Source organism: Saccostrea echinata, unplaced genomic scaffold (genome assembly GCF_033153115.1).
Source record: "Saccostrea echinata isolate AGI-Se365-2 ecotype Australia unplaced genomic scaffold, CSIRO_AGI_Sech_v1 ptg000051l, whole genome shotgun sequence".
Lineage (NCBI taxonomy): Eukaryota > Metazoa > Mollusca > Bivalvia > Ostreida > Ostreidae > Saccostrea > Saccostrea echinata.
In genome coordinates, this window is record NW_026889800.1 from 10448069 (window position 1) to 10592247 (window position 144179).

Genomic DNA, 144179 nt, shown 5'->3' on the forward strand with positions numbered 1-144179 from the left:
TTTTAAGACAGAAAAAGGAAAGAGTATCAAAATGACACATTTTTGCAGATAATTATAAACACGTAAATTATAAAAGTATTGCAATTCGTCAAACGAGGTTACTCAGAGCTTTGACCACTTTATGTATAAACGTCAATTTTAAATATCATTTAATCAAAGTTCTTCCATATATCTAATTTCAAATAGAGATAAGACGATATGCGTTGTTATATATACACTAGACAAAATTGCTAACGCACCACCAAAGAAAATTAATATTTTACTTTTCAAAACTTGTTTATGATGTATTTGATATATAATTATGTTACTTTAATAAAAAATGAGACATTTAAATGTTTTTAGAGATAGATAACTATAATGTTTACTGAAGCGTAACCATTTCATAGAAAAAACTAAAATCGTGTCCATACTTTTTTGAAAGAATAAATTTCTATATTGCCTTTGTGTTTGTGTCTTTATATTTGTACTAATTAAAAGCTCAGAAAAAAGTTACACCGAATGCTGCGTTTGACCCTAGAAGAGAGTGCTAATGCAGACAGTATGGTGGCTGCAGGGGGTTCCTTTGGAGAAATTTGTAAAAAATGAAAACAATTAAAAGATTATGAATTCCTCTAATGAGAAATTATTGCAAATAGATTAACAAACATGAAAATGTTTACAATAGATAGCCACGGCATTAAGTAAGCAGCACACGATAATTTGAAAACTGTACCCCAAAATTGGGTCAACCGGAAGTTGGGTGGATTTGGTATGGACACCAAGGCACTGGATGACTACTAGGTGATATGTCAGTAAATAGCTGTATGTTATTTGACTGCTTCTGTGGCAACCGCACGGACCACCCTTGGTGATCACCAACTTCATACCTGGGCAAAAACGGTGCGCAGTGCACGTCGGGAAATTGGTTTTCGGGCAAAAGGGTCATTTAAGGGTCCTGTCATGATACCAAGACATTTGTCAATCCCACTGTATTGGAAAAGATGGCATATTATATATACTATTACCGATCGGGCAAATGTTCAATTCACAAATAAGAATAACAAGTGGTGCGTTAGCAATTTTGTCTAGTGTATATATATATATATATATATAGAGAGAGAGAGAGAGAGAGAGAGAGAGAGAGAGAGAGGATAACTATATTGTGTGATTTGTTATTTGGTTTATCCAACGAGTTGAAATGGTGTATATTCGCGAGGCTTGTCGAGCGAATATACACCTTTTCAAAGAGTTGGATAACCAAACATCAAATCACACAATTATAGATGTTCTATTTATCGCATACGATTTTCGTTCTGAACAAAAAAATTGAAATAACCCCTGTGAAACTATGTTGATTGATTTCTTCCCCAATCGATGACGCGTTAATTGATGACGTAGCAAGGTTGACATTGATCATGACATGCCGAAAGAAAGTTATCTGTAAATAGAAAATATGAAATCCCGGAATGATATTTGCTGCGTCTTTTAAAATAAATGTGACAATCCGTTGGGAGATTTATTTTGATACAAACTTTTGACTGAAAGTTGTAAAGTGTTGTGTAAGGAACGACGCATCATTGAATCCTCCTTTGAAATCATTCTGTGTACGGCAACAGTGCTATGACTTGTAGATCCACGGTAAATTATTTAGTTTAATGTAAAAAAGCATTGTCGACGTAAAACGAATCTTTTAATGCTTGAACGAAAATTTTTTATCATTGGCATTCATTTGATAACGCAAAAACATTCACAAAATATAAGAACCATTGATAAAAATGCTTTCAAATTCATAAAGTTGTTTAACAAATCTATAATTACAAACAAAACAAAAATGTTAATTATTATGCTTTAACGTGATTAATATGTTTCAGGTACAGAAAATGTGTTTTTAGAGTTCAATATATTCAAAATTATTGAAGTTTAATGTTTAAATAAAAATATTACTTCAAAGCAATAAAACTCAAAATTTAGTCATTTTATTATCCTTTTTTGATTTCCTAAATACTGTTTATACCTGTACATGTACCTGTCTTGATATTGTCTAAGTGTACTTTATGAACAAAAAACCTGTACATCAGCGCTGAGTTTAAGCTACTCCAAGACAATTAACTTTACGGACAGGCAGACGGTCACTGTAGTTTAGATTGTCCTTTTTTTTTTCTATGAAATCGATATTCAATGTAGAAATCAAATTACCATACAAATTGATTGCAAAATCAGAGAAGATTTATGAATTTCTTAAGCTTTTTTTATATGTTCATTTTTATGGTTAGATTTCAATCATTGATCTTTAACCTCCTGTTATTTTTAATTTTGACCATAGGATTTTCTACGACCAGACGAAAATAATTCCTTAATAATATACCTGCCCCAAAAAGTACAAATTAGCCGTAGGGTAGGGCGGTGCACTAATTTCAAAATTTTGATGGTCTTGTCACTCCACTATTAATAAATCTGCAATTCTAAGGAGGGGGTCTGACCCCTCCCCCCTTCTAGATCCGCGCATTCTCTTCTTTTTTCCTTAAGCGGGGGACACGAATTCTCTGAATTACCTTGTTGAAAATACTGTGCGCCTTGTGTGCAACACGCCTCTTGTGGCATCTTGATTTTTCAAATACACTGCCCGACAGGTGAAACAATCTTGACTCAGGGACGCATTAAAATTCATCAGTTTTTTCAGTTCTTGATCAAATTTAAATTCAACCCTTGCAATATCCCTTTGCATTGTAAAAAACCCCAGAAATTTCAAAATGTTTATGGTCGATCGTGACCAAAACCATTTCTCAACGACTGAATTGAACAATCATCATTCTACAATTAAGGCCTTCCTACTTTCCACATTGAGGTGAAACTATCATTGAATCTCTTATGCTATTTGAAGCAATTTCTCTGCTAACATTCTAGGGTCTTGTCACTTTAATAACTTTTTCGTTTCTGAGGGATTCAAATCCTATTCAGAACAAAACAAAATATGTAATAATATCCCTTTGCCCATAGAACGCATTTGAAAACATCATTTGCGGTTGTACGCTTTAAAATTACGTCAACATACTTTTGCCCCTAAAACCATTTACTTGGAATGTCGACATATACAGATGCTTTTCATAATTCAGCTGATATAAATTTGAATTTGATGTTTTACAAAAATTTAGAGAAGCAAATTCATTTGTAATAGAGACATGCGTAAATTATCCCGGATTTTGTTCGGATGCCGACAGACCAAATCGGCCTTCTGATAAATCGTCATAATGTTTTCACTATGAAAGATACTTATTTCAGAAACCAGAATTTTAAGGGGCATTTTTATAAAAGACAGCATTAACAGTTTTAACATTTATGACTATATCAGTTATAACTATAATCTACGATTTTTTGGACAACCCTCATATATATATATATATATATATATATATATATATATATATATATATATATATATATATATATATATATATATATATATATATATATATATATATATATTAGTTACGCTATATTGAGAGGATTACACAGTGTACGATTTACTACTTGGTCATAATTAATTAGCGATAATTAATTCGTTCAACTATGCAAATCGCACTTCACCAGAGTACATCTGATAGACTGGACGCAATTCATAGCGCTCCGGATTTCTTTCTTCACAACTGTTTATAAACTTCAAATTAAAAATGAAACACTGTAAATATTTAGTGTTTGGTAGTTTAGTAGTAGTAGTGCTAATTGTTTTTGTTTCTCTGTTTCCTTTGTTTTTATGACTTCTTAACTTTTTTCTTTGCCCTGAGGAAGGGACAGGTCGTCCCGAAAATTTGACAATTTTTATTGTTCGTGTCGTTGGTCATTTTAATCATTTTATATATCTATCTATCTATCTATCTATCTATCTATCTATCTATATATATATATATATATATATATATATATATATATATATATATATATATATATATATATATATATATATATGCAAATGTTATGTTTTATATAACATTATTTAAGCAATGTAAAATACAGGTTTCTCACTCATAAATGTTCGACGTAAATTCCCAGTGACGTCATAAATGGTTGACGTGCATTCAATGAATAAACCTTGTGCCGTTGAGTTTTGAAAAAGAAAACATTTCATGCGTTAAAGATTATCCTTAGGCAAATATATAGTATGAAGAACTCACAAAAGTAAATATAATAAGGTATCATTTTTAAACATCTATCGGGATATAAATACAGTTGATACGTGATCAAATTAACCTTAAATTCGGGTTTTATGGAATTTGATCACGTGACCAACCCTTACCTTTATCCCAATAGATGCTAAAAATGATACCTTATGTCATAAATTACTTAAAAGATTAAAAGACCAACTTTGCATTTCCCTCAAAAGATAATAATTGGTGCAAGGTAAACAAGGTCGTATGTATCTAGACTAATGAAGTAATAATACACGTCTGCATTGAACACTCACCTGTTCTATTACGTAAAAGGAGTACTCAATTTGCTGACGGTATAATACAGGATGAAGATTGTTCATTAAAATAGCTAGTTGAGTCTCCCTTTTTCGAAATGGAATAATTATGGCCAGATTTTCCAAAAGAGTACAATTTGGCTTGTAGTGGCCTCCATTGCTCAGCCAAAGAAATTTATTAGCTACTTCCGTATATGATACAGGGGTTATATTTGGAGTGATTCTTCCAACTGTAAAAAAGTAAATAAAAATCATGAAATAAAAATGTGGTGATTCTCATTATATTATCTAATCTTATTTAATACTACAAACCATCTTAATCTATATTCTCAAAGAGATTTTTATCTTTCAAATTGTTTCTTTTTAACATATATAGTCTCGCTATATTCAGAGGATACAACAGTACTTTATTACTTTACAGTAATAATTGCTTACAGTAATAAATTAGCAATAAACAATTCCTTCCATTACATAAATCGAACTTCACCAGAGTACATCAGGCAGACCGGAGGCCTGTTCAACAGAGCGAGCGCTCGCGAACATTTCTGTTGGAGGGATAAGGAATTTTGGCGAATGCTCGCGAACGTTCGCTATATTGAACAGGCCTCGGACGTATTTAATAGAGGTCTGGAATTATTTGAAATCAATTGTTTTTCAACTTTCAAATTGAACATGTTAAACTGTAACAATTAATACTTAATATATAAGGATACGTAGTTTAGTTGTAGTGATAATTCTTTTTTTAATTTCTTCTATCCCTTGCTTTCCTTTGTGATGAGTAAGGGACAGGGCTCCTTTGAATTTGACATTCTAATGCAACTTTTTTGTAAAATGCATTTTGATTGGCTAATGCACTGATGAGTAAGGGAAGGCCGTTAAATCAGCATTAACGGTCGCAAATACCAAATTGAAAGATAGTTATTCCCTGAATTGTTTCTTTGTCTCTGTCATTGGTCATTTTTTAAGCGTTGTTTACATTTGTAGACATGGCCTTGTATCTATCTATTTAGTAGATCCTATACATTAGGAGTTACAGTGTTGTTGGCTTTCAAGTGCTTTTAAATAAATAAATAAAATATATTGTACTACTAGCCCTAATTTCTCAAGTGGTCTTCTGTATATATATATATATATATATATATATATATATATATATATATATATATATATATATATATATATATATATATATAATTATTCGTATTATTGATTAATAAATATAAACATCAGAAAAAAAATACATGTACAGGTACCTGTAACCATTCCAAACAAGTTTTGTTAAAAATAAAGGTTTTATATTTCACTTCAATATCAACAGATGATTAAAGCGTTCGCCCTCAAAGCCAGTGTCAATCCTGGTCAAGCGAAGTACATATTGTGTTTACAAAACGGCTCATTTGTTGCGTCTATGAAACCTGTTAGAAAATAAATGAGTGGCCAAGATAGATTAGTTGATGAACACATTAATCTCGCACCTAACCCAGAGATAAGGGTTAACCCAGAAGATAAGAATTTATTTAAAATGATGCAGAAGTAAGAATTGATCAAAATATAGTCGATATTCAATGATTATTTCAAAATCATTTTTCAGAAGAACAGCCGATCAGATTAAACAGGGTATCCGACCAGATTTATACACATTGAGAAGCGGGGTAAAATAATCAGTGTACAGTATATCGACTAGTTAGACAAAAGACCTTAATTAGGTGTCCCCACCAGTCCCCGGTCAATTAACAGGATAATACACGGGAACGTACAGTGACAGATTTTGATGATCTATTGTTTTTACAAAACTTAAAATTTATGCAAGCAAATAACAAATTAGAAATTATGATTGTACACAAAAAGACAATTATTTTAATGCCCATAATGATATAGAAAGAATTAAAACTGAAGATGATATATTACAAAAATATTTTATAACTTAATTATTACGAAAATATTGTCAAAAATCGTAAATATCCGCAGCATACTTATAAGAACTATAATCTGTTTTCTTCCCAATCGTTCTCTTTCGGTGATATATTCCTTTTTAATATCAAAATTTTGTTATATCTGTTGAATTTCAATCTTTTCATGCTTATAAATCTGCGAATAACAGAACGAGGAATTCAGTTACTTAAGATCAAAAAGTTGTTTCACACCATCACACCGAACTCCGGTCCACGGTTAAGAAATATTAACGGAGTATAAAACTTTATCAAAATTTCTTTTTTTTTAAATATATATATATATAAATATAATTATTCGTATTATTGATTAATAAGTATAAACATCAGAAAAAAATAAATGTACAGGTACCTGTAACCATTCCAAACAAGTTTTGTTAAAAATAAAGGTTTTATATTTCACTTCAATATCAACAGACGATTAAAGCGTTCGCCCTCAAATCTCGAGGTCGTAGGATCGAATCCTGTTGGGAATGATTTTTTTTTATTTATATGTTTTTTTTTTTTTAAATTTTCTTTCTTTTACATTATTTTCGCCGAATTAACAAATGTATAAACTCGACATTTATAATTTTTGTGAAGAAATCATTATAAAAATAATATTTAACCCATAAAAGCAGTTTTATCGACTGCGTAAAGGTGACTTAAGGAAGAGATTGCAAGGGTACCTGAAAAAAAACTGCTCAATGAATTTCTCTTATTTTTACATATAATTTGCCTTATGTTAATGGTATCATAATATGAAAATCTCAGCTATGGTCATCAGGGTTATAAAGAAGATATGGTTGCCATGGTAACCACAGTTTTTAAATATTTGGATATTTACACTGTGAAATTTTAAATATACCACACAGATATAAAAATTGAAATAAAATAAATAATTTCCACCAGATATTAAACAATATGCTACATATTTATTAAAAATAAAATTTGTATTGGAAACTCTCGATAGATGTAGTAATGCCATAGTTGCTTTGGGGAGTATTCATTGTAAATTTGCAATAATTTTCTCACCTCAAGAGCAGATTTTACCCTCTTGAAAAAAAACTGCCCAATGAACTTTCTAAAAATTAATATATGTTGTACTTATCAATATAAGTGACTTATAGTAAAAATATGAAATAGGGTTATCAGATTCATTTTGAAGCTACATGCACTTTAGTAACACCTCCCCCCCCCCCCATCCCCTTGCTAAGATATCCAGGTTTTCCAAAATTTTCATATGATAGTTTGTTGCTGAACCATAAATATGTATAACCAAATAAAAAATAATAAAAACAATATGTATAGAATAATAAATATAATTTTACATGTATCTGAAAATCTTGTGGTCATTGCTAATTTCATATGCAGGAAATTGAATGCAGAAAGATAAAAATAACATTTACACAAAAATAACAACATGCACATTTTATTCTCCCATCTTTAAAACATTTATTCTGTTATTATATCAATACATAATAAATATATATATATACTATACCAGAGGTCCATGGGCCACATTGCTCACCTGAGAGTCATGTTCTGCACACTTATTGTGGCCACTACACTGAAGGGGGGGGGGGGGGCAATTGAACACAATTAGTGCGTAGAATTTTTTTTCAAAGAACTTGTACCTGTATCTGCAATATATATATATATATATATATATATATATATATATATATATATATATATATATATATATATATATATATATATATATAAATGGGTATGTATTTCATAGACCTTGTATCTGCAATAGATATTAAAAAAAATCCTTTGGACCTCTTTAGTGACCCACACTTGTCCCTAGGGGCCTCTATGTAAACAGTTTAGAATTTGAACTATTTAAAGATGCTTTCTTATTAATTCATTGAATCATTAGAATTTAAGGCACTTATTGTTCCTGAGGAGGATATTTTATAGGGGGCCATTCAAACAATTTAGAATCTATATGAGTAAAAAATGTGAAAAGTTAAAGACATACAGACAGAGATGGAAGTTTATACCACATAAACTCACATGGTAAATCATACAAGAAAACTGAAATTAAAAAAAAAAAAAACATACAGTGCAGCACACAACTGCATCAAAAATTACACTCACAAGGTAAATTATACAACAAAATTGAAAAAACAAGAAGTCTGCTCACTAATAATACCCCCACTCTGATGTAAATACACAAGTTCAGTTATAGACAGATGCACGGATAAACAGGAAGTTGACATCAGATTCCTACAAAATTGAATACCACCATATGGCATGCCTTATCAAAGAATGTGCTAAAATTTCATGCATCTGCGATGAGTGAATAGTTGCTAAGAATTAACTGCAACCAAAATTTGTTATCTATTGTATGGACAGACAAAGGGATAAAAAGGAAGTTGACATCGAATTCGTACAAAAATGAATACCACCACATGCCTAAACAAACAGTTTGCTAAATTTCAACCACCTGTGAAGAATAGTTGCAGAGAAAACTGTGACCAAATTTATTATGGACAGACCACAGCTAGACAGACGGAGCAATTACTTTATCAGACATTACAATCATACAAAGTAAATTACATCAGAAAATTAAAAAAAAATATATTTACATGTAGAGAGGCCAATTACTGCATCTGATAAAACATGTCTTGCATGGTAAATATACAAGATTATTGATAAAAGAATTATTTATATATTGAGTTGCCAATTACTAGTACACATCTGAACCTACACTCAAAACCTAAGCTAAACCTGAAAATTCTGAAAAACAAATTATTTATAAATCCAGTGGCCTGTATCTGACATAATACTCACAAGGAAATTATACTAGGAAATTAAAAATGGAGAAGCCAATTATGGCCACTTACTGCAATTTACAGAATACTCACAAGGTAAATATAACAAGATAGTCAGAAAAAATAATTATTTACCTATGGAGAGGCCAATCACTGACAAAAACACTGACACTGATAAAATGACCACATCAAACATGTGTCAAACAAGATAAATTATCTGAAGAAAATTGAAAAAAAATACATGTGGAGTGGTGGAATTACCTTATACAATATTACACTCATATGGTAAATTCAATGAGAAAATAACTAACAAATGGACACATGTCCTAGGACTCCCACTGTATATTCACATCAAGTGCTAAAGTGAAGCAATCACTCTCATTTTCATTCTTTACATCTTTACATGAAAAGGGTAGTCAAATTAAATATCTAGATAAATCCTTAAAATAATTCACTAATGAAATGACTAATTACTGCATTCAACATAACACTTTTAAGAAATTTGAAGAAAGAAATATCTTCATTTGGAATACTGAAGGAAAAAATATTTATAACTTTACTCTATAGGTCAAAATTAAGTTAATTTGCAAGCAACATGATCAGCAAATTTCGATCATCACTCTTCATGCTCGTTCAGATACGCCAAAACTTTGGACACAACTTTTCCCTTTACACCATGCTCTCCTAATAAAGTTTTCACACCACACAGTTTGTCCCTCTTATATGCCAAACAAATGTGCTTCAACCCAAGTCCAGCTGCTGCAATCTTTCTGGACGTCAAAGACGACATGGCCTTCTCTTCCACCAGAGGTTTAAAGGACTTTTGCAGGCTGTGAATGTGGAATGGAAATAGATCTTCAGAAGAACAGTTCATCTTTGAAACAAATAATTCATGCAGGATTTTCACATCTTCTAGAGAATTATGAGCAGCATAACTCTTGCCCAGTAAACTATTAACCAAGGTTGACTGCTTGTAGTTCCCTACGTCTTCTTTCCTGAACATCTTCCGGGCAATTTTGAGAGTGTCCACACATGCATAAACATGTAAAAGGAATTCAGAGAGCATGTTGCACTCATGTAATTTGTTGCTAAGAACAGGTATGTCATATGACATAATGTTGTGGCCAACTAATATCGGGTTATCATGTCTTTGCAGATATTCAATGAATTTCACTAAGCTTGATCTCAAACTCTCAGCTTCCACCTCTTTGCCGTAGTAATAAACAGTGTTTTTCTCAAATGAATAAGTTATACCAGATATTGCTGTGGCATTCTTGCTAATTGGCTGATTCGGCTGAATGTAAACATTAAATTCACTGTCACCATCGAAAGCAGACAGCTGCACAATGTCACTGTCACGACCCAAACCAGTTGTTTCTATATCGAACACTACAACTTCTCAGCTATGTTAAGGAAGGAAATGGAAAATGCGACCTAAGTACCTTCTTAGAATGTATTATTTTTAAAAATCTTTATAACAAAGTAACTGTTAACATGTAAGAAAGGTAATATAGATATCCATAATGGATAGGTTTGGGTCCGCACACAGTACCATTTATATCGCATGTAACAGCTGTGTGTCACGTGACTGGTATAAAAATAGAATTGATAAGCTGAATGTAGAAAATGACGCTAGTGCAAGGGCATACGCAAGTTTTTGGAGAGAAAAATTGTTACATATTAAAAAAGATTTACATCGGCTACCCGAAAAGTGCTGGGAGCTAGTTTGAACTGCTTCGGAAGTACTCGTAATTTTGCTGAAAATGCGTACAAAAGCTAAAAATTCCTACTTTGCTTTAATTCTGTCATGAATAAAAATAATGCTACGCCGACCATTATCAGCTCCCAGCACTTTTTAAAATATACATGATATAAGCAATTGATATTCGGTATTTCAGCTCAAACAGTGTAGTCTATGCCCTTGCACTTTTGAGGTTAATTAGGAATACAATTATCGTGTTAAGGATATTCTTTACATTCTATGTCATTGTGCAGCTCCATAGCACCTAGATAAAATAATAATCTATATATGTGTTTTAAATAAATTATTTACTTTCAATTTAATTGATTAGATTTAAACATTTGCAATGGTTTTATATTTATTTAAGCATTTTTGTAATTATTAAACCAATGGATCCACTCCTCTGGATCACTTGAACTGCGTCAAGTCAAGGCTAGTGACGTCATTTCTGACATAAGAGTTGCTTCTAATTACTCGGCAGTGTTGTTATCAAATGTTGTGATTTTACATTCTTTTTTAAATAATTGATAAAATAAATGAATGCAAGTTTTCATTTACGCATTATCATGTAGTTAAATAGATTCTTGTCGCTTGTGAAATTTTTAATGACGTCACAATGAAACTTCCCATACAGTGCATCACAAATGTGAACTCAGGCCTTCCTTAACGTAGCTGAGTTCTCCTTCCTTGGGATCAAGTTTACCTGGAACCAAAAACTGCTAAAGTTAAATTTGTGCAATAAAAGAAAAACAAAAGCACCACACAGTGGAGCATCCCCTCACAAAGATCATATCTATAAATCAAGGCAGCATTCAACATTTATCCCAATGCAAATTACCTCACTTCCGTTTCGCATGAACAGCTACATGTTCTTGACAAGGGGAGATAAATGAGTAAAAAAAAAATAAAGTAGAGTGGGTATCTTCCAAAAGAAACCTAGGGGTGTTATCAGTCATTTGAGTATATTTATGTAATTATACAATGTATATATATATATATATATATATATATATATATATATATATATATATATATATATATATATATATATATATATATATATATATATATATTAATTAAACAAAATAAACTGAGATATTGAGATATGTTGCTCGAAACAAGATAATGTCAAGCAAAGGGTTCTCACGATATTGATTGGAAAACGCTTTATTGCATGGTCTATCAACTGACTAACAGGTCAAATCAATATTACTTTTTTCAAGGGGTTCATAAAATATGGTACATACTGTAAGGTTACATTTTATCTTGTTTTGTAAGTTTCTCTAGTACCTGGAATGCTTTCAATGTCAACTTCTGCAGCAGACTCTATGTTGCTTTCATATGTTTGTCCTTCTCGCAACTGTAAGGAATACTCTCTCTTCTGCTTTCTTTTCTGGATTAAAAAGGTTTAGAGAAATATACCCTATGCCAAAATTGAAAAGAATCTTCATAATTCCTACTTGTAAAGCAATGGGTTTTCAAGATTTGGGCAGATATTTTTATATTTCCTTCTACATGTACTAGTTAAATCTTGATTCTTTTAATGTGACCTAATATAGCCAAAGTGGTTATCTACTCTGTATGGACAACCACATACTAACTAATAATAATCTGACATATTTATAGATTTATTTCAAATAATAAGGTAATTAACCTTAAGGAGAAGTCGTCTCCTCTTGAAAGCTATTGTTGACTGTCTTCTCTTGCTCCAAAGTCTCTTCTTGTCCATTCTTATGCCATGCACCTTGGACATTACCCCAGGTGAGAGAAGAGCATCCTCATTAACCTAATATAAAGCATATATTAAACATAAGAATTCTAAAATGAACATTATCATACTGGTACAAGTAATTATTATTCATGAATATAATTGGCACATGTATTTATGAAGTATATATACAGCTGTACTGTTCATGCTCATTATTGGTTAGTTTATGTACTTTTACATATTTTTTTTTTACCTTATTGATATACGTATATCCTTCATTCTTCTGTAAAACAGCAGCTGACATTTGAGAAGCTAATGACTTTGTACTCCCATATGCACTAAAATTTAAGATAAATGTTACTGCTATAATCATTGTATAATGCACACTAAATTGAAATTATTCTGCCTGCATCTTAAATGCTAAAAATATTATAGATGTCAAGGTGTATTTCAGTACTCAACTATGAGATCTATAATGTAATCATTAGTACAAGTTGTTTGAAAAGACAAAACAGAAACTCATGGGCCACAAAACTCATCTGAGCATATGACTTGATAAACAAAATGGTCCTTCATGCCTAACTTCTTTTATTGTTTATGGTGCTCAGGTTGAGGGGGAGAGATGAAGGCCCTAGGGATCCCCTCTTAAATATGGTGTTTACAAATTAATTTGACAATTTGAATATGTGTTAAACTGAGATGGACAGACAAATAAACAAAAGACTTCCAAATAAACATGTTTCAGATTTTAAGCATACAGCTGAATGTACTATTCCTCACCGGTTTTTTGGTGCTTTACAGGCAACCATATTGTTAAAGTTTTCATTGCTCTGAGTAGAACCGATATGCACAAGTTGAGGAAGTATTCTCTTTAAGCTTCAAGTAATGTTGTTAAGGGCATTCCTCAATGAGTCATCCATAAGAGGTTTCCCATCTGGCAGATATTTCATTCTGTGGCAAAAAATCGGGACAATATTTCAAGTAAAGGAATAATTATATTCAAATTTCAAATTAATCTAATCTATTAATCAGTTTCTATGCTTATTATACATTCAGAACTGCATGTGCATGTATATATCAAAATCTATTTCTAACCTGTAAGTTGTTGGATTCTTGTGGTATGCACACCAGCTGGTTGAACACAAATTGTGGTCACCAAATAAGTGAGGCACAACCATGTCCAATTTCTGTCCCATCTCTTCTTCTGATTGGCCTTTGATAGATAATGGATGCATGAAAGATTTGGTAATATAACATACAACTCCTTCTTGTTTTAGCTGTTTATATGACTTAGATAGATTGTATAGTTGTTTTGAAATGTTTTTTTTCAAGTGGTTTTTGTCACATCTTTTTTCCAGGTGGTTGAATTCGGTTTTTAGTCTTGCAGTGGTTGTGGAGTCATTGTCAGCATGAATGGCATGTATATCAAAATCATCCTCTTTCAGCCTTCTTAACATATTTGCTGCCATGTCTGACTCCATTGCCTTACTTGATCCTATTGAAAATAAAAAAAATTAAAGATTGTTACACAAACGTTTCTTTAACCCTATGCCCCCATAATTGAAGGTTCGGGTGTATATACCTGTCCGTCCCTCTGTGTGTCTATTTGTTCTGCAAAAACTTTAACCTTGCCCATAACTTTTGATTGGTTGGAGTTATGATTTTTTATATTTCAAATGTGAATTCTTTCTGAGAAGACCTCTCTTTGGGTACAAACATATTTGACTTTGACCTTTGAGTTTGAATCACTTTTAAAAAACTTTAACCTTGGCCATAACTTTTGAAGAGTTAGTACTAGGGCCATCATATTTCACAGACGTAATCGATACCAATGATTTTGACCTTCTGACCTTGACCTTGAAATTTTACCAACTTTTGAAAAACTTAACTTTGGTCATATCTTTTGAACAGTTGCTGCTAGCACTTAAATATTTCCCATGTATATTTCTAGTGCCCTGGAAACTAATTACCTGATCCTTTGACCTTCAACTTGGAGTCTGACCCACATTTTTAAAAATTTAATCTTGGCCATAACTTTTGAATGATTGGTGTTTGGGCCTTCATATTTCACAGGTATTATTATTGAGACAATTCCTTTCTTTGAGTAAAACATTTTTCATCTCTTGACCTTGAAGTTTGACTTGCATTTGAGAAACTTTAACCTTCACTAAAAGCTGCCATACTGGGGCATCAGTGTTTCACAAACACATCTTGTTTAAATAATGTTATGCAATGTAATCAATGTTCTATATCAGTCATGGTATTATACAAAATATATTGAAGAAACATTAATATCAAATCTGTGACCAAGTCCCTTTAATACTCAGGAGCAAGAAAAAGAATATTTAAAAGAAAAAACATATTTCACTATATACTGTAACGAAACCGAGGGTATAAGGTTATTACTTAATCAGTTAATCGTGGGCCGCTGTTGGTTACTGGTAACTGGTCAAGGTTGAAATGCTTATCCACAAAGTTTATATACAATCGGAATAATGACCAATTTTTGGTCCACTGAATAATTGGTGAAATGACCAATTTTTAGTTCACTATAATATCTGCACTAGAACCGTGACGAATAACACGTTGTAAAGTTTATGATATTTATTAAGACGATCAAATGGTTCAATTATTAAGCACAATGATAAACTTGGTTGGTACAACGTTATTTGGTTAATACAAAGATGACGAACCAATGGTCAATCCAGGACGTTTCTACTCTGAATGACTCTTCACTAATGATTTCGTATACATAGACTTGGTACTGTTTGTACATACCACTGTCTTACACCCGAAGTATACGGAGTCGCAACCCAATGCAGACTGACTTCTAAACACAAAACAGCTGTCTTTTATAGACAAAAGTTGTTATGATGACGTATAAACGTCAGATACCAATAACGTCACAATCAATATCTAATTTGTAAGTTAGCGGGTTTTGACCACTAAAATTACTTAATAACGTTGTACCTATATAGAACATATACAACATAACGCTTTGTAATTACAATACATAAATCAAATTGATAAAGTTCAAATAATAAATCATTGTTCAATTCTTTCGTTCATTGTTCATTGACAAATATTTTAGTAGTTTATATACATCGGGTTCAGGGTCCGTTTATTCGGAACTTGTCAACAACAGTTAATCCGAATTTCACAGGTAAACCTATCGGAACGTAACAATACCCCCCTCTTAAGTCGAAACGTCCTCGTTTCGGGGTGCTTAGTCAATCAAGAATTTTTTTTATATCTTTTAGAGATGCACGTTACAGAGATAGATTCTCATCTGCTTCACAACGGAACAGCTTCATCTGGTCATGATGCACATATTTTGGTTTCTCGGCTTTAGACTTTTTCACTTTGTATATCAAATCGGACACAGCACGTAACACTACATAGGGTCCATTCCAATGAACCTGAAGTTTGGGACATCTTCCTTTGGTCCTTGATTTTGATGCAATCCACACATGTTGTCCTGGGGTGTACTGAATCTGGTTTGCCTTGGTGTCATATTTTCGTTTCTGGTTCTCGTTCGCGAATATCATTTTTCTGCTGGCTTTCTCATGGATGTCCTCTAAGTTGGTTTTCATCTTGTCGACGAACTTATGGCAGATTTCAGGACAAGTTTCCCATAGATTGTGACCATAAACAAGGTCAATAGGTATTTTTATCTCTGTTCCAGAGTTTAATCTTGCTGGACTGTATCCTGTGGTCTCTTGAACTGATGATCGGTAGGCAAGCATCAGAAATGGCAAAACTTCGTCCCAATTCTTTTGGTTAGGTTGTATATACTTGCTTATCATATCTTCTAGCGTTCGGTTGAATCTCTCTACTAGGCCATCACTCTTTGGATTGAATGGGGTTGTTCTTGTTTTCTCTATTTGTAACATCTTGCACAAGTCTTGAAACAATGTCGACTCAAACTGTCTGCCTTGGTCAGTATGAACCTGGAGTGGGACTCCATACCTTGAAATAAATTCATCTACAAAAACCTTTGCAATGGTTATTGCCTCTTGATTTTTGACAGGATAAGCTTCTATCCATCGGGTGAAATAATCCGAAATGATAACAACATACTTGTTACCCTTCTCAGTCCGTGGTAAAGGACCAAGGATGTCAATGGCCACTCGTTCCAGTGGTTTCCTAACTAAATACTGACCCAGTTTTCCTCTGGCTGCACTTGCTGTATTCTTCCTTGCTTCACAAAAGGTACAACCTCTGATATGCTTCTCAACATCGTTTTTGTAAGATGCCCAGTAGAACCTTTCTCTTATTTTCTCGGTAGTTTTGGAGATTCCCAAATGTCCACCCGTAGGATTGTGATGTAACAACTTAAGTATTTCTTTTACACGTGCTTTTGGTACCACCATCTGGTAAAACGTTTGCTCATTTTCTTCCCATGTCCTGAAGAGTACTCCATTCCTTAATGTTAGTCGATTCCATTGTGACCAATATGTCTTTAGCTCTTTTGGTTCGTTTGCTATTATCTGCCAATTTGGTCTGTTGTCCTCTGTCTTCCACTTTATTATTTTCGCTAATATTGGATCTGCATTCTGCTCCTTTTGTAGGTCTTCTTTTGTCTTTGTCATGTACCAATTTCGAGTGTCGGTTTGGTCTTCTTTTAACTTTAATACAAGATTATCGTCATCCTCTTTGGTCTGGTCGTTTGTCTCCTTCTTATCACAAGGTTCACATAGTCGATGATTTAGTCCATCACTATTATGTAGTAAAGCTCCTTGTACGGAAATTTGGAACACATGACTTTGTTCAATGTTAAGGTAACATGATAATTTCTTGTTTCCCAAGGTAAGAGTTCCTTCACCCAAATGTAACTGACAGTTATGCTCTTTAAGAAAATCAAAACCCAAGATCATCTGTGCTTCAACGTCAGCGACGACCACTCTATGTTGTATAATTTCTCCATTGATACGAATTTGAAGTATAGTCTGGCCTTCTGGTACCACTAGTTCACCATTTGCCATTCGTAAGTTGTTATGGTTTGGCGTTAATTTAGGTCTTACACTTCTATCTATTTCGTAGTATTTCTTTGGGTGAATAACTGTGATAGCTGAACCAGTGTCAATAATACAGTTAATTTTAACATTGTTAACAAACACATCCATTGTTAATGAGTTATTATTGGAACCCTTTATTTCAAAAACATGTGGCCCTTTCTGTTGTGTAGTTGACGTTAGGCCGCCGACGTCAACTACTGTGCGTTTTCCTGGTTCTCAGGTTCTCTGGTTTTCACGTTTTTCGTGTAATCTGGTTTTCTTTGATTTCTGTCTTTTTCATCTTTGAGATGTCGTTGTAGTAATCTGCATTCACTTTTGATGTGACCATCTTTCTTACAGTAGAAACAGGGACCTTTCTTGTAAAATTTCTTATCTTTGTTTTGGCTGATCATAGCTACTTGATGTGTATAATCCTCGTTTCCATCTATGTTCATTGGTTCCTCTCTCTGCATACGTACTGCAACTTTATTTCGCCTCCCCCGTGCTTGTTGAAAGGCCTCAAATTCCAATGCCAGTCGCACTGCATCTTCTAGGTTTTTAGGTCTTCCTTGAAACACTGCCCATTCCATTTCTTGGTCATTTAAACTTTCGATGAACGAATCTTTAGCTATTTGGTCACGGAAACCTAAAGGTGCGTTCGGGTATGACATCCTCACAAGTCGCTTTATGTCTTGCATTAATTCTGTGATAGTTTCGTTTTTCTTTCGTATACGGCACTTTAGTTGTGTCTTGTATATCTCTGTTTGATTTTCTGGGTTAAATCTCGCTGAAAGTGCGGAGACAAGGTGACGAAAATTATATCGATATTCTGGTCGTAGATCACTCAATACGCTTAATGCCGGGCCGCGTAGACTGGTAGCCAACTCTAATGCCTTTGTTTCCTCATCCCAGTAGTTTAATTGGGCGATCATGTCAAAATGAACTATGTAGTCGTTCCAGTTCATGGCACCATCAAATGTTGCTGGTTTTCTCCCTTTTGGTTCTGGTGTTCGCCTGAATCTGTGGTCATTGACTTGTCTTGTGTGACCATAATTTGGTACATCGTACTCAAAGCTGCGCATGGTTGGCTGAAATTCGTTGGTTCTAGCGTTGTTAGTAAAGCTGCGTGATACCATCGGGTTTGACCAATTTGTTCCTGAATCTTCATAATCACGAGATTCGTCATATGAATTTTGTAAAGATGTATATCTATGTGGTCGATGTTCGTTCCGTATTTGGTCCTCTTCAGACGTGGTATTGGTACAGAATCGCACACTGTTTTGGTCTACATGTTGGCTGTCAGCACATGTTGGTCTCACTTGATTTTGTAATAAATTTATTTGTGACTTCAAATTTTTTAATTCATTTAGAATTGTGTGTAAACTGTCCTGTGTACATGAATTTACTCCGTTGCCATCTCCTATTTGGTCGTTGTTATTAACCCGCAAAAGTACTTCTCTGCTTGGAGTACCTTCGATAAATTGATGCTCTTGTGGTCCTGAAATATGGTCATTTTCCTCCATAACTTCGTCGTTCCTCGACATCTTTATATTTTTTTTTAAGTGTCACAATTTCCTAAACAGCGCATCCCACCGCTGCCACCAATGTAACGAAACCGAGGGTATAAGGTTATTACTTAATCAGTTAATCGTGGGCCGCTGTTGGTTACTGGTAACTGGTCAAGGTTGAAATGCTTATCCACAAAGTTTATATACAATCGGAATAATGACCAATTTTTGGTCCACTGAATAATTGGTGAAATGACCAATTTTTAGTTCACTATAATATCTGCACTAGAACCGTGACGAATAACACGTTGTAAAGTTTATGATATTTATTAAGACGATCAAATGGTTCAATTATTAAGCACAATGATAAACTTGGTTGGTACAACGTTATTTGGTTAATACAAAGATGACGAACCAATGGTCAATCCAGGACGTTTCTACTCTGAATGACTCTTCACTAATGATTTCGTATACATAGACTTGGTACTGTTTGTACATACCACTGTCTTACACCCGAAGTATACGGAGTCGCAACCCAATGCAGACTGACTTCTAAACACAAAACAGCTGTCTTTTATAGACAAAAGTTGTTATGATGACGTATAAACGTCAGATACCAATAACGTCACAATCAATATCTAATTTGTAAGTTAGCGGGTTTTGACCACTAAAATTACTTAATAACGTTGTACCTATATAGAACATATACAACATAACGCTTTGTAATTACAATACATAAATCAAATTGATAAAGTTCAAATAATAAATCATTGTTCAATTCTTTCGTTCATTGTTCATTGACAAATATTTTAGTAGTTTATATACATCGGGTTCAGGGTCCGTTTATTCGGAACTTGTCAACAACAGTTAATCCGAATTTCACAGGTAAACCTATCGGAACGTAACAATACCCCCCTCTTAAGTCGAAACGTCCTCGTTTCGGGGTGCTTAGTCAATCAAGAATTTTTTTTATATCTTTTAGAGATGCACGTTACAGAGATAGATTCTCATCTGCTTCACAACGGAACAGCTTCATCTGGTCATGATGCACATATTTTGGTTTCTCGGCTTTAGACTTTTTCACTTTGTATATCAAATCGGACACAGCACGTAACACTACATAGGGTCCATTCCAATGAACCTGAAGTTTGGGACATCTTCCTTTGGTCCTTGATTTTGATGCAATCCACACATGTTGTCCTGGGGTGTACTGAATCTGGTTTGCCTTGGTGTCATATTTTCGTTTCTGGTTCTCGTTCGCGAATATCATTTTTCTGCTGGCTTTCTCATGGATGTCCTCTAAGTTGGTTTTCATCTTGTCGACGAACTTATGGCAGATTTCAGGACAAGTTTCCCATAGATTGTGACCATAAACAAGGTCAATAGGTATTTTTATCTCTGTTCCAGAGTTTAATCTTGCTGGACTGTATCCTGTGGTCTCTTGAACTGATGATCGGTAGGCAAGCATCAGAAATGGCAAAACTTCGTCCCAATTCTTTTGGTTAGGTTGTATATACTTGCTTATCATATCTTCTAGCGTTCGGTTGAATCTCTCTACTAGGCCATCACTCTTTGGATTGAATGGGGTTGTTCTTGTTTTCTCTATTTGTAACATCTTGCACAAGTCTTGAAACAATGTCGACTCAAACTGTCTGCCTTGGTCAGTATGAACCTGGAGTGGGACTCCATACCTTGAAATAAATTCATCTACAAAAACCTTTGCAATGGTTATTGCCTCTTGATTTTTGACAGGATAAGCTTCTATCCATCGGGTGAAATAATCCGAAATGATAACAACATACTTGTTACCCTTCTCAGTCCGTGGTAAAGGACCAAGGATGTCAATGGCCACTCGTTCCAGTGGTTTCCTAACTAAATACTGACCCAGTTTTCCTCTGGCTGCACTTGCTGTATTCTTCCTTGCTTCACAAAAGGTACAACCTCTGATATGCTTCTCAACATCGTTTTTGTAAGATGCCCAGTAGAACCTTTCTCTTATTTTCTCGGTAGTTTTGGAGATTCCCAAATGTCCACCCGTAGGATTGTGATGTAACAACTTAAGTATTTCTTTTACACGTGCTTTTGGTACCACCATCTGGTAAAACGTTTGCTCATTTTCTTCCCATGTCCTGAAGAGTACTCCATTCCTTAATGTTAGTCGATTCCATTGTGACCAATATGTCTTTAGCTCTTTTGGTTCGTTTGCTATTATCTGCCAATTTGGTCTGTTGTCCTCTGTCTTCCACTTTATTATTTTCGCTAATATTGGATCTGCATTCTGCTCCTTTTGTAGGTCTTCTTTTGTCTTTGTCATGTACCAATTTCGAGTGTCGGTTTGGTCTTCTTTTAACTTTAATACAAGATTATCGTCATCCTCTTTGGTCTGGTCGTTTGTCTCCTTCTTATCACAAGGTTCACATAGTCGATGATTTAGTCCATCACTATTATGTAGTAAAGCTCCTTGTACGGAAATTTGGAACACATGACTTTGTTCAATGTTAAGGTAACATGATAATTTCTTGTTTCCCAAGGTAAGAGTTCCTTCACCCAAATGTAACTGACAGTTATGCTCTTTAAGAAAATCAAAACCCAAGATCATCTGTGCTTCAACGTCAGCGACGACCACTCTATGTTGTATAATTTCTCCATTGATACGAATTTGAAGTATAGTCTGGCCTTCTGGTACCACTAGTTCACCATTTGCCATTCGTAAGTTGTTATGGTTTGGCGTTAATTTAGGTCTTACACTTCTATCTATTTCGTAGTATTTCTTTGGGTGAATAACTGTGATAGCTGAACCAGTGTCAATAATACAGTTAATTTTAACATTGTTAACAAACACATCCATTGTTAATGAGTTATTATTGGAACCCTTTATTTCAAAAACATGTGGCCCTTTCTGTTGTGTAGTTGACGTTAGGCCGCCGACGTCAACTACTGTGCGTTTTCCTGGTTCTCAGGTTCTCTGGTTTTCACGTTTTTCGTGTAATCTGGTTTTCTTTGATTTCTGTCTTTTTCATCTTTGAGATGTCGTTGTAGTAATCTGCATTCACTTTTGATGTGACCATCTTTCTTACAGTAGAAACAGGGACCTTTCTTGTAAAATTTCTTATCTTTGTTTTGGCTGATCATAGCTACTTGATGTGTATAATCCTCGTTTCCATCTATGTTCATTGGTTCCTCTCTCTGCATACGTACTGCAACTTTATTTCGCCTCCCCCGTGCTTGTTGAAAGGCCTCAAATTCCAATGCCAGTCGCACTGCATCTTCTAGGTTTTTAGGTCTTCCTTGAAACACTGCCCATTCCATTTCTTGGTCATTTAAACTTTCGATGAACGAATCTTTAGCTATTTGGTCACGGAAACCTAAAGGTGCGTTCGGGTATGACATCCTCACAAGTCGCTTTATGTCTTGCATTAATTCTGTGATAGTTTCGTTTTTCTTTCGTATACGGCACTTTAGTTGTGTCTTGTATATCTCTGTTTGATTTTCTGGGTTAAATCTCGCTGAAAGTGCGGAGACAAGGTGACGAAAATTATATCGATATTCTGGTCGTAGATCACTCAATACGCTTAATGCCAGGCCGCGTAGACTGGTAGCCAACTCTAATGCCTTTGTTTCCTCATCCCAGTAGTTTAATTGGGCGATCATGTCAAAATGAACTATGTAGTCGTTCCAGTTCATGGCACCATCAAATGTTGCTGGTTTTCTCCCTTTTGGTTCTGGTGTTCGCCTGAATCTGTGGTCATTGACTTGTCTTGTGTGACCATAATTTGGTACATCGTACTCAAAGCTGCGCATGGTTGGCTGAAATTCGTTGGTTCTAGCGTTGTTAGTAAAGCTGCGTGATACCATCGGGTTTGACCAATTTGTTCCTGAATCTTCATAATCACGAGATTCGTCATATGAATTTTGTAAAGATGTATATCTATGTGGTCGATGTTCGTTCCGTATTTGGTCCTCTTCAGACGTGGTATTGGTACAGAATCGCACACTGTTTTGGTCTACATGTTGGCTGTCAGCACATGTTGGTCTCACTTGATTTTGTAATAAATTTATTTGTGACTTCAAATTTTTTAATTCATTTAGAATTGTGTGTAAACTGTCCTGTGTACATGAATTTACTCCGTTGCCATCTCCTATTTGGTCGTTGTTATTAACCCGCAAAAGTACTTCTCTGCTTGGAGTACCTTCGATAAATTGATGCTCTTGTGGTCCTGAAATATGGTCATTTTCCTCCATAACTTCGTCGTTCCTCGACATCTTTATATTTTTTTTTAAGTGTCACAATTTCCTAAACAGCGCATCCCACCGCTGCCACCAATGTAACGAAACCGAGGGTATAAGGTTATTACTTAATCAGTTAATCGTGGGCCGCTGTTGGTTACTGGTAACTGGTCAAGGTTGAAATGCTTATCCACAAAGTTTATATACAATCGGAATAATGACCAATTTTTGGTCCACTGAATAATTGGTGAAATGACCAATTTTTAGTTCACTATAATATCTGCACTAGAACCGTGACGAATAACACGTTGTAAAGTTTATGATATTTATTAAGACGATCAAATGGTTCAATTATTAAGCACAATGATAAACTTGGTTGGTACAACGTTATTTGGTTAATACAAAGATGACGAACCAATGGTCAATCCAGGACGTTTCTACTCTGAATGACTCTTCACTAATGATTTCGTATACATAGACTTGGTACTGTTTGTACATACCACTGTCTTACACCCGAAGTATACGGAGTCGCAACCCAATGCAGACTGACTTCTAAACACAAAACAGCTGTCTTTTATAGACAAAAGTTGTTATGATGACGTATAAACGTCAGATACCAATAACGTCACAATCAATATCTAATTTGTAAGTTAGCGGGTTTTGACCACTAAAATTACTTAATAACGTTGTACCTATATAGAACATATACAACATAACGCTTTGTAATTACAATACATAAATCAAATTGATAAAGTTCAAATAATAAATCATTGTTCAATTCTTTCGTTCATTGTTCATTGACAAATATTTTAGTAGTTTATATACATCGGGTTCAGGGTCCGTTTATTCGGAACTTGTCAACAACAGTTAATCCGAATTTCACAGGTAAACCTATCGGAACGTAACAATACCCCCCTCTTAAGTCGAAACGTCCTCGTTTCGGGGTGCTTAGTCAATCAAGAATTTTTTTTATATCTTTTAGAGATGCACGTTACAGAGATAGATTCTCATCTGCTTCACAACGGAACAGCTTCATCTGGTCATGATGCACATATTTTGGTTTCTCGGCTTTAGACTTTTTCACTTTGTATATCAAATCGGACACAGCACGTAACACTACATAGGGTCCATTCCAATGAACCTGAAGTTTGGGACATCTTCCTTTGGTCCTTGATTTTGATGCAATCCACACATGTTGTCCTGGGGTGTACTGAATCTGGTTTGCCTTGGTGTCATATTTTCGTTTCTGGTTCTCGTTCGCGAATATCATTTTTCTGCTGGCTTTCTCATGGATGTCCTCTAAGTTGGTTTTCATCTTGTCGACGAACTTATGGCAGATTTCAGGACAAGTTTCCCATAGATTGTGACCATAAACAAGGTCAATAGGTATTTTTATCTCTGTTCCAGAGTTTAATCTTGCTGGACTGTATCCTGTGGTCTCTTGAACTGATGATCGGTAGGCAAGCATCAGAAATGGCAAAACTTCGTCCCAATTCTTTTGGTTAGGTTGTATATACTTGCTTATCATATCTTCTAGCGTTCGGTTGAATCTCTCTACTAGGCCATCACTCTTTGGATTGAATGGGGTTGTTCTTGTTTTCTCTATTTGTAACATCTTGCACAAGTCTTGAAACAATGTCGACTCAAACTGTCTGCCTTGGTCAGTATGAACCTGGAGTGGGACTCCATACCTTGAAATAAATTCATCTACAAAAACCTTTGCAATGGTTATTGCCTCTTGATTTTTGACAGGATAAGCTTCTATCCATCGGGTGAAATAATCCGAAATGATAACAACATACTTGTTACCCTTCTCAGTCCGTGGTAAAGGACCAAGGATGTCAATGGCCACTCGTTCCAGTGGTTTCCTAACTAAATACTGACCCAGTTTTCCTCTGGCTGCACTTGCTGTATTCTTCCTTGCTTCACAAAAGGTACAACCTCTGATATGCTTCTCAACATCGTTTTTGTAAGATGCCCAGTAGAACCTTTCTCTTATTTTCTCGGTAGTTTTGGAGATTCCCAAATGTCCACCCGTAGGATTGTGATGTAACAACTTAAGTATTTCTTTTACACGTGCTTTTGGTACCACCATCTGGTAAAACGTTTGCTCATTTTCTTCCCATGTCCTGAAGAGTACTCCATTCCTTAATGTTAGTCGATTCCATTGTGACCAATATGTCTTTAGCTCTTTTGGTTCGTTTGCTATTATCTGCCAATTTGGTCTGTTGTCCTCTGTCTTCCACTTTATTATTTTCGCTAATATTGGATCTGCATTCTGCTCCTTTTGTAGGTCTTCTTTTGTCTTTGTCATGTACCAATTTCGAGTGTCGGTTTGGTCTTCTTTTAACTTTAATACAAGATTATCGTCATCCTCTTTGGTCTGGTCGTTTGTCTCCTTCTTATCACAAGGTTCACATAGTCGATGATTTAGTCCATCACTATTATGTAGTAAAGCTCCTTGTACGGAAATTTGGAACACATGACTTTGTTCAATGTTAAGGTAACATGATAATTTCTTGTTTCCCAAGGTAAGAGTTCCTTCACCCAAATGTAACTGACAGTTATGCTCTTTAAGAAAATCAAAACCCAAGATCATCTGTGCTTCAACGTCAGCGACGACCACTCTATGTTGTATAATTTCTCCATTGATACGAATTTGAAGTATAGTCTGGCCTTCTGGTACCACTAGTTCACCATTTGCCATTCGTAAGTTGTTATGGTTTGGCGTTAATTTAGGTCTTACACTTCTATCTATTTCGTAGTATTTCTTTGGGTGAATAACTGTGATAGCTGAACCAGTGTCAATAATACAGTTAATTTTAATATTGTTAACAAACACATCCATTGTTAATGAGTTATTATTGGAACCCTTTATTTCAAAAACATGTGGCCCTTTCTGTTGTGTAGTTGACGTTAGGCCGCCGACGTCAACTACTGTGCGTTTTCCTGGTTCTCAGGTTCTCTGGTTTTCACGTTTTTCGTGTAATCTGGTTTTCTTTGATTTCTGTCTTTTTCATCTTTGAGATGTCGTTGTAGTAATCTGCATTCACTTTTGATGTGACCATCTTTCTTACAGTAGAAACAGGGACCTTTCTTGTAAAATTTCTTATCTTTGTTTTGGCTGATCATAGCTACTTGATGTGTATAATCCTCGTTTCCATCTATGTTCATTGGTTCCTCTCTCTGCATACGTACTGCAACTTTATTTCGCCTCCCCCGTGCTTGTTGAAAGGCCTCAAATTCCAATGCCAGTCGCACTGCATCTTCTAGGTTTTTAGGTCTTCCTTGAAACACTGCCCATTCCATTTCTTGGTCATTTAAACTTTCGATGAACGAATCTTTAGCTATTTGGTCACGGATACCTAAAGGTGCGTTCGGGTATGACATCCTCACAAGTCGCTTTATGTCTTGCATTAATTCTGTGATAGTTTCGTTTTTCTTTCGTATACGGCACTTTAGTTGTGTCTTGTATATCTCTGTTTGATTTTCTGGGTTAAATCTCGCTGAAAGTGCGGAGACAAGGTGACGAAAATTATATCGATATTCTGGTCGTAGATCACTCAACACGCTTAATGCCGGGCCGCGTAGACTGGTAGCCAACTCTAATGCCTTTGTTTCCTCATCCCAGTAGTTTAATTGGGCGATCATGTCAAAATGAACTATGTAGTCGTTCCAGTTCATGGCACCATCAAATGTTGCTGGTTTTCTCCCTTTTGGTTCTGGTGTTCGCCTGAATCTGTGGTCATTGACTTGTCTTGTGTGACCATAATTTGGTACATCGTACTCAAAGCTGCGCATGGTTGGCTGAAATTCGTTGGTTCTAGCGTTGTTAGTAAAGCTGCGTGATACCATCGGGTTTGACCAATTTGTTCCTGAATCTTCATAATCACGAGATTCGTCATATGAATTTTGTAAAGATGTATATCTATGTGGTCGATGTTCGTTCCGTATTTGGTCCTCTTCAGACGTGGTATTGGTACAGAATCGCACACTGTTTTGGTCTACATGTTGGCTGTCAGCACATGTTGGTCTCACTTGATTTTGTAATAAATTTATTTGTGACTTCAAATTTTTTAATTCATTTAGAATTGTGTGTAAACTGTCCTGTGTACATGAATTTACTCCGTTGCCATCTCCTATTTGGTCGTTGTTATTAACCCGCAAAAGTACTTCTCTGCTTGGAGTACCTTCGATAAATTGATGCTCTTGTGGTCCTGAAATATGGTCATTTTCCTCCATAACTTCGTCGTTCCTCGACATCTTTATATTTTTTTTTAAGTGTCACAATTTCCTAAACAGCGCATCCCACCGCTGCCACCAATGTAACGAAACCGAGGGTATAAGGTTATTACTTAATCAGTTAATCGTGGGCCGCTGTTGGTTACTGGTAACTGGTCAAGGTTGAAATGCTTATCCACAAAGTTTATATACAATCGGAATAATGACCAATTTTTGGTCCACTGAATAATTGGTGAAATGACCAATTTTTAGTTCACTATAATATCTGCACTAGAACCGTGACGAATAACACGTTGTAAAGTTTATGATATTTATTAAGACGATCAAATGGTTCAATTATTAAGCACAATGATAAACTTGGTTGGTACAACGTTATTTGGTTAATACAAAGATGACGAACCAATGGTCAATCCAGGACGTTTCTACTCTGAATGACTCTTCACTAATGATTTCGTATACATAGACTTGGTACTGTTTGTACATACCACTGTCTTACACCCGAAGTATACGGAGTCGCAACCCAATGCAGACTGACTTCTAAACACAAAACAGCTGTCTTTTATAGACAAAAGTTGTTATGATGACGTATAAACGTCAGATACCAATAACGTCACAATCAATATCTAATTTGTAAGTTAGCGGGTTTTGACCACTAAAATTACTTAATAACGTTGTACCTATATAGAACATATACAACATAACGCTTTGTAATTACAATACATAAATCAAATTGATAAAGTTCAAATAATAAATCATTGTTCAATTCTTTCGTTCATTGTTCATTGACAAATATTTTAGTAGTTTATATACATCGGGTTCAGGGTCCGTTTATTCGGAACTTGTCAACAACAGTTAATCCGAATTTCACAGGTAAACCTATCGGAACGTAACAATACTATACATAAATTTTGTTGTTACGAATGTAACCCTACTGGTTCAGTATTCATATAAAATTTCATGTGGGTTTTAATTTCATTGATTAGTGTTAACAATAAAATAAAGAAAGTAAATCCCCAATAAATGTTTCTGCTTTTACAGTATTCAATATGATAAATCTGTATACCAAATTTCATTTCAGTATGTGCAACCACTGTGAAGAAAATGAACGGAAACTATTGGTGGACCGACAGACAGACAGACATACAGACAGACCGACCAACAGACAGTAGCAAAGCAATGTGCCCTCCCTTCTTGGAAGGGGGGCATAAATATTGCTTAAATTATAAAAGTGATCAACATGATTAAAACATTCAATTTAATATAGTCTGTTGAAGTTTTTTTTTTTTTTTTTTTTGGGGGGGGGGGGGGAGTTGAAACATATATATGCAAAAATTTGTTACAAATCACTCACAAATGTTCAATATAAGTAACAAGATATTATTTTTAAACACTTATCAGGCTGAAAATATGGGTTTGCACATGATCAAATGAAAATATGGGTTTGCATATGATCAAATTTACCATACATTCTGGGCCTAATAGGAATTTATCATGTGACCAACCCATATTTTTCATCACGATAAAAGTTTTAAAATGAAACTTTATTTCCAATTCAAGGAAGAGACTTGATCCACACATAATATGCATACCTTCCCAATTTCTGTTACAGTCATGTGGCGGAACTGTTTCTGATCTTGCCAGATGATGTTGGCAAATGCTGCAAACTCGTGTACGATGGTCAAAATCTATAACCTTGCCTGTATTTGGCCCAATCAGGGTACTATGACCTTTAAGAAATTAGAAAATTTTACTTTATATATTTACATTTGCAAATGTTTTCTTTTATATAACACTATTATAAGCAACACGTATCTATATCCGTATAAACACGGGTTCCTCGCGTCATAAATGTTTAACGTAAATTCTCAGTGATGTCATAAAGGGTCGACGCACAATCAATGGATCAAATAAGTGCCGTTGAGTTTAAAAAATAAAACATATCAAGCATTAAAGATTATAATCAGGAAAATATAAAATATGAATAAGTCCTAAATGTAAATATAAGTAATAATGTATCATTTTTAAACATCTAATGTATCGGGATATAAATACAGGTATGAGATCAAATTTACCATAAAGCCCTTTGGGCTTTATCGAATTTGATCTCATGACCAACCCGTATTTATATCCCAATAGATGTTTAAAAATGATACATTATTTCTTAAGTAAATGACAAATTTTAAAACTATGCATGCATAATGACATTTTTGTATCATAAAGCTGCATATAGAATGACTATATATATACAGTTTAGTATGATTGATTTAGGTTAAATGATTATATTATACAAGCCTTATGCATGTAGAAAGAAATGATAAACAATTAATAGCTTGAGCACATATATATACGAAGAAATCAGTAGAGTGACTATGTATGTGCAGTCACTATTATTATACATTCAAGTACATTTGTACCTGTGTTACTGCTATACTGACATCCAGACCCACGTGTTTGCCATGCAGCATCAAAACTTGCTTCCAGACCAGAGTCTTCTACACTGTTTTTTTCTTCCTTTCTTGCCTTATCACATGACTGTTTTGTCTGTAATATGTAATAATCATTAAATGACATCTGTGGAAAACAAAAATGTTACTCATATTACTTAAAGATAGGAACATAATTGAACCGTCTAGCTGGTCCAAGTCAGTTAGATGTTTCAGAAAACACAAAATGGACAAATTAAAAGAAGCCAACATCAATCAAAAAGTTTGTCAGTGATATAAAACTTAGAATAAAAATGATATTGACTTTTACCTGATTTAAAAAAGATGAAGCTATTTCCTTTTCACGTCTCCTGATGGTAGATTGGTTTGGAGGAGGTATGTTGCATGTTGCTAAAAAATTCTGCAAGTGGGTAGGTCCCATACCAGAGTGAATCATAGCTGAAAACAATTCACATGAAGTGTGATATTTCTTTTTTGAAATTTTGCATTAACGCGTAAGAAACAATATTTATGACTTATGGCACATGTGCATAAATAATGTTAATAAATACTTAATCATAATTAAAGGAGTAAAGGGGGGGGGGGTGCGACACACTTAGGATTATAAGAGTTCTACATGTACATTTAAAAAGTAATACAGGTATAAAAAAAAATCATCTCACTCAAGGGAATATCATGGATCATGGTAATGAAAATTTGGTAAGGGGGTTCACTAAATATATGAACAATAACACCCCCCCCCCCCCCTGAAACAGGTTTTGAAGGATTTGAACGAGTAGGTTATTTTGGCTTGTTAACAAATTCATTTTTGAATTGATTGGTGTACATACCCCCTGGTTCTGGAAAAAAATCCTACATCCTTGTATGCTCTATACTTTTGTGGTTTTTAGTTATATTTTAGCTATATTGTGAACTTTATATATCAGCAATAAATCATAAACTCTCCTAAAATATTATTAAAACAGGAACATATATTGATCCCTGATTAAAATGATAAAAGCGCCAATTTACGATTGCACCCAATGTTCACGCCATTTCTGTACATAACATTCTCCAGTTTCAGATTTACTGTCTACTTATACAGTGTTATAATATAAGTTGATTTACTACAGTAACTGTAAAAGTATACTTGTAAAAACTTACCTATAGTGGCTTTGTTGTTGATATCGAAAACGCCCTTTGAGTTGCGTTTTCCAGTGGTCACTGTGTTGATGGAAAGGCACTGTGAACTGACACACTGAATATATAAAAAACTTCCCAAGCCACATATCTTCTCACCAACGATGTTGGACAAGTGAAGAGGATGGGTGCACTTGTCGCAGAACATTTGATCTGCTAAATGTTTTATTTCAATTATACGCCGCCCGTCTTTCCACGAAATTTCGCTCTCTGTCACTGTCTCAACACACACCTCCGACGGCGCTATGTCTGCTATCGTCTGGAGCGGATCTTCTGCCTCTTCCTGTTTGTAATATGAATGTTCTGGGCCCCCGGTTTTTCGCAAATCAGAATTAACATTGTTGAAATATTTCAAGCGCTTTGATTTCTTTGATTTACCTTTGTTAACAAATTTTCCATTTAATCTATGACGTTGTGCAGCAGTGTTTTCGTCTGCCATATTTCATCTGTCAAAATATATCGCGCTCATGCGCGTGGCTTATTCCGGAAATGGTTACCGTAAACAATTTTATTTTTAAACATCACATGAGTCGATCACGTGATGCCTTGCAATCGCTTCCTTAATGGTGGCTTAATGGTGGTTTAATGGTAGCTTAATGGAGTTTGGACATTAAGCACCTATAAGTCTGGCTTAATGGTGGCTTAATGGTGACTTAATGATTGTCTAAAAGCTACCATTAAGCACCTATAAGCCACCATTAAGCCACCATTAAACTACCTTTAAGCATCCATTAAGGACTTTGAGATGGCTTAATGGTAACTTAATGGTGGTGTATTTATTACTTAAATGTAGCTTAAAGGTGCTTAATGGTGACTTAAAGACAACCATTAAACCATCATTAAGGACCTAAAAGCCACCATTAAGCCAAACTTAAAGGAAGTGTTTCATCTTGTGCATGAGGTCCATGATAAAGCTGTGTCCGACATAAACTAGTCATTTTTAAGCCAGTGCTCAGTTACTTTAATCCAAACAAAAGCTACTCTTCAGTGTGATGCCTCGGAAACCGGACTTGGAGCCACAATCCTACAGGAAGGAAAGCCTGTTGCTTTTTCTATTCGTGTTTTGACTGATAGAGACTCAGTATGCACAGATCTATTGGCAGTAGTGTTTGGACTTAAGAAGTTCCACTAATGTACATATTGACGTTATGTGACTGTTCAGAGTGACCACAAACCCTTGGAGATTATCCTGAAAAAAACAATTCACATTGCACCTAAACGACTACTGAGAATGCAATTGCACTTACAAAAGTACAATATACACCCGTGGCCCTTTTCACAAAAAATCTTACGACTAAGACAAAAATTTTCCTATACTCTTACAAGTATCTAAGCTGAAGTAGGTCACAAAAACCTTACATTTCTATTACATTATATTACAATTGCAAAAAAATATTTTAGAAAAAAAAGAAGAATAATTATCTTTATCAAACAAAATATTAGAGAGGTGTCAAAGTTTTATATTAGTCGTAAGATTTTTTGCCTATCATCATGGAAATAAAAGTTCCTAACAGCCACTTTGAGCAGGGCATACAGTACCGACCAGACACAACCTAACAGAAAGCGAACCCAAAGCGCACCCCGGGTTCGCTACCTGGGTTCGCTTGGGGTTCGCTTGGGGTTCGATATAGCGGACCCCGAGCGAACCCGGAGCGCACCCCGAGCGAATCCGCAGCGGACCCAGAGCGAACGCCGAAAGCGAAGCCCGAATTCAGTAGCGAACCCAGCAAGCGAACGCGCGTTCGGTGTTGCGTAACTGATCTGTCAATCAGGATTAGCGATAAGACGTGTTAACCAATCAGCACGTCGACCGATCAGCATGCCAGTTTGTCATTCGATGTAAATAAAACATTCTACATGTACAAGCAAAGCGTGTTTATGTTCAGTGTGAAATTATTATTAACACGATTAAAAAAATATTTATATTTATAAATTAATATCTAGGTAGCATGTTATATTTACACATTTATTTTCTTTAGTTTTTAAAATCTATTTACTTATATTGCGTAAATTTATCAGACAAAAAGTTCTTTAATGTATAAAAGAAAATAATGGTTGTCACAATTGTTACTAAAAAAAAAAAGAAAAAAAGTATTTTGACAAATTATAACATTTCATTATCTCATGATACTGTACAAGATTAAGTATATGTACATGTGTACGTGCTTTCATTCAATTATTTTATTTTTATAATTCTAATTTACATTTTTGTTTAAATCCAGATCAACATCAAAATTATTAATCTTCTTAATTGAAAAAAAGTTAAAAAAATATAAATTAAAAAAAGAAAGAAAGAACAGCATAAATGTACATGTACAGTATGCCCAATCGTAAAGTACTATGAACTGTTTCCATTAAGAAAGAGGATTTTCTATTCCTGTCCTCTTTTTTTAATTCAAAATGAAAAATGAAGACAATGCAATTTCAGAAATCGACAATTTTTTTTATTCATTTTCGTTATTGAATAAGTTAAAAATTGGTGTGGTCACCAATATTTATGTTAAAACAGATCAATAATGTATCGGTATTCCATATTCACAGTCAAAGGATTGGTGAATCCACCAATTTGAATTATCAAATATCTTCAAATAAAGATTGATCTTGGTGGTTCCACCAAGAAAACAAGAGTGAATTTGACCATACATAATTCTACAATTCATTAAAAGAATTGGTGAACTTACCAACAAAACAACTGAAATATCTTCAAGAAAACTTGGTGATTCTACCAAAAATACAAATAGACAATTCAGCTCAAAATAAAAGCAATCTGGTGAAATTCTCAATTACTTTTGATAATGACGATACTTTAAAAACGATGTTGGTGAATCCACCAGTGTTAAGACACTGAAACAACCCATTGAGAGAAACTGAGTGGAGGAACCACCAAAAACTAAAAAAAGAAAGTATAACTAAAATTGTCCCTAATACAGAGTAGGTGGACTCACCAAAATGCAAAAAAATCAACTAGCAAGACATTCTCAATTTTACTCACAAATACTTGGTGGATCCACCAAAAATACAAACAGGAATACACAAGAATACTTGAATGATATACTGTCAACATTATCCGTGTAATTATCTATAGTGGGCAGTTTGGTGGATCCACCAAATGCTAAAAATCAAAAGGCATTCATAATTTTCCTTTACAATTATATGTACCTAGTGACACTTCCTTAATACATTTATATACACAAGGACAAAAAGCTGGTGGATCTACCAGAAAAGTCAAAAATCTACATGTAACCCAAAGTTCAACTAAATTGTCCTTAAATACAGAGAGGAGTTTGGTGGACTCACCAAACTGTAAAAAAAAAAAATCAAATAACAAGGCATTCTCGATTTCACTTACAAATACTTGGTGGATCCACCAAAATGCAAATAGGAATACTCAAGAATACTTAAATGATATATTGTCAACATTGCCTGTGTATTTATTTAAAGTGGGGAGTTTGGTGGATCCACCAAAAGCATTAAAATCAAAAAGCATTCGTAGTTTTCCTTTACAATGACTAAGTTCGTTTCTATACACAAGGACAGAAAGCTGGTGGATTCACCAGAAAAGTCGAAAATTTAAATCTTACCCCCTCTTTATGTTGATAGGTTCGCAATTCAACAATAATTGGTACTATCAACATGTGATCAAAATAAATATGAAATACAATGTCAAAAAAGTGTATACAATTTCAAAAACAAATATGCTTCCTCCAATAAGGCACAGTAGTATATAAACAATATATAAAAATAACCCTCCATGTACTGTTTTATCTGCACCCCAATACACAGCTGAATGAAACACTTCTTTTAACTCATTTTTTCAAACGAAAAAATACTTTTCTTTGTTTCTTTAACGTCCCTTTGTAATCGGAGAATTTTTCCTTGCCTGCACCTAGTCTGCATGTCCTGCAGTGGGTGGGAAACCACGACGTAAGGATTAACACTTAAATGCGTGACTCTCGAGCAAACGCTCTAATACTTTGACATAGGAGCCCCAAAAATCATCTTGAGCTAAACATTTCAATTCATACACTCCCCTGATAAAATCTTTGGGTGAAGCAATCAAAATACATTAACTTAGTATTCTCATATACAGATAATTATAGAAAACATTAGGAATTCATACTGCATATGTAAAAGGGAACAATGAGCTGAGAGGATCATCACCATTTAAATAATGAACACAGCACACACTTTAAGAATAAAAAAAAATAGATCATGTATTAGTCTTCTATAGATTATGTAGAATTCCAAATAGAATTAAAATGATACATGCAAGTCTAACACAATCACAATATGCAAGAGTTGATATTATGCATTTTTTACTCCTAAGATTGATGGAAATATATTTGTATCCCTTTTCACAACTTTGACATGCTTTGCAAGAGTCAAGGTCCAAATTACTGGCTGTTCCAAATTCTGTTTGTAAGGTGGGTTTCCTAGTTCCAGCTCGTGGGTAACATTGTGGTAAAATCCTAGTGGTTGGGCCTTGATCTGTATCATTTGACATCTGATATGAAATTTCACTTACACGTTTTAGCAATCCTTCCACTATGAACTGTTGAGTAATTCTCCCTGATGTTTCTTGAATAAAAGAACCACTATTCTTTATATATCCAATTTACTTTAAAAGCGTCATCAGAATATTATACCGATGATTTCTTGTTTAATACTTTTCTGTGGTCTCTATATAAACGTATCCTTTACACATCTATGTGTCTTCTGTTTTTACTCCTCAGACATTTTGGTGGTTACGGTCCTGCTGGGTTGTTTACCTCCATCTTATGCCCTGTGATAGAAGTACATGTACAAAGTCTATGAATGGTGCACAAAATTTAAATGACTCTTATTTGCTGTTACATACATACATACATACATACATACATACATATATATATATATATATATATATATATATATATATATATATATATATATATATATATATTCTATAGAATCTTAAATTTAAACAAGTAAACAGAATTTAAAATAGAGGCCGATAGGCCATATCGCTAAATCGGTTAATTATTGAAGAGTTTAAATAAAAAAAAAATGTCCCGACATTTAATCTCCACTGCATTGCCCTACCCCCAGGCAGATGCATTGAACACATTTGTATCTACATCACCTGGGGATGCTTCTCAATAAATTTTACTTATTATGGCTTTCTTATTCTTGATTTTTTTAAACTTATCCCTTAAATTCCTTTGCATAACTTTGATCAACTGTTGTGACCCCACATTACCAGCAGGGGTCATGATTTGATATTACCATGATGAAGTGTCGTGATTTTGATTGTATTAAATGCGTATCCTATATTTTTAAATCTTATATAATTAATATACTAATATACGATAGCTTTTAATTTAAGATGACGGAAGATTTTGTAACCAAATACTGTACGTATATACGAGTACATAAATTAACGCATTTAAATCGTACATGTGTGTGTTTGTTGTAGGGGAGAGGGGTAAAAAATTATCTTGACAAAATGACTCTGCTTGACAACACAGTTTTCACAATATTGTTATTTGATTTATTTTGTTTCTCTTTAATATGAGAACATTAAGAAAAAATCTTATAGGCCTGTCTGCAACAGGTTTGTTCTCCGATTCTAAAAACCTGAGTTCTGGATTTTAATGTTCTAAAATTTGGGTTATTTAATTTTCACTCCTGAGGACCTGTGAACAAATTGATTTACAATAAATCTTCAATTATTTCAATAGAATAGAAGCCAAATTTTATAATTTGATGAGAATCACTAAGTCTTGCCAGAATTTTGTCCTAAATTCTAGCAATTACAGATTAAACAACAGTAGACTTTGACTCTCAGTACTCATGATCTAAAGTGATCGTACTTTGTTTTTTCACAATACATGAAATTGAAAGGTTGCCATTCTTATTCCCTATAGCCCCAGTTAAACAAATAAATACTAGTATATCCTATTTCAAAAGCGTTGTTCTTAAAAAGCGCGGGCTAATCTTTGAAAACGTTTTTCTCACATTAGAACCCGAAAATATTCGTGCTTGATATAATAATAAATATAAAATAATAATAAATAACAATAATAATATAAAAATATACAGACATTTCTATCGGAAATGAGGATTGTTTTAATCATTTTATAAGTTTTTTTGTCACATGTATCAATGCGTTAATTCAAAAAATTATATAGAATGTGTTGTTATGATTCAAAAGTATTCAAATATAATTTTAAAAAATCAAATGAGCAAAGTAAAGGACGCACGTCGTACTAACATGACAATTGTGTGTACCAACACTAGTAGAGGGAGCACACAAATAAAAAAAAGGAAAGTACATGTAGACCTTCATCAAATATAAACCCATTTCGTTTACAAAAATTTCACTTGTTCCATTTATTTATCTTGATATTTTTTTAAAATGTTCTTCACTTCTTTATCAACAAAATATCCAACAAGATAGAAACACTCTTCATATTACGTTTCTAACTTTCCAAATAAATGCGACTTACCATTATAACACCAACAAATTCTTCTTTGATTCTTCCAAATGCCTTCATCTTTTTAAACATGTTAAATGAGTCCTTTTCATCTGCATGCATTATGATCCAATGTATACGTACAGTAACTCTGCCATCATTCAGGTAGTTGTCATTGAGTGTTTTTAGTATATTCCATTCAAAAAGCTTAGATATAAACTTTATCTTCCATGTCTACTATAAACAATGCCATGCGCAGCCTTACTTCCTGTTACATGCGTAATTCCAACTCTCATTCGATTCAAATTATGATGTTGTAACACGTGCGGGCTCTGATGGTCAACAGAGATTGCTATTAGTTTCATCCCCCTTTCTCCAGTATAAAAACTTTTGTTGGAACATGTAAATAACTTAACTCTTACAATCACTCAATATCTCTCTCATTCTCAGTCTCTCTCTCAAAAAAAAATTCTTTTTCTATAACTTTTGTACATTTATATTATGTTCTATAAGGTGTATATGTAAGAATAAAAAATGTTACAAATGATATTTTTTATTTGAAAAATATTAGTATATCTTTTTACTTGTCTATTAATTGGATATTTAAGATAACTTTGGGAGAAAAAAAAATCTTCAACAAACTTTCCGGTCAACTGTTACAGTAACTTAGTGTGAAAGATAAACATCAAGAGAACAAGCGACATAGCAGCTGTAAGACATTTTCATACCATTCTTATAATATAAACAGGAAATCAGATAGGATCAAAGTTGCTAAAAGTTAGATGCGAGTCTTGTTTATTTCACGGTGCATTTTTCGCATAACACAATATTTGAGGTCTTATTATAGAAATTTGAACAATAAAGCGGTTTATACATTTACCGCTTAGATTGATTGTTTATTTTTTAACGCCGAGTGGGCAATATTTCAGCCATGTTTCGGCGGATTTACTGCTTAGATAAAACCTTTTTTTCTGCTTAGATAAAACCTTTTTGCGTCTCACACGGGGAGGGGGTAGAAGCAAATAAACTTGAACAAAATAGCTAAAAGAGCCATAGCTGCCTTACCGACGACACGGCCGACTCAAGCATTTAAAAGGAAATCACCTGTTTCTATTTATAGATAAATGTACTTTTTCAATTCAAGACATACATGTATGTAATCATTTATAAAACATAATAAAGAAAAGCATAGAAAAGATGCACAAAGAAAAAAAAAATCAAAACACATAAATAGAAAAAAATGTGGGGCTCGAACTTGCAATCACCATTTTTACATTCCAGCAATCATATCACTGCGCCACGAAGTCATTGATGTCGTATGGGTAAATTCAGGACCTCTTGATCCCCCTCTCCCTCCGATTTAGGGGGAAAAAAACTTATCCACCTTATACTATATTATACATTGCGTTAAGTGTGGTGTTTGAATATTGAATTTTAACTTTTTTCCAATCCATCTTCAAAAATATATAATACGCTTTCGCATTCAAAAAGATATTCCCTGCTTCAACACCCCTAACGTTATATTAACTGATCCCTAAACAAAATCAGTCTATTTTCTGAACAATAATAAAAAAACATGTATCAGAATTTATTTAAAAGTATTTTAAGAGGTAATATCATGAGCATTTCTTTTCTAGAATACGATACCTCATGTTCCATCCACTGATTTTTGGTGTGAGTGTAGTAAATGAACTTGTAAGTTTCAAGTATTCATTATCACAAAAAATAGTCATATGTATTGCGAGGAGCAAGAAGTTGGAACTGCTATAAACTGATGTGGATCTTGTATTTCCTTATTCTCGCTAATTCATGTAAAGTAAACTGGGTTGACTTGGATAAATAGCTAATTAAGCTAGGCTGCCTGTAAGAATAATAAGAATGAAATGTATTTCTAATGTCTTTTAAATCACATCTTAAATGGTTTTAAATGAGATATTCAATTCTAAGTCTAATGATATCATAAACACACAATCCGTAGTTTTATTGATCAGGATTTGTTAACATAAGCTTTATAATGATTATTACAAAGCAGGGGGCTTACGCAAGCACGCCAGGTCATTGCATTAACTCCTTGAGTATTTGCATTTGAAGAGCTAATAATGATCACATTTAGGATGTTCTGGAATGACGTACAAAAAATCATTTAATTTGTCATATTGGTGATCTAACTATATGTTTTATAATCGTACAGCAAAAAAAAAAAACACACTTATTGTGATAAATTTCCATTCATCAAGCAAAATAATAGAATCCGCCAAAGCTTTAGTACATGCATCAGAGATCGACTTATCTTGATTACGAAGAGGATACATGCTTTTGTGTTTCTCATTCCGAAATGTTGGTTTTAAATGGTTTTAAAATGTAACATAATAACTTTATAAAAAGTAAAATATAACATAAAACACTCCAAAAAATATATTATTAGTGAATACACAATAATGTACAGATACTTTGGCGTGTGTAAAGAAATTTCTTTGAGTTAGGTAACACGCATTTGGTTCTAATTTGTCCGCACATCGGCAACCAGTGAACTCTCCTGTTGGTGAAAAAGACCTAATGACAGCGATAGGATATGGTCTCACAGAAATTATTCTTACAGGTGGTTTTAATGCTCCTAGCTTGAAGCTGGCGTCAGCACTGGAAAAGTCTGCACTTTCATTTTATTTCCACTCCGACTATATAATTATATAATACAAGCTGTTAATTTCGTCTAAATGACCAGTTTGTTAATTAATCGATGGGCGCAACATATTCCTCGCTTAGACGGAGCATAACATTTTTAAAAATAGTAATGTACTTGTGTGTTTATAAATGAGATTTTTCACTATTGTGCTTTTCTTTAATTACACCTCCTAGAAACTTAAAAATCAAACTGTGAATCTTAAATATTTTTTTTTCTTAAAATTTCAAGCGTTACCCTAGCTTGAGGTGAAACTGCATTCAACAGAAAAAAGCAAAATAGATCATTTTATATATATATATATATATATATATATATATATATATATATATGACATATGGCTTTAGGAGACCAAGGAGGATATATTTTCTGGCTTAGGGAGACCACTGGATTAAGGCGACCTTTTTCGGTCTCCCTATTATTTTGACCTCATCAGTATTGCAAATGTCTTTTTATAGATAAATAAACAGTCTGCCATTAAATATTATTAATCTTTAACTCTGTTATTTAACATTCAAAAGTTGTCTAATTCCTATCATCTTCCCTAAAAAAGAAAAGAATGTATAACCTACGTATAATTTCAAAGGATAATTTTTCTGCATTTTGGAGACCATGAAAAACATGCAATTAAACAAAAAATCTAGCATATATATTTTTCCCGCTTTTGATATGTTCAAATGAGTGTTTCTTTAACTTAGTTTTCCACTTTTTATGTTAAAAACCTAAAAAGGAAAAATATTGTAAATTTATGGACCATGTTTTGAATTCTTAGCAAGTGCTTTCCGTCATTTGTTCCGAATGCCATCGGAATGCCTCTTCAGTTTTCAGAAAATGACCTCTGAACACCATGAATGTTGAGAAATTTGGGTAAGTAACTAAAATGATACAGTAATAAGTTGTAATTAAGAATACGCAAGACAAACATTCGTGTTTTTTTTGGTTTTTGTTTTTGTTTTTGTTTTTTTTTTTGCCTAGTAATTTAGCTTTTAAGAGAAAAAGTATGATTTTAAATAATCATTAGACTATAGTTCGGTATATAAAATCCTGAAGGAAATTCGAAATAAAGTTAAATGATAGGCCCCTATATTTTTAATTCTTTTATGCAAGTCCACAAACAAATTGCAGAAAATATTTAAAGATTAGGCCGAACGTAGAAAAAAATAGTCTCGCAAGTTGACGCAGCTATGTCGAGCTTAAAAATTTAAATTAAACTTTCTGTAAACATCATGCAGGACATGATCATCATGATATAGTATAAATGAAACAGACCCTGTAAGAAAAAAATAGCTGTAATTTAATAATTATTTATTAATATAATGTGGTCCTCTGCTGTTAAAATACATATGCAGTAAAAAAAGGGTGAAGCAGATTTGATACAATACATGGCTGAAGGAACGTACGAAATGAAATTTAGGTATACTATAGAAAACATTGCTCCTTTATGTTTGGACCCCCTCAATAATAACCTCTGATGATCTATTTTTTACTTTTGCTTTTGGCCCCCCTAAATAATAACCTCTGGTAATGTATTTTTCTTTTGCTTATTAAGAAATTTTTAGTTTGTAGCCTCCCCCAACCTGAAACTGAAAAATGTTGTTTGGTTGTGCTCACCCTCCCCCCCCCCCCTCTCCAACTAAATTACGTACGGGCCTATTCTCCATCCCTGAGGTTTTCTTTCACCAAAGAAAGATTAATTGGTAACAGTTCAGATATATAGCAATATTTACGGAAGGGAATATTCTCGTTTAATTATGAAGATGTGACAGTAACTAAATGTTACACAGTGAGTGTAACATTTATTTAATATTATTGTAACAGTTAATGTTTACAAATAGTGAAATACTGATACTATGAAATTTTAATGGATATATAGAAAATATACAAGTACAACCATTATTGTAAACCACATACACGAAAAGCTTTTTTTTTTTTCCAAGCAATTGGAAATTCTTTACAAATCATTATCGCAGCCTAGTTCCCTTCATTATTTTCAGCAGTTCAGTGACGGAGATAAAATGATCATTTGGGGTTTATACCCCCCCCCCCCCCCACCAAATGAAACTAAAAAATGTTTGGTTTTGGTCCCCTTCAACTGAAATTGATTCCTACTTACCATGCTTACAGGCTTAACTATGAAGATGTGACAGGGAGTGTAAAAACAATAATTGTTCAGACGGATACATAAGCTGATATAAATATCAAATTTTAATGGATAGATAGAAATTAATATACAATTACAACCATTTATTATAAACTACATAAAGATAATTTTTCAAGCAATTTGAAATTCTTCATTTTTTAAGATAATATTGTATTTCGTATATATATGTTTATAGGTTTATTCGTATCAACAAATCTGTGTACGAGTTAATAACGCACCCTGGGTTCCCTGCATTTTCAGTGACAGAGAACCAGATATAAGAATGCAGGGAAACAAGCCTTGTTACAAGGTTTGAGGTTTGTTTATTTTATATTTTAATTTACACTTTTTTAAAATTATTATGCAAAACTCTGTGTGCAGATGAATATTTACATTTTAATGTTATAAGTCGTTTTGTGGTTCATTTATTTGCGGTGACTGTCCCACGTGTGTTTACCAGTTTACATTCACCTACTGACCTAGAGTCTTCAAAATATACCTTCTGTAATCATGACTGTTGTAATCTTGTTTTTATGTTAGTTTACCATATGTAACTTGACTGTTGTATAGATTTATAGCGATCACTGCAAGCTTTTAATATTTATGTGAAGAGAAATTTCAGACTATCAATCACAGGCACTTGTTTCATATACGGTGCACCCCTACTTATTTTTACCACAAGGTATCTAACTCAATTTTAGGCACCCTGCTTCAAGCTCGTATTTTGTTCATATATCAATCATTAACCTACTTTAAAATGACATTGTTCACTTCATGAGACTTTTTTCTTGTCAAATAAATCGTTTCAGACGTCTCTGGTCGAGACTCTTTATTGTAGAGCACTCATTTATTCCTCGAAAATTACCTCGATACATTGTTAAATTTAAGACTTTAGATGGGATACAACTTCCAGTTGGGGTAGAATAAAACCAGAGACTTCCAAGTATTCCATTCCGAGGTCTCTGGTTTTATCCTTCATTTATAACCCCAACCGCAAATTTGTTTTGAAAATTACCTTGATACATCTTAAGACTTTAGATGATACAAATTTCATTTTTTTCACAGGTCACAGGGTTTCAACTTAAAAAATAAAAATTCTCACCATTAAGATATGTTGGAAATTTTAGCGTGATATGTTGATAATTTGCCAAATTATTATGTACTAAAAGGGACTTTATATGATCACCCGGCGCTGTCACTTTAGTTCGGTCTTCACAACAATTCTTTTTCAGCACATGCCCTTCGGGCATGTAGACCTATCATTTTTACCCAGCGCATTCAAATTTGTACATGCCCTACTCAAAATTCTTACATTTACCAGTATTGTGCTACAAAAAAAAAACATTAGGTATAAAGGTTTTATATTAATTTTTTCAGCATTGTATTTCTCCGTGACTGTACCACGTGTGTTTATTCACCGTGATTGCCATTTTCTAAAGCGTTTTTGTTCATTAATAACTTTTGAGTTGCATGCTGGTCATTTGTTGGCAGGTTTAGCTGAACTGAATTTCAGAAATGGGATCATGACTGTAGTGCCACAGTATGTGGCATCGATGAACGTCTCGTAATTTAGCAAGAAACTTCGAGAAAACAAATAGGTTAAACTAAACACTTCAATGATTAGATTGACAATCATTTGACAGGTCGTATCGAGAATGTAGACAGGCAATCCATCTAAGACATTACATATAGCAACGTTTACGGGAATAATGGGGGTAGGACAGAATAAATGGCAAGTAAAGATCGTACAATGAAAGAAGATTCACATATGCCCTCTTCGGACATGTAATTTGACAATTTTTACATGCCCAGCTGCAAATTTAACTGGTCCCTGGCATTGGACTCCCGGGTTATTTGGAAGACTGTTAGTTTAGTTTCATGAGGTCTGACAACATTGTTTCTCAATGTCTGCTCCCTCTACCCCATACACTTATCTTGATAAAATTATATAAATTATATTATTAATTACCCTGGTATATAAATTGTATAAACCGGTCTTGTTATAAATTATGTAAACTGGTCTTGTTTATATAATTTTACAATGTCATAAACAGCTGCTTAAGTGCATATAATATTGTACTAAATGGATTTATATATAGGATTAGGGAAAGATCCTCACTTGATTATGCCAGCATATTTTGCTCGTAGGAGTTTATTATCTACCACACATGATCAATGTCACTTTTGGACGTGAATGACTTTTGACACCCTAACTTCAGTTCAAATCAACGTTAACTTTATGTGACGTCTTTCTGAATCTTTTTTGGCATGTAACTTGGGTAAAAACAATTAAAGTACTCTCGATGCATTTGATTTCTCTTAGCCCGTTTAAACATTTCCTAGGTCTATACTAGTTTTTGCAGGGGCGAAACTATATAGAAGTTGGAAAAGAAACCTATCCCCTTTTTGACGTATTTGGTTTTCAAGGGGTGAAAATTTTCAATGTTACACTCAACTACATGGAACATTTATTATATTATACTGAATGTTTTATACAAATACAAATAATAGTGAACCTTGAGCGCATAAATCTGCGCAGTCACTATTTTTTGGAATATCACCCGTCGTCAAGCAATGTTGACTGTTGCGACACTGGAGGGCGTGGCTTCATTATTCAGTGGGTAATAGTGCTTTTTAACAAATGTTTCTTGACGAATCAGATTGATTCATTTAATATACCTGAAAGTACAATATTAATTAATTGTCATCATTTTCCTATATTAGCTTTTTACTGGTAATGGTTTTGAAATGATAGGAACATGCACTGTTCAAAAAGTCTTAAAATGTTGTTTTGGCTCAATTTCTTTGTTAGATTACTGTGTTGAACTAAGGCAGGTCAATTAAAGTAACATGATCCAATAGATTCCATGTACATTTAGTACTGTAAAGTAGACAAATTTATTGTTCTCACAAATATTTCTCAAATATTGATTTAAGTTGGTCTCCTGAAGGATGTATTAATGCAATTGGTCTGCTTAAGGTATAATATAGACATGCATATTTTATTTTGAATTTGTATTATGTCAATCATTAGAAATATATGGATCTTAATTAAAAACATTGTTTTTATTAGAATTTAAGATATGTATAATAGGCATATATTCTTCATGCTTTTCCATAATTAAGTCCTTTTTTACAGGGTCTCTGCTAGAATCATGTGGACCCCAGTGTAACACATCTATGGAAAGAGAGAAAATCTCAGCTCAAGGGTCAACATGTCTTTATTCCAAGAAAGGTAAATTGATAATTTTTTTCTGCTAAAATACTCTTTTATAAATTATAATATCAATGCAAAAGAATGAACAAACAACATACCTAACAACATTTTGAAAATGAAAGTGCAATAACAGTTAATAATTATGATCAATTGAATGAATGTTAATAATCCAATCAAAGTCCTTGTTGTATATCATTTTTGCTAGGGCTGTGTATTGAGCAAAAAAAAAGAAGAAGACATTTTTTAATGCGATATGCAATATATTGGATTCTTTAACAATTCTGTCAAAAAAGTCTTATAAATCATTATGCATGAATTTTATAAAAATAATAATTGTTTTGCAACTCATTTTTAATTTTTTGTCTCACTGTCTTTAAAAATTACACTTCAAATTCAAACTTTTCTTGACTGTAAAATCAACATGCTAAGTAAAGTTGTCTATGTATTTTTATGATTTTGTAATAATCATCTAAGATGTGCTACCTCCTTAACGATTATATCATTTTTGATCAGTTTTAATTCAAAACAGTTAAATATAATCTTTGGTGATTGAAATTCCCAACTTTTTCACAGAATTACATAAAAAAACTGCCTGCCCAAAATGTATTGGAATTAAGTTATTTTTTGGATACGATATATTCATTAATCTAGATATGTATCAATATATTTGGTGCAGCCCTAATTATTGCTGGTTCATAAATAACTAAAAAATAAACAAATGCCAAATGTTGGCATGGTTGGCATTGCAACTGTATCTTACACATTCAAATCAGGCCATTCTTACAAGTTTTGAAACATGTTGGATTCTTCACTAGTGCCGCTACTACAGAGAAGACAGCTTGTTTATAAACTGTGTCATTCAAAGTTTCAGTATATATATGAGAAACACAACAAATCTGAATGCTTAGCCATTACACTAAATGATGAATCTACTTTATTGTGTTATTTATTGACATTTGACAATCATGATTTATAAATCATTTTGAAATTTTTAAAAACAAATTAAAGCAATTCCCATCAATTCCTCCCTAGACAAATATATTAATGATAATTTTTACAGCAATACCTTGCTGTAAATTTCAATTCAAGTGATTTGATTTTTGATTTTTTTTTTTGTTTGTTTGTTTGTACATTTATGGTTAATTTATCCTTAGAAAAAAATTAATAAGAAAGTAATTTTATTAAAATTTTATAACTTAAATAATGTCTAGATTCATGTATTGAATCATAAAATTGTTTTGAGAGATGTATCGTATCATAATGTCTGTGTATTATCCAAACCCAATATACCTACATATCACGATGTATCATTTCAGCATTTATTTGTTAGTGTTGTTTGATTTGTTTTGTATATGCCCTTTCCTGCTCAGAAAGCAGAAAGCAGAAGTTCTTGCTTCATAATTGTCACTCAAGACCTGAAACTGTATTAGAAATCTGTATGACGTGTGAAATTTCATATCTGTTTTGACATAGTTGTTAATTTGTATAACAAAATGCAATAATACAACACAATTGATTTAATAGCATTAATTTTTGTATCAGCAAAAAAAAAAAAAAAATATTTTCCCTACCTACTGACCCAAGTGTTTAAAGACTCAATCGGCAATGCCAAACCAACAATTTTTTAATTGTGGCCTTATCCACTGATATTTCTTTTGTTCTGATTCTTAGTTTCTTTTGTTCTGATTTTTTGTTCATTGAAAAAAATTGACGCCTTTTCTTTAATTCCTTAATTTTCAAGTTGAAGAGTGCATCCCGACAATCAGTTATGATGTTACAGTGTCCACTGTCCAATCCGACAACTGTGCAATCCAGCACACTGGACTTTCCGACCATTAAAACTTAAATATTTTATTCCCAAAAATTTCTTTATAATATATATAGAATAAAACACTGTATATTCCGACCACTGTACATTCCGAATTCTGGTGCTTTTTGTCGACAAGACTAGATAATTACCTTATGATTTTACCTGGGTAATTTGACATAATTATACATTTGTACCATAATTAGTCGCTAGTTCCATTTGGGCACAAGCTTGGTCTACTTAGTAGTTAATTACATGTATTAGTTTGATGGTGTTTATATAAACAATAAATGAACTGTGTTTGAATTTAAAAATTAGGCAATCAGTACTCTTCGTTGTTATCAATTTTATTCTCGCATTGACAAAATAGCATCCACGCGATAGAAAATAAAAAGGAGTACCTGATATTTAGATTGCCTTTACCTAACAGAATAAATAAGATTTTTTGGTTGAAATTGAAATCAAACATGCAGTCAGAGTCCTTTAAAGTCATGTCTCCCTAAAAAATGAGTACAGCAAACTACTGTATAACATGTAGACAACACACAATTTGAAGACAGCATCTCGTCTAATAGAAAATGTTTCATTTCCGGGTTAATATACACTGAATTAAGTGAGACTGTGCACATAAAAGATTTGCAGGAAGCAAAAAACTTCCACTTTAAGTAGACCCATTAAATTTTAAAATGTTAATGTTGTTTGATAAAAATTAAATCGCAATAACAATGTTTTAGAGGTACGTCCCATTTGTTTGAAAAGTCACGAGAGGGTATTAATAGCACAGTCTATCTTGAGAAGTTAACAATGCAGAAAAAATCGGAGAGAAATGTAGTGTAGAAAAAAAAATAAAACCACTGTTTACAGAAGGTAGACAAAATATTTAATATCTACTGTTAGTAAGTAAAATGCTAAAAATTAAATTGCAACAACTCGAAGTGATTGGCAGTTCCATCTGTTTTGCACGTTTAAAAGAAATTATCGTATATTACTACAGAGTTTACTAGTGCTGTAACAAATGATGTGTCTCAAAGAAATGTTAATCAGCCGAAGGTATATTTTATACAACAAAGAAACACACACACACACACACTTTGACAATTAAATACACATGTACTCTAAACCTAACGAAAAATGTTTTTTTTTTCTGTATGAAGTCACCTGACATTTATCATAATGCTCAGAAATATTCAACACTGGGTAATCCGACACACTGTCTAATCTGACATTGATTTTATTCCCCTTCAACATGTTGGATAAGACAGGTTTCACAGTATATCAATGACGTAATGTATGCAATATATAAATAACTGTCCCACCTGCCTGCTAATGTGGAAACAAAACTTCCCTCCATAACAAAAGAGTGCACCAATGGAGATCATTCGGCAAACCTCGGCTGATTCCGTCACCTTCATCAAACGTTTGATGAGGTACGAATCGGCCGAGGTGTGCCGAGTGCAATGGAGATAATCTCGAAACTTGTGTAGTAAGATCAACTCCTAACAATGCACCACTTTTCAGCATTTATATTCATTGCTTAAGGGTTTATTCTTACTAATGAAATAAGTTGTGGTGATGCCTATATTTACTGTAAGACATTTGTAATAATGAAACATTTGTGAGATGTACCCTTTATCAGTTATTTACAAACAAGGCATTTGAAGAGGATGAGCACAGTGCATTTTTTTTATCTGAAGTTAAGGTGATTTTAAGCAAAAAACATTTCTTGTCCATATTTAGAAAGCAAAATATTTTGACTTAGTTTAAAGTTTTATAAACCCATTAAACTTGTTAAAAAATTAAGTATGTAAACTAAATTTTGAATAAAGAGTTGGTCCTCTGTGTAAAACTTGCTCTGTGAGCAAGTTGGAATTACAATGCCTTTCACGATTCCTTCACAAAAAATGGGGTGATGACCCACAATATTAATAAATGTAGATTAAACATCCTATTTATGTCAGTTATTGTATTAAATGAGCTTTCAACCATTTTATGCTTTATGGTTTTAAATAATATTTTATATTTCATAAATTAGACAGTGAAATTTGCAAAAAAAAAAAAAAAATTATTGATTTTTAAACTGTTGTTACATTTAGGAATGTGGGTATATGTACATATCCTGTTAAAGTCTTTGTGTATCACATTATATCATGATATACTTCAGACAAATTAGTACACCCGTAGTTTTGAATACAATTCATACATTGATTTCATTTGCCGCAATGGTCTCTTTAATATTGCAATAATACATTTGGTCTTCCTAATGCATGTATGATGCAGGTACTGTATATACTCTATGTCCAACTTATAGGTGAGTCATAAAAAGATTAGTATTTTGAAACCAGGTTAAAACATCAGAGCATTGATTTGAAATTGTCAATTGATTCTGGCAAAAAGTTGTACCGATTTATAAGCGGGTCAATAGCAAATCCCTCCAAAATAACCTCAAAAAATACAACTGATTTATAGGCAGACCACCTTATAGGCGAGTATATACAGTATAGTTTTTGTTGAATTTTGCTAACAGCAAAACACTATGAATAATGAATTTTGGAAAAAAAGATTATTAAGTTTAATGATGCATGTATGTAGTATAGAAATATTGTTCACATGCCTGTACATGGTACAAATATGCATTTTACAGAGTGTACATATGCCAGAATCATATGGACCGCAGACTGGCCCTGGTGATTCCGTTAAGAAAAAAGAGGAAAAATCAGTGCTTGTGCTCATTGGTCATTGGACAAAGGTAAATAGATTTATTTCATGAAACTAAACATGTAAATTACTAGGATATTAAAATATCACAATTAAAATACATGTACTGATTTATATATATATGGATATCAGTTGGTCTCCTTGATGCAGTTATATGCATTTGTTATCCCTTTTAAGTGGATCTTTTAAATATTATGCAGTTTATTTAGAAGCTCTTTATTATCTGCACTGTTCACTTTTACAGGGTGTATGCCAGAATTTTTTGAAGAACAGTCTGAATCTGACATGGAAAAAATGAAGAAAAACAGCCTTCCTGTTTATAAATCTACATTCTGACAAAGGGTAATTTTGTTTAGTTCAATTAGAAGTGCACATTTAATTTCAGTTGCTTTCCTTAATGATATATTATAGCATTTTTATTCCCTTATGAACAATATGTATACTTGTAAAGCATGTATCACAAAATCTTCTGCAAACAAAGTTTTGGGTGTATATTGCTTGTTGCTTAACGTCCCTCTTGAGAATTTTTCACTCATATGGAGACGCCACCACTTGCTGGTGGAGAGCTGCAAATTTTTGTCCTATACTCAGCACTTACGGCCATTGAGCATTGAGGGATCTTTATCGAGCCAGCACCTACTGTGACACGGGACCTCAGTTAATACGTCTGTCTCATCTGAAGAACGGGTCTCCACATTCCACAGTGGGATTCAAACTCGCTATGTAAGGATCAGCTTCTTTCTCCGCGACTCTAGAGTAGACGCTCTAACCACTGCATCTGCTCTACTTTGGCAACTTTGGGTGTATATAAGCATGGTTGTATATAAGCATAGGAATCATCATGTCCATCTGTCTGTTCATGTGTTTGGCCACTTGTGTGACTAGCTTTTTTGTTCCAATTCTGGCTGAGATAAATTGATTTAGGTCATCTAAATACAAACAAATTAAGGGAAATTACTATGGTATTGGGATGAACATTTTGGAATACTGTCTCATTGTTCCATTGTAGTTGGTCTCTTTAATGTTGTAATAATGCATCTGGTCTTCCTAATGTATGGCATACACTGTATGCATGTATAATGTTGCTAAAGTTGGATGAATGTAAAACAGTTCTTGCGTGATGACAAAGGTAAATAGATTTAGTTCATGTAACTAAACATGTAAATTACTAGGGTATTAAAATCTCTCGTTTTGAATACTGATTTACATGTGGAGAGTAGTTGGTCTCCTTAATGCAGTAATAATACATTTGATCTTCCTTATGCATACTGCATATTTATTTTTATATAAATTTAATGGCTGACATGTATGAGGGTTGATCCAAAAGTTTGTTGAATTTCTTCATATTTTATTTATTTATTAGTGAAAGAGGTTGAATACTGATTTAGATGTGGATAGTAGTTGGTCTCCTTAATGCAGTAATAATACATTTGGTCTTCCTTATGCATACTGTATATTATATAAATTTAATGACTGACATGTACGAGGGTTGATCCAAAAGTTCAAGGAATTTCTTCATATTTTTAGGTCACCTGAGTAACTCAGGTGACCTATTGCTATCCGTTTTCGTCCGTCGTCGTGCGACGTACATTAACATTTGAACATTTTTAGCTTCTTCTCTGAAACCGCTCAACCAATTTCAACCAAATTTGGTATATAGCATCTTTGGGTGAAGGGAGAGGGCAAACAAACATTATTTTAAAGATTGCCTTAGCATGTCGTTTATTCTGTGCATTTATGGCAATTAATATTAAAATCGTCCAGACCTGTTAAAACCCATGGATGTCCACAAAAATGTTACTCAAATCAAATTTCATCTTAAAATTCGAAGTAAATATAAATACCTGTGTAATTGTATAATGGTGTAACAAATGTTTAAGAATGCCATATTTAAATTTCAAAAATTGCTCTAAATGTGCATGAGATAAATATCTAAATGCTGTGAAGAAGCGCTGTGCTACAATTACCATATTAAAGAAGTGATTTTAATGAAATCTTGTTTCTAAAAAACCTGTAGAAAATTTAAAGAAAATTAGAAATCACGATTCTTACCCCAAAACCATCAGATCGTATGAAAGCCTTCAAACAATGTGTTTTACATAATTCGCATTTCCAAAAACTGTGATCATTAATTTGCCGACCTATTATTGTATGTTCTAATGAAGGAGAATTCATGTGCAAACTTCTACATGAGAAGAATAAAAGTATTGCCGTGTCCTGCAAGAAAACAAAATCACATTATATTATCAATTGCAGATGGTGTCTACGTCTTTCAACTAATTTTGCAACGGCAAGAGTATCTTCTATGTAGTAACTGTTTTGAACCAAGACATCCTACTGACAACTAAGTCCATGATACAGAGCTTTCTACTGCCTTGTTTAGAATTTTACATGTCGAGAAATTTATTGTCAGTGTAATGACCTTGTTTGCAAATCTAAATCTTCATTACGTCGAGTTTAGACTTGCATGTGAATTTCATGGTCCCTGTCCCCCTGGGGCCTGAGGGGCGGGGCTAAAACCACCAAAAATAATGCAATCTTTAAAAATCTTCTTCTTTACTCCTGGACATCAAGCAGTCAAACTGTTCGCATCATTGTAATAAGCATTGAGCCCTCTACCAAAATTTTGAAATTCATGGCCCCAGGATCAGGGGTTCTGGTGCTAGGATGGGGCAATATAGATCATATAGTGAAAGTGCATTATTTCTTTGAAAATCTTATTCTCTGCTCCTGGGTATTAAATAAAGTAACTAAGTACATAGTTATGAAAAGCAAGACTGCCTCTTCCAAAATTGTGAATTTCATGGCCCCTGGGTCAGGGGTTCTGGTGTTAGGGCGGGGCTCTATTGATTATATAGTGAAAATGCATTAATTCTTTGAAAATCTTCTTCTCTGCTCCTGGGTATTAAATAAAGTAACTAAGTACATAGTTATGATGAGGAAGAGGGCCTCTTCCAAAATTTTGAATTTCATGGCTCCAGGGTCAGGGGTTCTGGTGTTAGGGCGGGGCTCTATTGATTATATAGTGAAAATGCATTAATTCTTTGAAAATCTTCTTCTCTGCTCCTGGGTATTAAATAAAGTAACTAAGTACATAGTTATGATGAGGAAGAGGGCCTCTTCCAAAATTGTGAATTTCATGGCCCCAGGGTCAGGGGTTCTGGTGTTAGGGCGGAGCTATATTGATTATATAGTGAAAATGCATTAATTCTTTGAAAATCTTCTTCTCTGCCCCTGGGTATTATTTAAACAAACTAAGTACATTGTTTTGATATTCAAGATTGCCTCTTCCAAAATTGTGAATTTCATAGCCCCAGGGTCAAGGGTTATGGTGAAAAAGGGGGAGGGGCTCTATTGATTATATAGTGAAAAAGCAAAATTTCTTTGAAAATACTCTTTTCTGCTTCTGGTTAAAAAGCAAAGAAGCTAAGCATATAGTTATGATGAGCATGATTGCTTCTTCCAGAGTAGTGAATTGCATGACCCCTGGGTCAGATGTGCTGGTGTAATGGTGGGGCTCTTGATGATACAGTGAAAATGCATTAATTCTGTTAAATAATCCTGTCTGCTCCTTAGTGTTAATCAGATAAACAAAGTGATTACTTACATGTATGATGAGCAAACTTCTGGTCCCAGGGTGAGAGGCTCTGGTGTTTCTAGGTGTGTGTGGGGGGGGGGGGGGGGGCTCTATTGATAATATAGTGAATCTGTAGTAAAAAATGCATTATTTCTTTGAAAATCTTCTCTGCACCTGGGCATATCAGAGGCAAAACAAGTAAAAGTTTTCATAAAGATTTTTGAACATCTGGCTTCGGGGCCACCAACATATAAAATCTCAGCTCAAATCTCAACCTCAAATCTTAGATTTCTGCCTCAGCTGAGATTTTCCTAAAACATCATGCCACCAACATCTCTGAGATTCGATCATCTCACGTAAGCTGAGATTTGAGAAAAATCTTGGACTTATTCTCGTTGTTATATACGACCTTTTTTTCTGAAAATGCATGAATTTGTTGAATCAATGATTGAATTTACCTTTTAGTCAGTTATTTATGCAATATTTTAGTGAATATCACAAAAAAACACATCCCACACTTCCTTCGTCTTTTATTTGTTGTTTCGAGTCATTCAACAAAGAGGATTCCATTTCGACATTTGCGACAATTTTCATTGAACCCCCCCGTAAAAAATCCCTACAGAAGAATAACACAAAAACATATCTAAACTTTGTAGTCTTGGTTCGTCTGTCGACATAAACACACAAAAACATACACCGAGGCGTCACTTCCACCATTGTGACGTTACATGTAGCAGGTAGGCGGATCAAGACTATATTCCCCAGACTGATTAAAAGAAATCATTTTTCTTTGTTTGTTATATATGTTAGATATATCTGTATAATTCTTAATTCTCCATAGCAAAAAAAAAAAAAAATATGAGTCATAGGGACTATTTAAATTTAGAATAAACCTGAGTGAATTTTTTTTCTAGCAGATCCACAAAAAAAAAATGCTCAGTAGGCCTATATCATGTAAATTTCTCACATGCTGTTACAAATTTCGCGAGTATACCATAATTGTGGAAAAACAGCAAACATATCCAGGAGCAGGTAACATACGCATGCTTAGTTTTACAGGATTTAATTTATCAAGGAAATTTCTCGAGGAACTGTTTAATTGTCGGTGAATTTCAGCTCATATCCCCCCAGAAGGAAGAAAAACCGGCTGAAATTTGAACTAAGGGCATGTATAGGGAAGCGGCAAACTAACACATCGCATTTTTCTACGATCCCCTGTGACAAAATGTCTCGGAGAGTCTTCTTTTTTTTTTTTTAGATAAATAATAAACAACGAATATAGCACCACTTGACAAATAATCATCGTTACATTGAAAACCCAAATCAATCTCGCGTCACTCATTGAGTAATGAGAAACTGATTAATTTCTAATTGTATCGTAAATAAAAGTTTCACTGCGTAATGATGTAATTTTTAAAAAAAAAAAAGAACCTACGGATCATACTTTTTTGCTTCAAAATGTAAGTTGTCGTACTAAAAAATACTGTTTGTTAAAAAAGAATCTATTCTTGCAAGTACTATAGCTAGCAAGTACATTTGAATAGATGCAGTCCTTCTTGTGATTTATACATGTATTTCAGAATGGTCATAAGTCAAGTTTATTCTTATAAATAATATAAATGGTCAAGGATTTAAGTACGCACAATACATTGTGAGTATAAAGTCAATCCAAATTCTCAATCAAGAATTTTATAGATTTAATTAAGAACCAAATTAGACAGACTGCTATCATCTGTAATAAATAAATGGCGATTTACATATTATTTCGAAAGAACAGAAGAATTTGTACATGAAATTCTAGACAGATTTCTTTTAACATTTCGTATAATATTTACCTTAATAAATAGTAAAATATAACTTCCTGGGAAAAAAAATACGGGACCGAGGAGTTTTGATATTTTATCTAATCATATTTCCTTTTCTGATATACATGAACATTGTGAATTACATGTAATAAAAATGTCTTGTCACAAATAGCTCATTTAAATATGAATTAAATTAATTATATTAATTCCTGTACGAATGAAGATATAAATGTTATGTACGAACGTGCCACTAGAATATTCTATTCTTTATTTTTTTCTTTATTTATTTTTTTCTTTTGGTAAAGTTTAAAGTGCTTGATTCCATGCGTGGACAATATTAATATAATAAGAATATTTACATGCGCGTAATTAACCCCCCCCTTCACAGGATAATCAAGTTTTGGGAGAAATTAACATCCTTTCTGTGCTTGTATGTTAATTTCGTGTATTTATTGATTAAAATGTGCACTGTCACAACATTTGCGATCATTGTACCATAAAAAAAAAATTGTGAGATTTTGTTTGAGACTGGTATACATCAATCTCAAGATTTTCTGAGAAATCTCAGAATTTTTTCTCAGCTGAGTCGGAAAAAACGTTGGTGGCACGCATGTTTGAGAAAAATCTCAGACGTGAGAATCACTGTAAATAATGTACTTGAAAGGTTAATAGTATAAGAGAATTATGCAAGGTTTTTTATCGTATAATACAAAAAGTACTTTCATAGTTTTAATGATCAGGTAGACTTGTAAGTAATAGATGAATAAAATTGAGACAAAAATAACTTGTCTTATTCAATGTTCATCAAAGACCAAAAGAGTCCAATGTAAGAGATTTTCAACAAGGAATTAAAATACTGGGTAGTACAGAAGCACTAATAGTTTGTTAATAACTGTATGGTGATAGTGATAAATGGGGAACAGATTAGAACCTAATTTATGAACTGTTCATGAACACTAGACTAATTATTTTGTTGATCCTGATCACCCTATTTTTCTTGCTTTTGGGCAACAAAGCTTCACCTTTCAGTTCATTTTATACTCTGTGGATCCTCTTAATTGTTGTATTATAATCAGATGACCGTTAAGGCCCTTGGGCCTCTTGTATTTATTTATTAGTGAAATTGGTTGAATACTGATTTACATGTGGAGAGTAGTTGGTCTCCTTAATGCAGTAATAATACATTTGGTCTTCCTTATGCATACTGCATATTATATAGATTTAATGACTGACATGTATGAGGGTTGATCCAAAAGTTTGTTGAATTTCTTCATATTTTATTTATTTATTAGTGAAAGTGGTTAAATACTGATTTACATGTGGATAGTAGTTGGTCTCCTTAATGCAGTAATAATACATTTGGTCTCCCTTATGCATACTGTATATTAATATAAATTTAATGACTGACATGTACGAGGGTTGATTCGAAAGTTCATGGAATTTCTTCATTTTTTATTTATTTATTAGTGTAAGTGGTTGAAAATTACAAATAAGAATTATATAGACACTTGTTGAATTTTTTTAATAAACAATATTTTAAATATTAATGATAGTAACTCTATGGCAGTTGCCATAGCAAAGGATGTTTGAAAATGCAGGGGAGACATTTACTCGTTCATTATCATTTTAATTCTTAATACGTGAAATAAGAAAAATCCTGCACTAAGTGGCAAATAAAACGAAAATTTTGTCATAATTACGATTGCTTGACCACTAATATACCTTTCTGTGAGAGTTTTACTGATTTAACTTGATATTTAGATTATTAGTTGATGATTTCTTGTTCATATTTTAATTGTTAGAGAACATCACATTTTGGTCAAGTTATAAGTTTTGTTAAAATCTTGGGAACACTCTGACTTAAAGGGGTATACTACTGATACAGGCTGGAGAAAAATGCATTAAGCAACTGATTTACCAGTGGCATTAGAAATTTAAGAAAAACAGAACTTCCATGGAGGTTGATTAAAGGTGTGGCCGCCTTTTGGAGGGTCTGTTTTTCTCATAGACAAATTAAGAGCCATTCTCTGTAATGACTTGAACTTTTATATAGGAGCTGTGGCACGCATAGTCTCAGAATTTCTCCAAACTCTCTATGATAAAAGTCTTTGATACCGTAAACTCAAATCGGGCAAAAATTGGTTGCTACGTGTCACGGTTACCATAGCAACATGTCCTAAAGTTTGAAAAATGGCATTTTTCAACATCTTCAGAGTCCCGCAGTTAACGTTTGCAGCAAAGCAAACAAGTGGCAATGACTGTTTCTGAAAGTTGAAGGCCTGGTGTCTTAAATGCATGATAAACATGTTTGGTAAATCATCTATAACATACGTTACTATGGAAACAAAGTATTCAAAAGTAATAATTTTGTTCATTTAAATTTATAATGTCATACACTGAAGAATAAAAACTATTATAGGTTGAAATGCATGCAAATAATTGAGAAGAGATCATTGTAACATATACCAAGGACAAAATATGATATTTCTTATAGGTTGGCAATGGTTGCCATGGTTTTAATACCACGAAGGGATTTTAAATATACTTTCCTAGTGTTTTAATCTTATCCTATCTTTTTAAAAAGCATATTTCTATATAACTGATGATCAATTTTTAAAGGCCTTGGTGTGACCTTAATTTTCACATTTCAAAAAATTCAATTTCAATTCTTTAAATAGTGCGTTGCTATGGAAATAAAGCAAAAAAATATGCATAAAAATCTGAAAAATACTCTGTTTCCTTGGATACGTACCGTTGTATGTAGATTCCCGAAACTTTAATGATTGATATATGTGAACAACTAACCTGACTTTAAATTTTGACTATCACCCAATTTCTAACTGGATGCAAAAAGCTGGCACATAGGGTCTAATATTGACAAAAAATTAACAAAATCGAACATTTTCTCTTCTTGGTAACCATAGCAACAGTGTTGTATTTTTCAACAACCTTTATCAATATATGATATTCAACTTTAGTTCTACGAGATAAATACTATTCAGGGTGATTCAAATAATATTTTTCTTGATTAAAAGGTTAGTAAATTCCTAAAGCAGCAAAAAAATATCACATTAAACAACTAGTACGTTGTTTCCATGGTTACACTGCAAAGCAACAATTAATCTCAATTTTTCTTATGTTGTCGGTGTTGCAAGGTCCTAAGGATGCATATGTGCCAGTCATGAATTTTATTGTTTTTCCTCACGATAGTAGCATTAACCCAATCATAGCAACAGATTTTGCATGGTGACACTGTGTTACCATGGCAACCATGAAAATTATTTTTAGAATAATATTGCCAATACCTAATTACATGAGGTCAAATATTTTTTATTGTTTTTCTTACGTTGTTGATTGAGTTTGATCATGTAACATCTTTCATTTGTGAATATTGAGCGTTTTTCAGCATTTTTCAGCATCTAAAACGTATTTCAAATGTACCCATGGTTACCATTACTTAGAGATAAATTCTAAATAGTTTCTTTATAGCATAAGTGGAAACAAGGTGTCATGTTTTTAGGAGAATGGTTTGTTTGTTTTTCTTAGTCTTTATTAAGGCTTAATAAAGATTCAAAGTAGCTGAAAATCTCAATTTTTTCAACTTTTCTGGCTGTTACCATGGCAACCAAGACCCATAGCAACGGAATTTTATTTGATATATGTTTCTGGTGTCAAGTTGTAATAATAGGCAAAGTTTTATCAAAATCGGTGACCATGCGTGGCAAAGAAGTTCAAGTGGTTACAGAGAATCGCTATTAAGCGTTGACGGACGTTGACCGCTGACGTACTGTGCTTGACTTTGCTTCTGAAATTGGAACACCATATGCAAAGATGGGGAGTATTTTTGAAATATGAGTGTAATATTAAGATAAGTTGATCCGTGTGAGAGGATACCAAGGCTTTTCTTGAGAGAGAAAAGGAGAAAAAGGCAGAATATTCTGTAGAATTACTTAGTCGAATTGAACATGAGGGTGAGATGCTCCTATAACGCTCCTATAATGTGACATGACATACTTAACTTGACGTTACGTAGAAGTCTCCCCCTGATTTTACAACTATCAATGTTCAGAAAGCTCATGTGACCTTATTGGTAATTGGAACATGGTGAAAATATCCAGTATTGTTGCATAAAGACTCCATATTATAAATATGCCTATTGTTTGCTTTCATCAAATCACAATAAAATTTTAGAGATAATTAAATTTCACAAACTTTTGGATCAACCGTCGTATTAGAAAAAAGATGGATCTATTAGATTGAACAGGTTATAATTCACCTGAGTCATTTAAATTACTTATTGCTATCTGTGTTTGTTCAGTCATCATGTTTCAAGTGTTGTCTGTAAACTATTGAACATTTTCAGCTTCTTTTCTGGAACCAGTTTCAACTAATTTCTCAGTTGAAGTATACAGACATAATATAGAAGTGATTTTATTGACTTTCTCAATCTATCCTGAATTTAAAAATGTAAATATAAGCATTTGATTGTAAATATTGAACATTTAGCATCTCATAACCAGAGATGGAAATTACTGACTGCCCGAGGTAGTCTGTTTTTCAGGTAGGCAGGGACAAACTTTAGATTAACCTCGGTGGTCGAGGTCATTTAAACAGCTAGTTCCTGTTTTCCATTTTTTTTTTCAGGGTATAGTAAGTCTATAGAAAATAAGTAAAATATAGTATATCAAAGGAACACTTCTAGTTAAAAATTTGAGTTGACCTTAGGACCAATATTGGTTTCAGTCTTTAGAAAAAGCTTATCTATGTATGTTCCGATCACTGACTTTAGGCCACATGTGTGTAGTTTCTTGTTTCTCATGTATTGCTTTAGTTCTACGTTAATGGTAATCTAACAACCAAGCTTTATGACAAATGAGATGGCTTTAACTTTTCAATTGTCAACTTCCCTTACTTATTTAGCAATATACCTTCATCACCTGCATACAGGGTTTATATCTCTCAGTTGATTTGATACGAAAGAGCATCCTCTATGTTTGAAATTTTTTTAAAACGAGGTAAGTTATTGACAAACAAGTTGCTGAAACAAGAATATCAGCAGTCTTGTTTAAAGTTATCATTTTGTAAATTCTATGGTCGATACAATGACTTTGTCAGCAAATACAATTTATCATTAAGTCAAATGCTGAGTGACGTTTTTCATACTTATTGTTAGGCCATTATTTACACACTGAATTATCGATGGATTTTTCCATTGTTTCCCAGTTGTGACAAGGAGCACATGGCATGTGTGACCGGTCTGCAGGGGATGCTTACTCCTCCATGGCACCTGATCCCACCTCTGATGTTTTGGAGGTCCGTGTTTGCTCTGCTCCTATTTTGTATTTTTTGATGGGCTTTTGAGCTTGAATACTGTTTGTTATCTCGATATATTTCATTCTAGTCAACTGTGTGTTCATATGATCCTACCTCAGTATTTACAGAATTATACATCCTTTGTATGAGGGTCATTCTTGATGTCTGACTGAGTAATGGCAATGGGACATAAAACCTTAACTGACCTTACCACATTCTTTTCTAATCTGAAAACCCTCATGCATTTTTAGCATAACATATCGCCAATGCACACATTTTTCCCAAGGAATGAACTGCATCTACTCTGCATAGAACAGTATCTCTCCCACTGGCACAACAGTACTATTACATGTCATTATGTTCTTGAAAGGAAAACACAGCAGTTATTGCTCAGCAAGATTCTTTTTCCTGACACCTGCAGTATCGAGTAACACAAAGTGAATGATTAGTGTCCTCGAACAAAGTGTGCTTACAATGAGGTATAGTTCCGGTTGATTGCATTTAGTTAAAGAGAATTTATGATCTGCATTTCTGTAGATGTCTTTTATATCAACACCAAACATGCATTTAAGGAAGAAAATATAAGTAAAATGCAAAAGCCTGTATAAAAAAATCAAAGTGCAAGGACAAGTGCACTTAAGGAATGCTTAATGGGCCCTTTTTCAGTGCTGTATTACTTTAGAATATATTACCAAATTGTTCTCTTTTAGTAATAGTTAAACACAAGTGGACATTTCTAATTAAAATCACGCTAAAACATCAATCAGCATGGATTTGAAACAAATGAAGTTTTTTAAATGCCTATAGATCCGGAAAGTCATATCAAACCCATTTTGAGTTTCAATCGTTTATTTAAATCAAGGGGAGGAGGCATTTAAATCTTAAATCAGACACTTGAACAATCTGATGGTGGATCATTGACAGGCACATTTGCCGAATGATACTTCTTGCGCTATTTTACCCGAGAAAAAAATTGAATGAAGTTGTATAGATGCCTGTATCCATAGTGATCAAACTATGAAATTGGTATGCTTGCATTTGAAATAATGCAATAAGTATTAACATTAGTTCCTTTATATTTTAAAATGAAAAAAGGTGTATTTGGGTGGCTTTCAATACTGGTACCATTGTCTTGCTTGAATGTTAAAAATGTTTGACACTTTTATTTATGATGACATTTTAACGACACTAAACTCTCTTAACCCTTCTGTGTTCCTAACCCTCCCGTTTTCCTAAAACCAAATACATGTACATACAAACTTCTCTATGCGGCATGACTTTGATATAATGATACAAAACGTGGCTATGCTTTACAGTGAGCATCTTTGAGGAATGTTTACCTGGGTAGAACTCACGTGACTACCGGTATTTTAAATAATTTATTCCATGGGTGGGTTCAACATAGCTAGATCATACAGGTAAATCTAAGCTCTTACTTGCTATAGGAAAAACATTGAACTTTTCATACATTTTTTTAATATTTTAAGTACAAGCCTAATCTTGTACAAATTTCCTACTTTCACACAAGTTTTATAAATGTATAATGCATTTTTTGTCAATCACACAAGTTTGTACAACGTTAGGCTGACAATAAACAAAAGCTTTGAAATGAATGACTGTCCTCGATTTACTATAGAAAATCACGAATGTTGGCTGACCCCTACCACATTGTATGGCTTTGCTCTTTGTATATTCATGAATTTCAGCAATAAAATTTGTTGAATTTAGGGTTTAGATATCAATTAATGATCTGAGATGGAAAATTAAGCTTAATTTGATTCTTCATTATTTCACATTTTACCGGGGCCCATAAGTGCACTCGTTCTTTAGTGTTTATACAGGTAAAAAGTTTGAAAAAATAAAAATGTGCCAACAAATGGATTCGAACCAGGACACTAAAAATGTTCATGGTGAGAGTCTGCGGTCTACCATTCTGGGCTATGCTGACTATGAGGACATTTGTAATAAATATAAACCAGTAAGATAGAAATAGGTTTTCACGTTTTTTGTAGTTTTTTTTTTTTTATATAAATCTAAAGCAGGGGTACGTGCCCCTAAAAAAACCTTGTTTTAAATAGTTGCTTAAATCAAAATCTATCAAAATTTCATAATTTAATTTAGGGGCAGGCAAAGGGTGATTATATTGCATCTATCGGGTATAAATTTTCTTATCAGAAAATTGTAGAGATATGCAAGGTTAATTAATGACAACATTTATTTTTCATTTTTGCCTAATACTTTTATGATTTTCACTAATAAATTGATGATTGAAAAAAGCCTTTAATATGACTGCTGATTTTATCTCCATCTGTTAATTTTTAACACCTTTTCTCGTGATTATAGGAGATAGAGAACAAATTATGATTTCTAACATTTACTGTTACAGATCATTTCCTTGAGATAGGTGGAACCAACAGTCAAATCCAGACACCTTTAAGAAAAGTAAAAATCTGACTCAGGTAAAAAAAAAATCATTTACAGTTTTATCAATTAGTAATTTTTACCTTAATTAACTGGACAAATCTCATTTGACGATATACAGGTCAAGAATGAAGAGTTTAAAGCCTAGTAGGGATTTTGGTCAATCATAACAGGTAATCTGCAGCCCCTATTGGGAATTTTACACTCATATGGAGACGCCACCACTTGCCAGTGGAAAGCTGCAAATTCTGTCCTATACTCTGCACTCACAGCCATTGAGCAGTGAGGGTCCTTTTTCCTGCCAGCACCTACTGCGACATGGGACCTCAGTTTATAAGGTCTCATCCGAAGGACTGGTGTCCACATCCCACAGTGGGATTCAAACCTGTGATGTAAGGATCAATTCCTTACTTCGTGACTCTAGAGCAGACGCTTTAACCATGGCGCCACGCTTGTGACTAGCTCAGTTTTAAAGAAATCATTCAAGATATTTTTTATCAAACTTAATATGCTGTAAGATTAGTAAGACCTATTCAACTATTTCAAAAATTTTTGACCTTTCCTGTGACCTTGACCTCACTTTTCTTTAATTTGCATCTTGCATGGTTTTAAACCATTTAAGATATTGTTATCTAAGGCTATGCATCTATACATAATTTGGTGAGAACTTATCATCTATTCATTTTTTTTTAAATTTTTATTTCAATTTTAAAGAAACTTTTCAAGATATTCTCATCAAACTTCATATACTAACACAAAATTTCATGTTGCATTACTATACACTCGGCGGGGCATTCATGGCCTATGGACATATTTCTAGTGTAATTTTCTATTTCTGTTGTTTACTTTCGGTCAGTAAGTGCCCCCAAAGGGCAAGCCCCAGTCCTATTTTCTTTTCCAGGGTTGCAACAGCGCCCCCTAGAAAAACAAGTTGCACCATCCAATCAAATCTTGTTTTGTGCTGCTTTATGCCAATGAAATTAAGGCTGGACAGCATATGTATTATATTCTGACCAATGGGGTTGCTGTATTTTCAAATAATTAGGATAGACTTACCACTTCAGCATTCCTTTCATCACTGAAGTGATATGCATGCTCAAAAATTGACTAAGTTTCATTTTTGTGTCAACTGCAGAGCAGAACGACACTTAGAGATCACTTTACCTGGTGTCTGTCTGTCCGTCTGTCACACCTTATATCTCCAAAATTTTTAGAGGCAGGGTTTTGATAATTAGCATTTATATATGTTTTTGAGCTCATGATACTATACTTTGAAACTGTATGAAATTCAGTTACCACAAACTTATTTAAATACTATGAAAATACATTGGGATCAGTATTCTACAATGAATCGTGTTGACTGACAAAGTGACAAAGTAAAGACAGTCTGAAATCTCTTTCCTCCGAGGATTGTTGGAAGCACCTGCATGTGTATTAATAAAATGATAAATAGTTATTCATCATAATTTCAATTTAATTATTCATTTGAGGACTGGGGAACTATATTTTTTGATTGCCAGATTCTATCCCAGTCTTTTACTTTTGGATCCTTTTTTTTCCTTGCAGGCAAATGCATGAACCTCCATGCTAATATTAAATTAATAGCTGACCACTCTTAGATTTATTTACCTCTTTAATGAAGATACCTAGCAGGCGACATATACATTCCTTGAAGCACTCTAGTTCCTATTTTATTTTCACTAATATAATGATTATTGAAAAAAGACTAAGGTGCTCTATAGTGATCAGTCTATTCATTCATCTGTCTGTCAAATACACATATCCCTTGTTCAGAATACAGGTGACTCTAAATACTTCAAACTTTATATTTTTTAATAAGGTACATGTAGCTGCTTTGGAACATCTGAAAGGTCTATTACATTATCGCTAGTTTTACTAGTTTTCTTCATGTAAGTTGAATATATTTCAAACTTTTAAATTTTTATTTTTGCCAGGTAAGAAAGAAATTCAGTTCTTAAATTGCCCTCAGAGTTCTTGGATTGCATCAAACTGCTAAAAGACCTCAACAAAAACAGTGTCTTGAAAAAAAATGAAAATATTCAGTGAAAAAAAAATTATGAGAGAAAAAGCCACTAAAAATCTTCAAGCCTTTGAGCTGAAATCTGGAAGTCAATCTGTGGACTTTACTGGTATGTCTTACTAATTAAGTCATCATTTGTGTATAATAAATACACTAAACTGTAAACACTTGTTAAAATGTATATAATTTTTAGATATAATTTGTAGCTCATAGACATCAATAGTTTCATGTAATTTAAGTGAATATGAAAATTTCCTGTTGTCTGGCTAGATTAGAAACTATATATTATTGTCCAATTTTGGATATTGTGAAATAATTCATTTAGTAAAATTGGGTATGCATACATGTGTGTACACTTACATGTAAATTAATTGTTATAGCAAATTTAATCTATCATTAAGTTGAATGTTGACTAATGTTTTTCATCAAAATTGTTTACACTGAATTGTTTGTGGATTTTTCCATTTGCCCAATCATGTCAAGGAGCACATGGCAGAAAATGCTTTCTCCTCCATAGCACTTGGTGTTTTTAGAGGTCTGTGTTTGCTCTGCTCCAATTTTGTATTGTTTCAATGGACTTCAAAGCTTGATCACTTTTGGTAATCTTCATATTTTATATACTATTAGAGTACTTGAAGAGAACTGTAAAGATTTAACATACAGTATAATGCATGTATATTGCACTTTAAGTAGAGTGTATGTGGTTTAGAAATGTAATTCATCTCATAGTGCATTGAATTTGTTGAAAATTAGAAACTTTGTTGAAATTGTTTTAGAATAATGTTAGATTGCAGATTTTTTTAAATCATGCAAGTAAGATATTGCTAAATATTCTTAAGCTTTTCTGGACAGTCTAGATGAGTTCTTGCTATATACCTAGCATTGTCATCCCAGTTAAAATTTAAGGAGCAAGGTTTATTCCTAAGCTCTAACTGGACAAACTTGCATGGATTAAAGCACATTAACAGATTTACTTCAGATGCTTGACCTGATCAACATTTTCTTCATGTGTTTTTTGTTTTTGTTTGTTTGTTGTTTAACATCCCTCTCAAGAATTTTTCATCCATATGGAGATGCCACTACTTACTGGTGGAGAGCTGCAAAATTTGACCTATACTTAGCATTCAGGGTCATTGAGCAATAAGGGATCTTTTTTGTGCCCACATCAACTGCGAGGTGGGACCTCGGTTTATACGGTCGAATCTGAAGGACTGGTCCCCACATCCCCAGTGGATCTGAACCTGAGACTTAAGGATTAAATCCTTACTTGCGACTCTAGATTACACACTCTAGCCTTTGCGCCACATGGGGGACTCCACAAGAGTAAGTGTTTTGAGCAGTCCTATTCTCATGTAATTATAAACTGTATGTTGAACAAACCTGCAAAGATGATGTATGTTAATGTTTCAGGGTACCAATCCTTGATTTGACTTAGATTTTCTGGATTAATGACCAGTTTTTTAGAGAAGGTTCATTCAAAGTAACAATATACTCTTTGGTGATCAGTAAACATAGATGATGCATCCTGCTTCTGATGCTGGATGTAACATACATTTTCAGGGTTATTGAGCAGTTAAATCTAACCCAGAACAACTTGCATAGATTTTGGATTCAGGTGATATACATTACCAGAGTGTTTGTTGAGTGAGACTTTGCCTTACTAGTGGATAACATTTATAGAAGTGAGCTTTGTATTCTTTGATTATACCATCAGTGCCAACTACCATACATTTTATATAATAGATGTAGCTGTTGTTCAACTGAATATGATAAAACTGTGGATGAAAATAATTTGATTTTTGTACCTTTGAATGTATTGAATTAATTTGTAAAAGCTGTTATGATACAAAGTTTGATATTTTATCAAAGTTTTTAGCATATGCAATCAATAAATGTATCAACATTTTTATTTTATTATACTTTTTACCCTGCAAACTTCTTAAAAACAGAATAGTAATGATCCATTCAACTGATACTAGGTTAGTGTCACACTGTACTTGTATATCATGTATATTGAACTGTAAATGAGAAACATCTAAATATGTCAAATCACAGCATGAATCATTGGATTATGTAAGAAGTGCACTATCTTGTGCTTTGGTATGGTATTAATAATAAATGTTAAACTATCATTTTTTTTTCAAATTAACAAAGGATATGCTTGAGTGACTGTATTTTGACTAGCAGTAAAAATAAAATGATTTTGAAGCATTTGAATTATTTTGATTCATGGTCTCTGCAAGTTTAATGATAGCAAATATGTATATTGAACATGGCATCTACATATTGCTATACTGGATCTTAATAACAACATTGAAATTTTATGTAGTACATGTACTCTTGGTTTCAACTGGTCAAACATATTCTTAAATCACAAAGAATTTAAACAAATATAGGTATGATTCAGAACTTCATCAATTAGTTGGAAAGTGAATGCACTCAATGACTATATGGTTTAAAAGAAGCTGGGTATAAATAGCAGGAAAAACTACTTGATTTCCACTGTGAACTTTGTGTCCTCAACAAAACAATATGGAGTATACTATACTTGGTCTAAAGAATAAGTCTAATCTATGTCTGCATGTCTATGTCTGCATTCACTTTCAGGTTAAACTGTATTGGACATTGAGAGTTTGTTTGTTGTTTAACGTCCCTCTCGAGAATTTTTCACTCATATGGAGACGCCATCACTTGCCGGTGGAGAGCTGCAAATGACCTATGCTCGGCACACAGGGCCAATGAGCAGTGAAGGATCTTTTTCATGCCAGTATCTACTGTGACACTGGACCTTGGTTTGTACGAAGGACCGGTCTCCACGTCCCACAGTGGGATTCAAACATGTGACATAAGGATCAACTCCTAACACGGCAACTCTAGAGCATAGGCTCTTACCACTGCAACATGTGGGCGACAGCATTGAGAGTTAATTGTGGATATCAGAACAAGCTACTCTGGGCTTATACTCTCTATATATTGATTGATTGATTGATTGTATGTTGTTTAGCGTCCCTCTCGGGATTTTTTCACTCATATAGAGACGCCACCACATGCCAGTGGAAAGCTGCAAATTTTGTCCTATACTCAGCACTTACAGCCATTGAGCAGTGAAGGGATTTTTTCGTGCCAGCACCTACTGTGACACGGGACCTCGATTTATGCGGTCTCATCCGAAGGATCGGTCTCCCCAGCCAACTGTGGGATTTGAACCTGCGATGTAAGGATCAACTCCTTACTTCTCTACTCTAGAGCAGACGCTCTAACCACTGCGCCAGGGGGGCAACTACTCTCTATATAAGTCACTTGTGCAATGACTTTAGTTTTATATTCAAGATTTTGTACTGATCATGTTGAGTCACATTAACACAAATATCTTTCTGCTGAGCTTGACCAATGACCATCCGCAACTATTCTGGTTGGAAACAATATGTTAATTAATCCATAATCAGTGAAATTACTATGAAAGAAAAATGGTCTACTTAAACCACAAGTTATATGTATAAAAGTATACACTGGTCTCCTTAAGTCATATGAGAGAAACATAAAATATTAGGGAGACCATTTTTTTCATATATTTTTAGGAGGCATTTATAATGAAAAAATAAAGCAAGAGTCGACTAAATGGTGTTCTATAGAACATTGATCTGGTATTTCTTTTTAGAAAAAAGCAAATTTAAAAAATCTGTATATTGTCTCCTTAAGCCATATATAATGTTCTGGTCTCCCTAGTCCTTAAATCAGAGTTATATATATATATATATATATATATATATATATATATATATATATATATATATATTGTGGTTGTAATGGTTGTAACGCTGTATTTGATTGGATAAAAAATTTACTTTATATCGTATAAAATGGGTTGCCTACGTCACAATGACTTGCGTCAAAAACGTATCGATCCTCCTGACGTTACATTCAAATTTTGTACAAATTGAATTCATTTTTTAAGGACAATCATCTTTTTTTCTCACACCAAATGAATGAAAATTAAATTATGAGGAATGAATTCAATAGGTACCCAACTTATACGGTATAAACTGGGTTGGAACAGTTTACGCTTTTTTTGTGAACCGCTTCGCGGTTTTTAAAGCGTAAACTGCCCCAAACCACTTTATACATGTACCATATAAAATGGGTAACTCCTTAAATATATATAATTTCGATATTGATTTTTAATTCGTTTCCTCTTTTTCAAAACATTCCAAAAAAAAAAAAAAACTTACAAAGATATGTTCCAAAGAATTAAATTATTAAATACAATGTAATATGCTTTTTAATTTACTTCTTTCCTCGATTTTTAAAGCTTATTTATGTTGAAAAGATCTAGTGCATCAAAAGTCGTATATTCGGAAAAAGAGTTTATAGGGCAATGACAATAAATTGCAAAAACGACAAATAGCAGCATCCAAAACATAAATTAGTCGATATGCAGGTTCAAATTGGCAGATTTTTTAAGCAGCCAATGAAGCTTGACATTTTGACCCAGTAAAGTTTTCATTTTTGCTAAAGGTAGAGAGTGCACGTATTTAATGAGTGGCACGTCAATGTGCATCAACCTGCATCGTTCCGGTAACTTGTGAAACAGAGAATTTCGGTTTTGTCAATGAAAAGTAAATTTGTTCAACATGGTCTAGTTCGTTAAAAAAAACCACTTTACTACATGTACATTCTGCGTGGTTATGTTCACGTTGTATTCACTGACCACCCAATGCGCACAGACGACGATACATGACCGATAGTTTGTGTAAATTGTAAGATTGTACGATTAGATCACCAGCGTCGTGGAGTTTCTCCCACGCACGAATGAGTGAGTGTTACTTTCATCGTAACTGAATCCAAGCAATTAGTAGAGGAAATCTCTCTCTCTCTCTCTCTCTCTCATATTAATTTAAGCGCTACTGATGAAACGTATAATATTTTTCCTTCTTGTTTAATTTAATTTATTAGTCTTCGTGGGTCTTTTTTACGCTTTTAAACAATAGTGAACAACATATTTCTTAAATCCTGAATCTCCTCGCTCTAAATTGTTAGGGTACATAAAAAAACTCACAGAAATGTGGTGAAAATGTAACAAAAAATGTTTTTTGTTTGAAAATTTTGAACGATTTAATACGTAAATTTTTAACTTTCGATACATACGTGTACATGTACACGTATGTTATACCACAATTTCTGTATCACACTTTATAGGTAATACATGTACATGTACAGATACTAGCAATTAAACAATTTTTTCCTATCGATTAAAAATTTCGAGTTATAAACTTCTTCACAAATAAAATGCTAATTAACATTTGAATTTCACTATATAGAACATGCATTTTGACTTATCTTGATGTGATATTTACTCCAAGTTTCGCTATTTAGTTAAATGAATAGATTTATTCTAATATGCAATATTTAATTAATGTTGATTGTACTGAATACAGATCTTAGTTAGTTATTGATGTAAATGTTAAACCAATATGAGCCTGCCATTTCAAAAAAAAAAATAAATCATATCAGATTGTCCAATAAATGTGTCAAAAACATTGTGAACATGCATTGACGTTGGAACAACAGTGGGATGGGAGGTCTAGGAGGGGTATGCAGCTCCTAAATCCTCTTATCGCAAAACATTATTTAATAAGGACCTTGCCCCCCTCCCACTTCCCCACCGCCCCTTTGCCACAACGAAGTAATACTCCATATCTCTCACACACAAACACCACACTTCTATTTTACTTTCGAAGATTGACTGTATTTTTAGTGATTTCAAACGGCCCTTGAAATTGATAGTGATGCATTTAGTTCTAATAAAACAAATATTCTTCTGAGAATTGCCTTGAGCAATACTAGTCCTCTACCGGAAGATGTAACATAAAATCTTAGAACTCAACAAGGTCATAATCCCGTCAAAAGTCATCCAAGTGGAAAAAATCTAAACCTCATCTTACATGTACGTGTAACTTCGTAAAATAGACAATCACCTTAATATCTGCCAGCGTGTAAGGAAACAGTGCGGAAAACTCAGTGAGACAGACTAACAGACAGACAAAGGGACAGCTAGACAGACTAGACAGACGAACAGACTTGGATGAAACCTACAGTGCCTTCGTTTTAATCGATAGGGGACGAAAAAGTATACATCTGTTGTTTTTTTTTTATTCCTCTTTCCATTTTGTTTCTTCTCTTTTCGTAGTTATTTAACATGCAGCTACCGATCTGCACACCCTCCCCCATGTTAAGGAAAACACTGCATCAATTTAGTAAGTTATAATGGTAATCTTGTGTAATTTATTTGTCTGTCTATGTAGTTTTCGAAAATAACATTCACAAACTAAATTAAATTGATTATTCATTTGTTTAAATCAACACTTCTAGATTTTAATCATGGATTCTAAATGGAAAGGATAACTTAAAGAACCCATAAAATTGTACCAATTTATTTAAAATTCCCTGGCTCAAGGGATAGTGGTCAAGACCCCTCCCACCATTCCCTTTCCTAAAAAGTAGAAACCTAGAGACGGTCTGCACTGTACGGTACTTAAACTGTTAAATGTCCTTGCCATAGGCATAGGCTTCAAGTTTAATTTTTTTTATCATTTATTCAATCAAATGTTCCATACCTTTGATTTTGCCAGACCGAGTTATATTGGAAGTAAAGAACGAGGGCGCTTTCGTTTGGCATTCGGTAAGAATATAAGCGCACTTAAAAAGTGAAAATTTCATTGATTTGTCAAATGAAATTTTAGTATTTTTTATGTATCGGGTTCCTGTCAAGTAGGAAAGGGAAATATTTTCCCGATATTGAATTGGGTAGATGAATCATTTGGTACAAAAAGTTACATTTTTAAACACGTTTTTCTAAAAATTTGCTATCTCTGGGTCATCTCTTCATGATTTTGAAACGTCATATGTTTGCATTTTAAAAAAAACACCTAAAATGCATTTGTAAAAAATGCATTATTCCTGCAGATCGCACGCCAAATTTACTTATACGATACGTTCTTGAGTATAAGTATGCATCGATATAGCCCTACTTGGCTGTAATCGCACGGCTTTTTCCGTATCTTTTTGTTGGTTTAAAGGACACTTGCATTATATCGTGGGTTCTTGCAGTGTCGTTAGGACTACAAATTTCCGCAAAAGTTATTAGACCCTGTTACATTGTCACGATTTATGCTACGATTACCCATGATTGCCGTTATTCGCCAGGTCAGTCTTACGATTTTTCCATAGGGTGTGGTATTTTTTGCTGGAGCGGGATACTGCGATTCTGTTCCACAAAATACGATAGAAGGACGAACTGATCCGATTTAAGTACCGACTGAGACATTTACTTCGCGAACGGGCTAGATCTTTCTACGATTATAAAGGATTAGACACAGCTACATGCGGTACTAGTGCAAATGGCTACGTTAAGGCACAATACATACACGATATTACTACATCTAATTATAATGATAAATAATATAATATATAATAATATTTTTTGACATTTTACCATTTTCCTTTTTTAACTTGAGACAGCTCCCCCCATCCCCACCCCCTCCAAAACGACACTTCGTACCTGAATGCTAGTACTGCCAAATGTGAATTCTACGTATTAGCTGTAGGTCTGGCAATAAAGACATGCCATTACACACTACATTTTTTATAGAATTGTTTGTCAGTAAAAAAGATTAGCAAAACTCACTGTATAGCTCGGACAAGTTGTTCTATCGTACAGTAATGATTTCTATTTTCTATAGTTGCAGAACTGTAGCTCTCCGGAAAAAAAAATCTGCAACTATATTTTCTATTGCCAATATTTTTATTAATTACTTATAATAGTTTACCTAAAACATTTATACTGTGAAAATTGAGATTTGTCTATCTCTTAACATATAAGTCTTGTAATTGTTACAGAAATTTCAGATGCAGAATTTTTAATCAAATAACTATCTTTTTTCACTAAAAATAATAATGGAAAGATAACTTTTGTGGATGGATACATTTTATTTTACATGCATAGAAAACAATGTGATATTCTGATTTAAAAAGCAGCGCTTCATTATGTTGCCATGCCCCCCCCCCCCCCAATAATTTTGCCGATATATAGAATACTTAAGGAAGCTCTAAACACTAATCAAAAATGCTTTTTGGACTTTGAGAAAAATATATCATATAAACATGATAAAGGTGCACATATTCAGTGTATCTAGTTCATTTTCAACATAGGGTGCCTGCCCTATTTCTGCAGGAAAAATGTTCAAAGACAATGAACTATCAGTGAACAGAAATCGCTGTTGTTTACTTACATCGGAAAAATTAATGGAAATTATGTATTTAATTACTTAATCTTAGTCTAACATAACATTAAGAATACTTTAATTCATAACAATTTGTGTCATTAACTGTAGATTCCCATTTATTCTAATATTCTTCTAAGGGCAGATCACTCTAACTCAATAAAACTACCTTACAAATAGTACTCTTTAGTGTGCAGTGTTTAGAGCTTCCTTAAGCCCCCATTCCCCCACCCAATTATTTTGCCGATATATAGAATACTATAAAAAAACATAGCTACCATATGCTTGTGCCCCCTAAATAAAAACGTCTGATGACCTTTTTTTTAGCTCTTCAAGAAATTTTTGGTAGTTGAAAACAGAAAATGTATGCCTGCCCCCCCCCCCCCTTTTTACTGAAATTGCTTCTTATGGGCCTGTTCATTAAAGATGTACATAGTACAATAAATTAATTTTACCACAGAAAAGATTCAAAACTCTATCTATCCACTTGCAACACGTACAGGTACTTGTGTACAGGACCCCCCCCCCCAACCGAAAATACCCCACGGGTCAAAAATATTTTTATGTATTTTTTCCATAAATTATTCTTCTAGTACACATTTACAATGTATTCCATAAGAAAAATCCAAAAAAATAACGCAGAATTAACGTTTTAATAAAAAATCATACCCGCGGTATTATAAAATAGAGAAGGTAAGTCACTTCCATTTGCTTACACTGGACCCCTCTTGGATATCAGGCCCCAAATATCATTTACCTAATACATGCCACCAAAATGTGTCATGATATCTTGTTTCGGTAGATATTTTTGTCTTTAATCGTGCTATTCAATTGCCCAGGTACTCCATAATAATCCGAGTATTCATCGTCAAACGTGAAAAATGCTACAAGATTTGGAAATGTCAAAGTAGAAATTACGGAAGTGATGCAAAAACGACACCTAGCGTGTAACTCACGAGTTCCGAGTGTTATAGAACTAAGGGAAAAGTCAGAGGTCTACGAAAAAAAAGTTCGGGAAAATTTTGATAAAGAAGTCGAAATTGATTCATTAGAATTAAATTCTGCTTAAGATTTTCGAGATGAGCGAGGGTAGTCGTCAATATTCCCTTTAAAGGATGTTATCACTGATACCAAATAGCGTTTTAAAAATCGCTTAAACATTATCATCTTGACATGTAAACCCCCCCCCCTCCACCTCGGCCACCTTCCCTTTCTGCGTGGACATGGAATTTTCATTAAATTGTGTCTGCGGAAAGGTGAATATCCGTTAAATTAATGCGGTAGTAAATATAATATTTAGAATGATAAACTAGCTTTAAAAATAAGTAAAGACAGAAATGTGATTATTTAAAACTGTACAATTTTTTTTTTCATTTGTTATGAATTCGCTACATGAATAATCAATATTGATTAATTTGGGGACGGGGGCTGTGCACGTCATTACAAGTTACAGTGTTGAAGAAAAACAATTGACCGGTTGATGGATGGTTGTACAACCCAGGCAATATTTAGACGTCAAAAGTTACGTACTACAAGTTGCAATTATCTAACTATGACTGTTAGATAAGACGTACCTAAAGAAATCTTTTAAAAGTCTTTATTTTATAGAAGTTAAGCTTCCGTTTGTTCAATTAAATTAATAGCAGCTTGATATACACTTAACAAAACTTCGTGTTCACTCTTATAAATGCATTTATTTAAAAACTACATGATGGAATATTATGATATTTTCAAATTATTATAGCCAATGAGTCTTCTCAACAATCGTCGAAAGAAAATCACTTATCACCGATGAAAACCAATGTCCCGTGACGAAGCTTAAAAACAATAAATCTGTACTTTGCGACACGTGCTTTGTGTAATCAGCTTCTTTTTGTGACCATTATCAATTCTTAACAACTGGTTTAACTAAAAAACACAAAACATGGGCAAAATGACCATTGAGGAAGGAGGGAGAGCCGTTGGAATGTTGATATCTGGATCATCCTTATGACACGTTTTACAAACTTTTATTTTACTGTTTATTTGTCCTTGATATTACTTTTAAAAATTAACAATCAGTATAAAAATCCATTTAAACACATTTTTCTATAGGTTATGTCTCATTTTTATCGCCAACTTATCCCAGTTTGAAAGCTTTGGACAAAATTTAACCAAACCGGAAGTGATCTGGATCTTCGTCTGAGGCCAAGGTTTCGCGTCACAGCCAGGTTAAAAGATTGTTACATGGTCCTGAACCACTTTAGAAACATTTAAAGCAGCAACTTCAATGGTAAGAAATTGGCAACAAATTGGTGCTCATGGCAGTCCAATATCATCTCAAACAGTCTGAATCATCCTTAAAGAGGTACACTTACTTGCGTAACGCCCAAGGAGGGTCTAAGTGTTGACAAAAAGGCATCTGTGTGATGCACTGGCCTGCCAAATACCCGGATCTAAATCCCATTGAACACATTTGGGACTTTCAAAAGGAATGTCCAAGCCCCCCCCCCCCCCCCTTCCACACAATTTTAACGGTTTAGAAAGATCCATGCAGTAGGTGTGGCAGCAGATAGATCAACCTCTTATTCAAGGTTACATGGTATCCATGAGAAAAGGATGTCTTGCAATAATTTGAACAAGTGGTGGTCTTACTCCATAGAGATTATTTTATGTGAATTTTCATTCTGAGGGTACATCATATTCCTGACACTTTGCTTTAAAGTCTGACGAGATACTTACATGAAATTTACGCAACATCGAACTGAAATATGCATCATCAACAATGAATTAAAGAAATTATTTATTGTATGCATTTGTTCTTTATAACTTAAAAAATGTTAGGTGAACACTTAGAAGTTTGGTTCAGTGTACATATATATAATCAAGGCCAGAAATAAACGCAGTGCGAGGCGAGAGTAAAGAAGAGCATGAAAATTATTTTTAAAAAAAATAATAAAAAAAAAATGGGGTTCTGATTTTCATTCTTAAGGATTAATATTGAAAAGACTCACACTTAAATTCCTTGGTAAATGATAATCATCGCATAAGAATATTAAAGTCGTGGGTTCGAATCCTCTGCGGGACGTGGAGACCAATTCTTCGGATGAGACTGTATAAACCGAGATCCCTTGTTGCAGTAGTTGTTGGCACAAAAAAAGATCCCTCACTGGTCAATGGCCTTAACGTCGACCATAGGTTAAATTTGCTTCCCTCCACCGGCAAGTGGTGGCGTCTCCATATGAGTGAAAAATTCTCGAGAAGGACGTTAAACAACAAACAAACCCCCTTCTATACTAAACGTTTAAAATAATATATTCATAATGCACTTACCGCCTGTTATAGGTACTGTTAACTTGAATAATAAATCCAATTAAAACACACACTAAATATCAATAATCCCAGTGGTAATAATGATGTACATACACCATGTGCAAAACGGTAACGGTAAAAGTAGTGCTCATCGCAGTATGACGTAATTCCACGCACGAGTCTAGAAATTTTCCAAAAAGGTGTACATTTGTATTATATTATAATTACATACAATTTTTTTTCATAAGTTTGTGCTATCTATTCTAAATATGACAGGAAAACGGGTGAATCGTGGATGGGGGTTGATTTTTGACAAAGTTGATTGGGTCAAGATTTGGAAAGGGGTTCTCAGAGTCCAACCCAAATACTGATAAAAATTTGCACGAGTTGTCATTTCGCATCTAATTTTTTTAAGATCATCAAAAAAGCTATACACTAAAATAATAATAATAATTGTTGTTCTGACAATAAATTCAAGAAGTTCCAACTATGGGTAGAAAATTAACTAGCCCCCCCCCCTTTTTTTTTTACACAAATCTTGCAAAAATTCTCACTTTATCAGAATTTACATTTATTTATTAGGTAATATCAGACTGGTAATGAAATATTTATATGCGCGGATCTAGAGGGGGGAGGGGGGTCCGGAACCTATATACGAAATCCATCTACGAAAGCAACTAAAAGTGGCCTTGGACCCCCTCCACCTTAGAAAACACGGACCTCTGTTCAGTTGGTATGAAAAGTTATACATATGAAGCTTAAAAAGTGAGCAGCCAAACCCCCCTCCTCCCCCATCACCACCATGAAATAGGTTTTCACATATGGGAGAGAAGTTTAAGTGTTTTTTATTTATTTATTTATTTTTATTTATTTTTTTGTGCGTGTCAAGAAATTTCTGGGTTGGATCCCCCTGGAAAAAATTAAATATGTACTTCCTCCCTGGTTACCAGAATTTGAAGGAGATCAGTCAGAGCACATTTCAGGGACGTTGCAACGTTTTTGAAAGGGGGGGGGGGCAGCCAGAGAAAAAAAATCAACTTACCTGTAAAAACTTGACAAGCCAATTTATTTTTTCAAAACTCAAAAATCCTATTTCGTGGGGTGGGGTGGGGTTGGGGTGGGTTCCAACTTCTTTCAGTACCCCAATTTTATATGTACGCTACTACATTTCCTTTATTTGACTATAATGCAACAAAAAGTGTAGGGGGGGGGGGACCACCCTTCCATGAACATTTTCAATAGCAAAAAGTAATGTTTCGAAAAAAAGGGGGGGGGGCAGGCCACCTCTGCCCCCCCCCCCCCCCCCGATGCTACGTGCCTGCATTTAGAGGAAAACACATTAGTGCGGGTATTACTGTCTTATGAGAGCATCTATTTACATTTTTTTTTTTTACCATGGTTCATCTAGATATCGAATACTTGCCATTCATGTTGATATATTGGTGGTCTTTAATTAAGAATGAGAAGGGCGGAGATATTGAACTGCTACAGTGACCGATCTTTAAAAAATCTATCAACAATACAAAACTGTGAAGAGCCGTTAACACCGGACCCCTGGGAATCCAGAGGTGGGATCAGTTGCGCCTAGGAGGAGTAAGCATCACCTGTTGACCGGTCACACCCAAGTTATTGCACTATTCCATATTTTGCTACTGTAACAACGACATGTTTCATGTACATTTACATGTAAGGTATACATTTTCTGTATATCTTTTCCAATCCCTATTCTTTGCCTTTGTCAGAGATTTTCGTGAATAAGAGACTGAACTTGACTAAATCAACTTGTATTTAACAATGAAGGATTAAATGTGAAAATCCTTGTATAAGATATACATGTATATCGTTTTTGATATAATTTGTGTATTTTAAGTGATTTATTCTAAAGTCATATTTTCCGTTTTCCTTCCGTGTCGTTTTCCGTTCCGCAATATACATGTAGCAACACCAATTTTTTTGACTGGAATTGTCTATTCAACACCTATCCATTTATAAATACCAAAAACACCTATATTGCGAGTATTTTTTTTTTTTTAATCACCAATGGGTCAGCGTCGCCAGCCGGCGTGACGACACCTGAGACTTTGAGAGAAGGTAAAGGTCGGCCATATCTATATGATTGTTATACGGATCAACATTTTTTCGAAAGCATAATTATTCTTAATTTAGGAATGAAATTAATGTGCAATGTTTTAAATAACATTTTCGGTATTTTTGAGTACATAACTTCAAAAATTCATGGGCTTTAGATCAGAACAAAGTTCTCAAACAATCTATTTACATATTACTCAAATCATTACTCTCTGAACACTCTATTATGATATTCATTTCATATCTGTTTACTTTCGCATATTTCAAATTATTCATTTCTTGAGTGCAATTCCATCTACCTGTTTTAACAGAAAGATACTGGTTCAAATAATCTAGATTAAATGCTTGCATTAATACCAGACATGTGCTAGTTTTACAATTAAATTTGTCCGCTGGCGCTTGCAGAGGATACACCCCCTCCCCGCCCTTCACAAAGTTAACACGCCTTAATCATGTTAATTACGATAAAACTGTCATCAGCATTCAAAATATGAATTTCATTGAAAGGTGAAGAAGATAGAGTGTTGTAAATTGTTTAATTAATTTTATTTACATCTACTTACTTTCTGAATAGAAATATTCATATATGGTCAATATTTGTCATTTTAAAAGCAAATGTGAAGGAAATGGGTAAAAAACAAAATAAAAATGAGAGGGTTGAATGAAATTAATTTAAAACATGGTAGAAACTGATATCATTCAGGGGAAAACACCCTGTGATATAAAACTGGCAAACTGGGTAACAAGGATAATTTTGATTTATTTAAAATATTTTTTTTCGACGGAATTTTTTTTCTAAAAGAAACATGGGAGTAATCGCTCCCGACAGAAAGCACAGGACTATTAATACTTCTACGCAAGTCAAAGTGAAATTTTCAAGGCAGGGAGCCATAAATTTATCTTTTTTGGATAATCAGGACGTGTTGACCTGACCAGCTTCATTCCTGCTGTTTTGCTCGGCATGAAGTACATTACCATGGAAAATAATTCACTCGAGGTAGAATGGATCAATGTTATGCAATTTGGAAAGGTTGATGCGATTGTAAGTGTTCACATTAATCCTGTCTTAGCGATACTGCAGATGTGAAAGTATCACACAACGCTATGAAACAATGCAAATTCTTTATTATGCGAAGAATCAAATTTGAATCCAGCGTAATCAAATTAAATCTAGAGAGACTAGAAAACGTTTAACTCCATTGTCATCAACATTGAATAAAACTCAGATATTAATTTATTCTAAATACAGAGTTACTTGTAATTTCGTTTCTCGTGGCCGTAGAAACCGGGCGTGAGAGCGGGAGGGGGATCACCGTGCCCCCCCCAATAATCATGATATATGATACTTAGTCTACTATACTACAGAAAACAGCTTATTTATATTGATATGTCTCCTAAATCATGTGAATTATAACTTTTTTTGTTTTTGGTTGACATGCAATACTTTTTTTTAATAAACTTGTAACTAGTACGTAGATTAACATCTTTCAGTTTGAATTTTAGCACAAAAAAAAATCAACATCCATATCTTTCACATGAATATTATAGTTTTGATCATGAATAAATCAAAGGTCTGAAAGATATGACTACTACTATGTGAAGACTTTCAAAAGACTAAAGCTTAAGTTAAAGAAACGTAGTTTGCATTCAAAAAAGACATCTTTTAGAGTTATACCGCCAAGTGCTGACCCGACCAGTTTCATTCCTGCTGTTTTGCCGCGGATCTGAATGATGAATGATGCATTCAAAAATGGCCAAATGTTATGTAACTTTTAATATATAATGTGATAATATTGACATCAGGTCTTATGCTCTGTTTCCTTTAGGTCATTAATCCTTATGATCTTCATGCTACTGATTATCGCAGTAATTCTATAGAACTAACTGACCAACAAGACCTATTAAGTCTATATTGTCTGACGCCAAGACATTAGATAACAAGTAAATCTCATTAAAAAAAACTTCCAAGGTAAAGATCCATTCATTCATTTATGGAATTGTTTAGACTTTGGTTTTTTGTAATCTAGTTATTCAACCCATTCTTTGCCCAAATTGCATCAAATTGTATTTATTGTTTCAATTTTGTTGCAAAAGTATATGAATATTTCTATACGTAAAAAAAAATAGGAAAACAGGTGCGGATCTAGGAATTTTTTTCCAAGGAGGTCCCCCCTCCCCCCCCCCCAAAAAAAAAAACCACCACAATTCCTTGACAAGTCAAAAAACGTGAACTCCTTTCCATACGTGAAAAATATATTTCATGGGGGGGGGGGGATCAAATCTTATGCTTCATATGTATAAGTTTTCTAACCAACTTAACAGGGATCTGCGTTTCTAAGGGAGTGGGGTGTCTAAGGTCACTTTTAGTTGCTTTATAATATACATTTAGTAACTCTGCAGATTCCATGGGAGACCCCCCTTTAGATCAGCCCATTAAAATGAATTCACATCAATGACGCTGCATTAAACTGAAATTATTCTGTTCCCTGAAAATAAGATATAGATTGAGTAAATATTGAGAATTAGAGAGCTGAAATAGTCACTTAGGTAATGTGGGAATAAGTTCAACACAACTCAATACAGGAAATTTGTGTATATGCAATGGCCACGTGCTGTGACTGGTGATAGTCTCGACTGGGCTAGGCGTACGAAATGTACACAGGACGGATCTTACAAATGTTCAGCTTTGTCTTCACTTTCTACTAATTATTAAATCCAAGAGCAACAAATAACGTTTTATGTGCCCACTGGACCATGCAGAAGGAGAATGGAAATAATTCTAATTTAAAGGTAATTCTTTTAATAGATGCTAGACTCAATTTATTTGTTGAAACAGAAACTTCTAGAAGTAAAACGTTACTGTACTTCTGTTTAATGCGCTATTTTCAGGGAGTGAAAATATTCTATTTAAATCAAAGATGGGAATGCAGAAGAAAACGCAAGAACTTAGGATGGTGAATTTCAAGGAGCACGTAGATCCTTTAGTGAACATGTAATTATATTCTTGGATTAACATTTCAAGTGGTGCAACATATAAGTGGTTTGGCTAGAATTTATCTGCGTTTTCTGTGTTGAATCATCACCATCTTATTTGAGGATTTCTATAACATTGCTTATTCTTCGAAGATGAAACAACTTCTCCGTTATATTTTACTATTTACTAAACATGCTAAAGCACTCTAAAAACTATAATCTTTTAAAGTATCAAAAGCTGCTTCTGACAGAGAAGATAGTGGAAAAGTAATTTGAAAAGTTCAAATTTGACCAAATTTACATGTTCAACTGAAGCGAAACGTCAGCAGTACAGAGATAAATGAGACGTTGACGAACTAAAACAGCATTTATCTTCATCAAAGATCCAATCAGAAGTTTTACCTGTTGGTAGGTATCTCTCCTCTTTCTAGGACAGAGTAAAGAGTTATTGCTGTATTTTTTAACTAAAAGTATTAGTTTTTTTTTCTTCTTTTTAAATGTCGTGGTACTCGTCATTGTTAATTAAGACCCCAGAGGAAAAGTGTGCACAGGAGGAAACATAGATAAAATTATTTCATTTAATTAATTGGTCTTATTTTTAGTGACATTTTATAGCGAATTTTAATTTGAATGTTAAACTGTCCTAGAAAAAAAATGTTTTGAACACCGTTTCTGTCTATTTCTTCATAATCTTCATTTTTCAATATTTGCTTGTCGTAAAGACAGATATGATACAAAAAAATTGGTATATATTTATGACGTCGACATATTTTTGCTGTTAATGATTTGAAAAAAAAATGCTATAATTAAGAAATTGTAAAATTTCTACGATGTCCAAAATTCCATTTTCTGCAACCATCCTTATTTTTCTATACAAATTTCTGTCATTTTGAATTAAATTATTTTGAAACTTTGAAAAAAAAAAATAAAATTCAATGCGGTTAATATTTAATCTTAATCATATCATGAATTAAATTTTTGATAAAAGTTTGTATCATCCGTCCTTAAGCTTGACATATTTGGGTACATGTAGGTTGCTAAGGGCTATCAGACACAGTCTGTCTAAATCCACCCATTTATAGACAATTCAGTTAAATGGAATAAGATGAGCGATACTTTGAGAAAAAATGACTTGATATACTGTTGAATTTTAAAAATGGCTTTAAATTTGATTGTTTTTTAATGGAATTTGTTGGCGTTATAATGGTAAGTCGCATTTATTTTGAAACTCAGAAATGTAATATGAAGAATGTGTGTCTATCTTGTTGGATATTTTGTTGATAAAGAAGTGAAGAACATTTAAAAAATATCAGGATAAATAAAATGGGACAAGTGAAATTTTTGTAAACAAAATGGGTTTATAATTTGATGAAGGTCTACATATACTTTCCTTTTTTATTTGTGTGTTCAATCTACTAGTGTTGGTACACACAATTGTCATGTTAATACGCGCGTCCTTTACTTAGCCCATTTGATTTTTAAAAATTATATTCGAATACTTTTGAATCATAAAAAAACTTTCTGTATAATTTTTTGAATTAACACATCGATACATGTGACAAACACACTCATAAAATGATTAAAACAAACAACATTGTCCAGAGAAATGTCTGAAAATTTTATATCAAGCACAAAGATTTCCGGGTTCTAATGTGAAAAAAAAAAAAAACGTTTTCAAAGAAAACAAAGAATTCAGGATATACTAGTATTTATTTGTTTAACTGGGGCTATAGGGAATGGGATTGGATCTTTTTTCATTTGCATGCATTGTGAAAAAAAAAAAACAAAACAAAAAAACAAAAAACAAAAAAACAAAAAAAAAAAAAAAAACAAAGTACGTTCACTTTAGATCATGAGTACTGAGAGTCAAAGCCTACTGTTGTTAAATCTATAACTGTTAGAATTAAAGATAAAATTCTAGCTAGTGATTCTCATCCAGCTATAAAATTTGGCTTAGATTCTATTGAAATAATTGATGATTTATTGTAAATCAATTTGTTCCTCGAAAGTGAAAATCAAATAACCCAAATATCCAGAACTCAATTTTTGAAAGCAGAGAACAAACCTGGTGCAGCCAGGCCTATAAGAATTTTTCGTAGTCATGTTAATGTTCTCATATTAAAAAGAACAAAATAAATCAAATAACAAAATTGTGAAAACTGTGTTCTCAAGCAGAGTCATTTTGTCAAGATAATTTTGTAGCCCTCTCTCCCACAACAAACACACATGTACGATTTGAATGCGTTAATTTATGTATACGTAATGTATAATAAGTAAAATTTATTGAGAAGCATCCTCAGGTGGTGTAGATACAAATGCGTTCAAATCATCTGCCTGGTGTAGGGCAATGCACTGGAGATCAAATGTCGGGACAACTTTTGTATTTAAACTTTTCAATACTTAATTGATTTCAGCGATGTGGCCTATGGGACTCTTTTTTAAATTCTGTTTACTGGAAATGAATTTAATTACTTGTTCAAAATTTGAAATTCTATAGAATAAAAAAAAAACAACAGAAAATAAGAATCATTTGAATTTTGTGCACCATTCATAGACTTTGTTCATATACTTCTATCATAGGGCATAAGGTGGAGGTAAACAACCCAGCAGGACCGCAGCCACCAAAATGTCTAAGGAGTAAAAACAGAAAACACATAGATGTCTAAAAGATACATTTATAAAGAGACAAGAGAACAGTATTAAACAGGAAATCATCGGAATGATAATATTCTGATGACGGGTTTAACGTAAAATGGTTAACAATAGTGGTCCTTTTAGTCAAGAAACGTCAGGGGAAGTACTCAACAGTTCATAGTGGAAGGATTGCTAAAAACGTGTATATGAAAATTCATATCAGATGTCAAATGATACAGATCAAGGCCCAACCACTAGGATTTTATCACAATGTTACCTACGAACTGGAACAAGGAAACCCACCTCGCAAACAGAATTTGGAACAGTCAGTAATTTGGACCTTGACTCTAGCAAAGCATGTCAAAGTTGTGAAAAGGGATACAAATGTATTTCCATCAATCTTAGGGATAACAAAGACAAAAATGCATAATTTCTACTCTTGCATATTGTGATTGTGTTGAGCTTGCATGTATAATTTTACTTCTATTTGGAATGACTTCATATTCTATAGGAGACTAATACATGGTCTATTTTTTTTTATTCGTAAAGTGTGTGCGGTGTTCATTATTTAAATTGGTGATGATCCTCACAGCTCATTGCCCCTTTTACATGTGCAGTATTAATTTCTTACGTATTCAATATATTTATATGAGAATACTAAGTTATTGTATTTTGATTGCTTCACCCACAGATTTCATCAGAGGAGTGTATGAATTGAAATGTTTAGCTCAAGATAATTTTTGAGGCTCCTATAACGAAATGGTTAGAGCGTTTGCTCGAGTATCACGCAGCTAAGTGTTAATCCGTACGTCGTGGGTTCGCATCCCACTACAGGACGTGCAGTAGGTGCAGGCACGGAAATTTTTCAAATAGCAAGGGAAGTTTAAGAAACAAAGTATTTTTTCATTTATAAAAAATGAGTTAAAGAAGTGTTTCATTCAGCTATTTATTAGCGTGCAGATAAAACAGTATATGGAGGCATGTGGAGGGTTATTTTTATATATTGTTTATATAATATTGTGCCTTAATTGGAGAATGCACATTTGTTTTTGAACTTTGACATTGTATTTCATATTTATTTTGATCAGGTGTTGATAGGTCCACTTATTGTTGAATTTCGAATGTATCAATATAAAGTAAAGATGTAGATTTTCGACTTTTCTGGTGAATCCACCAGTTTTTTGTCCTAATGCATAGAAAGGAACTTAGTCATTTGTATAGGAAAACTACGAATGCTTTTTGATTTTAATGCTTTTGGTGGATCCACCAACCATCCCAACCCCCACTTTTAATAAATACAAAGGCAATTTTGACAGTATATCATTCAGGTATCCTTGTGTATTCCTGTTTGTATTTTGGTGGATCCACCAAGTATTTGTAAGTGAAATTGAGAATGCTTTCTTATTCGATTTTTTTTACAGTTTGGTGAGTCCACCAAACTCCTCTCTGTATTTAAGGACAATTTAATCAAACTTTGGGTTACTTGTAGATTTTTGACTTTTCTGGTGGATCCACCAGCTTTTGCCATTGTGTATATAAACATATTAAGGAAGTGTCACTAAGTCATTGTAAAGGAAACTTATGAATGCCTTTTGATTTTAATGCTTTTGGTGGATCCACCAAACTCCCCACTACTGATAAACACACGCGTAATGTTTACAGTATATCATTCAAGTATTCTTGTGTATTCCTGTTTGTATTTTTGATGGATCCACCAAGTATTTATAAGAGAAAGTATGAATGTCTTGTTAGTTGAATTTTTGCATTTTGGTGAGTCCACCGACTCTGTATTAAGGACAATTTTTTTTTGGTGGCTTCACCACTCATTTTCTTTCAATTGGTTGTTTCAGTGTCTTAAAACTGGTGGATTCACCAAAGTCGTTTTTAAAAGTATCATCATTATTAAAAGTAATATTGAGAATTTCACCAGATCACTTTTATAAATTTAAGCCAAATTGTCTATTTGTAATTTTGGTGGAATCACCAAGTTCTCATGAAGATATTTTAGTTGTTTTGTTGTTAAGTTCATCAATTCTTTGAATGGATTGCAGAATGGTCAAAATCACTCTTGTTTTCTTGGTGGAACCACCAAGATCAATCTTTATTTGAAGATATTTGATAATTCAAATTGTTGTATTCACCAATCCTTTGACTGTTTATATAGAATACCGATACCTTATTGATCTGTTTTAACATAAAAATTGGTGTTCTCACCAATTCTTAATCTATTCAATCAGGAAAATGAATAAAAAAAAATCGTCGATTTCTGAAATTGCACTGTCTTCATTTTTCATTTTAAATATAAAAAAGAGGACAGGAATAGAAAATCCTCTTTCTTAATGGAAACAGTTTATGGTATTATTTTGATTTATCTTTTACAAAAAAATAATGTGAAGCTTGATTTACCTTGTTGTTTTTTTATTATTATTATTATTAACTGAAATAAAAAGAAAAAAAAAAAAACAACGCGCGATTTACATGTACATTATTGAACGAACTATTTATCGGTAGTAAATAAGCAATAAAATAAGTCGTACAGTATTGTATTCTTTTAAATAGCGTAACTTTAAATGATAAAGCGTATTTAAGATGTTTAACGAATTTTTTTTCTCTGATGATGGGTCCCGTTAACTGCTTATTGTGGTCATGATGTTTTTATATCAATACATCAGAAATGTACATTTTTACAAAAAAATATTAATTCCCAATACTTATATAAATAATTAGTCGACAAATGTACACGACATGATTGTCGGGGTTACTTTTTATCCCTGATACTTATTATTATTTAAATTTCTGCAGATGAATGAATTTCAAAAAAAAAAGAAAAAAAAAAAATGCTGATTTTTGAATTCATAAATGGAAAGATGAATATAAGTATTCATTCATTATTTAGGCCACTTTAAAAAAATTTTACCCCCATACTGCATATTATAAAATCCAATAGAATCAAAACTCACAGTCAACCTATATCATATGATAGAACATGCTGCATTCGATCATAAATTACATTTTTACGTATCAAAAGATAAAAAAAATTCTAAGTCGGAGAATTACATTAATAATTATTTGTAATCTAAAATACCTATTAAATCTTATTTCCGTGTAATTTCAAAAATATTTTTTTCTATATTTTTTTTCAGTTTTCCAAAGTCGATTAATTGCAGCAGTAAATATTTTTAATCTGAAATATCTATTAATAAGTTTTTTTTTTTTTTTTTTTTTTTTTTTCTTTTTTTTTAAATATCCACTCCTAAATATTTTAACTATTTTGTGTAAAACGTGATCATTCGTGTATGTTGTCAACAATAACATTGCAGCCACTGCACATGCACATGTATCGATCGCCACAAAAACAACAACGATCGATTTCACTGCTGTCTTTAGAATAAACAAGGGGCGGAGCTTACTGGCGGCAAAATTAAAGCGGGGTCCGCTTCGCGCATGAGTGCGTAAAGCGAACCCGGAAAGCGAACGCCGGGTTCGCTCTAGCGGACCCAGAGCTGACCCCGAGCGAACCCAGAGCGCACCCAAAATTTCTGAAAGCGGACCCGTAGCAGACCCCGAGCGAACCCAGAAAGCGAACCTGGGGTGCGCCTTGGGTTCGCTCTGGTGTTAGGTTGTGTCTGGTCGGTACTGTACCTAAGGAACAATGACAAGACTGGCACACCTGAAGAGAAAACAATACATCTGGCATGATAGGTTTCAGGAACTAAGACATGAAACTCAGACAGACAAAACACTAATAAAGCTGACAAAAGGTATCCTCTCAGGATGGCCAGATGTCTCTGTATATGTTTCAACTCCCTTACAGCCTTACTTAAACATTCGTGACGTGTTGACAATATAAGATAACATTGTATTTAAAAAGGGAGGGAATAAGCACCGCCTTCAAATTTACCTGGTCTGTGAACCCCTGTCAATCACCTGAAATTAAGCCTGGGATTGGATACTTATAATTGATTGGCATTTAGTTTTCTTTCTTTGTGTATATCTTGTGTACCTTGTCTGGCGATCGTACCGACCATCGAATTAACATTCAGGCTTTTGATGCTTACCGCATATGCCAACGTGATAAAGAAGCAATCAAGGCTCTGTACATGTATTTTTTTTAATTCATAGGAGCATATAGATATAATTCTTTCAATTAAATAAATGATTAAGACAAAATCATGCTTATATATTGTAATTTAAGTAGGGGGAATTTCGTCTCACGATTACAATGAATAATTATACAGTCTGTCAAAACATAACTTTACGTACATTTATTTTAATTTAAACAGAATATACCGACCCTCGTTTGAAGTATCATGTAATTAAATATAATAATACTTCTTTTTTTAATAATTATGACAACACTGTCAAATTGTTCAAGTGAAATTTTATAAAGACAAGTACATGAACGCGTCGCTTTTTTTTCGAGACATAGTGAAGAAAGTTACGGTATAATAACCAGTTGTAGAAGAGAAATTTGTCGTATAACATTATCTTGCTTTATTAACAATATTTGAAAAATTAATTACGAATCCCGATTGGAAAAAAGGAGGATACTGATGATTCAATTCCCGTTTCTGCTGATTGTCGGGGGACCACACACGGCCGGAGCCCTGACCATTTTTGAAGTCCATGCGTCATGAAAAAAGCACATAGCAATTATCTTTAAAGAAATAATTTAGTTTATTATATATCTATAAAATTTAGACAAAGGAAAGAGACTCTCATCAGTCATGATGAACCCACGCGTCCATAGGCCAAAGTAGCTTGTGAAATTTCACCTACAATTCCAAGGACCACTGACTATTTTTCAAACTTTTGGGAGGTTGACTATCGCCACAACACAAAGTCCAAAACTGTCATTCAGAAACTGAAGGTATTGTACGCTACAGAATCCCAGATACGATTGTATCTGACAATGGGTCCCAATTTGCTTCTACTGAGTTCCAGCAGTTTTTGTGGAAATGGGAATTCTGTCATGTGACTAGGTCACCGCATCCCCACAACATCAGGGTTCCAGAGTCAACAAGTTGCCGTTGGACCCTGACAAATTTAATTCGGTTTTTATTCGATTTGGACTTGCTTCTCTCATTGAGAAGCACCAAGCAAATTGAAATAGATAATGTTAACAGGAAGAAGTCCGTTGACACCTAAAACGCACGTCATCAAAAGACTTAATGTGATTAGTTGAGAGTAAAGGAAAGCAATCAAGATTTGTAATTTTCAAAAAATGACGTCGCTGCAGTCAGCTCGCAAGCTATCAAATGAAATTTGTCAGGGGTTCCATCGGCAACATGTTGACTCAGGACCCCTGACATTGTGAGGATAAGTTCACCGAAGTACCCTCAAGGTAATGAAAAAAACTGAGCTAGCTGTCAACATGGCCAATAGGTTGTTGAAACGAGACTGGAAATCTCAGTCTGATCCTTATTTCTCTCTGTTAGATTTTCGTAACACACCTAAACTAAACAAGGAATGGATACCAGCCCGGCTCAGCGTTTAATGAGTCAATGCATCAAGACACCCTGCCAACAAAGGAAAACCTCTTTGTTCCAGAAGTTCATCTACTAAAACAGCCGACCAGCCTTAACGGCAGACAAGCTTTCTACTACAATCGAGTAGCAAGAGATGTCAGGCCACTGAAAATAGGAGAGAAAGTGCGCATTGTACCACCTAAACCACAGTGAATGAAAGTAAAGAACAGCAAAGAACTCTCTTGGAAACAATTCGTATGAAATTGAGTCTAATGGACAGACTTACAGGAGAAATCGTCATGATCTCCGTCCGAGTCATCATGCTGACGATGACTCTCACATGTATGAGGACATTAATCAAAAAACCTGTTTAGCAACAACTTGTAAATGCGTATTTTTAAAGTAGTACATAAGCAATACTGCTCTATTAACACAATAAAAACATAATGTGAGAAAAAATTGAAAGTGGTAAATGTTACGCAATATCTTTTTTTTAATAATTTATAAAGTCAGAATTGAATGGTATGCCAAACGAACACATTTATCTGCTTTTGCATTAAAATCCTAAATTGATTATGATATTGATAAGATGAAGACCTATTCCCAATTATTCTAGCTCATGTCCTGAATTTGTATATCGGTCCATTGTAATAGGTCTTGAGATTACAATGTACCGATATACATTTCTATCGATATACAAATACATTTTATCGCCCTTAAACTTAGATGTCCGTATTGCATTTTCCCTATCAAAACGGTCATACTGCAAAATCTCTTTTTAAAAAAGTAATAGATATCAAAAAAGAAAAAAAAGTTATGAAAAGCCAAAAGTACACACTTTCTATACTGAAAATCACGTTAAATTTTTAGATGTGGCAATGTTGATGATACGTTTGAATGTTGCCTGCAAAACTAGAGGTGCTTATCATAATTTCTGTAAAATTTTCATCATGATTGTCTAGGCTACCTCTGTGAACATATGTGCGCATAGTTCCTTACATACATACATACATGCATGCATGCATGCATACATACATACATACATACATACATACATACATACATACATACATATATATATATATATATATATATATATATATATATATATATATATATATATATATATATATATATATATATATATATATATAAAGTCCCTTTTTGGAAATTAAAAAAAAAACAACTTTCAAACACTTTTTGAAATATTTCGACTGTGTTACTGGCCTTCATCAGTCGTGTTTATTTGAATGTATAGCAACTCAACATCGGAAAACGTATCATGAAGCCCCAATGAACATACAAAGTGAGAGGCAACGTCATGCAATAAAACATTGCGATAGCAAATATTATAATTGTGTTAACATAAGTTTTATCATACTATATAAAATACTAACTTACGAGAGCATTAGATAAAACACTATTCACACACACACACACACACACACACACACACACACACACACACACACACACATATATATATATATATATATATATATATATATATATATATATATATATATATATATATATATATAATGCTTCCTGTCAGTTTCTCTCTATATAATCAATACCCAACTACTTTCGCATAGTGTTCTAAGGGTTTGTATATCGTAAGCATACTATGCCGAAATAGTGCACGGCTTCCTTTTCTGAAGAAAATCCGACAGCGACCTCGCTGGGGATTGAACTCACGACCCCAAGATTGTCAGTCCGACACGCTACCGATTACGCAACAAACGCCGTTATGTAAATCCCCGTAGTATAATATATATAAACTTAGCTTCAAATATTTCACACTTTGAGAAAAAAATGGAGAAAATCTTGTCGTTTTTATACAACAGTCAGCATAATAATAACAATAGTGTTGTACTTTGCATGCACTCTGCCTAAATAGTAGTCAGGGTTTGACACATAGTGCACTCGCCTCCGGCTCTTGCACCGTGTGTCAAACCTTGACTACTATTTAGGCATAGTGCATGCAAAGTACAACACTATTATATATATACACTATACAAAATTGCTAACGCACCACTTGTTATTCTTTTTTGTGAATTGAACATTACCCCGATCAGTAATAGTATATATAATATGCCATCTTTTCCAAAACAGTGGGATTGACAAATGTCTTGGTATCATGACAGGTCCCTTAAATGACCCTTTTGCCCGAAAACCAATTTCCCGACGTGCACTGCGCACCGTTTTTGCCCAGATATGAAGTTGGTGATCACCAAGGGTCGTCCGTGCGGTTGCCACAGAAGCAGTCTCCCAGTTAAAAATCAAATAACATACAGCTATTGACTGTCATATCACCTAGTAGTCATCCAGTGCCTTGGTGTCCATACCAAATCCACCCAACTTCTGGTTGACCCAATTTTGGGGTACAATTTTCAAATTATCGTGTGCTGCTTACTTAATGCCGTGGCTATCTATTGTAAACATTTTCATGTTTGTTAATCTATTTGCAATAATTTCTCATTAGAGGGATTCATAATCTTTTAATTGTTTTCATCTTTTACAAATATCTTTAAAGGAACCCCCTGCAGCCACCATACTGTCTGCATTAGCACTCTCTTCTAGGGTCAAACGCAGCATTCGGTGTAACTTTTTTCTGAGTTTTTAATTAGTACAAATATAAAGAACACAAACACAAAGGCAAAATAGAAATTTATTCTTCAAAAAAAGTATGGACACGATTTTAATTTTTTTCTATGAAATGGTTACGCTTCAGTAAACATTGTAGTTATCTATCAGTAAAGACATTTAAATGCCTCATTTTTTATTTAAGTAACATAATTATATATCAAATACATCATAAACAAGTTTTGAAAAGTAAAATATTAATTTTTTGGTGGTGCGTTAGCAATTTTGTCTAGTGAGTCCTTGAGTCGTATGTTGACGCCATTGAGTCAGGCATAGAGAAACTCCTTTCAATGCCGGACAAGGCTCCCGACAATCTGAGTAAAGAAGAGAGATCCGCCTTAAAATCATTAAAGAATCGGGATGACATTGTAATTAAGAAAGCAGACAAAGGCTCTACAGTTGTAGTACTTGATAAAGAGACGTACATGGCGGAGGCCCATAGACAACTCTCAGACGAACGTTTCTATAAGAAACTGGACTCTGACCCTACTAAAGAATTCTCCACCACCATCACCAAAACTCTTTACGAAATGTTTGAGAAAAACGAGATTGGTATCAACGTCTATGAGACACTCAATCCTACTGACTGTAGACCAGGACAATTTTATCTGCTTCCTAAGATACACAAAGGAGGTATGCCAGGTCGCCCTATAGTTAGCGCAATTGGACACCCCACGGAGAAAATTTCTGAATACATTGATTTACATCTCCGTCCACACGTAGAGAATTTGCCATCCTATCTCAAGGACACCACGGACTACATAAACAAGACGCCCTCTACTGGCCTTCCAGATCATACCCTTCTCGTGACTATGGACGTCACATCTTTGTACACCAATATTCCGCACGATGAGGGTATCGAAGCCTGTAGAGAAGTCTGGGATAGTAGATCCATACAAATTCCTTCTACCGAGTCCCTTGCCAAGCTCCTTGAACATGTTCTCAAGTATAACAACTTCATGTTTAATGGAGAACATTACCTGCAGGTTAATGGCACTGCTATGGGTACGAAAATGGCACCATCTTATGCCAATATTTTCATGGGCAGACTGGAACGCAACTTGCTACTTCAAGCACCATTTAGGCCCCTTAGCTGGTTGCGTTTCATTGACGATATAGAGATGAAGTCAATGGGTGGAATGTCGCGAGAGCCTCGAGGCATTCATTCTGTTTGCCAATACCTTTCATCAGTCTATCAAATTTACAGTAGACGTATCTAATTCGAAAAACATATTCCTAGATACTACATCTACCCTGACTGATGGTGAAATCGAGTTCAGTCTCCACACGAAACCCACAGATTCCCTCTGTATCTTATGCCAACTAGCTGTCATCCCCCACACACATTTAAGGGTGTGCCTAAGGGTCTAGCCACCAGAATTCGGCGCATCTGTTCATCCCCTGCCTTATATCAAGAACAAAGCGGTCTCCTTAAGTCCCACTTATGCAAGAGAGGCTACAATGCCCGCACCGTACAAACTGCTATTGATGAGATGGCGGGACATGACAGGCAAACCTATTACGCTACAAGGAAAAAGACAATAGCGGCAGGGTCCCTCTGGTAACCACATACTATCCCGTCCTTAAGAACCTCAGCGGTATCCTTCAAAAGAATCTGCCAATTCTCCACTCAAATAAACGAATGGCAGAGGTCTTTAAGGAGCCCCCATTGGCTGCATACAGACGCCCGAGGAACCTGAAGGACATGGTAGTAAGAACCAGATTGGACAATCCATTACCTAACGGGGGCTTTAAAACTTGCTCTGACAGAAGATGTCTTCCCTGTAAGTACAGCTCTGACACAGACAGTTTTAACAGCCCCGTTACAGGCCGCAGCTACAAAATACTAGGGAATTTGTCCTGTCAAACAGATAACTGCATTTATCTCATCAGTTGCAAAGTTTGCTCCAAACAGTATGTTGGTGAAACAGGAGATCTCCGCAGGAGAGTCAATAATCACCGTTCTACCATTAGGACCAAAAAACTCAATGAACCCGTTGGGGAACATTTCAACCTTGAAGGTCACAAATGGGAGGACATGACAGTAGTGGTTATTGACCATAATCCAAGATGGACAGACGCGCAGAGAAAAGGCAAGGAAAAGTTCTGGATGCACAGGCTGAAGTCATTCCGCCCTAATGGTATTAACAAACTTAATGACTTCACCATGATGAACGTGAACTTGATCCAATACCGGATTGTAACAAACAAGTTCATTCTCTCCATATAGTGTAAACTTTACCGTTAATTCGTATTAGTAATCCTGGAACAACCTACCCAAATATTTACAGCTCACATTTTTGTTTATTTCTTTTTTCCGATTTCCAAATTTATATTATATCCAAATTCATATTTCAAAATTGTCCTTCCATATTATCTTTCTTTAATTTCTTTTTATCATGTAGAGTTACGCTATTTTGAGAGAATAAGACAATGTACGATTTACTGTTGGCCGTAATTAATTAGCGATAATTAATTCGTTCAATTATGTAAATCACTTCACCAGACTACACCCTATAGACCGGACGCAATTCATAGCGCTCCGGATTTCTTTGTTCACAACTGTTTATAAACTCCAAATTAAACATGTAACATTGTAAATATTTAGTGTTTGGTAGTTTAGTAGTAGTGCTAGTTGTTTTTGCTTCTCTATTTCCTTTGTTTTTATGACTTCTTAACTTTTTTCTTTGTCCTGAGGAAGGGACAGCTTGTCCCGAAAATTTGACAATTATTATTGTTCGTGTCCTTGGTCATTTTTAGTGCTTTATATAAATTTCCATCCGTGACCTTGTATCTACTTAGTAGATCCGACACTTAGGATATACAGTGCTGTTGGTTTTTAGTGCTTTATATATATATATATATATATATATATATATATATATATATATATATATATATATATATATATATATATATATATATATATATATATATATATATATATATATATATATATATAGTTATTATTATTGTTATTTTGTTATTATTTTTTATTATTGTATATTATTATTGTTGGTAATTTTATTTAAAGATAACTGTCTTATGTTAATTTTTTTTTTTTTTTTTTTTTTTTTTTTTTTTTTTTTTTTTTTAGCTTGAACTGTCTTCTACCTAGATATTTTTTTCACATTCAAATTCAAAATCATAATTATACACATATATGTATCATTATAATAAACATTCATAATTTGTTCAATTTACTACTTATGTTTGTATTAATAACATACACGATTCAATTCAAATATATTTGTAGATAAAAAATACCATCAGAAGTGTTTTCCCCATTATTATTATTATTATGATTATTATTTTTTTATTTTCATGATTTTTGTTTGTTTTTATTTCTTATTTTTTTTTAATTACATATTTATTTATTGTTTATTTATTTATTGATTTTTTACGTATATGTTTACTTTCTTTTTGTTTTATAAATAGTAGTAGTAGTACTGTAGCAGTATAAGTAGTTTATGTAATGCAGAGTTAGAGTTCAAAAACTTAAACTGTCTGATGAAAATGGTAGGTAATGACCTTTCAAGGAACCTTTTCTTATAAAACAATATTGTTATATAGGTTTTACATCACCTGTTCGAAAATTGATGTTCACCATTCACCCTGAATATCAGGTAAAGTTAAACATAATTCCGCTTTAGGAGGTACTCAAAAAAGTGAACGTTTGCATTGCATTATAATTCTTCAAAATGATATTTCTTAAACATTATGAGATTTTTTTGTTTGTTTCCAATTTAAATCACTTAGTAGATTTACAATGGAGCACAAACCTGACTCTTTTATGCATTGTTGAGACTGAACGTAACAGCACTTCACGTTTGACTGTTTCAATTGAATATACGTATTTTTTTTATGTTAAAGAGCTTAAATAGCTTTCTACCTACCTTTAGCACTTGTAAGCAACAGAAACATCCATTTTGACATTTGCATATTCAATAAATTGAGATAGCATGTTACACAGATTGCACACGTAACTTTGTTGTAATGCCTTTCATAGCTTCGAATTCACAGTTCAATGCATGAAAATTGCATATTCTGTAATAAATCATGTGCAGTATAGCATACCTTTGAAAATTCATATCTTTCTTCCTCTCATAGGAATTCTAAAGGAGTAACAAATTAAACCAAAAAAGGTTTATAGTACTGCTCGGTGCACTTCTTGCTGAAAGCATTACTTTGAAGTGACAAAATTTAGTTAACAATGTCTGCATGGACTTTTGAGGGCATGAGTTATTCGTGCATATCTAATGAAACGTTAAAAGCGAATAGGTCAAATTTGAATAATTTATTCTTCAACCGCTTTGATGTTTAAAATAAGAAGATGATAAAAGGCAAGAGGAAGCATTTAATTTTAAGAATACAAATATATATATATATATATATATATATATATATATATATATATATATATATATATATATATATATATATATATATATATATATATATATATATATATGGTGGTCTGAAATATAAGTATATTATTGTCATTTTTTTTTATCATTATATAAAGTCATATCATGGTCAAATTTGAAAACACAAAAATAATAGCAACAAAAATCATGCAGTATTATCTAATTATAATATAATATGTCATAACATCTATCACAGATATTTCAATTATTAAGCTGCAAGTAACAGTGCAGGTCAAAATTAAGTAATTAATCTCAATACAGGACATCATAAGCATAACTCTAAAAAAAAGATTAAGCTTTAAGTTTTTTGTTAAACACCAATAGAACGATCTTTATTATGACAATATATATATGACTTGAAATCGATTAAATTTGGAATAATTGAAAATCGATAGCGCATATCTTTTAAAATTAGAATGTTTGACCGCACATATGTAAAGTAATTTTCTACAAAGCTTAATAGAATTTTAAGACAAAGTTAAAAAAGTCTCTTTTACTATAAAAGTTCTCTGTCCATACAGGAATATTTTAATTTATTTGAGTGAATGTTAAAATTAACTTTTTTCTCAATGAATAGTGTATATTATTTATATTTTCTATCCAGAATAAACTTAAATATATGATATGGTTATCTGTTCAATTTAGTATTATTAGTAGATTTCCTCGTAGATTAAAAGAAAAATACAGGCATCTTATATTTACAAATTTTTCTGAGACACAACATAATGTCACCGCGTTTTCGACTCATAAATATTCATTTGAATAAGAGCTATAACCTAACAATGTTAAAGTATTTGAGAAATCCGCCTACTTCAACGCACGGATAAACTAAAAACATCCAATATTCAATTTGCATACTTAGACTATTGAGTCTCTTTTCGGTAGACAGTATATGTTTTTTTATTTTTTTTAACTTTGTATGTAACGCTCCTCTTGCTTAATGATCACTGTTTTAAAAGTGATGATAATATTCCAGACAATGAAGAGAAAATTACGTAGTGAAAGATAAACCCTGATACCTTTTTCTACTTTAATTCTCATCCGATAATAAACTTTAAGGCTAGCTCGAAAATATGATCATTTAGGTCGCTTTTTAAGCACTGCTTTCTGAAATAACGAAAAAGATATTTTTCGATGTATATAATTTATATTATTTAGTGTAAACTGGTTAGTCAATTTGCTAAGTGTGAAGAAAAAATCCTTCTGTAAATTATTTGGTGGAAAACTACATTACCTAATTTACTTTTTCTCAGTCTTTACTCTTTTACTTCACCCTTTATACAGTGCAGATCAGTAAGGTCTAAAAATCACAGAAGCTATATGTGACTTGTTATGGAAAGATACATGATCATGCTGTTATGCGAAGATTCAAGAATATCTTGTCAGCAATGTTTGACGGAATCCAAACTGTAATAAAACAAGCTCATAACGGACTAGAACAAATATTGTTTCGATAGAGCCGCTTCGGTAAGTTCTACCTTGTATTTGCGTACTGTCATATTATTGCGTATCTTGAGAAAGTTCGTATGAATTAAAAGTGTCATCTCTGTCACTGAGTAACTGAAATAATTTTATGAACGTCGCTGTTTCAGTACCAAGTCACCACACGTGTGTGTTTACAATAAGGGCCTGTGGAATTTAATCTTGAGGCGCACATAATTCTTGAAAGCTATAAATATAAAGTTTCACAAGTTTCATTGACATCTCAACACCGGTATATTGTCACTTTTCACTACAAAAAAATATTACTTCCGTGCGTATTTACAGATTTGATGCATATTGCATGCTACTGTGAGGTTTACTCAGGTAAGTTAATTAATGAAATTTATAGCATACGTGATATGTTTCTGCTAGCAATAAGGGAAACTGTCCAATCACGTATGCTTGTTATGACCCCCCCCCCCCGATGATATCCGCATTGACTTTTGTTAAAATTTAATTAGTGTTGCAACACATTTTAACTTCTTTACCTTATTTTAAACTTTATCTAGTAATACTGGGTACTCTTGATTACTAGGCCTAGATGATTGTATCTTGTTTTACGTCCCTCTTGAGAATTTTTCTTTCGTATGGAGACATTGCCATCACCGGTGAAGTTCCTGGCGCGAGGGGATGCTCCGCTTAGCGGTGCTCTTCTTTTCATTCTCATATTACTATTTTCTATATATTTTCTACATATTACCATATGTAATCCGACATTCTGTCTATTTTGACATAAAACTTGTCTCCAAGAGCATGGCAGAATGGACTTTTTACTGCCTTATGTTTGAATTAACTAAAACGAACTGCGTAGAACTTCAATTGATACACAGTTTAACTTAATAGCGCGAGAGGTTTTTTTTTTAGCGTACCAACGCCAGCCTTGGAAGGGGGATTCAGGTTTAAAGGTCTCGCCCGAAAGACCCGCAACCCTGTGACGGTACATATTGTCGTTTTATACATATTGTCGTCGGCGACAATATGTACCTACCCTCACTGCACATATTGACGTCCATCGGTACATATTGTCGCCGGCTGAAAAGTGAAACATGTACATATTGTCGCTGGCGACATTATGTACTCCACCCTCACTGTACATATTGTCACCCCACAGATATTGTTGTTTAAATATTTCTTTTGTTGTTGTTGTTGTTGTTGTTGTTGTTTTGTTTTTTTTTTTTTTTTTTTTTTTTTTGTAGTTTTGTGAATGTAATTGGTGTGTGAATCACACTGACGTGTCCCGAATGTTATTTCATGCAGTGTGATTGTGACGGTATATTTTGTCGTCCAGTTCATTTTGTTGCCGGCGACAATATGTACCTATCCTCACTGCGCATATTGTCGTCTATCAGAACATGTCGCAAGACAATGCACGACAAAGCTCATTATAAATATGACTAATCATTGCTTTGCTGTTTTTGAGAAGTTAATTTTTAAAGAATTTTCCCATATATTCCTATATGTGGCCCCATCTTAGACCCGGTTTGATTCGAAGATACTTGAATCTGCGCTACCCGAGGATGCTTCCATATAAACCTCACTATCACGAGCCTACTGCTGTTTGTCAGTGGTTGATCCTGAAAATTTTCAGAACGGAGGGGGAGGGGTGCGACTCAGAATTTTTTGACAAGCAAAAAAAGTAATTTGTATGTGAAGATGTGTTACTGTATATGTTAAGTAAATTATTTAATTATGAAATTTAAAGAAAGTCCAAGTATATACAAGTTAAACAAACAGGTTATACCAAATCCCCCCCCCCCAAAAAAAAATCAAATCACCGGGCGGTTGGGGGGGGGGGGGGTTGCGCCGGTGCTACATCTGTTTGATATTTTGTATACCGGGTATATATTTTATGAAAAACTTTGATCACCCATTGTGGCCCAACCCTACCCCTGGGGTCATGATTTGAACAAAACTGATTTTGTTTTTGTTTACCATTTATTGTTATAATGTTCATCTCGAGAATTTTTCATTCGTTTGAAGACGTCATCACTTGCCACTGGAGGGCTGCAAATTTAAACCTATACTTGGCACTTAGGGCCATCGAGCAGCGAGGGGTCTTTTTCGTGCCAGCTAGCACATCAAAATCGAACATAGGCTATGTAATGAAGCTTTCACATAATTATCATCTCTTCTGACCCAGTAGTTCTTGAAAAAAAAAAAATGAAAGATTTTTTTCCTAAATATTCTATGAAAAACTTTGATCACCTTTTGTAGCCACACTCTTTCCCCGATGGACATGATCTGAATAAAACTGAATCTTCATTTCATAATGAAGCTTTCACATAAGTTTCAACTTTTCTGACACAGTGGTTCTTGAGAATGTTTTTTAAAAGATTTCACCAAATTTTCACTAATTCTTATCTACTTCCCTCGAAAGAGGGCACGGCCCTTCATTTGAATAAACGTGAGTCCCCTTTATCCACGGATTTTTTGTGGCAAGTTTGGTTGAAATTGACCCAGTACATGTAGTTTTTGAGAAGAAGCTGAAATTGTGAAAAATTACAGACAGAGGGATCGACTGTCAGACAAAATGTTATCAGAAAAGCTCACTTGAATTTCCAGTCCAGTTGATCTAAAAATGTCAATCCCAACACCAATTATATCGGCACATGATTGTATATAGAATAACGCAAAAAATAATTTCCAGATAATCATTACTACTGAACAAAAAACTAAAACATGTTGTATTAAATCTCCAAGTATATATAACAAGAAAAAAAAAAGGAAAAAGCTGATTTATCAGATATTTCAAGAATTATACGGTATCTTTAACATATTACGAGGGGTGATCAAAAAGTTCGCGAACTATCTCTATATTTACAAAACTACAATTTAGATCAGAATGAAGTTTGGCACACATATAGTCATTCACATGTTCTATAAATAACATATGTTAAATAATGTTTTGCTCCGTGTTTGCGACGTCACAATGTGAAAATGACGTCAATATGTAGGTTACTTGTAACAAAAAATGGTTGACTCAGTCATATTCGAGCAACGAACGGCTATAAAGTTTTACGTATATCTTGGAAATTCCTTTGCAGTAGAATATGATAATTTGTATAAGGTTTATGAAGACAAAAGACTTACCAGGAGTTCAATCATTAATTGGATTGATTGTTTAAGTAAAGACAGTGAGACGGTTAAAAATGATGTTTGTTCTGTTGCCCAGCGAGAGCAAGCCGGGGAGAAGATGTGTCCTTAGTTGAGCAATTTGTTTTGAAACATCGTCAAGTAACAATTAGAAAAATTGTTGTATATCTTAACAATAATATAATTTGTAAATCTCTAAAATATCGTTTACTTTAGACTTTAAACATATGAGATATGATAAAAGGAAGGCGCCCATACTTTATTCACATTGGAAAAACGACTCTCCCGAGACAGAGGACTCGGGTTGTGATGGGTCACCATACTAATTGTGGGAAGGGATATCCTTATCCACCCATCCTATTGCCGAGATTTGGCCATTTCTGACAGATGGACTGTTTTTGTTATAAAAAATAACTTGCATGGTAAGAAATATAAGACTCGGAAAAATCTTTTAGCTTCTCTGAACAGACTGCTTCGGAGCATGTCACGTGACTGCCTGCATCACGTGATTCGCGCATGGGCAGAACAATGGCAGATGTGCCTTAAAATCGGAGACGACTACTTTAAAAAATAATAAACACTGAAGCTTCATTTTATTTCTTTTAAAGAAGTAATTCAATTAGTTCGCGAACTTTTTGATCACCCCTCGTATAGTGATGTACATCAATCCTGGACATAATTTTCTGAGTAAACATTAAGTTTTCTCCCTACAGTATTGCGAGTAATGCTGTCCGTCTCCCTCCGTGCGTGTGTGTGTTTGTCAATCTCTCTTTCCTTTCTCATGTAAATATTCGTCAAAACAATATATAGACGACAATATATGCCGAACTTGACTGTACATTTGTCGCCGACAATAAGGCTTGTCTCTGTACATACTGTCGCCGGTGACAATATGTACCGAAGGACGACAATATGTGCCGTGAGGGTAGGTACATATTGTCGCCGACGACAATATGTACAAAACGACAATATGTACCGTCACAAACCCTCGTTTCCTTCATAGTATTAATCACAGTCGCTACCTATTTTTTATTGGACTTAGGTTTGTCGCAGATAGGCTTGCAACCACTTTTTTTTTATTGTTTAACGTCCAACTTTCTGACAACGGAACGAGCACTCTACCGAACGAACTACCTGGCAATAATAAAAAAATACTTGCTGGAATGGGATGGAAAACCCTTTCCAAGTTTTTTTTTTTTTTTTTTTTTTTTTTTTTTTTTTTTTTTTTTTTTTTTTTTTCCCCTAAGGATCTTGGCTCGCTTTTTTCATGTTATACCAAAGTTTACATACAACAATAAATACTAAAAAAGCCTTTTATTCTTTTGTCCATGTTTGTATGCCTGAAAATAACGTTACTTATTTCTATGGAAGAAGTTTTATGTGTCGTCAAGTTTTTGGACTAATATTTCAATTTCCCTTGTACCTCCCTGTAAATTATGGCTAGAAATACAGAATATCACGCATTATTCCGGAAAAGTTTCAGCTGAAATTTTCTTGTGTCACTACACTAATGGAATCAAGCATCAGGCTCCTAGGAAGTAGTTTCAGTTTTGGATTCACAACCAAACATTTCCATGGGGATACACCACCAAAAAAAATCTCTTGACAAGGAAAAAAAATATCAGACATTACATATTCTAAGGGGCACAATCATAATAGTAGGTAGTAGCTTTGTTTTCTATAGAATAATATATATCTAAAAATTTATTGCGACTCCCCCCCCCCCCTTCCGTGTCTCCGGTTCTTGTACCATGAAAATACTTGACATAACGCATGTGTTCTAAACACTTAAGAAATTGTGGAGAAAATAGTCAACTTAGAAAGTTCATTAGTTCATAATTAATTTGTAAATTTGGGAACCGTACTTTATCTTGCAACATATTTAGTCAATAAGTTCTGCAAATTATTCCTTTTTCATTCTGTCGGGAATATTTTACTATTTATACCAAAGCCACTTGTTTATAATCATTTTTATTATGCAAAGGGTTAAGAGGTCTTTCGAAAATAAATATTCATATAACTATAGTTCAAGTTTGTGATATGCTTGTATCTTAATATAATCATAGTGCTTAGCGAAAATTGTCTGTAGGAAGCATTTTATTAACGATCGTGCCATATTTTGCAATAAATGAGCACTATCAATGACTTAAGTTTTCTTTCCGTAGGTATTATTTTCTGACTTGAAAGGACGTATTGCCTCGACAGGTTTTTTTGTTCCTTTCTCAATTAAAAAAAAACCCAAAAATTTGAATGTTGATAATGACTTTGTACGATTTTGGAGGTTAAGTTGCCTTTGATCATGGGGCAAAAATCATTTAAAGGTTTGATTTAGAATGTGAGATAAAATGCATTTGATGTTTTACATGATTGTATTTATAAACACCATTTTAGCTTTCCAGTAACCTTTTAGCTGGCACTTTATGAACGAGTTTAAAATGTAAAATGAACCAAATGATAATGACTAGGTGTCACTTTTTGACGTAGAAATATTACCTCTCATTCGTAAAGAAAGAAAAAAAAACAAACTCGGAATTAGGTTTCTACATGTGCAAACTAGAAGAAAACGATCCACATTCCGTTGAAAAATGACATCTACCCTAAGGGAGTGATTAAAACATTTCAAAGGATGATTGATACTGTACCAAGATTTTAACCAGTTGTAAAGATTCTGTATGTATGGTAGCCCTATTCTTTTTTTTCTGACTGAACCTGATAGAGCAACGTCTAATGATCTGATCATCCATCAGTTTTTAAAAAAAATCAAATGAACGTAAACATTTAATGCTATCATTACTTCATTCATTGCAAGAATATATTGAATAATTACACTCTTCCAATCAAATATAGGGCAAATAGATGTAATCGTAGATAACAGTCATTCATTTCGAGGACATTATTAATTTTATTTCTGGATGCAACAATTCAGCAAATTAATTAATTCAATCAACATCTAAATTAGAATAGTACAGAATTGAAGATATAATTATTTATGCTCAAATACATTGATGATTAAAAAAGAAATATTCGAAAAATCTTGAATTATATGAGTAAACAATTTTTCTCTTTATAAGCACTGGACAGTGAAAGTGGGCTGAAGCCCGTGTCGTTTAGAATAACAGCATTTGACTTGTCACAAAGTTCCTAAATAAAGGAATGAATTTGGTAATGGTGAACATCTGCCCCCAAGTCAAACTTTGATGGGGAAATGTAAAAGTATGTTCTGAGCCAGGAGAGTATATGCAGATTTCAAAGCACTAAATGTAAAAAAGTCTGAGGAAAGTAATTAAACGCTTACTTTTACTAATAGTTATATTGTTTATTACTACTAAGGTCTTCGCCTTCAGGGAAGACTTTAAATTGATTCAATTTTTTCTCATTATTATGTTCCCCAAACGAAGTTAGGGAATATATTGTTTTTACTCTGTTTCTTATTAAGGTCTTCCGTTCCAGACGGAAGCCCTTATAGTGATTATATACTGTTTATTACCCCCCCCCCCCCTTTTCGGCAGGATTTCTCAGAGATGGCTGGATGGATTTTTCTGAATTTTTCAGGGTTGATAAAGAACGAAAACACCCCGAGGCATTTTTTTCATTTTTTTTTGTTCAAAATTCACTTCCAGTCGTCAGATATGTCCGATTTCCGTTTTATTCAACTATATTTTATCCGAGTGAGATCTCAAAAACGGTAAGAGATTAAGACACCAAACTTATATGAGTTATAGACGTTGAGGAGTAGGCGAGCCCAATTGGGTTAAGATCGTCAGTCATCACTTCCTGTCGTTACAGGAAGTGATCAAAGAAATCGAAAATTTCAACTTTTCTTTTTTGAATCTTTTTTTGCATCACTTTATTGCATCTTATTTGTAGTTTCGAAATATGCCAGTTCCACCGGAAACAAAAACGACAACTTCCGGTTATAAGAGAAAAACCACATAATCTGAGTATAATACTTTCTAATAAATATCTTTTATAGATAAAGTATTTGAAATGCTTTTAATATATGTTATTCAGACTTCAAATCTCTAGAGTAACTAGAAAATGTCTTTTTAAAATTCACTTCCGGTCGTGTGTTTTAATGCCCGCAAGATGAGAACTTGTTCGAGTGAGATCTTAGAAACGGTAAGAGATTTAGACACCAAACTTATATAAATAATAGACCTTGAAGAGTAGACAAAACCATTTGGGCTAAGAGCGTCAGCCGTCACTTCCGGTTGTCAACAAGAAGAAAGAAAGTTTCCTGGAAGTTTGACGGCGAATCTCTAAAGTATATAGAAAATATGAATGTTAACGGCAAACACTACATCTTTTTTTGTATCTGAAATTTTGGTGCCGATGAACATAAAAAATTAATTAAAGCTTTTCTCGGTTATTTCTTCAGTTGTTTTGAATAGCAGCCAATTCTCTTGATATGTTACATGTATGATATTTTAACACCAAGCATTATTGCTTTCTCTAGTGTGTGGAATTTATTTCAATTTTATGTAGAATTAATATTTACGGAATGAATGTCGAAAACAGCGATTTTTTCCTAGCAAATAAATTTTTACTCTTTCATTGACACCTTTTTCTTCCTAAAATGCATATCTGAAATTTTAATTTATGCTACTTACATTTAATTCAATTCACACAGAGATGATTATTTTAATCTTACCTATTATTTCAGAATATTCAGTCACATCCGAATCCAATCCGAAATTTTCATATATTTGTAAACAAAGTCTCGACACTGCAGTTCTAATGCATCATAGGCGCTAAATAATTAACTCAATGCATTCAAAATATAGATCAACTCAAAATAGTTTTTTAAACCGAAAATCTGCATTTGCAATATACATCAATCGTATTTCTCAAAACTATTAAATACTGATTACTACATTGTACAACAAACAAAAGGACACGTGTTTTTATTCTTATTTATTCCTAAACAATTAATTTACTACTTCCAACATTCAACGGAATACGTGGTCTAGTGGAAGCGCGCCTACCTTACAAACCAAAGGTTTTGAATTCGATCCCTGCTGGGAGTACATTTCTTTTGCATTTTTCTTCCTTTTTTTTCAAACCAATTGACACGGAAACACTTAAAAAGGTGGAATGGCCTCTAACTGTTTACGGAACAATTAGTTTACTAGTTTTTATTTGTATTTTTATATATATGGAAGCCTTGAGATAACTATTGTTAATCCTTAAGAGTTATCTTATTGACAACATTTTTTTTTCCTCAAAGAATTAAGAAAACGGAAGACTTGTTATTGCCTAGGCAATAGGTATCAGTTAAGGTCTTCCGTCTCCAACGGAAGACCTTATTGTTTTCGTTCGGTTTCGTTTTCCCTATTATTATGTCGCCCCGAACGAAGTCGGGCGACATATTTCTATTGCACGCATGAAAAAGTTGTCCGGGGAATTTCTCGCAGATGGCTGGGGCATTGTTTTTGGAACTTTCCATAAAAGATGATGACCATCTGTATATATGTTGAAAAAAATTCAGTTTCAACATGGCTACCGTTGCCATGGAAACGTACGAAAAGTGACGAATTTTGTTCGGGAGTGTTCTCTCTGGTCCCTTGAACATTGATCATGAATCTTTATGGAAATGATGATCAGTAACTGTTGTTTTACAATTCGCATTTAAAATTTTCAAATTGTCAATTGTTGCCAAGGAAACAGAATTCTTTAACTTCGATTTTCTCAGTAACTGCTCAAGCAATCACTTTGAAACTTTAATGGATGATTCCTTGCACTGTGTCAAAGTGATTTCTATATTTAAAAAAAAAACTGAAATTGGCCGCACACAGTTTCCATAGAAACAAAACAGAAAAAAAGGTATTATGCTCACATATGTTCTCAGAGGTCGCTTGGACAATCTTGATGAAACTTTACAGAAATTATAATTAGGATCTCTAAGTGTGCAGTCAACATTCAAATTTTTCTGAATTCCTACCGTTGCCATGGAAACTGACGAAAAATGAAAATTCTTCAATTTCTATTTTTCTCAGTAACTACGAAAGAAAACTTTAAAGGTTCATTCCTTCTACTGGATCAAATTGTTTTCCGCAAAAAAATTGGAGCAGGTCCATCGCTTCAGCCACCGGAACGAAGTCGTATTTTGGTTCACCTTAGATTTGTACTCGAACGTTCTCATAGAGGGCTTTCAAAATCTTCATGAAACTTTACAGAAATAAAAATCACCAACCCTAGTTGTGCATGAGATATTTTATTTTTTCAAAGATTGTCGCTGAAACCAGGTAGGGAACAAATGATTTAAGAAAAGTCGCGGTCACGTGACCATTGTATGCTATCAGAAGTTTCTTTTAATCAAAGTACTGAAAGGACTGATACGAGTTGACGGTTTTCCAAGCTTAGCTAATGGATATTGCTTTAATGATGAAAAAATGAAATGTCTATTTAGAAACAGAAATTTAAATTTCCATTTATTTCTGATGTCAATTTCATGACATGATCCAAAGTATTTTGAAATCCAATCAACGGATAATACTTTATGAAATTATAAGAAAACGATATTTCTTTCTTTATACAGTATAATTATACAAGTTATACATTTATTGAGCATTGCTACCTTATTTTAAGAAATGAAATGAACTTGCACAACTATTATAAAATATATTAAAATCACAGTTTTTGACATTCCTTAGAGTGTATGCAACAAGCATGTTTTTGATAAGTGTCGTTTTTCTCTGATAATTTTTGTTCTTGAGTTATGCTTTATTTTCACATGCAGTTTTCAAATAAAATTCTGTTAACTAATTAATGTAAAGTCAAAAAAGTTATTGTACATTTCTACTACCTCACCCCCCCCCCCCCCTTATACCCCCCTCCCAACCCCCCCAACCCCCCCGCGCGCCTCACCCAGAATAACAACAACACAAAATATTTCTCTTAACCCGATTTCAACCTCTGATCGACTTTAAATATACTAAAGACCCAAAATAAATTTTCATAAAAATGTGCTTGCCTTTGACTCAATTAGTTAATCGCCCAATTTCTGTACTGATGAACAGAGATATAAAATTTACTTTTTGTAAGTTAAGCTTCCATAATATATGAGTTTATATTCCGCTGCCGTGATGCTTTTTTGTTGCCTGTGTGTAAATCATCTTATTTACGATTACTTTATCTTAATATAAATCACTTGCATTAGTTAAATTATTTCCGGTATCAGTAGTGACTAAAAACTAGCGATATCATTTCTTCAATACAATCCAATTCTCCGGATAAGTTAGTGTTAGTTACATGTATAAACATCTGTGTTCTGATGTATTTCATGTTCATCAATCAGAAATAAAACAAAAGGGAGGTTTTTGAGGAAAACAAAATTTTATTAATCACCAATCCTGCCTGTAAAGCCAGGAGTTGGTAGTCCAATCCCAGCAACTGGACCATGTGTTCTTAAAAGCTTCTCTAAAAACAACAACAACAGAATAATGCACTTTTAGACCATTTTTAATAAAGCCAGTTTGGGGCAACATACGCTATTGCTTGCAATAGCAGAATTTCTAGTTAAGGTCTTTCGTCTCCAAACGAAGACCTTATTGTTTTCGCTCGGTTTCTTTTTCCCTATAATTATTATTTTTCATACCGATTTTGTGCACACGAGTTCTCGGAAATGGCTCGGTCGATTTTCACCAAACTTTCAGATCTGATAGATATTTATCTGAACCTTGGTCGTGAGATATTGACAATTTTCTGATTTTCAGAGGGTCAGCTTGTCCTGGCAATCACTCCTAAACAACTCAAGATATTGAGTTGAGATTTTCAGTGAAGGTTGAGGAAAGGTTGTAGATGTGCTTTTTTGCGTCTATATCTTCCCAGCGCAAAAGGTGCCGAAGCTCGCCAGGGCTCAAGAAATAGGCTCAAAAGCATTTCGCAAAATTTGACAAGTTTTCTTTCATACATTTATATCTTCAAATATTTTGATAAGATATATATAACAAAATATGTGTAAAATCACAAGAACTTTCATTTCATATCAAGAAAAAGGGGCTGTCCTCTCAAATTAGGGGCTCAATGGGGCCAAAAGTCTTTCATGTATAACCATTGACCAATCAATATTTTGTTATAAATTACTGAAGCAAAGATGTTCATCTTAACGATTTCCCACTAAAATTATAAGATTAAGATCATATATTGCGTAATAAGGGGCCAAAAGGGGCCAGAATGCTAAATCTTTGACACTTTATATCTCGAAAAGGGGGAATATTTTGATAAGCAATATTGAACAAAAGATGGTCAGAATAATGTTCTGAACAATATGCACCCTTTCAATTTTTGTCAAACGGTCTCATTAAGGGCCTGGAGGGGTGGCTCCTAAATATTTCAATTCAGCATATCTCCACAACGAAAAGAAATCTCTGAATAGTTGTTGAGCAAAAATGTTTAAAATCACAAGTGTTTTCATTTGATATCAAAAAGGGGCTGACCCTTCAAATTAGGGGCTCCGAGGGACCAAAAGATTAATAGTAGTTCTTCAATGATCAAGAAATTGTTATAAATTACTGAAGCAAAAATGCTTAACGTAATAATATGCAACAATATGTTGTAAAACTTTGATTCTCTATTGTGTAATTAGGGGCCAAAAGGGCCAGAATGCTAAAACTTTTACGATTTATATCTCGAAAGGGGGAAACATTTTGAAAAGCAATATTGAATGAAAGATGTTCAAGATTATGCTTTGTAAATCAAAAGAATGGAATCTAAGGAGGGAAATCTTTATACCATTATCTTTTAACGAAAACTTATTCAAAATAATATCTCATCAAAAAATCGGACGGAAAACCTACTCGTTGCTCGCAACGAGATCTCATCTAGTTAAGGTCTTCCGTCTTCAGCGGAAGACCTTACTGTTATTCTTAGGTTTCTTTTCCACTATTTTTATTAAGGTCTCCCGTCTCAACGGAAGACCTTCTTATTATTCTGTTGTTTCTATTCAACTTTTTAAGGTCTTCCGTCTTCAGCGGAAGACCTTCTTGTTATTCTTAGGTTTCTTTTCCACTATTTAAGGTCTTCCGACTTTCTTCGGAAGACCTTATTGTTTTCCGTCTGTTTTCTATTATTATTATTAAGGTCTTTCGACATCCTTCGGAAGACCTTATTGTTTTCCGACTGTTTTCTATTATTAAGGTCTTCCGTCTTCACGGAAGACCTTATAGTGATTCTACTGTTTCTTATTATTATTAGGGTCTTCCGAAGCTTCCTTTCGGAAGACCCTACTGTTATTCTACTGTTTCTTATTATTATTTTTTTTTTTTTCCCGCCGATTTTTGACAGGCGATTTCTCAGAGACCTTTCGTCGGATTCTTATGAAACTTTCAGGATAGATACATTGCATTAAAGCCTAAAAATGGTTTTTTCAATTTTTTGATATTTGCCTCTGTTTATGAGTTATTGCCCTTTAATTGATATTTGGGATGTCTTGTGTCCAGCAGAAATCTCAGAAACGACATACAATATTTACATGAAAGTGGGAGAATTTGTAGCTAACACATTGTAGATGCGCAGAACGTTAAAATTATTGGCTAATTTTTTAAGGTTCGGAAGCTATGTGACGCCAAATTTTAGGATTTTTTTTCCATGAAATTTTGCTGCTTTTTGTGTAATAACTTTTAAACTGAGAATAATTTGGTAAGACATGTAGAACAAAAGTTGTGTGTAATTACAAGAGCTTTCAGATACGATCAAGAAAAAAGGGCTGGCCCCTATATTTAGGGGTCAGTACGTCATAAATGTCTTTTTTAAAATAGCTAAAAATGTTGACATTTCCTACAAAATTTTTAGTTTATACTATCTAGCATACTAAATCTTTTTATTTGCCATAAAAAGAAAAGACAATCATGCTTTATTTAAAGCTATTTTACGAAATGAATTTCATGTAATAAATTATAAGAACAAGTTGTCTACAAGCTAAAAATAGATCAACGCGTACATGCCTTGTCAGACCTAAATGTATACAATTATTACTATATGACGGCTTTCTATTATGCTGGTACTGAAATATGCAGCCTATATATTTGTCACTTTAAGCACCTATCTAGATTCTAATTCATATGTTAGTGTTACAATATCGCAAAATGTTTTGGTTCGATCTCACTGGATGTAAACATTCAACGGCATTATGGGTAGGGGACCAGCTACTATACGCTTGGAGATGAAAATAATTAATTTTCCCATCAGTTATGCTTTTATGAAAAATGTAAGCATTATTTTTTATGAAAAACGACATGAAAAAACATATGAAGGGGAATTTCGGTGATTTTGATAGGCATTTCTGTGTTTCTTAGGGGCATTTCGGTGATTACAGGGCATTTCGGTGATTCGTGTTACCCCCAGCATGGCGGCATGTGTCAACGAACCAAATATTCGCACTCTCTGTTTGACATTGATTGCGTATGTAGACGTGCATTATTCAATCCGTTGCTAGGCTTATGTGCATATTAACATTTCTGATTACGTATATGGAGCATTAGTGTAAAGAAGGATTTATTCTGAGTTTTAATCTAAAGATCTTGTGTGCGATTGCGAGGAAATTCTGAAGGCGGAGTATTTTTGTGACGAGTAAGAAGAGAGTTATCAGTGATGTGGTAGTGTCTATGTCATTCCTGTGAAGTATGAACGATTCAAAAGAATTAAGGTGAGATTTTTTTTTACATAATTAAATTATTTGGAATGTACACAGATTGATAAATGCCAGCACGCACATGATATATACACTGATCAGCTGATGTTATCTATTTTATAGTACAGACTCAAATTGTAAACACTTTGATGACATTATCAAACTTTTACTACAATAGCTTGTAATGCTTATAAATACTTTATTAGATTTTATTTCTCAAAGAATTTGAAATAATTCATTTTAAGTTGTAAAAAGCAGATGGTACAGTTCAGCTGCAGTGATAAGATTAAAAACAAAATAGTGTATGTTAAATAGTATATTAAACTTTGTTTTCTTTGTGGAGTGTGGTTATGAAATTTATTTTGAGCACAATGCAACCGTATGTTGGGTAGTACATGGCAGACCCAAATGAAAAAAAAAAAAAGAACAACAAAAAACTTGTATGTTTGTTAATGGATAGTTTTCATGGGCTGTGTAAATTTCACAGTCATGGCAGTGAATACTCTAAATATAGCTATAATCGATGATGTTGTAACTATTTGGCAGAGATTTAATAGTTTGAAATTCTGTGTGAAGTCAGTTATACCAGCTAGTAAGTTTACAGCAAATGACATAATCATGAATCAAGAATTTTTCACTCATATGGAGACACTACCAATTGCCGGTGGAGAGCTGCAGGTTTTGTTCTATGCTTGGCACTCAGGGCCATTGAGCAGTGAAGAATCTTTTTCGTGCCAGCACCTACTGCAACACGGGACCTCAGTTTATACTGTCTCATCCAAAGGACTTGTCTCCACGTCCCACAGTGGCATTCAAACCCATGATGTAAGGATCAACTCCTTACTCCACGACTCTAGAGCAGACGCTCTTACCACTGTGCCAAGCAGTAATTAGTTGTCCAGATTTATTTTTAGTTGTTTGTTTTATTTAAATCTTCTGAGAAATTTTCAGTCGCGGTTTCACTCTTCCTAGCACCTATGCCAGCGCATACTGAAACACGAGACCTCGTTTCATATGGTTTTATCCATAGGATCTGTATCTTTGTCACTCAGTGGATTTGAACCCATATGAACTGAAAGTACAAAGGGTTATGTCCATTCGGACTAATTATAGCCACAGATTTTATTAGTCAGAATGAAAATGTATTATCCTGAAAATAACGGACTAATGTAAGTGTCAAACCTTGCACATTAAGGATCAGCTCCTTATTTCACAACTCTAGAACAAAATGAGAAAATACTCTAACAACTTTGCCATGTTATTCTTGAAAACAGAAAGGCATAGGCTCAACAATACAATAGCCAAAATACTTTAAATATTGCTGTATGTCAGAATTTGATATTCTGTAACACATGTAAAAAGTCATGCAGCTTAATTAAATTTCTCAGGTATATTTCTTGATCAGTGTATATAAACAGCAAAAAATTGGAAATGTTTTATATGAAAGTTTGAAATAAATTTTAGGGATGGCAGTTGGATAAATTTTTGAAACTCAGGTTAGTCCGAAATTTTTCTCACCAAGTAACAGGTTAATCAAACAGACAGGTCTTGTTAGAAATTTTGTTATAATTTTTTTTTTTTCAGTTCATTTTCTTACATGTGTAAAACAATTTGTAAACAATGATAATACTCAGAATTCTTTACTTTCACTAATAAATTAAGACTTTTTAATTATTAGTTATTTCCTATGTAGCTTGTAACACAAGCTTTGATTGGTTACAAAGTCGGGTGTAAATTTCCGTACACCCGACTTAAGCCAGGGGTAAAAAATTTGACGTTACAATGCATAGTTTCACTATGATAAAAAGCAAATAACATGACGTCACGATGCATTGTAGGACGTAGTATATCTTATCTATAGCTTGAAACACAGTTGATTGGACTTGTTTACAAAGAATTTATTTGGGTACATAGGAAATAAATTCTCTATCCAGGTCCAATCAAGGGTGTATGGGGATTTACCTAGGGTTTTATTCTAGACACCCTGAGGCCGAAGTATCCAGGTCCAATCAGGGGTGTACGGGGATTTACCCCAGGTTGTATTACATACACCCCTGCCTCGGCCTCAGGGTGTCTGGAATAAAACCCCGGATAAATCTCCGTATACCCTTGATTGGACCTGGATAACTAATATTATCTGCATTCAATCAAGGGTGTACGTGGATTTCATCCCGGGTTTTATACCATACACCCGAAGGCCGTACACCCTGTACAACCTTGATTAGACCTGAATAAGAAATTATTTCAAATGTAACAAACAAATTCTTTGTAAACCCAAGTCTTAACAATGGTGTTTCAAATTATCGATAAAATTTACTTCGGGTTACTCTGCATTGTCATGATTGTGACGTCATGTTATTTGCTTTTTGTGCTAGAGAAACAATATGTTATGATGTCACAATATTACCCGAGCTGGAGCCAGGTGTACAGAAATTTACATTTTGCTTGCTAACCAATCAGAACTTCTGTTACAATCTAGATAGGAATAATGAAAGAAATTGATTGTTTGCTGTTTTAAATCCCATCGAGAATTTTTCACTGATGTAGAGACATCACCACATACCATGAAGGGCTTCACAGGGCTTGACATTAATGCTTGTCCGCATGTCCGGTACCAGTGAAAAAAAATTACGGACAAGTGAATATTGCTGGGCACTTGTCCAATTGGACAAGTGCATTTTAATGTAAAGAAGTCTCTAAATAATAAAAAGAACAACTGTTGAAAGTTAATAGGTAGTTTCAAGACGGAAGCCCTACATAAAAACCGGACTTCGATTCACATTTAAGATTTAAGTTCACTAACTGCATACTACTGAAAAGGCATGGAACTTACGAACTTAACAAAGTTTGGATTCTGTTTGAGGTTGACAGGTTAACTTGTTGTTGTTAGATAAAATTTTGTTTTATGTGTTTGTTGTATTTATCAATAACATCACGAATAAATCAAGCACATGTCATGTGTAATGGACTTTATTTTAGTTTTCAACAGTGTTTGAAATAACTGTGCGCCCGACCGCCCGAGACGCACAAATTTTGCAGTGGGTGAACAAATTTGCATGTACTGAAGCCCGGATGGACATGTTAAAATTTTCGATAATTAAAATTCATATGTTTGATAAATCTTTTTCATATCAAGTAATAGTATCGGTAGCAAAGTTTAACAAGCCAATAGGAAGAATTCATCAGTCTATAGATTCTGGTTTGAAGTTATGGTGACCTGGTTCCAGTCACATTATCGTTGAAAAACAAATTTATAAAAGACAATTTTTTTCTCGGGCAAGTAGATCTTTGGCAGGGCTGACAACTTTTACTAGCAGTCAGTCCTGCATGCCTGTCTAATTTTACAGTGAGTTTCAAACACTGGTTTTAAAGTTGACAGTATTAGATCTTTATTGAAAAATTTTCGGACAATTAAAGTTTAAGTTCGGACAAGTAAATGTCTTGGTCACTTGTCCGAATAAACAAGTAGGGAAAAAAGTTAATGTCGAGCCCTGCTTCACATTTAGACCTGACTTGGCACTCAGGCCATTGAGCAGTGAGGGTTCTTTATCGTGCCAACATCTACTGTGATATGGGCCTCTGAGTTCTCCTCATCTGAAAAACCTGTAACTTTTACTTCTAATACTGGATGTTTGATGAAGGAACATGCAGTCACTATCTATGTTTATTTCTTAGGTTTGATGCAGTGAACGAGAATCAAACCTGGTACTTCCAGATCACGAATTGAACGCCCTACCATTAATTAAGCTACCATGACAGGCAATGAAATAGATTAAATACCATGTAAACCATTGCTTAGTAGAAAATATTAGTTGTTGTTTTAAACTCATCAATTGAAACAGAAAATGTAGGTCAAATTCTTCATGATGGGGGTTAATTTGTAAACTTTTGATTAATAATTGGATTATAATGACTAAATAAATGGGACTTGTTTTGATAGTCATATTTGAAAAATATATATGAAAATCAGAACAAGTTACCATCTTTCTAACCAATTAGTCTATTAACCATTGCAATCATTAATAAATTTTAAACATGTACTGCAAGTTACATTATATGTGCATTTCTTTATGTGAAGTTACATTATATGTGCATTTCTTTATGTGAAGTTACATTATATGTGCATTTCTTTATGTGAAGTTACATTATACATGATGTATGTGCATTTCTTTATGTGAAATCATGAAAAAAAAAATTACATTCATCCTTTTATTTTATTTTTATTACATCCTCAAATGACTGCATGTAAAAACCAGTACTTTACCAAATAATGCACAGAAAATGTGACAATATCATATTCAAAATGATGGTTTATAATTTATATGTTGCACAATATTGATTTCTTTTATTTTAACTTAAATTAAGAAATTTCAAATTCATTTTAGATAAGTGTGACTGTCATCTGAAAACTGAATGTGAAATTTGATACCAAGCATGGCCATGATTTGCCAGAAGAACATCTGTTGGGAGAGGAAACAGAACATGCAGAATAAGCAGCATAGTAAAATTTAAACAGTCACACAAGGATAAAAGTCCATCTATCATTACCTATCATTAAGAACTTGTAATATGTGTAATTTTACAGTTTAATTTAGGGAGAGCTATTTTGGCATATACAACTACAGTCAAACCTCATTATCTTGAATTAAATGAGAACGAGAATAAACTTTGAGATATCCGAGGATTCGAGATATCCGGGGTAAAATTCTTATAGAAGAAGGGGTTGGGCTCCCAAAATCACTTCGATATATCCATCATATTTGATATATTGGTGTTCAAGATACTGAAGTTCAACAGCTGTACTACAAGTGGAAACTTGCTTGCATGTTTCAAATTATTCTAGGACACAGGGCATGTATATGTATAATGTGCAGCTTTCAAGTATAAGATTGAAGAGATGTTCAATCACATTTCAAAGACAACAAAGCACTAAATTCTACAAAACTATTAGAGCTGTTGTATACTGTTTAGCTCACCTGAGCTAAGTGCTCACTTGAACTTTTCTGATCAAAGGGTGCCCAGTACTGCCTTATGTCTTTGTAAACTTTTCAATTTTAGCTAACCTGAGCCAATAACTGAACAAAATTTACCCATTGTTGTCATCGTCGTAAACTTTAAAAATCACAATTTCACAATTTCATTTTCTTCTCAGAACCACTGGGCCAATTTAAATGGAACTTGGCACAGTGCATTGTTGAGTGAAGGGGATTCAAATTTGTTCTAATGGAGGGCAACTCTTTCAAGGGGAGATAATTAAGAATTATTTAAAACCTAAAGGCATCCTTTAAAAATGTTCTTAAGAACCACTGGCCAGAAAAGATACAACTTATACATGTGAAAGCTTTATTACATAGTGTAAATTCAAGTTTGTTTAAATCATTACCCCCAGAGTTAGGGTTGGGCCACGATGGTGGATCAAGTTTTTCATGGGTGGGACTTCATTTGTCAATCCGGCATACGCCGAATGCACCGCTTGACCTTTGGTAACCCGGCTTGTTGCTTCATTTGACCGGGAAAGGTTCGCCGGTGTACGCCGATCTCGCCGGTCTGAAATGACCGGCGAGCAATTCGCCGGTCTTAGAAATATGGCGGGAAGATAAAACAACTTATAAAATGAGGATACTTTTTACCAATTCGGCATATTCTTTAATTGTGTGCATTTCTTGAACAAATCTCCATTCATTTATTTAAAATCCATTCTTAATTTCTAAAAATAATTTTTTTCATGAGGTCCATGACTTTTTTAAACATTGAATTTCTAATTATCCAACATTTTTTTTCGCTAAGACATAACGTAAAAGTGATAGATCTTAGTTAATTGATTGTTATATAGTATAATTATTTTTTGTTTTCGCCGGTTTACTTCATTTGCCAGTTAGCCGTTTTACGCCGATCATATGACCGGCGCAATTCGGCGTACGCCGATCTGTAACAAATGAAGTTGGCCCATGGCAATATATAGGAAACATCTTTAAATATCTTTTTCTCCCAAATAGCAAATCCATGAATAAAAGCATACTCAGTCAGTGTAGATTCATGACCTCATGGGGTAGAACAGGGCCACAATAGAACATAAAAGTTTTACTGTAAGAAAGGCTTGTAGCGAACATGCTTATAATGAATTGACGCTTACAGTGAAGTGATTTTCATTCCCTGTGACTTTGAAATATACAATGTATTGTAAACCTAACAGATATAATATGCTAAATCGTCTATCCCTGACACTTCATTATAAGCAATGTCATGTTTTACTGTTTATGGATTTAACGAGCAGTATTCAGGCTCAAAAGTCCATTCAATACCTGGTATGTAGGAATTATCTTAAGAATTCTTCATCTAAGAAATAAGTGAGTCATTATTATAGTTATTTTGATATGAAAGCATCCTCAGGAAGTTTAGATTCAAGTTTGCTCAGATCATAGTCTTTGGGAATAGGTTGAGGCTACAATAGGGGATCAAAGTTTTATGAGATTATAGAAGAAGAAATCTTTTAAATTTTTTAGCTCACCTGAGCCGAAGGTTCAAGTGAGCTTTTCTGATCACATTTTGTCTGGCATCAGTCTGTAAACTTTTCACATTTTCGTCTACTTCTCAAGAACCACTGGACCAATTTCAACCAAACCTTCTACATAGTATCTTTGGTAAAGGGGATTCAAGTCTCTACAAATGAAGGGTCACGCCTTCTTTAAAGGGGAAATAATTACAAATTAGTAAATAATTAATAGCATCTTTTAAAATCAAAAACCTTTGGGACAGGAAAGATGAAACTTTTGTGAAAACATACCCAGAGAGTGTAGATTCAGATTTCTTTAAATTAGGACCGATGGGGTAGCGTGGGGCCACAATGGACTATGAAATTTTTACATAGGAATACACATTAACAAGATGTGTTTGTGAAACACTGATGCCTGCGTATGGCAGCTTATGGCGAAGGTTAAAGTTTCTCAAATGCAAGTCAAAATCCAGGCCAAAAGATAAAAAATGTTAAATTTGAAAGCCCTTGTTGCAACTGTTCAAAAGTTATGGCGAAGGTTAAAGTTTTTTAAAAGTAAGTAAAACATCAAGGTCAAGGTCAAAGTTGTTGGTATCCAAAGGAAGGTCTTGTCACAAGGATTACATATGTAAAGTATGAAAGCCCTAGCACCAACCATTCAAAAGTTATGGCCAAGATTAAAGTTTTTCGAAAGCAGGTCAAACTCCTATGTCAATGTCAAATGGTCAAAGTGGTTGGTATCCAAAGGAATGTCTTGTCACAAGGACTACGTATGTGAAGTATGAAAGCCCTAGCACCAACCATTCAAAAATTATGGCCAAGGTTAAAGTTTTTCAAAAGTAGGTCAAATTCCTATGTCAAGGTCAAAGGGTCAAAGTGGTTGGTATCTAAAGGAAGGTGATGTCACAAGGATTACATATGTGAAGTATGAAAGCCCTAGCATCAACCATTCAAAAGTTAAGGCCAAGGTTAAAGTTTCTCAAAAGTAGGTCAAACACCTAGGTCAAGGTCAAAAGGTCAAAGTGGTTGGTTTCCAAAGGAATGTCTTGTCACAAGGAATACACATGTGAAGTTAGAAACCCCAAGCTCCAACTGTTCAAAAGTTATGGCCAAGGTTAAAGTTTTTCAAAAGTAGGTCAAACTCCAAGGTCAAGGTCAAAAGGTCAAAGTTGTTGGTATCCAAAGGAAGGCCTTGTCACAAAGAATAAGAAGTTATGGCCAAGATTAAAGTCTCATAAAATTTTGCAAAAGGGGGTCAAACTCCAAAGTCAAAAGGTCAAATATGATGGTACCCAAAGAAAGGTCTTGTCACAAGGAATACACATGTGAAATATGAAAGTCATAGCTCCAACCAATCAAAAGTTATGGGCAAGGTTAAAGTTGACAACAGACAGACAAACAGAGAGACAGGACAAAAACAATATACCCCCAGGATCTTTCAATCCGGGGGCATAAAAATCTGCTTCTCAAGAACAGCAAAGTCTTAATTGGTCATATCTATATTAAAGCATCCTCTTTACAACTTACTGAACTGTGACTCTACATACACTTAATGTTCACGTCATAGAAATATGATGTTACCTTTTCCCCGCAAGCAGTTTATAGAGAGGTACAAGTTTCTCTAAAGTTTAGCGTAAATAATTATGACGTAATATTTTAATAAGATTATAACTTTTCTTATTTTATGAGATTTTAGCAAGCATAAATTAGAAGGGAATTGGCATTAAATTGAAGATTAAATTTACTTTTGAAAGTGAAAAAAATGTGTGATTGTGGGGAAACGGAATATGCGTGATTTTGCGTTAGAAATAGGAAATGGTATATGCGTTAAAATGTGTGACTGCGGGGATGAGGGTTAAAGCATCCTCAGATAGTGTAGATTCAATTTTGTTCAAATCATGACCCCGGGGATAGGGTGGGGCCACAATAGACTATCAAAGTTTTATATAGGAATCCATAGGAAAAATCATTAAAAAATTCTTCTTGAGAACAGGAAAGCAATGATTGGTCATATCTATATGGAAGCATCTTCAGATAGTGTAGATTCAAATTTGTTTAAATCAGACCCAATTGGGTAGGTTGAGGCCATAATTGACAATCAAAGTTTTACATAGGAATACATATGAAAAATCTTACTAAATCTGTTTCAAACTTACAGCAAAATAATCTTTAGAAATCTTCGAAAACCATGATTAGTCACAGAAGTATGGACGCATCCTCAGTGTACATTCAAGTTTGTTTCAATCATGCCCAACCCCTCCTTAGGGGTAGGATGGAACCACTTTTATATTTAAACTTTTTAATATGTATACTGATTGATCTCTGCTTTTTTCCTAGCCACAGTGCTCAGGTGGGTGATATGGTCCATGGGCATCTTGTTTATTCGATGAGTCCTAGGGTGTAGGTTGGGCCAAAATCAGAGATCCAAATTTTACATGGTGCAAAAAGGAAAAAAAAAATTCTACAGAACAACAGGGCCATGTTGATCATATTGATATTGGAGCATCTCAGTGTCATGTGCATTCAACTTTGATAGAATCATAGCTCTATTAGGGTAATATATATTGGTCCACAACATGGTGTCAATTTTTTTTATGAAATTAAAGAGGGTTTTAAAAAAGCTGATGAAGAATAGCAGGGGCAAAGGGACCCAGATGACATTGCTGATAGGCCTCTGGTTGAACTTCTTTTCAAGAACCACTGTGCCAAATTCAATCAAACTTGCCACAAAGCATCCATAGGTAAAAGGCTTTTAAGTGTGTTCAATTTAAGGACCAAGTCATTTCATAATCTTGTTAAAAACTACTGGCTCAGAAAAGAAGAAACTTGTGTGAAAGTTTCCTGACAAATTTTAAAATCAATGTTTGTTAAAATCATAGCCTGTAGGGGTAGGGTGGGGCCCCAAAAGGGGATCAAAGTTTCAGGGGAAGGTATTAGAAAGATGCTTAAAAATCTTCTTCTTAGGAACAGCAGGGCTTTGTTAATGGTATTGATATCAAGATACACTGTATGTCTATGATTTTTTAATCCAATGACCTTGAAGATTGACCTACTTTTCAAATAAATTTTAATATTGGTGGTAACTATATGGAATGAGAGAAGCTAGGGTGTTCTCATAAACTACATGTGAAAACTCTTTCACAAGGAACTATCATTTTTTGACTTCATGATCTTGAACAACAGTTTTTCCCTACTTAAGAAACATTTTAATTTTGGCTATAATTTTTTCTCCAGAAGAGTAAGGGCTTTTATTTTTTTTTTTCACGTGTGCATTATTTGTTACCTTTTGGATTCTATTATGAAATTTGACTTCATGACCTTGATCTTGAAGTTTGATGCAGTTTTCAGAAACTTCAGTCTTGGTCAGAACTTTATTTAGCTCACCTGAGCTGAATGCTCAAGTGACCTTTTCTGATCACCCATTGTCCGTCGTCCATCCGTCTGTAAACTTTTCACAATTTCAACTTCTTCTCAAGAACCAATGGGCCAATTTTAACAAACTTGGTACAAAGCATTCTTGGGTGAAGGGGAGTTAAAATTGTTAAAATGAAGGGCCAAGCCCCCTTCAAAGGGGAGATAATCAAGAAGAGACAAAAATTGGGTGGGGTCTTTAAAAAATCTTCAAATCTGGGGTAGTGTAGATTCTAAATTGTTCAAATCATGACCCCCAGGGGTAGAGAGGGGCCACAATAGGGAATCCAAGTTTTACAGTGAACTATGTAGTAACAATCTTTAAAAATCTTCTTAAGAACCACTGGGCCAGAAAAGCTGAAACCTATGTGGAAGCATTCTGGGGTAGTGTAGGTTCTAAATTGTTCAAATCATGACCCCTGGGGGTAGGGAGGGGCCACAATAGAGAATCCAAGTTTTACATTGAAATATGTAGAAAATATCTTAAAAAATCTTCTTCTGAAGAACCACTGGGCCAGAATAGCTGAAACTTATGTGGAAGCATCCTGGGGTAGTTCCTAGATTCCAAATTGATCAAATCATGACCCCCAGGGACAGGGCGAGGCCACAATAGGGAATCCAAGTTTTTACATTGAAATATATAGGAAAAATCTTCTTCTCAAGAACCACTGGGCCAAAATAGCTGAAACTTATGTGGAAGCATCCTGGGGTAGTGTAGATTCTAAATTGATCAAATTGTGACCCCCGGGGTAGGGAGGGGCCACAATAGGGAATCCAAGTTTTACATTGAAATATATAGGAAAAATCCTTCTCAAGAACCACTGGGCAAGAATAGCTGGCACTTATGTGGAAGCATCCTGGGTAGTGAAGATTCTAAATTGATCAAATCATGACCCCGGGGGGTAGGGCGGGGCCACAATAGGTATTACAGTGTAGGAAATCAGGTGAAGAACAGCAGGGCCAAAGTGACTCAGGTTAGCGTTGTGGCCCATGGGCCTCTTGTTTTGTACAATAGAAAGACAAGACAGAACACATGGACAAGACAGGTAAAATATGCCATAGATAGTCTTAGGTTCACTTGTTCCTTCATGTTATACTGTACTGTATCTACTGCAAAAAACTTCAATGGATTCAGATATTTTGAATGAATTTTGATAACAAATTTACTTGAATATGTTTGTATTATGCATGTAAAATTTTTTTAAACATGTTGCAAAATTTAAATATGTGTGTGTTTTTCTTTCCTTGTAAAACATTTTAATAAATGAACCCAAGATGTACAGTCAAACCTCGTTATCTTGACTTCAACAGAACTAAGATTAATTGAAGATATCTGTTGATTCAAGATAAACAGGAAGGGTAAAAAGGACATGATAAGTGATTGGGACAACCAACTCAGTTTCACATATCCCTGGAAGTTCAACTGTATTTAAAATGCTAAGAAAGAGGTTATGTTAAAATATCCACAAGTAACAGTGTCTTGCTGATACTTTGCTTTTGCGACTTCACCTTTTTAATCTTTACTGATATTGATATCCCCCCTTTGCTTAAACTAGAAATCATCCTTATAGGAGTATTCTACACTTGCTGATTGTCAAACTTTGGAAATCATTCATCAGTAACACATTTGGATTACTTAGAATCTAGTAAATATTTATGACACTGATTTAACAAACCACTGATGATGCCATAGTATGTCATTCATCATTTTACTAATATAATTGCTCCAAAGATGCTAGATTAATTTAGAAAGAAGTCTAGGAATTAAAAATCGGAAACCAAAGATTGAGATATGAGGGATTATTAGTGTTGTGTGTGCAATTTACAGAGAACTGTTGCAGAGACTACTGTTGGGCTATGTAGGCTCAGGATCACTTAAGATTCAGAGTTCCAGAAAGGAGGTCGATATTTGGGTCAAAGTTCAAAGGAGAAAAGAATGTTAGAAAAGTTGACAATGTAAACAGAAACATTTGACCTTTAGACGGAAATTAAATTGAAATTAAATCATTTGTTTCATCAATTTACAAGCTAATCGCTAAGAAGGAAGACCCACTCGTTGCTTTGCAACGAGCTTTGCTCTAGTTAAGGTCTTCCGTTTTCACGGAAGACCTTATAGTGATTCTACTGTTTCTTATTATTATTATTGTTATTCTTATTTTTCCTCCCATATTTTGTGCACGCGTTTTCTCAAAAAGTATTCAGTGGTTTTCAGTGATTTTTTCAGGGATAATGGACATTATTATGATCTTTGTGCATTTGAGGAGAAAATTCAAAAAATCTCTTTCGGTTCCATGTAATGGCCAATTTTCTGATTTTGAATTGGATTTTTGTCTTTCTATCTCCTCTAGAACGGCTAAAGATATGAACTGGAGATATGTCAAAGATGATAGAGCATGACTTGTAGATGTTCTGACCAATTTTTTGTGCGTCGTCGATGCTTCCGGTCACCACCGGAAGCGAATTTCAAAAATGGATTTTTTCAACTTTTTTGTTTTTCAAAATTTTTCTTTGATATTATTATGGTTAATAGAAACACTTCTAAAAATACTTAATATATATTTTGTTTTAAAATTGATAAATTCAAACTCTAGATATTTGCATTTTAAAATTTGAAGCGGGTCAAAATGGCGGCCGTCTCCGTAAACTCCGACGAGCTGGTCGGAGTTTACGGAGACAGCCGAACGTCTTGTTGAATGAAACTAGCATAAGGATCAACGAAATGTACAGGAATTATTGGATCTGGCAGATTTTGGAAATGGATAATCTGTCTTTGAAAACATAAATACTCTGACCTCCAAATGCAATAAAATTAGTAATTTGTACGGTACACACAATAATGTATATGATGATGGAGACCATTCAATAGATCAATCATTTTAAAGAAAAGCGGGAAGATTTGCTCGTGACGTTTGGCGCGAAATAATGTATTGTAACACCCCTCCCTTTTCATAGTAGACAAATGGTCCGATACAGAAGAGCAGAAAAAGATAACATGGACATGAAATACATGTATATGGAATTGCATGGAATAAAAAGTTGAATATATATGTATAAGAATAAAAGAAGTAAACAGTATCATCAGTTCATCAGTAATAGATTATTTCTTCTGCTAACAGTTATTGTTTAATTAAACTCAATTAACGAATTCCGATGTTAATCTGCTTGCACAAAATTTGGCTAACTAGTTCGCATTCTATAATTCCGCCGTATATAAAAAAAAGAGCTTTTATCCTCCTTGACGCTTGTTACTTCAAGCATTGATTCAAAGTAAAAATCGATGATGGATGGAAAAATTGCGCTGGTGTAGTGGTTTCCATATTGAATTTTGAAGCAAGCGATCTGGGTTTATTCCCAATTATGTCTGAATTTTCTTTCTCATTTCTTAGTTTTAATTTACGTTTTCATCTTTATAAATGACATTGAGCGTTTTTTTTTCTTTGCGAACTCTGCGCTATTCTCATTTTTTAACAGAAATCTTTAATATCCTTGCATTTTGAAAGACCCATGTAATATTTTAGGCGTCTTTACTACAAGCATATATAAATATAATTTTACATGCAAAGAATATCACATTGTCACTTGTCTGAGAAAGATCTCGAACACAGTAAGAGATTAAGACACCAAACTTATATGAGCAACAGACCTTAAGATTTAGACAAAACCATTTGAGTTCAGAGCGTCAGCCGTCTCTTCCGGTCGTCACAGGAAGTGATCAAAGAAATCGAAAATTTCAACTTTTCTTTTTTTAATTAAAAATTGCATCACTTTATTGCATCTTTTTCGCAGATTCGAAAGATGTTGGTCCCACTGGAAACAAAAACGACAACTTCCGGTCATAAGAGAAAAACTAAATAAATTGAATATTTTACTTTCCCATAAATATTCTTTATAGATTAAGTATTTGGAATGAATTTTAGATATGTTATTCAGAGTGCAAATGTCTAGGGTAACCTTAAATAGCGTTCAAAAATTCACTTCCGGTCCTCGGTAATTTCTCGGTATATATATCCATCATCGATTTTTACTTTGTATCAATGCTTGAAGTAACAAGTACAAAAAACAAACTTTTATCCTCCTTGAAACTTTATAGAAATAATGATCAGTAATTGTAGTTGTGCGATTCGCATAGAAAATTTTCAAATTGTCCATTGTTGTCATGGAAACAGAGGAAAAGTGAAAATTCTTTAACTTCGATTTTCTCAGTAACTGCTCAAGCAATCACTTTGAAACTCTAATGGATGATTCCTTGCATTGTGTCAAAGTGATTTCTATTTTTTAAAAAACTGGAATTGGCCGCACACAGTTACCATAGAAACAAAACAGATAAAAAGTTATTATGCTCACACATGTTCTCAGAGGTGGCTTGGACGATTTTGATGAAACTTTACAGAAATTATAATTAGAAACTCTAGGTGTGCAGTCAACATTCAAATTTTTCTAAATTCCTATCGTTGCCATGGAAACGGACGAAAAGTGAAAATTCTTTCATTTCTATTTTTCTCAGTAACTACGCAAGCAATCTTTTGGAGACTTTAAAGGATTATTCCTTCTACTGAATCATATTTAGCAGGTCCATCACTTCAGCCACCGGAACGAAGTCGTATTTGGTTCACCTTAGATTTGTACTCGAGCGTTCTCGTAGATGTCTTTCAAAATCTTCATGAAACTTTACAGAGATAAAAATCACCAACCCTAGTTGTGCATGAGATATTTTATTTTGTCAAATTTTGTCGCTGACGCCAGATAAGGAACAGGGGCCCGTTTTACAAAAGAACTTACGACTAAGACCAAAATTTAATTCTGCTTGTAACTTTTTAAATTTACATTGTATTAAAATGATTTTAATCTTTTTAAAAGGAATATAGTAAGATATTTTTAAGCTAGCAATTTTAAAGAAAATCATCAATTTCACAATCAACTTAAGTTTTTGATCTTAGTCGTAAGTTCTTTTGTAAAACGGGCCCCAGATGATTTAAGAAAGGTCGCGGTCTCGTGACCATTGTATGCTATAAGAAGTTTCTTTTAATCAAAGTACTGAAAGGACTGAAAGAGTTGATGGTTGTCCAAGCTTAGCTAATGGGTATTGCTTTAGTGATGAAAAAATGAAATGTCTATTTAGAAACAGAAATTCAAATTTCCATTTGATATTTTTTTATGTCAATTTCATGATATGATGCAATGTATTTTTTAAATCCAATTACCAGATAATACTTTATGAAATTATAAGAAAACGATATTTCTTTCTTTTTACAGTATAACTATACAAGTTATACATTTATTGAGCATTGCTACCTTATTTTAAGAAATATAAAATTTACATTTTGTAAATCAAGTTTCCTACTATATGAGTTATATTCCGCTGCCGTGATGCTTTTTCTGTTGCGTGTGTGTAAAACATCTTATCTACGATTACTTCATCTTAGTATAAAACACTCGTATTAATTATTTTCGGTATCACTAGTGACTACAAACTAGCGATATTATTTCTTCAATACAATCCAATTCTCCGGATGTGTTAGTGTTAGTTACATGTATGTTCTGTCCTCAAAATGAGAAAATATCTGAGCGAGATCTCAGAAACGGTAAGAGATTAAGACACCACACTTTTATGAGTGATAGACCTTGAAGAGTAAGCAGAACCATTTGGGTTAAACTGTCAGCCGTCACTTCCGGTCGTCACAGGAAGTGATCAAAGAAATCAAAAATTTCAACTTTTTACTTTTCAACTTTCATCACTTTATTGCATCTCTTTCGCTGTTTTGAAATATGTTAGACTCCACCGGAAACAAAAACGTCAACTTCCGGTTTTAGAAGATAAAATACGTTATTTCGATATTTAACTTTCTCATAAATATCGCTTATAGAAAAAGTATTGAAATGTTTTATACATGTTGTAGATACTGCAAATGTCTCGAGACATGTCAGATATTTTTTTTTTAATAAAATTTACTTCCGGTTGTGTGTTTTCCTGTCCTCAAAATTAGAATTTGTTCTCACAACTGCTCGGCAACAATAAACAACTGAATTCTGAAACTTTCAGGACTGATAGTCCGTCTTCAGTTTATTTGCATCGTATGAAAATCGTGTGTCCCGTTACTTCCGGTCGTGACAGGAAGTGATGCAAAAAAGTGAATGGTTAATAGTTAGCACGTTGGATTTTCACGCTGAAGACCAGGGTTAAATCTCCAGAGTGTCTGAATTTCTTTTATCACTTTTCAGCTTCAATTTTCGTTTTTATTTTCAGAATGGGACGGAAGACCTCTCATTGCTCGCAATGAGTTTCTAGTTAAGTCTTCCGTTCACAACGGAAGACTTATAGTGATTGTATTGTTTCTTTTTATTATTATTATTATTATTATTATTATTCCTCCCAAATTTTGTGAGCGCGATTACTCAGAGATGGTTGGATAGATTTTCACAATTTTTCACATGATAGTAGGCTGATATATGAAGTTTATATAAAATTCCGTTTTTTGAAAAATTCACTTCCGGTCCGAAGTTACGGCCGAATATCCAATTTTTAAATGGACTTTTGTCCGGAATTTTTCTCGGAAACGGTTTGAGGTAAAGATGTGAAATTTACAGGGATATTAGATCATGACATTCTCTTTGTTTCGAAGTTGTTTTCGTGTGTTTCCGGTACTTCCTGTCCGAACCGGAAGTGAACTTGTGTTTGGTCAATTTTCAACTTTTTTGTTTTTTAATATTTTTTCAAGATATTATTATATATAACAGAGGTTATTCTACAAATACTAAATATATAATTTGTTTTGAAATCAGATTCCACATTTTGCAGATTTTCGGTACCCTCATTTTCCCTATTTACCTAGTGTGGGCAAAGAAAGATAACTCTGACTTGTAAGTGAGAATAGAACTTTCGAGATAAAGGCGGAAATAGTATCGATGACGTCAGAGACATATACACTCTCCATATCAAAATATTTAGACGTTCTATATTCACTCTTCAAAATTTAAGAGTACGTTGGTTACCGCTTCCAGTGCATGTAAAGTTTGAAGTTGCCAGTGTAGTGTAAGTCTGTATTGACAGTTAATTGATTTACACATGAATATATCTAAAAAAATTAATATATGTGCTAGGTAGCTAATTCAAGTAAATATATTATATAAGCACTGAATATACATTTATAGTGATGGACAGGCATGCAGTTTTATCTATTTCGTATATTAAGTTCAGAATACGATAGTTATAAGCCTTCTATAATGCAGACGATTTATTATTCTCTATGATTTGAATGCGAAATTATCCCGATTTCCGAGTTTTACTTTCGATATTAAAAAAATATTACATACACTCAAAAAAAGGAATTAAGCGATAGAAAATTGTAATACAGTACTGTTTTAAAGCCTTTATAAATAAATTGATATCTGCCACTGAAAAGAAAGAAAATCAATCTATAGATTAGATTTGGTTATTACATGTATAATTGATAAAAGGTTAAATTATTTATGACACATGATCTATACTCTATATACCCAAGGAATCATAAAAGATGTGAAAAGGCGATTCTTGGATTCTTGTGAAATACTCAAAGAGTTAAAGAGTGTGTGAAATAATGGTACGCTATATGTTTCTTTTGAAAAAAAAAAAAAAAAACATGATAAAAAATTGTACAGGTCTGTTGATATGTGGGATAAGTATATCTGAATGAACACAATTTTATGCAATGATATATAATCATGTACATGCAACTGACGTCCGTACTTTTCCTTATAATTCATAAAACATAAACTTATATAATTCCTTTGAAGCCCCCCCCCCCCCCCCTCCGTCTTGATTAATATTTGGAGACGTTCGTGCAGCTAGGCATTTGAATTATATATTCGTTTTAGATTTATATCTGGAACATGTGAATAACATTACCATTTACATGTATACAGAATTTCATATTCTATAATTATGAAATGTTCAATTTACATGTCTGAGAGAGAGAGAGAGGAGATTCCCTCTTAATCCCGATCCAGACCAAAAATTAGTTCTATATCGGTCACATCCATTCTTTATTAGATGTTTTCTGATTTCATAGTCAGTCATGGTCACATCCTGTATATTTTTCAGCTTAAAAAGTATCACACGAAGTGCACGTGTGTTGACCTGTCAATCAAAATCACTTGACTCTGTATGCACTGCAATTAAGTAGCCTGAGTTCGAAATGATCTTGAAGTATGATCTTTGCGTAAATTTGATTCAATAAACTTGTGAAAGAATAGAATAAAATAAAAAATAAAATATCTCGGTATTATGAACTTCGATTGTGGGACGTGGAGACCGGTCCTTTGGATGAGATCGTATAAATCGAGGTCCCTTGTCGCAGAAGGTGCTGGTATAAAAAAGATTCCTCACTGCTCAATTGCGATAAGTGCCAAAGTATAGGACAAAAATTTGCAGTCTCCACCGGCGAGTGGTGGCATCTCCATGTGAGTGAAAAATTCTCGAGAGAGACGTTAAACAACATACGTATAATCAATCAATCAATCGATTGCTGAAGAATTACTGTAATTGAATAATCTGTCTTATAGGTATGCTGTCAAATCTTGATATTATAACTTTACAAAACTCAGTGACTTTACGTTTAATGTGATACTAACTTAATTCATTATATTTTTTATAACACCATCACAAGTATGCCAAAACATATACACAGTGAAGTTTATGATAGTACGGTGTTCGTTCGTCTGTTTGTTTGTCTTAGAAATGATTGCAAACAATTTTTTTTAAAAATTGCAAATGATATACGTATATCTCTTATAGGTGCAAAATGTATTATACAAGATTGATAATGAAAATCAAAGTACCTTAAGTAATGAAAGGACTTTTTTCCAGTTATTTTTTTCTTTCACAGTAAATATGATATGTATGTTTTTTTCACAGAAAAAAGCAAATTCTTACAGATTTAGAAGAACGGAAGACTTTTTTGTTGCCATGGCAACAAGAGTCTAGTTATTATTATTATTATTCTTTTTTTTGACAAAATTTTGTGCACGCGATTTCTCGAAAAGTATTCAGTCGTTTTCAATGAAACTTTCAGGAAAAATCAGTCATTGTATGAACTTGTTTCATCACAAAGAAAATTTGGAAAATTCCATTTTGGTTCCAAGTTACGGGCAATTTCCTGATTTTAAAATGAAATTTTGTCGCCCCTTTTTTTCAAGAATGGCTAAAAATATGAACTGGAGACTTATTGGAGAGCATAGAACGTGACTTCTAAATTTGCAGAATCGCCTTTTCGTTCGTCGTCGGCACTTCCGGTCGTCACAGGAAGTGATCAAAGAAATCGTAAAATTTCAACTTTCTTTTTTTAAATCAATACTTACATCACATTATTGCATCTCTTTTGTAGTTTCGAAATATGTTGGTCCCACCGGAAACAAAAACGTCAACTTCCGGTTATAAGAGAAAAACTACATAATTTGAGTATTTTTCTTTCCCATTAATATCCTTTGTAGATAAAGTATTTGAAATGAATTTTAAATATGTTATTTAGACTGCAAATATCTAGAGTAACGTCAAATATCTTTGTAAAATTCACTTCCGGTCGCGTGTTTTCCTGTCCTCAAAATGAGAAGTTGTCTGAGCAAGATCTCGGAAACGGTGAGAGATTAAGACACCAAACTTATATGACCAACAGACCTTAAGATGTAGGCAAAAACATTTGGGTTCAGAGCGTCAGCCGTCACTTCCGGTCGTCACAGGAAGTGATCAAAGAAATCGAAAATTTCAACTTTTCTTTTTTTAATTAAAAATTGCATCACTTTATTGCATTTTTTTTGCAGATTCGAAAGATGTTAGTCCCACCGGAAACAAAAAGGACAACTTCCGGTTATAGGAGAAAAAACTACATAATTTGAGTATTTTTCTTTCCCATAAATATTCTTTATAGATAAAGTTTTTGAAATGAATTTTAAATTTGTCATTCAGAGTGCAAATGTCTAGAGTAACCTTAAATGTATTTCAAAAATTCACTTCCGGTCGCATGTTTTCCTGTCCATAAAATGAGAAGATTTCTGCGCGAGATCTCAAAAACAGGAAAAAGATTAAAACACCAAATTTTTAAAAGTAACAGACCTTGAGGAGTAGGCAAAACCACTTTGGTTAAACGCGTTAGACGTAACTTCCGGTCGTCACAGGAAGTAATAAAAAAAAAATCAAAAAATTTTAACTTTTTTTTTTTTAATTAAAGTTTACATCACTTTATTGCATCTTTTACTCTGTTTTGAAATATGTTAGATTCCACAGGAAACAAAAAAAAATCAACTTACGGTTTTAGGTGATAAACTACGTTATTTCGATATTTAACTTTCTCAAATATTGCTTATCGATAAAGTACTTAAAATGTTTTTATGCATTTTGTAGATACTGCAAATGTCTACAGAAACGTCAGAGATTTTTTTTTTTTTATATAAAATTCACTTCAGGTCGCTTGTTTACCTGTCCTCAAAATTAGAATTTGTTCTAACAATATTGCTCGGCAACAGTAAACGACTGAAGTCTAAAACCTTCAGGACTGATAGTCAGTCATCAGTTAATTTGAATCGCGAGTGAATGGTTAATGGTTAGCAAGTTGGATTTTCACGCTGACGACCACGGTTAAATTTCCAGAGTGTCTGAATTACTTATAACACTTTTTCAGCTTTTATCACCTTTTCAGCTTGAATTTACGTCTTTATTTTCAGAATTGGACGGAAGACCTCTCATTGCTCGCAATGAGTTTCTAGTTATTATTATTATTCTTTTTTCATAGTACGGCCGATATCTCAGCTGTGAGTGGACGGATTTCAAAGATTTTTTCAGGGAAGATGCATCGTGAGAATATCTCCAGACGTGTTTTTCATTTTTTGAAAAATCACTTCCGTTCGTGATTTTTGGAGAAATTTGATTTTTTTAAATGGAATTTTGTCCGTTAATTTTCTCGAGAACGGCTAAAGATATGAAATTGAAACTCACTGACGTGATAGAGCATCAAATGGAGATATGGTGATCAACCTTTATTTTTCGTCGTTTGCACTTCCGGTCGCGAACGGAAGTGAAATCAAAAATGTTAAATTTGCAACTTTTTTGTTTTTCAATATTTTTCTTTGATATTTACAGGGTTAATAGAAAGTCTCCCAAGAGTTCTATGTATGGTTTCATCATTTTGATTGATGCATTTATTGCAAAGATATGACCGATCCAAACTTTCTCGTATGTTGCGGGTTCGAATCCTGCGGGGGCGGGAGATTGTTTCTCTCTTTTTTCAGTTATAAATAATATTTTTCTCCTTGAAGACATGTATGATAGTTTTTGCTTATTTTTTAAAGCTTTGTTAATAGAGATTCTACAGAAATCCTTTAATAATTATGATCTATGTTGAAAGACTGTGTTACATAAACGCAAACGAAAAATACCTTCAATAAAGTATTAAATAAAGCGAGATAGCATAGCGTTCTGAAGAAAAGTTCGGTCGGAAGACCACTTGTTGCCCTAGCAACAAGAAACGCATCTAGTTATTATTATTATTCTTTTTTTTCATAGTACAGGCCATATCTCAGCTATGCGTGGTACAATTTGAAAGATTTCAAAGGGACGATGCATCATAAATATATCTCCAGGGGTGTCCCTCACATTTTTGAAATTCACTTCTGTTCGCGATTTTTTGGGAAAATTGTATTTTTTAAATGAAATTTTGTCCGTTAATTTTCTCGAGAACTGCGAAAGATATGAAATAGAAACTCACTGACCTGATAGAACATCAAATGGAGATACGGAGATCGACCTTTATTTTTCGTCGTTCGTACTTCCGGTCGCGAACGGAAGTGAATTCAAAAATGTTAAATTTGCAACTTTTTTGTTTTCCAATATTTTTCTTCAGGATTTACAGGGTTTATAGAGTGTCTTACAAGAATTCTAAATATATATTCAATATTTTGATGCGTGCGTTTATTGCAAAGATATGACCGATCCAAATTTTGTCCCACTGTCTGGGGTTCGAATCCTGCTGGAGGCAGTTAATTTTTTTCTCCTTTGTTTTTCTCTTTTTACAGTTGCTAATGACTTCTCTCTCTTTGAAAACATGTATGGTAGTTTTTGCTGATTTTTAAAAGCTTTTTCTGTAGAAAACCTTTCGACATATACTGAATATTTTTGCATCTATAATATGTCCTTCTAAAACTATTTTAAGGATTTCATTCTTGTCCCCAAAGCTTGACCCATTCAAAAGTTGTCACCCCTTTTGCAATAAAACCTTGTTATCGCTACTCCTCCGAAACCGTAAACGTAGAGATTCCAAGCCTTCATCAGTGTCTTCGACTCATTTAGTGCTCTCTTCATTCTATCATTGCAAAAGCATTCTTTGGTCCCTTGTATGAGTTACTGCCCCTGAAAGTTTACGCTGCTTACATTTAATGAACTTTTTTTTTTAAAACGTGTATCCTAGAGACATGCGACCAACTGCATCGGCATATTTGACTTTGATCTAGAAATATAGGTCAAGGTCAAAGGTCAAGGTCATTTAAAAGCATAAGAAATTCCTTATATATGTGAAATATAGCAATTCACCAAATGACCTTGAACTTTGACCTTGACCTTTGACCTTGACATTGGGTCAAATGAGAAGTAAGGACATGCATCCAGCTCCAGTATCAGGTAAAAACATAGAAACTAAAGATTTCCTTGGGGTTTTTTTATGACCTTGACCTTTGACCTTGACCCAAAGGTCACAATCAAGCTTAAGGATGTAAAAGTAGTTACAATTCTTAGTTTAAAAGAGGCATAAAATAAATAATTCTCCCCCCCCCTTTCTTAAAAAAGAATCAAATCAACAACAACGTAGAATATTTCTGTAAAATTCAAACCAGACCTCGGATCGACACCATATTTGATACAAATGTAGTATAGACCTCAGAGAAACTTTCTTGAGAGTTTTACGGTGAGTCTTATAAGTTTATAGAAGTCATGAAGTTTCACGGCAAAAACTACAAGTTCTGTTGTGTTTGAAATTAAAGTGCAGGTGAACGAAGAAATGATCTAAACCTTTTATCGGCTATTTCTTCAGATGTCGTTAGTAGCATTCGATTTTCCTGATATGATACGAAATTTTAATACCAAGCATTCTCTCTTTGTTTTACATCTGGAATTGATTTGATTTTTATTTAGAATTAATCAGTTTCCAGAAATAGCGATTTTCGGTATATTAAAAACAATTCTCGCTTTCATTGTCGTGTTTCCCTTCTAAAAATGCATGTTGGGAGTTTAATTTGGGCTACACATATTTAATTTAACCCAAAGAAATGCTTATTTGAATGTTTCATATTTATTTCAGGATATTCAGTCAGAAATGTTAAAATCCGAACCCGATCTTTTAAGCTTACAACAAAGTTATTTTCAAAAAATTCAGCATGCTCACAATATCGATGAATCGGGCTAAGTCCATTAATACATTTTCATTAGGGAACAGTGTTAACGTTTTCTCACGCAGCCCGTCCCTTGTTATTTTATATGCTGCTTGCAAGTTCAGGAACTATTTCCTTTTACGGAACTTCTTTCTTCCCCTACCGATTCTAAAAATACGCTTGTATTTCTTCTATAGTCTTAAACAATTAACTTACGAATGTTATCGGAATGCGTGGCCGAATGGTTAGCGCACCTGCCTCTCAAACCGAGGGTTTTTAGTTCGAACCCAGCTGGAGAAGCAATTTTTTTTTTACTTTTCTTCTTTTTTTAGCCCAAATGACACGGAAACACTTTAAAAGGTGGAAAGGCCTCTAATTGTTCTCTGAACAATTTGTTTACTAGTTATTATTAAGGTCTTCCGATATATATGATAAGATATGAATATGAAGCTTGCTGAGGTGATAGAACATCAAATGCAGAGATGGTGATCGACCATTATTTTTCGTCGTTGGTACTTCCGGTCGCAAACGGAAGTGTATTCAAAAATGTTAAATTTGAAACTTTTTTTTGTTTTTCAATATTTTTCTATGGGATTTACAGGGTTAATAGAGATTCTTCTTAGAGTTCTAAGTATGTTTTCATCATTTTGATTGATGCATTTATTGCAAAGATATGACCGATCTAAACTTTCTCGTATTGTTGCAGGTTCGAATCCTGCTGGGTGGGTGGGTGGGGGGGGGGGGGGGGGGAGATTGTTTCTCTCTTTTTTCAGTTGTAAATGATATTTCTCTCTGTGAAGACATGTATGATAGTTTTTGCTTATTTTTTTAAAGCTTTCTTTAACAGAGATTCTACAGAAATCCTTTAATAATCATGATCTATGTTGAAAGACTGTGTTACATATACACAAACAAAAAATACCTTCAATAAAGTATTCAATGAAGTGGGGTAGCATAACGATCTGCAGAGAAGTTCGGTCGGAAGACCACTTGTTGCCCTAGCAACAAGAAATGCATCTAGTTTTATTATTATTATTGTTTTTTTTTTCTTACCGATTTTGTGCACGCGAGTTTTCGGAAACGGTTCGCCCGATTTTCACGAAACTTTCAGGTCTAATAGAGCATCAAAAAAATCTAGATACATATTTTTTATTTTTATGACGTCACTTCCGGTTCGGAGATTTCCGCGATTTGGTGATTTTCAGAAGGTCACTTTGTCCGAGCGTTTTCTCAAAAACCACTAAACATAGAAGCATGAAATTTTCAGTGATGGTAGAGCAAACTATGTAGAAGTGAATTTCGTATTTCATTGCCACCGGAAGTTCGAAATGCCAATGCTCGCCATGGCCCGAAAAAAGGTATACCAAGAATTTAAAAATTTCTAATACTTTTTCTACAATATCTCTTTACCTGTAAAGTGCCCAGAAATGACTTATTTTTGCAGATATTGACATAAAGTCCATTAATACATTTTCATTAGGGAACAGTGTTAACGTTTTCTCACGCAGCCCGTTCCTTGTTATTTTATATGCTGCTTGCAAGTTCAGGAACTATTTCCTTTTACGGAACTTCTTTCTTCCCCTACCGATTCTAAAAATACGCTTGTATTTCTTCTATAGTCTTAAACAATTAACTTACGAATGTTATCGGAATGCGTGGCCGAATGGTTAGCGCACCTGCCTCTCAAACCGAGGGTTTTTAGTTCGAACCCAGCTGGAGAAGCAATTTTTTTTATTTTTCTTCTTTTTTTAGCTCAAAAGACACGGAAACACTTTAAAAGGTGGAAAGGCCTCTAATTGTTCTCTGAACAATTTGTTTACTAGTTATTATTAAGGTCTTCCGATATATATGATAAGATATGAATATGAAGCTTGCTGAGGTGATAGAACATCAAATGCAGAGATGGTGATCGACCATTATTTTTCGTCGTTCGTACTTCCGGTCGCAAGCGGAAGTGTATTCAAAAATGTTAAATTTGCAATTTTTTTTTTTGTTTTCCAATATTTTTCTATGGGATTTACAGGGTTAATAGAGATTCTTCTTAGAGTTCTAAGTATGTTTTCATCATTTTGATTGATGCATTTATTGCAAAGATATGACCGATCTAAACTTTCTCGTATTGTTGCAGGTTCGAATCCTGCTGGGTGGGTGGGGGGGGGGGGGGGGGGAGATTGTTTCTCTCTTTTTTCAGTTGTAAATGATATTTCTCTCTGTGAAGACATGTATGATAGTTTTTGCTTATTTTTTAAAGCTTTCTTTAACAGAGATTCTACAGAAATCCTTTAATAATCATGATCTATGTTGAAAGACTGTGTTACATATACACAAACAAAAAATACCTTCAATAAAGTATTAAATGAAGTGGGGTAGCATAACGATCTGCAGAGAAGTTCGGTCGGAAGACCACTTGTTGCCCTAGCAACAAGAAATGCATCTAGTTTTATTATTATTATTGTTTTTTTTTTTCTTACCGATTTTGTGCACGCGAGTTTTCGGAAACGGTTCGCCCGATTTTCACGAAACTTTCAGGCCTAGTAGAGCATCAAAAAATCTAGATACATATTTTTTATTTTGATGACGTCACTTTCGGTTCGGAGATTTCCGCGATTTGGTGATTTTCAGAAGGTCACTTTGTCCGAGCGTTTTCTCAAAAACCACTAAACATAGAAGCATGAAATTTTCAGTGATGGTAGAGCAAACTATGTAGAAGTGAATTTCGTATTTCATTGCCACCGGAAGTCCGAAACGCCAATGCTCGCTATGGCCCGAAAAAAGGTATACCAAGAATTTAAAAATTTCTAATACTTTTTCTACAATATCTCTTTACCTGTAAATATTTTGTCACAATATATAGAACAAAAGTAGTGCAGAATTACAAGATCTTTCCAATGATATCGTTGAAAAGGGGCTGGCCCCTAAAATAAGGGGTCTAGAGGGGCCGAAAGTTTTTTCTTAATATTTCAAAAAGTATTGAGAATTTGTAATACATCAAGGAAGGCAAGTTGTTTAAAATAACAAGGCAAAGCTAGTGCGATCGTTAAAAGACGTAAAATGACGTCACTTCCGGTCAAACAGGAAGTAGTCAAAAATTGCTTATTTTCACAGATATTGGCATGGAATTGAATTAGTAATATCACAGAGGACGTCCAACCATATTACTCAAAGTATCATCACTTTTGTTCACTTCCGGTTAAACCGGAAGTGCCCAGAAATGACTTATTTTTGCAGATATTGACATAAAATTAAATGATTAACATCACCCAATACTATCAACCTCATTTTCTTTGGGTTGTCGTCACTTACGATCAAACCAGAAGTAGTCATGAGTTGCTAAATATCACCTATATCAGCGTAAATTTCAATCATAAAAATATACAAAAGACAGATCAACATCATTTTTGGTCCTGTGGCCTTCTTCATGATGAATGACTTCCTATCTTTTTTTAACTTTTCTACCGGCAGTGATACTTAAATCGGACGGAAGACCTACTCGTTGCTTTGTAACGAGCTCTGCTCTAGTTTTATTATTATTATTCTTACCGATTTTGTGCACACGATTTCTCGTAAATGCATGGATGGATTTTCATGAAACTTTCAGCAATGATGGCAAATTACATGAACTTAAGGCCTTTTTTTAAAATTTTGATGATGTCACTTCCGGCCGCGAGTTATGACTGATTTTCTTCATTTATATTGGAATTTTGTCCGGGTTTCTCCTCTAAAATGGTTATCGATAGAGTCATGAAACTTTCTTGGATAATAGATCATGATCTGTAAATCCGGTGATTTGTTTTTTTCTGGCGTCACTTCCGTTGTCCAACGGAAGTAGTTTAAAAATATGCAATTTTTATATGTTTTCATTTTTAAATGTTTATAACATTGACATATAGAATGTTTCAAGTCATTTCATTTCCACCGGAACTTGTAATTCTAAACCGGAAGTTGTCCAAAAAATGAGTATTTTTCATCCAAACTTTCAGGAAAGATTTGTACACACTCATTGTGGAGTTTTAAGTCGTTTTGAGCACTTCTTGTCATACCGGAAGTAAATTTAAAAGAACCGGAAATGGGTTGAAATTAAAAGATATCGCTCTTTCATGTGTTTCTAAACATATTTTGAATAATTCAATCGCCTATTTTATTTATATATACTTGTTCTTATTCCTTTTTTTTTTTTTTTTTGAGTAAATCTATCACTGTCAACATCGTAAATCGGACGGAAGACCTACTCGTTGCTTTGCAATGAGCTTTGCTCTAGTTATTATTAATTATTGTTCTTTTTTCCTTACCGATTTTGTGCACGCAAGTTCTCGGAAACGGCTCCCTCGATTTTCATGAAACTTACATGTCTGATAGAATATCAAAAAATCTAGATATATATTTTTTTGTTTTGATGACGTCACTTCCGGTTCCGAGCTTTCCGCGATTTAGTGATTTTCGGAGGGTCACTTTCTCCGGAAGTTTCCTCAAAAACGCTTCCAGGTAGAAGCATGAAGTTTTTCAGCGATGATAGAGCATTATGTGTCGAATTGACATACGAATTTCTTTTTCTCCGGAAGTGCCGCACGTCGGCGCTCGCTATGGCCCGAAAAATTTCCTATCGGGATTTTTCAAATTTCTAACACTTTTTATACAATATCTTTTTACCTGTAAATATCTTGTTTAAACATATAGAACAAAAGTTGTGTAGAATGTTACGATCTTTCAAAGGATATCAGCAATAAGGGGCTGGCCCCTAATATTAGGGAGCTAGAGGGGTCAAAAGTATTTTCCTGATATCTCAAAAAGTATTGAGAATTTGCATAGCATCATACAAGCAAAGTTGTTCAAAATGACAAGTAGCAGCTAAGGAGATCATTAAAAGTCGTCAAAATGACGTCACTTCCTGACAGACAGGAAGTAATGTAAATAGCTCATTCTTGCTCATATGACCGTAGATGTCTCTCGATCTCGATCTCATCTCCTTGAAATTTAGACGGAAGACTTATTTGTTGCTTTGCAACAAGCTCGTCTAGTTAAGGTCTTCCGTCTCCACGGAAGACCTTATAGTGATTCTATTGTTTCTTATTATTATTCTTTATTTTTTAGACAAAATTTTGTGCACGTGATTTCTCGAAAACTATTCAATGAATTTCCTTGAAATTTTCAGGGATAAAAGGTCTTTATATGAATTTTATATAAAATTCCGTTTTTTGGTAAATTCGGTTCCAGTGCCAAGTAATGGACAATTTTCTGATTTTAAAATGAAATTTTGTCCGCGAGTGTTCTCAAGAATCGCCTAAGATATTAACTGGAGACTTGTTAGAGATGATAGAACATGATTTCTAAATTGGAGAGGGCACCTTTTCGTTCGTCGTCGGCACTTCCGGTCGCTTACGGAAGTGATCAAAGAAATCGTTAATTTCAACTTTCCTTTTTTAAATCAATTCTTACATCACATTATTGCATCTCTTTTGTAGTTTTGAAATATGTTGGTCCCACCGGAAACAAAAACGTCAACTTCCGGTTATAAGAGAAAAACTACATAATTTGAGTATTTTTCTTTCCCATTAATATCTTTTGTAGATAAAGTATTTGGAATGAATTTTAAATATGTTATTCAGACAGCAAATGTCTAGAGTAGCCTCAAATATCTTTGTAAAATTCACTTCCGGTCGCGTGTTTTTCTATCCTCAAAATGAGAAGTTTTCTGAGCAAGATCTCCGAAACGGTAAGAGATTAAGACACCAGACTTATATCAGCAACAAACCTTAAGATGTAGCCAAAACCAATTGGGTTCAGAGCGTCAGCCGTCACTTCCGTTCGTCACAGGAAGTGATCAAAGAAATCGAAAATTTCAACTTTTCTATTTTTATCTAAAAATTGCATCACTTTATAGCATCTTTTTCGCAGATTCGAAAGATGTTGGTCCCACCGGAAACAAAAACGTCAACTTCCGGTTATAAGAGAAAAACTACATAATTTGAATACTTTACTTTCCTATAAATATTCTTTATAGATAACGTATTTGAAATGAATTTTAGATATGTTATTCAGACTGCAAATGTCTAGAGTAACCTCAAATATCTTTTAAAAATTCAATTCCGGTCGCGTGTTTTTCTGTCCTCAAAATGAGAAATTGTCTGAGCGAGAACTCAAAAGCAAGGAAAAGAACAAAACATCAAATTTTTATGAGTAACAGACCTTGTGGAGTAGGCAAAACCATTTTGGTTAAACGCGTCAGTCGTAACTTCCGGTCGTCACAGGAAGTGATCAAAGAAATAAAAAAAATTAACTTTTCTTTCTTAAATTAAAGTTTGCATCACTTAATTGCATCTCTTTCGCTGTTTTGAAATATGTTAGATTCCACCGGAAACAAAAACGTCAACTTCCGGTTTTAGGTGATAAACTACGTTATTTCGATATTTAACTTTCTCATAAATATTGCTTATCGATAAAGTACTTGAAATGTTTTTTGTAGATACTGCAAATGTATAGAGAAACGTCAGAGATTTTTTTTTAAAATTCACTTCCGGTCGCGTGTTTACCTGTCCTCAGAATTATAATTTGTTCTCACAATATTGCTCGGCAACAGTAAACGACTGAAGTCTAAAACTTTCAGAACTGATAGTCAGTCATCAGTTTATTTGAATCGCGAGGAAATCTTATATCGCCGTTACTTCCGGTCGTGACAGGAAGTGATGCAAAAAAGTTAATGGTTAGCACTTTGGATTTTCACGCTGACGACCAGGGTTAAATCTCCAGAGTGTCCGAATTTCTTTTATCACCTTTTCAGCTTGAATTTACGTTTTTATTTTCAGAATCGGACGGAATGAGTTTCTAATTATTATTATTATTCTAGATCTTTTTTTCATAGTACGGCCGATATCTCAGCTGTGAGTGGACAGATTTCAAAGTTTTTTTTCAGGGAAGATGCATCATGAAAATATCTCCAGTTTTTCATTTTTTCAAAATTCACTTCGGTTCGCATTTTTTGGGGAAATTTATATTTTTAAAATGGAATTTTGTCCCCTAATTTTCTCAAGAACGACTAAAGATATGTAAGTGAAACTAACGGACAAGATAGAGCAACACATGTAGATATGCTGATCGACCTTTATTTTTCGTCGTTCGTACTTCCGGTCGCAAACGGAAGTGAATTCAAAAAGCATAATTTTTCAACTTTTTTGTTTTTCAACATTTTTCTATGAAATTTACACGGTTAACTAGTTATAATTGTAACGGAGACCGTTACAGATGTTCCCCAAACGCTCCCCAACTCCCTTTTGGTGTCTTATTTCCTGTAAGCTTCATTAAATAAGGCAATGAAGTATATTTTTGCATTTCACGCGCGCGCACGTGCATGCATGTGCAGGATTACCATGTCATCCCGCTTGAACTATAAATGCATCTTTATATTCTCAGTATCAAAACATTCCATCAAAAAATATATAAGTTCCGGCTATATAAAGCATATTGGTCATCTTAGCATTGCGCGCACGTGCACCTGCATGCATGTTCATAGTGACCATGCCATTTTGTCTACACTTACAATATGTCCGTTTATTCTTAGTATCAAAGCTTGTCATCAAAAAATATAAAAGTTACAGCTATATTAAGTATATTGGTCATTTAGCACATTGCACGCGCGCGCATGTGCATGCATGTGCATGATGGTCACATCATCTTGTCTACACTTTTAATATTTCTGTATATTCTTAATATCAAAGCTTTTTATCAAAAAATATAAAAATTACGGCTATATTAAGTGAATTGGTCATTTAACACATTGCATGCGCGCGCACGTGCATGCATATGCATGCATGTGCAGGATGACCATGTCGTCTTGTCTACACTTTTAATATATATAAATATTTTGAGTATCAAAGCATTTCATCAAAAAGTATCAAGGCTACGACTATATCGAGTTAATTGGTCATTTTACGCTTTGCACGTGCGCGCACGTGCATGCATGTGCATGCTGACCATGTCATCTTGTTAACACTTTTAATATATCCTTATATTCTGAGTATCAAAGCATTTCATCAAAAAATATAAAAGTTACAGCTATATCAAGAATATTGGTCATTTTATGCAATGCATGCGCACGCACGTGCATGCACGTGCGCGCAAAATGACCTTCGTTCCGCAAATCTACATAACATGCCTAGTAACCCTAAAAAGGTTTCACATCAATTGGATGTATAGTTTCCGATATCACTCACGGACAAAAAAGTATCCAGGAAGAAAAATAATAATAATAATAACTAGATGCGTTTCTTGTTGCTAGGGCAACAAGTGGTCTTCCGACCGAACTTTTCTCCAAAACGCTATGCTATCTCACTTCATTTAATACTTTATTGAAGGTATATTTCGTTTACGTTTATGTAACACAGTCTTTCAACATAGATCATAATTATCAAAGGATTTCTGTAGAATCTCTGTATACAAAGCTTTAAAAAATAAGCAAAAACTATCATACATGTCTTCACGGAGAAAAATATTATTTTCAACTGAAAAAAGAGAGAAA

At 33.8% G+C, this 144179-nt stretch overlaps 1 long non-coding RNA gene and 1 pseudogene across 2 annotated transcripts; one reads left to right on the forward strand and one right to left on the reverse strand.

Moving 5' to 3' along the window:
- Positions 1-9712: 9712 nt before the first annotated feature.
- Positions 9713-32156, reverse strand: LOC133203593 (uncharacterized; annotated as a pseudogene).
- Positions 32157-42648: 10492 nt separating this feature from the next.
- Positions 42649-65600, forward strand: LOC133203433 (uncharacterized). 2 transcript variants are annotated; one of them, XR_009723416.1, is made up of 6 exons: positions 42649-42783; positions 45613-45708; positions 50139-50243; positions 50457-50554; positions 63294-63366; positions 65284-65600. It is a non-coding gene; the product is annotated as an uncharacterized LOC133203433 (long non-coding RNA). The 2 variants fall into 2 exon arrangements; XR_009723415.1 differs by having other exon boundaries at positions 42650-42790; positions 65284-65599.
- Positions 65601-144179: the final 78579 nt, after the last annotated feature.